Source organism: Rana temporaria, chromosome 5, assembly GCF_905171775.1.
Source record: "Rana temporaria chromosome 5, aRanTem1.1, whole genome shotgun sequence".
NCBI classification, from domain to species: domain Eukaryota; kingdom Metazoa; phylum Chordata; class Amphibia; order Anura; family Ranidae; genus Rana; species Rana temporaria.
The window spans coordinates 6,088,572-6,232,750 of record NC_053493.1 but is presented as its reverse complement, the minus strand read 5'-3'; the positions used below and the strand labels follow the sequence as shown (position 1 = coordinate 6,232,750).

The 144,179-nt window shown below is 46.1% G+C and overlaps 3 protein-coding genes across 3 annotated transcripts; 1 reads left to right on the top strand and 2 right to left on the bottom strand.

The window, feature by feature from the left end:
• Positions 1–36,771: 36,771 nt before the first annotated feature.
• On the bottom strand, positions 36,772–142,254 carry LOC120939758. Its single transcript, XM_040352093.1, has 23 exons — positions 142,157–142,254; positions 133,796–133,870; positions 130,878–131,038; positions 123,404–123,575; positions 121,292–121,357; positions 117,176–118,808; positions 113,209–113,373; positions 110,785–110,949; positions 107,654–107,818; positions 105,854–106,018; positions 103,425–103,589; positions 97,294–97,458; positions 95,086–95,250; positions 88,005–88,169; positions 87,396–87,458; positions 81,821–81,899; positions 78,881–78,936; positions 76,871–77,091; positions 65,073–65,347; positions 58,073–58,237; positions 52,624–52,765; positions 40,702–40,752; positions 36,772–37,229 (listed from the first exon to the last, which is right to left on the bottom strand). The coding sequence occupies exons 2-23, from the start codon at positions 133,824–133,826 to the stop codon at positions 36,958–36,960; spliced, it is 4,707 nt and encodes a 1,568-aa protein (XP_040208027.1). The 5' UTR covers positions 133,827–133,870; positions 142,157–142,254; the 3' UTR covers positions 36,772–36,957.
• Positions 71,654–73,328, top strand: LOC120939760. Its single transcript, XM_040352095.1, has 3 exons — positions 71,654–71,864; positions 72,535–72,685; positions 72,768–73,328. Exons 1-3 carry the CDS (start codon positions 71,773–71,775, stop codon positions 73,266–73,268), a joined length of 744 nt encoding a protein of 247 aa, XP_040208029.1. The 5' UTR covers positions 71,654–71,772; the 3' UTR covers positions 73,269–73,328.
• LOC120939759 (putative nuclease HARBI1) lies at positions 73,498–75,147 on the bottom strand. Its single transcript, XM_040352094.1, has 2 exons — positions 74,615–75,147; positions 73,498–74,523 (listed from the first exon to the last, which is right to left on the bottom strand). Exons 1-2 carry the CDS (start codon positions 74,938–74,940, stop codon positions 73,644–73,646), a joined length of 1,206 nt encoding a protein of 401 aa, XP_040208028.1. The 5' UTR covers positions 74,941–75,147; the 3' UTR covers positions 73,498–73,643.
• Positions 142,255–144,179: the final 1,925 nt, after the last annotated feature.

Below are 144,179 nucleotides of genomic sequence, written 5' to 3'. Positions count from 1 at the left end.
ACAATGCACCACTAAGAACAGGGAATTGTGGGAATGTAGTTATGATAATAATGATGTTCACAGTAGCGATTATTTACCCTCCAGAAGAATTGCAGTAAAATCTGTGAACTGATCGTCAAACAAGTTATAAGGGTAATGGGGGTGGTGGGGGGTGTTGATGGGAGTGATGGTGCAGGAAGTAATGAAGATAATAACAGTGATGGTGCAGGAGATGATGACAGTGATGGTTCAGGAGGTGATGGGAGTCATGGTGCAGGAGGTGATGGATGTGATGGTGCAGGAGGGGGTGGTTCAAGTGGTGATTGGCAGGAGGTGATGGGAGTGATGGACAGGTGGTGATGGGAGTGATGGGCAGGAGGTGATGGGAGTGATGGACAGGAGGTGTTGGTAGTGATGGGCAGGAGGTGATGGAAGTGATGGTCCGGGAGGTGATGGATGTGATGGTGCAGGAGGTGATGGAAGTGATGGGCAGGAGGTAATGGGAGTGATGGGCAGGAGGTGATGGGAGTGGTGGGCAGGAGGTGATGGAAGTGATGGTCCGGGAGGTGATGGGAGTGATGGGCAGGAGGTAATGGGAGTGATGGGCAGGAGGTGATGGGAGTGGTGGGCAGGAGGTGATGGAAGTTATGGTCTGGGAGGTGATGAAAGTGATGGTGCAGGAGGTGATGGAAGTTATCGTGCAGGAGGTGATAGGAATGATGGGCAGGAGGTGATGGAAGTTATCGTGCAGGAGGTGATAGGAATGATGGGCAGGAGGTGATGGAAGTTATGGTCTGGGAGGTGATGAAAGTGATGGTGCAGGAGGTGATGGAAGTTATCGTGCAGGAGGTGATAGGAATGATGGGCAGGAGGTGATGGTGCGGGAGGTGATGGGAGGGATAGAGTGGTTCAGATGGTGATGAGAGTAATGGTGCAGGAGGTGATGGGCAGGAGGTGATGGGAGTGATGATGCAGGAGGTGATGGAAGTGATGGTGCAGGAGGTGATGGAAGTGATGGTGCAAAATATAAATAAATAAAAATAAGGGGGGGGTTGCCATCCGGGGCCCTGGGGACCTCTGTGCTCTTTAACAATAAAAAAAATATATAACAATTTTTTTATATATATATATATATATAAAAAAAAGGGGGGGTTGCCATCCGGGGACCTCTGGGCCTTTTAATAATAAAAAAATATATATAAAAAAAATGTAAAACTATTTTTTTTACAGAAAAATAAAAAAATAAAAAGGGGGGTTGCCATCCGGGGCCCTGGGATCCTCCGGACCCCTTACAAAAAAAAGAAAAAAAATATAAAAAAAATGTTTTAAAAAAAAGGGGGTTGCCACCTGGGCCCCTTCCAGGTGTACTGCCTGTACCCCCCTGATGGCGGCCCTGCTCACTGGCCACTTGATTAGGTACACTTTGCTAGTAGCCAGTTGGACCCCTTTTGCCTTCATTTCTTTGTGGCATCGATACAACAAGGTGTTGCCACCTCATCCCTTTAAAACCCAATACATAATAATTACACAGGTTCTGTGGCTGATTAAGGTGGTAATTAACCACTTAAAGGGGAGTTCCAGCCAATTTGTATGTTTATTAAAAGTCAGCAGCTACAAAAAGTGTAGCTGCTGGCTTTTAATAAACAGACACTTACCTGCTCCAGCGACGCACCGGCCGGGGCTCCGCTCCTCTCCCCCCCTCCCCGGCCGGCGTTTTCATTCTCAGTGTGGGCACCCGGCCGTGACAGCTTTCGGCTTCACGGCCGGGCACCCACTGCGCATGCGCGAGCGGCACTGCGCATGCGCGAGCGGCGCGGCCCGGCGCTGCGCCGTGTAATTGGCCAGGAGATCGCCTAGGACCTGTGACGTGTCCTAGGCGATCGCCTACAGCAGCCCCTTCCTGTAGGCGATTAAGCTTAGTCGCCTACAGGAAGGAGGAAGTGGGACAGGAAGTCCCACTCGTGCTGAAGCCCCCACTCCCCCCCCAAAAAAATTACATGCCAAATGTGGCATGTAAGGGGGAGAGGAGTGGGATAACCGAAAGTTCAAATTTGGGTGGAACTCCTCTTTAAGGGCCGAGCCCTTTTTCTGAGATTTGGTGTTTACAAGTTAAAAAAAATATTATTTTGCTAGAAAATGACTTAGAACCCCCAAAAACAATTCGAACTTAAATTTGAAAACGGTTTGAATTTGAATTTCGTCTAAAAAATGTTGCTTCGTTATTTGGGATTCGTTTAAATTCGTTACTCTTTTAATTTTGGAGATTTCAGATACATCAGAATCTTCGAATAACAAAAAATTTGTCCGAATTTTGATTTGGAATGAAACGAACCACACGTGTCTACTGAAGTCCTTATATGAACATAATACATTAAAATAGACATTTTATAGAGATAAATGTGTCCTAAACAAGACGATGTGAATCAGTTTTTAGGTAGATTGGACCTGACATTGATTGGACCTGACATTGATTGGACTTGACATTGATTATACCTTCCATTGATTGGACCTGACATTGATTGGACCTGCCATTGATTGGACCTGACATTGATTAGACTTGACATTGATTGGACCTGACATTGATCGGACCTGACATTGATTGGACCTGACATTGATTGGACCTGCCATTGATTGGACCTGCCATTGATTGGACCTGCCATTGATTGGACCTGACATTGATTGGACCTGACATTGATTGGACCTGACATTGATTGGACCTGACATTGATTATACCTGCCATTGATTGGACCTGACATTGATTGGCCCTGCCATTGGTTGGACCTGACATTGATTGGACCTGACATTGATTGGACCTGACATTGCTTGGACCTGACATTGATTAGACCTGACATTGGTTGGACCTGACATTGGTTGGACCTGACATTGATTGGCCCTGCCATTGGTTAAACCTGACATTGATTGGACCTGACATTGATTGGACCTGACATTGCTTGGACCTGACATTGATTGGCCCTGCCATTGGTTAAACCTGACATTGATTGGACCTGACATTGATTGGACCTGACATTGATTAGACCTGCCATTGATTGGACCTGACATTGCTTGGACCTGACATTGCTTGGACCTGACATTGCTTGGACCTGACATCGATTGGACCTGACATTGATTAGACACGCCATGGTTGGTCTTCTCCTCCCCGTCAGTCTCACGATGGGTTGGGTGAGGTGTAATTATCAGATTTCAATCGGAAAGAAAACACAAGAATGTAGAATAACCCGTATTTTCAAAAAATTCCATTCTATGCTATTTTTTTCCTGCACCAGGCGGGTGTCATTGTGTATAATCTGCACACAAGGGTGATAAGAGTACACAATGACACAATGGCAGCCATGATGGATCGGCCATGTATTCTCTTACAGGACAATTCACCACTAAGAACAGGGAATTGTGGGAATGTAGTTATGATAATAATGATGTTCACAGTAGCGATTATTTACCCTCCAGAAGAATTGCAGTAAAATCTGTGAACTGATCGTCATACAAGTTATAAGGGTAATGGGGGTGGTGGGGGGTGTTGATGGGAGTGATGGTGCAGGAAGTAATGAAGATAATAACAGTGATGGTGCAGGAGGTGATGACAGTGATGGTGCAGGAGGTGATGGTGCGGGAGGAGATGGGAGTCATAGTGCAGGAGGTGATAGGAATGATGGGCAGGAGGTGATGGTGCGGGAGGTGATGGGAGGGATAGAGTGGTTCAGATGGTGATGAGAGTAATGGTGCAGGAGGTGATGGGCAGGAGGTGATGGGAGTGATGATGCAGGAGGTGATGGAAGTGATGGTGCAGGAGGTGATGGAAGTGATGGTGCAGGAGGTGATGAAAGTGATGGTGCAGGAGGTGATGAAAGTGATGGTGCAGGAGTGATGGTGCAGGAGGTGATGGGAGTGATAGTGCAGGAGGTGATGGGAGTGATGGTGCAGGAGGTGATGAAAGTGATGGTGTAGTAGGTGATGGAAGTTATGGTGCAGGAGTGATGGTGCAGGAGGTGATGGGAGTGATAGTGCAGGAGGTGATGGGAGTGATGGGCAGGAGGCGATGGGAGTGAAAGTGCAAGAGGTGATGGATGTGATGGTGCAGGAGGCGATGGGAGGGATAGTGCAAGAGATGATGAGAGTAATGGTGCAGGAGGGGTGGTTCAGATGATGATGAGAGTAATGGTGCAGGAGGTGATGGGAGTGATGGGCAGGAGGTGATGGGAGTGATGGGCAGGAGGTGATGGGAGTGATGATGCAGGAGAGGGTAGGAGACTAGGAGTGATGGTGCAGGAGGTGATAGAAGTGATGGTGCAGGAGGTGATGAAAGTGATTGTGCAGTAGATTATGGTGCATGAGTGATGGTGCAAGAGGTGATGGGAGTCATAGTGTAGGAGGTGATGGGAATGATGGTGCAGGAGAAGAGGGAATTTATGGTGTAGGAGGTGATGGGAGTGATGGTGCAGGAGGTGATGGGAGTGATGGTGCAGTGATGGTGCAGGAGGTGATGGGAGTGATGGTGCAGGAGGTGATGGAAGTAATGGTGCAGGAGATTATGGTGCAGGAGGTGATGGGAGTGATGGTGCAGGAGGTGATGGGAGTGATAGCGCAGGAGGTGATGGGAGTTATAGCGCAGGAGGTGAAGGGAGTGATGGTGCAGGAGGTAATGGTGCAGGAGGTGATGGAAGTAATGGTGCAGGAGGTGATGGTTTTCTATGTTTAAGCTATCAGTGCAGGCAAATTTAGGCAGGCTTGTGCTCTAGGCTAGGCCCGTTTGTTTTGATCTGGGACTGGGAGTGTTTAGTGCAGTTATGGGTGTGATCACCTGTGCTCTGACTCTGAGGCGCCACCCCTGCTTTCAGGAAGATTGTTCTGGAATTGGGGTTGGACCTGACTCCCTTTTGGTATTGGCAGGGAGCAGGCCACATGCTGCTAAGGAGGATTCTGTCGGTGCAGGAGAAGTGAGAAATGAGGTTTAGACAGCTACCGCACGGCGTATTGAGTCCCAGGTCCTTGTAAGGGAAGCGCTTCCTTGCTGGATGCAGCTGTGTGGCCCCCCACGCTCCAGGGTGACCACTCTGCCCGTCGCCACCGCCACCAGCCTCAGAGCCTGTCAAGTCTCACTCTCCGGGCCCTGGCTAGGCTCCGCCTACATGCTAAAAAGTGTCCCGAATTTTTTTTTTTTGCAATGTTGGCAACTATGAGGTTGCAGGCTTGCTTATCAGCACAGATCCCCCCTCTGACAGGGAGAGCCACCAACCGGTGGCGATTCTGTGCACGATAAGAACGATCATAGCGGCAGTTCCGCCACTTAATCGTTCTTACAGGCGACGGGAGGGGACGTCCCCCCCCCCTTCCCGCCGCCATCCGGTGCTTCTCCGGGCTCTCCCGTGGCATCGGGGACCCAGAGAAAGAATCAGCCGCTGCCAGATGACAACCATAGAGATTTCCAGTGACCAGATGTTCACCAGTCATCTCTATGACCGTCGGAGGCCCGGGAGCGACGTTATGACGTCATGTCAGGGCCGCGGATGTAAACAAAGCCGCGATCGCAGCTGTCAGCAAGAGATTGGTGGTGAATTTTTTTTCTCAATCTCATGCTTTCCAGCCTGGAGGAGAGATGTGGGGTCTTATTGACCATCTCTCCATAAAGAGGACCTGTCACACACATTCCTATTGAAAGGGATGTTTACATTCCTTGTAATAGGAATAAAAGTGATCAAAAAATAAATAAAATGTAAAAGAAAGTATAAAAAAAAAATTTTTTTAAGACGCCCCTGTCCCCAGTAGTTTGCGCTCACAAGCGAACACACACGAAAGTCCCGCCCACATATGTAAACGCCGTTCAAACCACATATGTGAGGTATCACTGCATGCGTTAGAGTGCGTGCAACAATTCTAGCACTAGACCTCCTCTGTAACTCTAATCTGGTAACATGTAAAAAAAATTAAAGCTTTGCTTATGGGGATTTTTAAGTACCGAAATTTGGCGCCATTCCATGACTGTGCGCAATTTTTAAAGTGTGACATGTTAGGTATCTATCTACTTGGTGTAACATCGTTTTTCACATTATACAAAAAAATTGGGCTAAGTTAAGTGTTTTGTTATTTTTTAATTCATGAAACAGTTTTTTTATCATTATTGCGCAAATACCGTGCAAGATAAAAGTTGCAATAACCGCCATTTTATTCCCTAGGGTGTCTACTAAAAAAACATATGGAAGTGGTTAAATTGGCATGAGTTGCTATTTGTATTTACAAAGAGAGTAACACGTGAGCAGTAGAGCCACGTCAAGGCTTCAACCCTTGCTACTGTCCATTCACACAACATTCATTCCACCCCCCCTCTCTCTCACACCCCCCTCTCTCACACACCCCCTCTCTCACACCCCCCCCTCTCTCACACACCCCCCTCTCTCACACACCCCCTCTCTCACACACCCCCCTCTCCCTCCCTCACACACCCCCCTCTCCCTCTCTCACACCCCCTTCTCTCACACACCCCCTCTCTCACACACCCCCCTCTCTCACACACCCCCCTCTCTCACACCCCCCTCTCTCACACACCCCTCTCTCACACACCCCTCTCTCACACCCCCCCTCTCTCACACACCCCCCTCTCCCTCTCTCACACCCCCCTCTCCCACACCCACCCCCCTCTCCCTCTCTCACACCACCCTCTCTCACACCCACCCCCCTCTCCCTCTCTCACACCCCCCTCTCTCACACCCACCCCCCTCTCCCTCTCTCACACCCCCCTCTCTCACACACCCCCTCTCTCACACCCACCCACCCCCCTCTCCCTCTCTCACACTCCCCTCTCTCACACTCCAAGCTTTACTTTCAGTGAGACGGTGAGAGATGTGATGAAGTCAGAATGGACGGTGACATCAGCTCGTTTTTGCACAATATTCAAGATCGTGATGGGATTTACAAAACAAGGAGCAATCTTTGAAATGAGGCCTAACAGCTATACGGGCAACTTACGTTTACTGAATCCTTTTCCAGTCATGGTCCAAAGTTATATTATCTAATAACTGTTTCATGGGGATATTTTAGAGGTTGGTGAAGAGAGATGTAACCAGTCTCAACTTCATATTTCATAAAGCATCCAGTACCTCAAACCATAATGGCGTTTGTTGCTTGATCCATGGATCAGTTCTAGTAGTTAGAACCGATCCAAGTGGGGGAATATGTTGTAATATTAATATAGATGTGTAGGTATTTAAAATATTGTGATATATGTAAGGCACAGTATATATAGTGTTACAGGAATTCCAGGTTAGACATCGAAGGGTGTTTGCTGACCAAATCTTGTGGCCAAACGACACGTATCCAAAGGTACAGAGGACCCTTTGATGTGTTAATCTTATCTAAGGCCCCATACACACGATAGAATTTATCCGCGAATACGGTCCAGCGGAACGTTTCCGCGGATAAATCCTCTCGAGGATTTCGGCGGATTTTCATGCGATGGAGTGTACTCACCATCGCATTGAAATCCGCGCCGAAATCCTCTGGCGATGACGTGTCGCGCCGTCGCCGCGATTAAGACGCGGCGACGTGCGCGACGCTGTCATATAAGGAATTCCACGCATGCGTTGAATCATTACGACGCATGCGGGGGATCCCTTCGGACGGATGGATCCGGTGAGTCTGTACAGACCAGCGGATCCATCCGTTGGGATGGACTCCATCAGGATATGTTCTGCATGTCAGCAAATATCCGATCTGCTGGAATCCATCCCAGGGGAGAAATATCCGCGGAAACAGATCCGCTGGCGTGTACACACCATAGGATCTATCCGCTGAAACCCATTTGCTGGGATTTATCTGCGGATGGATTCTATTGTGTGTATGGGGCCTAAGACGACCTAGGTGTGTGAGATGGCCTGGTATTTCCTTACATACATACTGTAAGGAAGTATTTATTGATGGTAATTAGACTTGAGGGGGGGTATTCATTCAATGGGAACATTTGGTTGACCCCCCCCCCCTCCAGTGTGAGACCAATATTTGAAACACTCAAGCTGGTATTCAGCTAGTCTTGTCTCTCTATGATGAATATTGCACAGGTCTAGGAAAAGATGGGATTCTGAAATACTCTGTTGGATCTTTGTATCGTCTGTGGACTTTGGACTTTGTATGGCCCCGTACACACGGCCGAGGAACTCGACGTGCCAAGCACGTCGAGTTCCTCGTCGAGTTCTGGGATGAAGCCGCCGAGGAGCTCGGCGGGCCGCCTTCTCCCATAGAACAACGAGAAAATAGAGAACATGTTCTCTATTTTCTCGTCGAGCTCCTCGGCGGCTCCATCGAGCCAAAACTGTACAGACGACAGAGTTTCTCGGCAGAATCCGGGTTTTGACCGAGTTTCTCGGTGAATTCTGCCGAGAAACTCTGTCGTGTGTACGGGGCCTGAGTTATTGGAAGTTAATTAAATTTTGCGTTCTCTGGAGAGCCTGGTGTGTTGCTGCGAAACAACAAATTTATAGTCATCATACTAACATCTAAGGGCCAGATTCACGTAGGTGAGCGGCGGCGTAACGTATCGTAGATACGTTACACCGCCGCAAGTTTTCATCGCAAGTGCCTGATTCACCAAGCACTTGCGATGAAAACCTACGCCGGCGGCCTCTGTGCAAGGCGGGCCAATTGAAATGGGTGTGTGCCATTTAAATTAGGCGCGCTCCCGCGCCGGACCTACCGCGCATGCTCCGTTTCCTAACTCCCGCCGTGCTTTGCGCGAAGTGACGTCAGTTTTTCGAACGGCGACGCGCGTAGCGTAATTCCGTATTCCCGGACGGCTTACGCAAACGACGTTCATTTTTAAATTTCGACGCGGGAACGACGGCCATACTTTAGACAGCAATACGTTTGCTGACTAAAGTTAGGGCGCAAAAAAAAAACTACTAATTTTGCGACGGGAAACTAGACTAGCGGTGACGTAGCGAATGCGAAAATCCGTCGGGAATCGCCGTAACTCCTAATTTGCATACCCGACGCTGGTTTACGACGCAAACTCCCCCCAGCGGCGGCCGCGGTACTGCATCCTAAGATCCGACAGTGTAAAACAATTACACCTGTCGGATCTTAGGGATATCTATGCGTAACTGATTCTATGAACCAGCCGCATAGATAGAAACAGAGATACGACGGCGTATCAGGAGATACGCCGTCGTATCTCTTTGGTGAATCTAGCCCTATGATATCAATTATCTAACCGGAGTACTGGACACTATATACATCTATATCACTACAATCACTGTTCCCGATCACAGGGAACATTCAATCAGTGACATGTCACTAAGCAGAACAGGGAAATGCCTTGTTTACAAAGGAATCCCCCCGTTCTGCCTTTGCCGACCGCTCGGGAACATCGAGTTACTTTATTCTCTACTTTATCTAGAAGTAAGAAAAAAACATTGGGCCAGATTCACAAAAGAGATACGACGGCATTTCTCTGTTTCTATCTATGCGACTGATTCATAGAATCAGTTACGCATAGATAGCCAGAAGATCCGACAGGTGTAATTGTTTTACACTGTCGGATCTTAGGATGCAATACCGCGGCCGCCGCTGGGGGGAGTTCGCGTCGTAAACCAGCGTCGGGTATGCAAATTAGAAGTTACGGCGATTCCCGACGGATTTTCGCGTTCGCTACGTCGCCGCTAGTCTAGTTTCCCGTCGCAAAGTTAGTCGTTTTTTTTTTGGTGCCCTAACTTTAGTCAGCAAACGTATTGCTGTCTAAAGTATGGCCGTCGTTCCCGCGTCTAAATTTAAAAATGAACGTCGTTTGCGTAAGCCGTCCGGGAATACGGAATTACGATACGCGCGTCGCCGTTCGAAAAAATGACGTCACTTCGCGCAAAGCACGGAGTTAGGAAACGGAGCATGCGCGGTAGGTCCGGCGCGGGAGCGCGCCTAATTTAAATGGCACACGCCCATTTGAATTGGCCCACCTTGCGCCGGAGGCCGCCGGCGTAGGTTTTCATCGCAAGTGCTTGGTGAATCAGGCACTTGCGATGAAAACTTGCGGCGGTGTAACGCATCTACGATACGTTACGCCGCCGCTCACCTACGTGAATCTGGCCCATTGGCTTTAGATTACATGTTTTAAAGCAATGAGTGAAGACATAAAACACACAGAAAAGAAACAATACATGTAAATATGTCACAGCTTTATTAATCCAATCTTGTTAACACTGTAAATCCATCAGCACCCAACAAACACCCCGCAGAGTTACAATCAGGATTTGAGGTATCATCGATGTTTGTAAAATATAATCTCATTATAAAACTGGATTCCGGGATAGAAACAATAAATACATATATAAAATCTCTGCAAATTTTTATGATTAGCATATTGTACTGTATATACAAACACCTTTTTATAAAATAAAATATTTTGTAGGAACATCTTTTATTATTTACATTATCAATATTAAATCTACTTTGTCCCTAAGATACATCTGTACAATGAAAGTCTCCCTGCAGAGAAGACACGGAATGTCCACCGATCTCTACAGAAACCTCCGGATGAAGATCCTGCAGAATCTGACACTTTCCTGCTCCCCTGCTGGGTGATGTGGTTTCTCCCTCCAACTCCCCCACAGCACTACAGGATACAGTAATGATGGAGGGACAGAGGGACTGAACCATTGGGGGTGGAGGGGGGACCAGGAAATCGACACACCCGGAAGCGTCAGATTCTGTGGAATCTTCAGCCGATGGTTTCTCTTCACCAGGGCCGCCATCAAGAATTATGGGGCCCCTTACACAGCTTCAGGCATGGGCCCCCTGGAGAGAAGGGGGGGGGGGGCTGCCGTGAATTGAGAAGCGGGGGAAGCTGGGGTGCCACAAATTGGGGGGTTGCCCTGGGGACCTCTGAGCCCCTTACAAATAAAAGAAAATATATATATATATTTAAAAAAAATTATAAAAAAAAGGGACCCTTTAATAAAAAAAATAAAGTAAAATAAATATATAAAAAAATGTAAAGATTTTTTTTTAAAAAAAAGGGGGTCATGGGGACCTACTGTATGGGCTCTTTAATAAAAACAATTAAAAAAAAAAAATATATATATATATATATATATATATATATATATATATATATATATATATATATATATATAATATATATATATATAATATATATATATAAAAAGGGAGGTATGCCATCCAGGGCTCTGGGGCCCTCCAGGTCCTGGGGACCTTTGGGCCCTTTAATAAAAAAAAGGAAATAAAAAATATATATAAAACAAATGTAAAAAATGGGCCCCCTGGAGAGAAGGGGGGGGGGGCTGCCGTGAATTGAGAAGCGGGGGAAGCTGGGGTGCCACAAATTGGGGGGTTGCCCTGGGGACCTCTGAGCCCCTTACAAATAAAAGAAAATATATATATATATTTAAAAAAAATTATAAAAAAAAGGGACCCTTTAATAAAAAAAATAAAGTAAAATAAATATATAAAAAAATGTAAAGATTTTTTTTAAAAAAAAAGGGGGTCATGGGGACCTACTGTATGGGCTCTTTAATAAAAACAATTAAAAAAAAAAAAAAATAAATATATATATATATATATATATATATATATATATATATATAATATATATATATATAATATATATATATAAAAAGGGAGGTATGCCATCCAGGGCTCTGGGGCCCTCCAGGTCCTGGGGACCTTTGGGCCCTTTAATAAAAAAAAGGAAATAAAAAAAATATATAAAACAAATGTAAAAAATGGGCCCCCTGGAGAGAAGGGGGGGGGGGGGGCTGCCGTGAATTGAGAAGCGGGGGAAGCTGGGGTGCCACAAATTGGGGGGTTGCCCTGGGGACCTCTGAGCCCCTTACAAATAAAAGAAAAAAAAAAATATATATATATATATATATATATATATATATTTAAAAAAATTATAAAAAAAGGGGACCCTTAAATAAAAAAATAAATAAAAAAATAAAATAAAATAAATATATAAAAAAAATGTAAAGATTAAAAAAAAGGGGGGGGGGGCCTGGGGACCTACTGTATGGGCTCTTCAATAAAAACATTATTTTTTTCAAAAATAAAAATATATAAAAAAAAATGAATTTTTTTTTTTTTATAAAAAAGGGAGGTATGCCATCCGGGGCCCTGGGGACCTTTGGGCCCTTTAATAAAAAAATAAGGAAATAAAAATAATATATAAAAGAAAAATGTATTGTTATAAAAGGAAAAAAAAAGGGAGGGTTGCCATCCGGGGCCCTGAGGATCTCTGGGCCCTTTAATAAAAACAAAAAATAACGAAAAAGATATATAAAAAAATAAAACAATATTTTTAAATTAAAAAAATTATAAAAAAAGAGGGGTTGCCATCCGGGGACCTGGGGACCTTTGGGCCCTTTAATAAAAATAAAAAAAAAGGAAATAAAAAAAAAATATAAAAAAATGTATTGTTATAAAAGGGGAAAAAAAAGGGAGGGTTGCCATCCGGGGCCATGTGGACTTCAGGGGGCCCTGGGGATCTCTGGGCCCTTTAATAAAAACAAAAAATAACTAAAAAGATATATAAAAAAAATTAAAAAATATTTTTATATAAAAATAAATTATAAAAAAAGGGGGGTTGCCATCCGGGGACCTCAGGACCCCTTACAAAACATAAAATTGAAAAAAAAAATTGAAAAAAAGGGGGGGTGGCCATCCGGTCCCCTGGGCACCTCCAGGCCTCTTACAGGTGTACTGCCTGTACCCCCCTGATGGCGGCCCTGCTCTTCACTACTGTAGAGATTAGCGGTGCTGGCAGTGGGAAAGGTGAGTATTCTATTACTTCTTTGCTGGACAATTACAGTACTCATTACACAGAGGTGTAGACACATTACACAGAGCTCTACATGACATAACAAAAGTGCACAAAATGTTCCCTCAAAATCCAAACAGGATATCCATACACTTTAATAGCTCAACAGAAGGAATGGGAGGAAGGTCTGGGGAGTATTTCTGTAGGAGGTCAGATATATAGGGGTGGGATGTGCATTGAAGTGGTTTCAAGGCAAGACATGGTGACATTAATGTTATTTCTAGGTTGATTAGAAGACACCAAAAAAAAAGGGGTACCAGCTAGATAGCCCTGGGTCGGACTTTCGGCACAGTAAACAATGGAGAAATCAGAAAAAAAAAAAATACAATGTTTTATTGAAAAAAGTACATAGTATGAAAAGAGCATTCGAAAACAAGTTAGAAATCATATAGAATGATACAAAAGATACAGTGAGCCCTTGTGTGTCAACGCGTTTCACCGTCAGGCTTCATCAGGACACATTCAAGGTTCAAAAATAGCAAGAAAGAGAACGGGTCTCCCTATCTTGCAGGAGAATAAGCCTCGTTCATAGATATCCAAAAACGGATTTCATCCAAGAAAGGCTAGCTCCAGTGGTCTGTAGACCGGTAGTTAAAAGGGCCAGCTCATATAAATCGGGGATCGTCACCAAATAAGTTCCAAGCATTATTGAATATTTATCCCTTGCTTTCAATAAGTCTGTTCATCTCACCCCTGCTTGGAACTTATTTGGTGACGATCCCCGATTTATATGAGCTGACCCTTTTAACCTCTTGCCGACCAGCCACTGCAGTTTTACAGCGGGAGGTTGACTCGGCTGTGCAAAATCACGTAATATAACATGATTTCGCATTTCAGCCACTAGGGGCCCCCCCTGCTTGCCCCAGGTGCCGATGCGCGTGCCCGGCGGGCGCGATCACCGCCGGGCACCCACAATCGCTCGTGACAGGGCGAGAACCGGGAGCTGTGTGTGTAAACACACAGCTCCCAGTCCTGTCAGGGGGAGAAATGCCTGATCGTATGTTCATACAATGTATGAACAGCGATCTGTCATTTTCCCTAGTCAGTCCCACCCCCCCTACAGTTAGAACACAATGAGGAAACATAATTAACCCCTTCCTGGCCCCCTAGTGTTAACCCCTTCCCTGCCAGTGAAATTTTTACAGTAATCAGTGCATTTTTATAGCACTGATTGCTATAAAAATTATAATGATCCCAAAAAGTGTCCGATGTGTCCGCCATAATGTCGCAGTCACGAAAAAAAAAATCGCTGATCGCCGCCATTACTAGTAAAAAACAAAAAAATATTAATAAAAATGCCATAAAACTATCCCCTATTTTGTAGATACTATGGGCCAGATTCACGTATATGGGCGTATTTTTGGACGGGCGTAACATATTTGATTTACGTTACGCCGCCGCAAGTTTTTCAGGCAAGTGCTTTATTCACAAAGCACTTGCCTGTAAAGTTGCGGCGGCATAGCGTAAATCACCCGGTGGAATTCAAATTCGGCGGGTAGGGGGCGTGTTTCATTTAAATGAAGCGCGTCCCCGTGCCAAACGAACTGCGCATGCGCCGTCCCGAAAAAACCCTGGCGTGCATTGCTCTAAACGACGTCGCAAGGACGTCATTGGTTTTGACGTGGACGTAAATGGCGTCCAGCCCCATTCATGGACGACTTACGCAAACAACGTAAAATTTAAAAATTTCGACGTGGGAACGACGGCCATATTTAACATAGGATACGCCACCTAGGGGGCAGCTTTATCTTTACGCCGGCATACCTCTTACGTAAACGGCGTATATTTACTGCGACGGGCAAGCGTACGTTCGTGAATCGGCGTATCTACTAATTTGCATATTTTACGCCGAACTCAATGGAAGCGCCACCTAGCGACCAGCGGAGATATTGCACCCTAAGATACGACGGCGCAGGCCGTCGTATCTTAGGTAGGTTTAAGTGTATCCCAGTTTGAGAATACACTTAAACATACGACGGGCTTAGATTTCGAGTTACGTCGGTGTATCTACTGATACGCCGGCGTAACTCTTTGTGAATCTGGCCCTATAACTTTTGCGCAAACCAATCAAACGCTTAATGCGATTTTTTTTTTTTACGAAAAATATGTAGAATACAAATCGGCCTAAACTGAGGAAAAATGTATTTTTTTAATATATTTTTGTTTATAGAGCAAAAAATAAAAACCGCAGAGGTGATCAAATACCACCAAAAGAAAACTCTATTTGTGGGAAAAAAAGGACGCCAATTTTGTTTGGGAGCCACGTCGCACGACCGCGCAATTGCCAGTTAAAGCGATGCAGTGCCGAATCGCAAAAAGTGGCCTGGTCATTGACCAGCAAAATGGTGCGGGGCTGAAGTGGTTAACTACCTGTCTATAGACTACTGGAGCCAGCGTTTCTTGGATGAAATCCTTGTTTTTGGATATCTATGAACGAGGCTTATTCTCCTGCAAGATAGTGAGACCCATTCTCTTTCTTGCTACTTTGAACCTTGAATGTGTCCTGATGAAGCCGGTGAAATGCGTTGACACACAAGGGCTCACTGTATATTTTGTATCCTTATATATGATTTTTTACTTGTTTTCGAATGCTCTTTTCATACTATGTACTTTTTTCAATAAAACATTTACTTTTTTTTTCTATTTTCTCCATTGTTTACTGTGCCTCAAAAGTCCGACCCAGGGTTCTCTAGCTGGCACCTCTTTTTTTTTTTGTGTTCCCTCTAACTTACGGATGTGGCGATGTGAGTGCTTTTCTTCTTATTTTCGTTGATTAGAAGACAGTGAAGAGGCTGGCAGAGAAAGGAGAGCAGCTGATGAGTGGTGGGAATGATGGAGAAGTCTTAGGCCCCGTACACACGACCAGTTTCCTCGGCAGAATTCAGCTTCCGACCGAGTTTCTGGCTGAATTCTGCCGAGAAACCCGGCCGTGTGTACAATTTCGCCGAGGAAGCCGACGAGGAACTCGACGAGGAAATAGAGAACATGTTCTCTATTTCCTCGTTGTTCTATGGGAGCTCTCGGCCCGCCGAGCTCCTCGGCGGCTTCAGGGCTGAACTGGCCGAGGAACTCGATGTGTTTGGCACGTCGAGTTCCTCGGCCGTGTGTACGGGGCCTGAGAGCAGCAGTGATGATAGATTGTAGAGGTGAGAACATAGAGGGTGGGATGTGTTCCAGAATTTGAGGTAGGAGGTTATAAGGGTATGGGGCCAGTTCCTCAGAGGTCTCCGAGGGTTAGGAAGGGGTGTATCTCGCAGATTATGCCGAGGTGGAGGCACTGGGATTTATAGACATTCAAGATCGGGATGTTCAAGGCAAAGGTCACACCAAGGCATCAAACTTGTGAGGTAGGTAGAATGGCAATAACAATTCACAAACTCATGTACACAGGCAGGTTTCATCTTTTACATTAATAATAAAAAAAAATATTATATATATATATATATATATATATATATACACATACACACACAGTATATATAAACACTATGGGCCATATTCTCATACATTTCAGGCGGCGGAACGTATGTACTTTACGTTACGCCGCCGCAAGTTTAAGTGGCAAGTGCCGGATTCCCAAACCACTTACCTGTAAACTTGCGGCGGCATCGCGTAAAGTCCACCCGCGTAAGCCATCCTAATTCAAATGATCCAGGCAGGGGGCGTGGATCATTTAAATTAGGCGCGCTCCCGCGCCGATCGTAATGCGCATGCTCCGTCGGGTAAATTACCCGACTTGCATTGCGCTAAATGACGTCTCATGGACGTCATTTGTTTTGACTGTAACGTAAATGGCGTCCAGCGCCATTCACGGACGACTTACGTAAACGACGTTTAATTTTGAAATTTCGACGCGGGATCGACGGCCATACTTAACATTGAGTACGCCACCTAGGGGGCATCTTTATCTTTACGCCGCGTATCGCTTACGGAAACGACGTTAAAACACTACGGCGGGCAAGCGTACGTTCGAGAATCGGCGTGACTAGTCATTTGCATATTCTACGCTGACCGCCACCTAGCGGTCAGCGTAAATATTGCAGCCTAAGATACAACGGCGCAAGCTGTCGTATCTTAGGCATGTTTAAGTGTATCTCAGTTTGAGAATACACTTAAACATAGGAAACGGACTTACGTAGGCGTATCTGTTGATACGCCTACGTAACTTGTTTGAGAATATGGCCCTATATCCCCAAAAGTATTGGGACACCGGCCTTTACACGCACATGAACTTTAATGGCATCCCAGTCTTATAGCCAGATTCACAAAGAGTTACGCCGGCGTATCAGTAGATACGCTGTCGTAACTCGGAATCTAAGCCCGTCGTATGTTTAAGTGTATGCTCAAACTGAGATACACTTAAACCTACCTAAGATACGACGGCCGGCGCCGTCGTATCCTCGCTGTCTAGTTTCGCCGCCCGCTAGGGGCGTGAACGCTGATTTACGCCTAGAATACGTAAACCAACGAGATATGCCGATTCACGAACGTACGCTTGCCCGTCGCAGTAAGGATACGCCATTTTCGTAAGGCGATTCCCGGCGTAAAGTTAGTCGAACAAATAGCTGGACTAGTCAATGTTAAGTATGGCCGTCGTTCCCGCGTCGAAATTTGAAAAATTTACGTTGTTTGCGTAAGTCGTCCGTGAATGGGGCTGGACGTAATTTACGTTCACGTCGAAACCAATACGTCCTTGCGGCGTACTTTGGAGCAATGCACACTGGGATATGCCCACGGACGGCGCATGCGCCGTTCGTAAAAAAACGTCAATCACGTCGGGTCACGAGTAATTTACATAAAACACGCCCCCGTGTTCCACATTTGAATTAGGCACGCTTAAGCCGGCCCATTCACGCTACGCCGCCGTAACTTAGGAGGCAAGTGCTTTGTGAATACAGCACTTGCCTCTCTGACTTACGGCGGCGTAGCGTAAATACGATACGCTACGCCGCCTTAAAGATGCGCGCCCCTACCTGAATCCAGCTATTAGTCCGTAGGGTTCAATATTGAGTTGGCCCTGCCCTTTGCAGCTATAACAGCTTCACCTCTTCTGGGAAGGCCGTCCACAAGGTTTAGGAGGTTTAGGAGGGTGTCTATGGGAATGTTTGACCATTCTTCCAGAAGCTCATAAAAGCAAGGTCCATAAAGACATGGATGATCGAGTTTGGGGTGGAGGAACCTGACTGGCCTTCACAGAGTCCTGACCTCAACCCGATCGAACACCTTTAGGATGACTTAGAGCGGAGACTGCGAGCCAGGCTTTTTCTCATCCAACATCAATGCCTGACCTCACAAATGCTCTTCTGGAAGAACGGTCAATCATTCCCATAGACACCCTCCTAAACCTTGTGGACGGCCTTCCCAGAAGAGTTGAAGCTGTTATAGCTGCAGAGGGCGGGGCCAACTCAATATTGAACCCTACGGACTAAGACTGGGATGACATTAAAGTTCATGTGCGCATAAAGGCCGGCGTCCCAATACTTTTGGTAATATAGTGTGTGTGTATATATATAAATATATATGCGTAATATGAATGTGAAGGTTCTCATTCATGCAGGTCAGGGGTGGACTGACAACTCATGGGGCCCCCAGGCAATAGAAGATTATGGGGCCCCCGGGCTTACAGATGGCCTCCACGCCAGGAGTCAGTGCAGAGGCGGGACAGCTAAAGTCTCTGCATTTTCACATCAAAAGCATGTCGGTTTCGGACATATCAGGGACATATGTAAAAAAAAAAACACAGATTTTTACATGCTGTCCCTGGTTTTACTGAGCCTGGCAACCCTGATGGGGCCCCCTAGTGGCATGGGGCCCTCGGGCAGTGCCTGAGCGCCCGTATGGTCAGTCCGCCCGTGGTCATGGTATATCTAGTGGTAGTCGGTCACATTCATCTGGACTTGTTCTATAATATTGAGGATGTTTCCCAACTTTTCTCAGCCACTTCCTCAGTTCCATGTTTTGATGTTACGGAAACCCTTAAAAAAGATGAATGTATCTAAGGCGAAAATGTAAAATAATATATATTTATTTCCACATTGTATGTCAATTCTTTTTAGCCTCCTCCTATTAAAGTGAATGGGTCAGATTCACAGAGCAGATACGACGGCGTTTCTCCTGATACGCCATCGTATCTGTTGTTCTATCTATGCGACTGATTCATAGAATCATAGAATCAGTTACGCATAGATAGCCAGAAGATCCGACAGGTGTAATTGTTTTACACTGTCGGATCTTAGGATGCAATACCGCGGCCGCCGCTGGGGGGAGTTTGCGTCGTAAACCAGCGTCGGGTATGCAAATTAGCAGTTACGGCGATCCACAACGGTTTTTCGCGTTCGCTACGTCGCCGCTACGCTAGTTTCCCGTCGCAAAGTTAGTCATTTTTTTTGGTGCCTTAACTTTAGTCAGCAAGCGTATTGCTGTCTAAAGTATGGCCGTCGTTCCCGCAGCGAAATTCAAAATTTAACGTTGTTTGCGTATGCCGTCCGGGAATACGGAAGTACGCTACGCGCCGCGCCGTTCGAAAAAATGACGTCACGGCGCGCAATGCACGGCGGGAGTTCGGAAACGGAGCATGCGCGGTAGGTCCGGTGCGGGAGCGCGCCTAATTTAAATGGCACACGCCCATTTAAATTGGCCCGCCTTGCGCCGGAGGCCGCCGGCGTAGGTTTTCATCGCAAGTGCTTGGTGAATCAGGCACTTGCGATGAAAAATTGCGGCGGTGTAACGTATCTAGGATACGTTACGCCGCCGCTGCCCTACGTGAATCTGGCCCAATGATCTTGAACTTTGTAAATGTACTTTGTGAAGATCCCGTGTATCTTTGTTATAAACCAGCTGGACTCTGGAGGCAGAGTTGGTCTAGACCAGGAGTCTCCAAACTGCGGTCCGAGGGCCAGATGTGGCCCTTTGCCAGCCTTTATCCGGCCCTTGGGGCGCTATTCCTCCCACTGACGGCCAACAAGAGGGCACTATTTCTTCCTTTGATACCAATGATGGCATACTATTCCTCCTACTAATAGGGGCTCCTCCTACTGACCACCAACTCTGAGGCCATTTTCTGCCCCCGCTGGCCACAATACGGCCCTCCTAAAGTCTAAAGCACGATAAACTGGCCCTTTGTTTGAATAGTTTGGAGAGCCCTGGTCTAGACCACCCTGTAAATCAGTTGCTGGTTGGTCTTCTATAGACCACGGAGTAGCTCATCCTTGCTTTTCATCCCCCCAACCTCTGACAATCCTGAAGAGCTCTCATCTGGTCCTAGAATGTTCCCTCACCTCTCACACTGCTCATTGGTCAGACATTTTTTGAGTTTTCCTGGAAAGTCCTTTACATTGGCCACGTTTTGGATCAGCTCTTCATTAAAGGAGTTCTCTAAGCTAAAACGTTTAACCCCCGCTGTGCCCGGGCTGTAAAACTATACAAAATAAACTTTCACTTATCTGCCTACGATCCCCCGTTGTTCCGATATCGCCGTCCCGTTCTCCGGTCCCGGTCTGTTCCACTTCCTGCGGGTCGGTGACTCACAGTGCGCTCAGCCTATCAGCGGCCGCGACGGGACATTGCTGCGGCCGCTGATAGGCTGAGCGCACTGTGAGTCACCGACCCGCAGGAAGTGGAACAGACCGGGACCGGAGAACGGGACGGCGATATCGGAACAACGGGGGGATCGTAGGCAGGTAAGTGAAAGTTTATTTTGTATAGTTTTACAGCCCGGGCACAGCGGGGGTTAAACGTTTTAGCTTGGAGAACTCCTTTAAGTGGGTTAAAAGGGTTGTAAAGGTTTGTTTTTTATTTTCTAAATAGTTTCCTGCATTGTTGGTTCACTTACCTTTTCCTTCCATTTCCCTTCTAAAAATGTTTTTTCTTTGTCTGAATTTCTCACTTCCTGTTCCTCCTCAGTAAGCTTGCCACCATCAGGAAAAGTTAAGTGAGCCAACAATGCACTAGCTTAAAGGAACCTGTAACGGAAGGGCCCGTGGGACCCAGAGGCTGTTGAAGGGTGTGGGGTACTCCTGTTTCAGCTTTACCAATGACTCTCGTGTCTAGGGTCATCCTATGTCCACTAGGGGCATAGGATGACTGAGAAATGATATCTCGGATTACATGAGATGGGACAGTAATGATCTTGAAATATTCCAGGTTGTTGATTCTAAACCCAACCGGTCAATAGAGTGATTCATTCATGTGGGAACACAGACTGTTATGGTGGTAATTAAGTCTGCTACTGTCATGTAAATTAACCTTAGTCTGGCTTCTAAGACCTTTCATTGTGTATGCTAATTGACACTGTATTGTGTGAAGTTCTATTGATGATAAATGAGCTAACACAGTCTAAAAGGTCAGATGTCTGATGTGTCAGACCCGGTGCCAGAAAGTCTACCCAAGATGTGTATTGGAGGCTCGTTAGGAAGCATTGTATAATGTTGTGGGTGGAGTTGAGTCATTGTTCATATTTGGTTGCTAACTGTATAAGAGCCTGAGTTTACCATTAAACTATCTATTCCTGTTGAACCAGAGAACAGAGCTGTGTCTCGTTTCTGGGGAATCTGTATGGGCCATTTTTGTCGGCTGGATTGTGGAGTGTCGATAAGCTGTCCTGTCTTGGGTGGAATGGAATATCGTAAACGGCGTTAACCCCTGACCGTTACAGAACCTATTTAGAAAATAAAAAGCAAACCTTTACAGCCCCTTTAACCATGGCGGTGCTGGAAGTTCAGAGACAGGAAGAGGACGGGGAACCCATGCACTGAAGATCTCTCCCGGATCCAGCTGCCTTCACAACGTGATCCCCGCTTCATTACAAGCATGTGACCGAAGCGGTGGGGAGTTTTTTTTTCTTCAGATTTAACCTCGTGTTGCACATATACGTTGGCAGAATGGCACGGCTGGGCACATGTACATACAGGTACGTCCTGTACTAGTACCCAGCCATGGGTCTCGGGCCGCTGGGGTCCCGCGATCGGTCCCCGGAGCTGAAGAACAGGGAGAGTCGTATGTAAACACGGCTTCCCCGTTCTTCACTGTGGCGGCTGCATCGATCGTGTCATCCCTTTTATTGGGGGACACAATCGATGATGTCACTCCTACAGCCACACCCCCCTACAGTTGTAAACACACTTCAGGGACCACATAACCCCATCAGCGCCCCCTGTGGTTAACTCCCAAACTGCAACTGTCATTTTCACAATAAACAGTGCATTTTAAATGCATTTTTTTGCTGTGAAAATGACAATGGTCCCAAAAATGTGTCAAAATTGTCCGAAGTGTCCGCCATTATGTCGCAGTCATGAAAAAAATCGCTGATCGCCGCCATTAGTAGTAAAAAAAAAAATAATAAAAAAAAATGCAATAAAACTATCCCCCTATTTTGTAAGCTCTATAAAACTTTTGCGCAAACCAACCGATAAACGCTTATTGCGATTTTTTTTTTACCAAAAATAGGTAGAAGAATACGTATCGGCCTAAACTGAGGGAAAATATTTTTTTTATATATCTTTTTGGGGGATATTTATTATAGCAAAAAGTAAAAAATATTGAATTTTTTTCAAAATTGTCGCTATATTTTTGTTTATAGCGCAAAAAATAAAAACCGCAGAGGTGATCAAATACCACCAAAAGAAAGCTCTATTTGTGGGGAAAAAAGGACGCCAATTTTGTTTGGGAGCCACGTCGCACGACCGCGCAATTGTCAGTTAAAGCGACGCAGTGCCGAATCGCAAAAAGGGGCAAGGTCCTTAACCTGCATTTTGGTCCGGGTCTTAAGTGTGTACAGGACACCAGGGGTGGGTCCTGGACGGGTGCTATACGGCACCACTGTTTGGACTATGGTCCATTTAAATAGAGGTAGAAGGTTCAGGGGGTCACCCAAAAGTGGGTGAAAAGTTCCAGGCAGGCGCTAATTCAGAGAGGACTGGCTCGCAGTCTTCTCTATCTTAATAAAGTAGTTTGGGGCCTGGAATTTTGGAGGCTCCAAAGTGTTATTTGGGTGGGATGGAGCCTCCACTCCTAAACCCTGGAAGCCAGCGCACAAGGGGTTAAAATCTCACAGACAACCACCCATTAAAGCAGGAAGTGATGCTGGAGGGAATGAGTGAGTTGGGAGAGTGCACCTGTGAGGACAAGATGGAAGTCTGCTAGCTGCTCAGAGAGGATTTCTGAGTAGTTTGGAAGTGAAGCTGTGTCTGCAGGGAAGGTCTGGAGGACTTCTTACTAAAAACGTATGTGCCTTTCTTTTGGGTTGTTTTTCTGAAGAAAGACTTTTTCCTAATTTATGCTGGAAACAAGCAGGACTTTTGTTGTGACGTTTTGGATGCTGAAGAAAAGCTTTATTTTGTTTTGTTTGGTCACCAATAAAGACCCTTTGCTTTACTGACACGGTTTTACGCACTTGTCTCGCGGAGCTTAAGAACCCCCAAAGTTTACAATTGGTGTCGAATGCGGGCAAAGTGCATTTGCAGGCGCAAAAACCGTTTAACCACTTTCCCACCGGAACATTTGTCAGCCTTAAGACCAGAGGTGTTTTTACAATTTTCCACTGCGCTGCTTTAACTGGTAATTGCGCGGCCATACAATGTTGTACCCAAACAAAATTTGCGTCCTTTTTTTCCCACAAATAGAGCTTTCTTTTGATGGTATTTGATTGCCTCTGCGATTTTTAATGTTTGCGATATAAACGGAAAAAGAGCGAAAATTTTGAGAAAAAATGATATTTTCTACTTTTTGTTATAAGAAAAATCGAACAAACTCAATTTTAGTCATACATTTTGGCCAAAATGTATTCAGCCACATGTCTTTAGTAAAAAAAATGCCAATAAGCGTATATTTATTGGTTTGCGCAAAAGTTATAGCATCTACAAACTAGGGTACATTTTCTGGAATTTACACAGCTTTTATTTTATGACTGCCTATCTCAATTCTTGAGGTGCTAAAATAGCAGGGAAGTACAAAACCCCCCCAAATGACCCCATTTTGGAAAGTAGACACCCCAAGGAACCTGCTGAAAGGCATGTTGAGTCCATTGAATATTTTTTTTTTTTGTAACAAGTGATTGAATAATGACAAAAAAAAAAAAAAAAAAAAGAAATTACAAAAAGTTGTCACTAAATGATATATTGCTCACACATGCCATAGTTATATGTGGAATTGCACCCCAAAATACATTCTCCTGCTTCTCCTGAGTACGGGGATACCACATGTGTGAGACTTTTTGGGAGCCCAACCACGTACGGGGCCCCGAAAATCAAGCACCGCCTTCAGGATTTCTAAGGGCGCAAATTTTTGATTTCACTTCTCACTACCTAAGACAGTTTTGAAGGCCATAAAATGCCCAAATAGCACAAAATCCCCCCAAATGACCCCATTTTGGAAAGTAGACACCCCAAGGAATCTGCTGAGGGGCATATTGAGCCCACTGAATATTTTTTTTTTTTGTACCAAGTGATTGAATAATGACAAAAAAAAAAAAAGAAAAAAGAAATTACAAAAAGTTGTAACTAAATGATATATTGCTCATACATGCCATGGTTATATGTGGAATTGCACCCCAAAATACATTCTGCTGCTTCTCCTGAGTACGGGGATACCACATGTGTGGGACTTTTTGCGAGTCTAGCCGCGTACGGGACCCCGAAAACCAAGCATCGCCTTCAGGATTTCTAATGGCGCAATTTTTTTATTTCACTCCTCACTACCTATCACAGTTTTGAAGGCCATAAAATGCCCAAATAGCACAAACCCCCCCCAAATGACCCCATTTTGGAAAGTAGACGCCCCAGGCTATTTGCTGAGAGGCATGTTGAGTCCATGGAATATTTAATATTTTGCCACAAGTTGCGGGAATATGACAATTTTTTTTTTTTTTGCACAAAGTTGTCACTAAATGATATATTGCTCACACATGCCATGGGCATATGTGGAATTACACCCCAAAATACATTCTGCAGCTTCTCCTGAGTACTAGGATACCACATGTGTGGGACTTTTTGGGAGCCTAGCCGCGTACGGGACCCCGAAAACCAAGCACGGCCTTCAGGATTTCTAAGGGCATACATTTTTGATTTCACTCCTCACTACCGATCACTACCTATCACAGTATTGAAGGCCATAAAAGGCCAAGATGGCACACAACCCCCCCAAATGACCCCATTTTGGAAAGTAGACACCCCAAGCTATTTTCTGAGAGGCATTTTGAGTTCATGGAATATTTTATATCTTGCCACCAGTTGCTGGAATATGACAAACTTTTTTTTTTTTTTTTTTTTTTTGCACAAAGTTGTCACTAAATGATATATTGCTCACACATGCCATGGTTATATGTGGAATTGCACCCCAAAATACATTCTGCTGCTTCTCCTGAGTACGGGGATACCACATGTGTGGGACTTTTCGGGAGCCTAGCCGCGTACGGGGCCCCGAAAACCAAGCACCGCCTTCAGGATTTCTAAGGGCGCAAATTTTTGATTTCACTCCTCGCTGCCTATCACAGTTTCGGAGGCCATGGAATTCCCAGATGGCACACAACCCCCCCAAATGACCCCATTTTGGAAAGTAGACACCCCAAGCTATTTGCTGAGAGGCATGGTGAGTATTTTACAGCGCTCATTTATTTTTGAAAATGAAGAAAGATATATATATTTTTTTTTTTTTTTCTTTTTTCAATTTTCAAATCTTTGTGACAAAAAGCAAGATCTGCAAAATACTCAACATACCTCTCAGCAAATAGCTTGGGGTGTCTACTTTCCAAAATGGGGTCATTTGGGGGGGTTTTGTGCCATCTGGGCATTCCATGGCCTCCGAAACTGTGATAGGTAGTGAGGAGTGAAATCAAAAATTTACACCCTTAGAAAGCCTGAAGGTGGTGATTGGTTTTTGGGGTCCCGTACACGGCTAGGCTCCCAAAAAGTCTCACACATGTGGTATCCCCGTACTCAGGAGAAGCAGCAGAATGTATTTTGGGGTGTAATTCCACATATGCCCATGGCATGTTTGAGCAATATATCATTTAGTGACAACTTTGTGCAAAAAAAATAAAATAAAATAATAATAATTCTCTTTCCTACAACTTGTGTCAAAATATAAAATATTCCATGGACTCGAGATGCCTCTCAGCAAATAGCTTGGGGTGTCTACTTTCCAAAATGGGGTCATTTGGGGGGGTTTTGAACTGTCCTGGCATTTTATGAACAACATTTAGAAGCTTATGTCACACATTACCCACTCTTCTAACCACTTGAAGAAAAAGCCCTTTCTGACACTGTTTGTTTACATAAAAACATATTATTTTTTTGCAAGAAAGTTAAGTTGAACCCCCAAACATTATATATTATTTTAAAGCAAAGGCCCTACAGATTAAAATGGTGGGTGTTGCATTTTTTTTTACCACGCAGTATTTGCGCAGCGATTTTTCAAATGCATTTTTTTGGGCAAAAATACATATTTTTTTATTTTAATGCACTAAAACACACTATATTGCCCAAATGTTTGATGAAATAAAAAAGATGATCTTAGGCCGAGTACATAGATACCAAACACGACATGCTTTAAAATTGCGCACAAATGCGCAGTGGCGACAGACTACATACATTTTTAAAAGCCTTTAAAAGCCTCTACGGGTTACCACATTAGATTTACAGAGGAGGTCTACTGCTAAAATTACTGCCCTCGATCTGACCTTCGCGGTGATACCTCACATGCATGGTACAATTGCTGTTTACATATGACGCCAAACCGACGCTTGCGTTCGCCTTTGCGCAAGAGCAGGGGGGGACAGGGGTGCTTTTTTTTTATTTATTTTTTTATTATTATTTAATTTGCTTTTTTAATTTTATTTTAAACTGTTCCTTACTTTTTTTTATTATTTTTATAATTTTTATTGCCATCTTAGGGCATGTAAATATCCCCTATGATAGCAATAGTTAGTGACAGGTACTCTTTTTTGAAAAAATTGGGGTCTATTAGACCCTAGATCTCTCCTCTGCCCTTAAAGCATCTGACCACACCAAGATCGGTGTGATAAAATGTTTTCCCACTTTCCCAATGGCGCAATTTATATCCGGGGAGGGGACATACCCTCCCACTGCTTGTAAAAGCAGTTTAGAGGCTAATTAGCCGCTAGGACTGCTTTTACATGAAAGCCGACCGCTGGCTGAAAAGAATGATACCAAGATGATGCCTAAACCCGCAGGCATCATTCTGGTATAACCATTCAAAGTCCAGCAACATACCAGTACGTTGATGGTTCTTGTTGGACATGTATTGTAATCTTTTTTTTTTTTCATGCAGCCTGTTGGCTGAACGAAAAAAAGATTGATCGGTGGGTATGCCCACCATTAGAATACCTCCCTTCATCCACCCACTTCTAATGATGGGCATACATGCACCATTTATATATGCCAAAGCATGGGGGCATCCTCCCGCAAAAAAGTTATGCCGCTCACACACGTATGTACGCCGCATAAAAAGTTATGGCGCATACACACGGTCGGACTTTTCCACGGGCAAGCTTCCGACGGAATTTCGACCGTATGTACGCGGCATTAGGAGCAAAATCGCTCCTCCGCCCCTAATGCCCCCATGCTTCGGCATATATGCTCTTTTTTTAACTGTGGTGGTGAAATCACCTCCCACAGTGTTGGAGTCGCGGCTTTATGTATCGTGGGAGCAAACGCTGTTGCTGTCACGCTAAATAAATCCGCGCTGCAACTGAATGGCGTACCTGCTAAGCAAATGATGGTTAACATTATAACAAAGTAACATTACATTTTAACAGTAAGATCTTACCATACCATACCTGCAAAGCAAATATCAAAAACAAAACAAAACATTTTTTAACGCAACCTGTGCCTAAAAAATATATATGCCGAAGCATGGGGGCATCCTCCCGCAAAAAAAGTTATGCCGCGTACACACGGTCGAACTTTTCCACGGGCAAGCCTCCGTCGGAATTTCGACCGTATGTACGCGGCATTAGGAGCAAAATCGCTCCTCCGCCCCTAATGCCCCCATGCTTCGGCATATATGCTCTTTTTTTAACTGTGGTGGTGAAATCACCTCCTACAGCGTTGGAGTCGCGGCTTTATATATCGTGGGAGCAAACGCTGTTGCTGTCACGCTAAATAAATCCGCGATGCAACTGAATAGCGTACCTGCTAAGCAAATGATGGTTAACAATAAAACAAACATTACAGTATAACATACCATACCTGCAAAGCAAATACAATAAAACATTGTAAAAATAGAGAGAATAGATATAGAACAATAGTGAGTGGACAGTAGAGAGTGAACATAAGAGAACAATAAAGAGAGGAGAAAAATACAACCACAACTATTTTTGGATTTTTTATTTTATATTTTTTTTGTGTTTTTGTGTGTTTTTTTATTTTTTTTCTACTTTTTTTCACTTTTATGAAAACTATAAACTGAACGTTGCAGATTATGGTCTCTCAAAATGTGATGGCCATCACATATTCCGAGACCCTGTGTTGGTGTGCCTAGGACTGTGTGGTGCTGTACCCTACGCTAAAACTCAATTAGTGTGTGGTAGCGTTTGAAACATACACCAATGCAGAGACCAGGTTGGTCAGGACAGTCGGGACAATAAAAGCGGGTGTCACGCCTAAATCCGAGTTTGCTGCAGACACGACATCTTTTTTGGCGGGTTCTTTGGGTAGGGGTACCAGCGAGGACAAAAGGAAAATGCCTCTCATACAGCCGGCTCACTGCATTTGCGTTGGGAAGGTGGGGCACAGCACCTTCTGGAAACAGAAGGGCTTCGACGATCTCTTCCTGGAATTTTAGGAAGGATCCAGTCCGTCCTGAAGCTCTGTATAGCACATGAGCGTTCAGCAAAGCCAATTGAAACAAATACACTGATACTTTTTTGTACCAGCGTTTGGACCTCCGGGCAATTAGGTACGGCGCCAACAACTGGTCATTGAGGTCCACCCCTCCCATGTTAAGGTTGTACTCGTGGATACAGAGGGGTTTCTTCACAACACCAGTCGCCGTAGGAATTTGGACTGCCGTGTCTGCGTGAAGCGTGGACAGAACGAAAACATTCCGTGAATCCCTCCACTTCACTGCTAACAAATTATTACACCGTAAGCAGGCTCTCTCCCCCCGACTAAGACGGGATTCTACAAGCCGTTGGGGGATGCCCCGGCGATTAGGTCGCACGGTGCCACATGCGCCAATTCCATAATCAAAAAGGTGACTAAAAAGTGGCACGCTTGTGTAATAATTGTCCACGTACAAGTGGTACCCCTTTCCGAATAAGGGTGACACCAATTCCCACACTATCCTACCAGCGCTCCCTATGTAATCAGGGCAATTCTCCGGCTCTACGTGACTGTCTTTTCCCTCGTAAACCATAAAGCTAGATGTATAGCCTGTTGCCCTGTCACAGAGCTTATACAACTTGACCCCGTATCTGGCACGCTTGCTGGGAAGGTATTGTTTGAATGACAAGCGGCCAGAAAACTTAATCAGGGACTCATCAACGCAGACAACTTGTTGGGGATTATACAAGGCTGCAAACCGTTCGTTGAAGTGGTTTACGAGGGGCCGAATTTTGTAGAGCCGATCGAATTCAGGGTCTCCCCGAGGACGACAGAGTTCATTGTCACTAAAATGCATGAACCGCAAGATCTGCTCGTATCGTGTCCTGGCCATGGAGGCAGAGAAAATGGGCATATGGTGAACTGGGTGCGTGGACCAATATAACCGCAGCTCACTCTTTTTAGTAATGCCCATATTGAGGGAAAGGCCCAGAAAGATCTTAAATTCGGAAACCGTAATTGGCTTCCAATCTCTGGCAAGGGACAGCTGGGGATTAGCGGCGAAGAATTGACCAGCGTACAAATTGCTTTGGTCCACAATAGATCTATAGAGATCTTCGGTGAAATACAGCGAATAAAAATCCAGTGACGTAAAATCAACTGTATTCACCTGAATTCCGGGTTGGCCAGTGAATGGGGGAAGTACGGGTGCTGCAGAAGTGGTGGGTACCCAATCAGGATTGGCGAATGCAGCAGGAAGGACACTATGGGGACGGGCCTGTCTTTGTCGTCTTCTTCTTCTTGGTGGCAGCGGGACACTACTAGTGCTTGCCACCTCTCCAGCTTGAACTGCACTTATGGGACTCGCCACGTCACCAAGTGTTACTGCAGTGCTGGATATATGACCAGGATGTACTAGGCCGCTGGTGCTTGCCAGTTCACCAGAAGGAATAGCGGCGCTAGTACTTCTCTCCTCCATACGAGAGCCCTGCGGTTCTTGCACCTCAGCGACAGCAGAAGATCGGGGTCTGGTACGCCTGACCCTAGCAGGGACCACTCCGTCGTCAGAGCTATCTGTCAGGGAGCCACTGTCGTCTACAGGATCGTATTCTGAGCAAGAATTTGACAGATGCGTGACCTCCTCATCACTATCTGACAGGCTCATAAACAAGTAGGCCTCTTCATCACTGTACCATCGATTTGCCATTTTGGGCTCTAAATTTAGGGGTACAGTGGTGAGATTCACAGGCAAAAAAGCACCTGACCTGTTAGCGACTGAGTCAAGCGCTACCAAAAAAACTGTTAGCGATCGCAGAGATCAGGCCTGACTCTGCGAACGCTGCAGTTATGTGTTTTTGTGTTTTGTGTCAGTGATCGATCGATCGATACTGCACTTCGGTGGGTTGGGCTGGGCGAAGGGGCTAAACGCAGGTGCTAGCAGGTATCTGGGCTGATCCCGCTAACAATGCGTTTTTGGGAACCCTAAACTGCAGGGGACGCTAGTATAGATCTGATCAGATCAGGTATCGATCCGATCAGATACTATACCACTAAAGGGAGGCGTATGGTGCGTGCGTGGGTGTTAGCGCTACTGGCACTAATCTGACGCTGCCTGGGGCGACGCAGACCCTATCTGGCGCTAAAACCAAACTTTTATCACACGCCGGGCGATCAGGGGGTTAAAACTTTATTTCAAAAAATATGGCGGGTGCCCTGATGCTATAGAAAATAAACAAACTAAACTGCGTCACCTGTGACACTTATACTGTGATCACTGGTGACAGGGGGTAATGAAGGGGTTAAACCTTTATTGGGGGGGGTTAGGGGGGGTCCCTAGACTTTTTATGGCCTAAGACTGATTACCTAAACACTTATTTTTGTCACTAATGACACTAGTACAGCGATCAAAAAAAAATCTGATTGCTGTACTGGGTGACACAGTGACAGGCAGTGAATGGGTTAATTTGGGGGGTGATCAGGGGGTGATCAGGGGGTTAAATGTGTGCCTATGTGACCTGGTGTTAGAGTAGTGTTGTGCAACTCACGTTTCAGATGCTCTCTCCCTCTCGGTCTGGAACGGAAAGACCGACAAGAGGGAGAGAGCATGACTTCCCCTGCCAATGTTTACAAAACATTGCCAGGGGAAGACAACCATTGGTGGAGGTGATCACCAGGTCCAGGCCAGATTTTATTGGCCTGGACCTGGTGATTGATCAGTTCTGAAACGAATCTGATCATCGGGAACGGCGGGGGGGCGCGCGCGCGCACCCCATCGCCGTTCACGCGCAGGACGTATAGCTACGGGCTCTCGCCTGGGAGAGCCGACCTGCCGCCGTATTATGACGGTGCGCGGTCGGCAAGTAGTTAAAACTGACATTTAAAGAGACAGTGTACCTATGGCATGTCTTGGGTGAAGTCAGCCCAGGCGTTACAAACAGCAGACAAAGGCATGGAGGAGGTCGTTAAGGCTTTGGCACAAGCCACTGTGACCCAGCAGCAAGCCACTGTGACCCAGCAGCAAGCCATTGTGGCCCAGCAGCAAGCGTCAGCAGAGTCAAACCGTCGCCATGAGGAAGCGATGGCTCAACAGCAGCAGGCCCTGGCACAGGCTATAGCTGCGCAGCAGGAAAATACACGGCTGCTATCCGCCCAGTTTACGGCCCAGCAGGAGTCCACTCAAGCACAGGTGGCTGCCTTGCAGGAGGCCGTACAGCAGCTGGCTCAGGGACAAGCGCAAGCGGTCGTTGCCGTTAGCAACCCAGTGTCTGTTAGAGCCAGCCATTTTTTGCAGAAACTAACACCCAGCGATGACGTGGAAGCCTTTCTTACCACCTTTGAAAGGATAGCAGAGAGAGAAGCGTGGCCCCGGGACCAATGGGCCGGCATTATATCGCCTTTTCTCACTTGTGACCCGCAAAAGGCCTATTTTGACCTCCCAGCTGAGCACATCAAAGACTATGAACGTCTAAAAGCTGAAATCCTGGCCCGCCTGGGAGTGACCACAGCTGTCCGGGCTCAGAGGGTGCATCGCTGGCGGTACAAATCGGACCAACCACCCAGGTCCCAGATGCATGAACTAATTCAGTTAGTTAAAAAATGGCTGCAGCCAGAAAAGTTGTCAGGTCCACAAATGGTGGAACGAGTGGTAATGGACCGGTACCTACGGTCCCTACAAGATGACCTACAGCGCTGGGTAAGCCATGGAAACCCTACTAATGCTGACCAGCTGATCGAGCTGGTTGAACGGTATACCGTGGTGGAGGACCTGCTTGGGCCTGCCAAGCGTCGAGAACCCACGCCAAGGACACCCAGACCAGCCACCAACCTGAGGAGAGAAGCCTTGCCAGATGTTGGCGTCCGCAGGTTTACACCATCTGCCCTAGAACCACGGAGGTCGGTTCCTGTACCAAAGATGGGAGACATACAATGTTGGCGATGTCGGTCCTGGGGGCATACCCGGGCACAATGCCCACTGCAGGAGGAGCCTATGGAGTGCGGAACTGGTCGGAGAAGCTCCTTCTATGTGCGAAGTGTGTGTACCACTCATCTTGACCTGGCTGCAGGACGGTTTGAGTGTGAAGTGTGGGTGAACCACCTTCCTGCCAGGGCCCTACTGGACTCCGGTAGCATGGTAACATTAGTACATGCCAGGATACTTGGGAGGCTTAGACCAGTGACTAAAACTCTTCGGGTGGTATGCATTCATGGGGATACCAAGGAGTACCCCTTGGTTCCGGTGACTGTTTCTTATGGCCATGCCTCAGTTACACAGGAGGTCGGGGTGGTAAACAGTTTAATTCATGACATCATAGTGGGGCGGGACTGTCCACTATTTCTGGAACTATGGAACGAGGTGCAAATGGCACCACCAGGGGAACTGGGGGCACTGGGCCTGGAAGGGACAGGGTCCGAGGGGTCCGGAGCTGAAATACACCCCTCTCATATAGAAATACCTACCATTGATAATGAAGTCGCAGGGAATGCTAATGTGGAGGATAATGCCCCTGACCCAGGTCTTAAACCCGGGTTGATCTCTGAGGTGGGGGAGGTCTTCCCATTACAAGTCATGCTGGGGGAGGATGACGAGGAGCTCTCCCCGGTTGAGGAGGATGAAGGGGAAACCTCCTCAAGGCCAGTACATCCAGATCTAGACGTGTCCAGAGGTGCATTTGGTACCGCCCAATTACGGGACCCTGCCTTGGTCAATGCTCGAGAGCAGGTTTCTGTTGTTGATGGGGTCCCACAAATGCCAGATGCAGACCAGAGGTTCCCTCACTTTGCGTTGAAGGGGGACTTACTGTATCGAGTGGCTGAGAGCCGAGGGGAAACTATAGAGCAGTTGCTGGTTCCCCAACCGTATAGGCGGATGCTCCTCGATCTAGCCCACAACGATGCACTGGGAGGACACCTGGGGGCGGAGAAAACAGAGGCCAGGATAAACGACCGGTTTTACTGGCCAGGGTTGAAGGCCGAGGTTAAAAGATACTGTGCGTCTTGTCCCATTTGCCAGTTAACCGCCCCAGTGCCACACTATAGAAACCCTCTGGTGCCCTTGCCGATTATCGAAGTCCCGTTTGAACGGATCGCTATGGATCTGGTGGGACCCCTGGTAAAGTCGGCACGGGGCCACCAATACATATTGGTCATCCTAGATTACGCAACTAGGTATCCAGAAGCTGTCCCTTTGAGGAAAGCCTCCTCTAAGGCCATCGCCAGGGAGTTGTTTCAAATGTTCTCACGAACTGGGTTCCCCAAAGAGATCCTGACAGACCAGGGTACCCCTTTTATGTCAAAGGTAATGGCGGACTTGTGCAAATTGTTTCAAATTAAGCAGTTGCGGACGTCTGTCTACCACCCACAGACCGATGGCCTAGTCGAAAGATTCAATAAAACCCTAAAATCCATGTTGAGAAGAGTAGTCCAGAAAGATGGGAAGGATTGGGATATGTTACTCCCTGCCCTGTTATTTGCTATCCGGGAGGTCCCGCAAGCATCCACAGGTTTTTCGCCATTTGAATTAGTGTATGGACGAAGGCCCCGGGGGTTACTCGATCTGGTAAAAGAGACATGGGAAAGTGAGTCCTCACCACACAAAACGGTGGTAGAGCATATCTCTCAAATGCGAGAGAGGGTGGCTAAGGTGATGCCACTGGTGAAGGAGCACATGCAGAAGGCCCAGGATGCCCAAAGAAGAGTGTATAACAGGTCGGCTAAAATTAGACAGTTCCAAGTAGGAGACCGGGTGGCTGTTCTAATACCCACGGTAGAGAGCAAATTCTTGGCCAAATGGCAGGGCCCATTTGAGGTAGTAGAGAAAGTCGGTGAGGTGGACTACAAGGTACACCAGCCAGGGAAAAGAAAACCATACCAGATCTATCACATCAATTTGTTGAAACCCTGGAGAGACAGAGAACAAGTGTCAGCGGTAGTAGGGGTACAGTCAGGGGACCATGCAGGGATCGACTTGGTGCAGGTTGCTGCTACCCTGACTAGACCTCAAACCCAGCAAACAAAAGAGTTTCTACAAAAAAATAGAGATATGTTTTCAGAGTTGCCCGGTCGCACCAACGTCATCAAGTATGACATTGTGACCGAGCCCAATGTAAAAGTCAGGTTAAAGCCTTACCGTATCCCAGAAGCTCATAGGGTGGCAGTGTCCGAAGAGGTTAAAAGAATGTTCGAGCTTGGAGTCATTGAAGAGTCGCAGAGCGAATGGTCAAGTCCAATTGTGTTGGTACCCAAGCCCAACGGCACCCTCCGCTTCTGCAACGACTTCAGAAAGCTTAATGAAGTCTCCAAGTTCGACGCATATCCCATGCCACGAGTAGATGAGCTAATTGAAAGGTTGGGGCCTGCCAGGTACATTACCACGCTAGACCTCACAAAAGGGTACTGGCAGATTCCCCTGACTAAGGAAGCCAGGGAGAAGACAGCCTTCTCTACCCCAGAAGGCCACTTCCAATATAAGAGGATGCCATTTGGTCTACACTCAGCCCCGGCCACGTTCCAAAGGGCCATGGACAAAACTCTGCGTCCACACCAACGGTACGCTTCTGTCTACCTCGATGACATAGTCATCTTCAGCACTGATTGGGAGTCCCACCTTCCCCGGGTTCAGGCAGTCGTAGACTCCTTAAGAAGAGCAGGGTTCACCATCAACCCCGAGAAGTGTGCCATTGGGATGGAGGAAGTAAAATACCTAGGATATATTGTGGGTAGAGGGCTGGTGAAGCCCCAAATGAGTAAGGTGGAGGCCATACAGGACTGGCCCCGTCCCCTAACCAAGAAGCAGGTCAGAGCGTTTTTGGGCATAGTTGGCTATTATAGGAGGTTTGTCCCCAACTTTGCCACTGTTGCTGCACCACTGACCGACCTGACCAGAGGCAGAAAGTCAGTGATGATAAAGTGGAACGCCGAGGCCGAGACGGCTTTTCAAAAGCTTAAGACAGCTTTGTGCCAAGATCCGGTGCTTGTAGCTCCAGATTTTACAAAAGATTTTGTAGTACAGACAGATGCTTCAAGCGAAGGGTTGGGAGCGGTCCTGTCTCAGGAAATCAATGGGGAGGAGCACCCTGTGGTCTTTCTTAGTAGGAAGCTGACGGCAGCTGAAAGAAACTATGCGGTGGTGGAGCGGGAGTGTCTGGCCATCAAGTGGGCTCTAGACTCCTTGCGATATTTCCTCCTGGGCAGAAAGTTCCGCTTGGTGTCAGACCATGCTCCGCTTACCTGGATGAGACAGAATAAACACACCAATGCCAGGGTAACAAGGTGGTTCCTTTCTCTCCAGGAGTTCAATTTCATGGTAGAGCACAGACCCGGGAGACAGCATCAGAATGCCGATGCCCTCTCCCGAGTCCATTGTATGGTGTCTACTGTTGCCTCCAACACCTCCGCGTTGAGGCAGAGGGGGGGGATATGTACAGGACACCAGGGGTGGGTCCTGGACGGGTGCTATACGGCACCACTGTTTGGACTATGGTCCATTTAAATAGAGGTAGAAGGTTCAGGGGGTCACCCAAAAGTGGGTGAAAAGTTCCAGGCAGGCGCTAATTCAGAGAGGACTGGCTCGCAGTCTTCTCTATCTTAATAAAGTAGTTTGGGGCCTGGAATTTTGGAGGCTCCAAAGTGTTATTTGGGTGGGATGGAGCCTCCACTCCTAAACCCTGGAAGCCAGCGCACAAGGGGTTAAAATCTCAGACAACCACCCATTAAAGCAGGAAGTGATGCTGGAGGGAATGAGTGAGTTGGGAGAGTGCACCTGTGAGGACAAGATGGAAGTCTGCTAGCTGCTCAGAGAGGATTTCTGAGTAGTTTGGAAGTGAAGCTGTGTCTGCAGGGAAGGTCTGGAGGACTTCTTACTAAAAACGTATGTGCCTTTCTTTTGGGTTGTTTTTCTGAAGAAAGACTTTTTCCTAATTTATGCTGGAAACAAGCAGGACTTTTGTTGTGACGTTTTGGATGCTGAAGAAAAGCTTTATTTTGTTTTGTTTGGTCACCAATAAAGACCCTTTGCTTTACTGACACGGTTTTACGCACTTGTCTCGCGGAGCTTAAGAACCCCCAAAGTTTACAAGTGGTTAAACCAATTATTCAGCAGTTCTGTAGCCGTTCACATGCCTGACGAAGGGGCTCTGCGTGGCCCCGAAACGTTGTACTATCCCTTGTGATGTGATCTTTTTCATAAAAAACTTTTGGACGGAAATTGTCGATTCCCTGGTGTGCTGGCGAGTATGTACGCTTGTTTGATGTTTCCAGGACCCAACTGGTAATCGTTGCAGCACCCACCATTTTATGGGCCATTTTTGCCAGGAACGTGTGTGATAGGAATATTGATCAGACTGTAGAGTCTGAGATTCCTTTTCATGGATTCTATTTTCTTAACTTTCTCACTAGTGACTTGTTGGTCGCCTCTATAGTCTGGAGTAACTTGTCCTTATCCTTATCCCCCCAACCTCTAACAAAATCATAGAGCTTTCTCATCCTGGCCTGGGGGGTGGATTTACCAGTCACCATATTACACTGCTCAGGGGTTAATAGTTCCAGATCTCTGAGCTTATCTAAGATCGGATCTATCAGGGGGACTCCATTGATCAGTTCTATCTGATGTTCCTCCACAAAGTGCTTTGTTGTTGGAGAAGAACCTGCAAGTATAAAAATACATTGTTAGGCCATGAAAAGGAAGGTGGGAGAGGTGAGTGGAAAGTGGCCACTGTGCAATACGATGGTCGGCCCTCCGGCCAGGAACAAAAATTCCCCTGGTCCTAGCCCTAGAGGCAGGTGTCAAAAAGGTGTTTGTGGAGATCAGTGACCTAAGGTGCCACACGATGAGTGCCCCTTTCAAACACACGTGCAATGTATGGCACCCCTGGACTGCCACTCCAGGGGCACTATCTCCACAGGCTTTTCATGTGAACTCATTGCTTTGACCTGAATGAAGAAAGCACAGCTCTTCTGCACCGGCCGGGGATATGGTTTTCCCATTTCACCAGAATGTTGAGGCTACATAGAGAAGGTCTCACTGACAGTGAAGCTTCTCAGAATGAGAATGATGGTAAAAGCAGCTGGAGAGGTAAGTTGGACCTTTTATTAATTTCATTTTTAATTTGGAGACATAGGGCCAGATTCACAAAGGATTTACGACGGCGTATCTCCAAATACGCCGTCGTAGGTCCGAATGTGAGGCGTCGTATCTATGCGCCTGATTCAAAGAATCAGATACGCCAGAATTTGTCCAAGATACCACTGACGTAAGTCTCTTACGCCGTCGTATCTTGGGTGCAGGCCCGGACTGGCCATAGGGCAGACCGGGCAGATGCCCGGTGGGCTGGCCCGGCCAGGGCCACCCGCTCCGTAGCCTGTTGCTGCTCAGGCCGCACAGCGGGAGGTAAGCGGCAACCATGGCTGGACATGGTTAACACAGGCCGTGGCCGCCGCTCCCGCTATGCGGCTGTGCGTGTGTCTCCGCGGAACTTTCGGCTGCATGGGCTGAGCTGTGTGTCTCTCTCACACACAGCTCAGCCTCTCAGAGCCGCGCGGATATTTCCGCTCTCTGCTCCCAGATGGAGTCCTCCTTCACCTCCAGCCAAGGTGTCCTGCCACGGTGGGGCAAGGAGGAGAGCTGCGGGCTGCTGTCAGGACGTTTTCCCTCGCTTGCCCCCTCCCCTTCTCTTGTCGGCAACTCGGCAGGACTCGAGAAAGCTGTGAGGACTCCAGAAAGCTTCCTGCCTATTCTTCACTCACCATTGGCCACAACAGAGGACCAATCTGAAGCAAGATAGGCATTATGGGAAATGTAGTCTTAGAGATATTCTCAGAATTGTTCTCAGCAGGGAGCTGACTACACTCCCCAGCATGCACTCTGCTGGGGGGGGGGGGGGCCGAAAAACAAGCTGAGGAGTGCTTGTAGCAGCATTACAGGAGACATGAAAAACGAAAGACAGGACTGTGCTTGGGGAACTAATAGCCCCAGCACCACCTGATAGAGAAATTATGTACCACACCACCAGAGAGAGTCACGCTGTGTTGTGCCGCACCACCAGAGAACCATGCTGAACCACACCACCAGAGAACCATGCTGTACCGCACCACCAGAGAGAGAGCCACGCTGTACCGCACCACCAGAGAGAGAGCCACGCTGTACCGCACCACCAGAGAGAGAGCCACGCTGTACCGCACCACCAGAGAGAGAGCCGCGCTGTACCGCACCACCAGAGAGAGAGCCACGCTGTACCCGCACCACCAGAGAGAGCCACGCTGTACCCTCACCACCAGCGAGAAAGCCACGCTGTACCGCACCACCAGCGAGAGAGACTTGCTGTATCCGCACCACCAGCTAGAGAGTCACGCTGTACCCGCACCACCAGTGAGAGAGTCACGCTGTACCAGCACCACCAGCGAGAGAGTCACGCTGTACCCGCACCACCAGCGAGAGAGTCACGCTGTATTGAACCACCAGCGAGAGAGCCACGCTGTACCCGCACCACCAGTGAGAGAGTCACGCTGTACCCGCACCACCAGAGAGACAGCCACGCTGTACCCGCACCACCAGAGAGAGCCACGCTGTATCTGCACCACCAGAGAGACAGCCACGCTGTAACTGCACCACCAGCGAGAGAGTCACGCTGTACCCGCACCACCAGCGAGAGAGTCACGCTGTACCCGCACCACCAGCGAGAGAGCCACGCTGTACCCGCACCACCAGCGAGAGAGCCACGCTGTACCCGCACCACCAGCGAGAGAGCCACGCTGTACCCTCACCACCAGCGAGAGAGCAACGCTGTACCCGCACCACCAGCGAGAGAGCCACGCTGTACCCGCACCACCAGCGAGAGAGCCACGCTGTACCCGCACCACCAGCGAGAGAGTCACGCTGTACCCGCACCACCAGCTAGAGAGTCACGCTGTACCCGAACCACCAACAAGAGAGTCACGCTGTACCCGCACCACCAGTGAGAGAGTCACGCTGTACCCGAACCACCAGCGAGAGAGCCACGCTGTACCCGCACCACCAGTGAGAGAGTCACGCTGTACCCGCACCACCAGAGAGACAGCCACGCTGTACCTGCACCACCAGAGAGAGAGAGCCACGCTGTACCGCACCACCGAAAAGAGAGCAGGTCAGTGTCACTGGGCAGTGTGGGCACAATAGGAGACCGACAGTACTAGCATTGTATGGCCACAATAGGACTGGGACACTGTAATATAAAGGGGACTGCACTGTAAAGGGGCACTCTAATCATTGCAGTGCCCCTTTACAGTGCAGTTCCCTTTATATCACAGTGTCCCTGCACATTACAGTGTGGAGGACCGACACCAGCCACCCCCGCGAATGTCTACCGACCGCACCCCCCGGTCCCTGGAAAAGTTGGCTGCTCAGTCTAAAATGCCCGGGCCTATTTTTTGTCCCAGTCCGGGCCTGCTTGGGTGCATATTTACGCTGGCCGCTAGGGGCGCTTCCGTTGATTTACGCGTAGAATATGCAAATGACCTAGATACGCTGATTCAGAAAGGTACTTGCGCCCGTCGGATTCAGCTACGCCGTTTACGTAAGGCGTATGTCCGGCGTATGTTTACCCCTCATAAAGCAGGGGTAAGTCATGTTAAGGTATGGACGTCGGAACAGCGTCGTATTTTACGTCGTTTGGGTAAGTCGTACGTGAATGGGGCTGGGCGTAGGTTACGTTCACATCGACAAAGCATTGAGCCGACGTATCTTAGGGAGTATTTGCGACATGATTCTGAGCATGCGCGCGCATGCACCGTTCGATCGCCCACTCATTTACATGGGGTCACGGCTCATTGTAATACAACACGCCCACTGCCTTGATAATTAGAATTACGCGGGCTTACGCAGGCCCATTTACGCTATACCGCCGTAACTTAGGGCGCAAGTTCTTTCTGAATACGGTACTCGCCTCTCTAAGTTACGTCGGCGTAGCGCATATGAGAAGCAATACGCCCGCCGAAAATTACGCCGATCTTTCTGAATCTGCCCCTAAGGCTGGAGCTAAGTCCGGGGGGGGATGGTTAAAAGAAACAAGACGACACACAATCATTTTCTGTATGCAAATAAGAATGTTATAATGCATTCATTGGACAAATGTTATAACATACCTGCACCGCTGACAGATTTGCAGGCTCTTAGCTTCATTTCTCTCAATTCCCCTAAAAATAATAAAGGACACAGCAGACATAAACTCATTAGTAAAATTTCTTCCTGAAGCTGTATATATTTATGCGCATTCTATTAACTAAAAGCACATGTATATATCTGAAAATATGATGTAGGCCCCTTACACAGGCGGATCCGAGCGGGCTTGCCCTATTGCCCTATCAGCCTATTGACCTGTTTGTCTATCTATCTGGCAAAGATATTTAATACCCCAATTAAAAGGATTTTAATATCATACAGTGCATCCGGAAAGTATTCACATCGCTTCACTTTTCCCACATTTTGTTATGTTACAGCCTTTATTCAAATCGGATTAAATTCATTATTTCCCTCAAAATTCTACAAACCATACCCCATAATGACAACGTGAGAGACGTTTGTTTGAAATCTTTGAAAATGTATTTAAAGTAAAAAATGAAAAAAGTACCACAGACTCCTCCCATATACATAAGTATCACAGACTCCTCCCATATACATATGTATCACAGACTCCTCCCATATACATAAGTATCACATGCTCCTCCCATGTACATAAGTATCACATGCTCCTCCCATGTACATACGTATCACAGACTCCTCCCATGTACATAAGTATCACAGGCTCCTCCCATGTACATACGTATCACAGACTCCTCCCATGTACACAAGTATCACAGACTCCTCCCATGTACATATATAATCACAAACTCCTCCCATGTACATATACAATCACAAACTCCTCCCATGTACATATATAATCACAAACTCCTCCCATGTACATAAGTATCAGGGGCTCCTCCCATGTACATAAGTATCACAGACTCCTCCCATGACATAAGTATCACAGGCTCCTCCCATGTACATAAGTATTACAGTCTCCTCCCATGTACATAAGTATCATAGGCTCCTCCCATGTACATAAGTATTACAGTCTCCTCCCATGTACATAAGTATCATAGGCTCCTCCTATGTACATAAGTATCACAGGCTCCTCCTATGTACATAAGTATCACATGCTCCTCCCATGTACATAAGTATGACAGACTCCTTCCATGTACATAAGTATCACAGGCACCTCCCATGTACATAAGTATCACAGGCTCCTCCCATATACATGAGTATAATATGCTCCTCCCATGTACATAAGTATCACAGGCTCCTCCCATGTACATTGCTCCTCCCATGTACATAAGTATCACATGCTCCTCCCCTGTACATAAGTATCACATGCTCCTCCCCTGTACATAAGTATCACACGCTCCTCCCATGTACATAAATATCACAGACTCCTCCCATGTACATAAATATCACAGGCTCCTCCCATGTACATAAATATCACAGACTCCTCCCATGTACATAAATATCACAGGCTCCTCCCATGTACATAAATATCACAGGCTCCTCCCATGTACATAAATATCACAGGCTCCTCCCATGTACATAAATATCACAGGCTCCTCCCATGTACATAAATATCACAGACTCCTCCCATGTACATAAATATCACAGACTCCTCCCATGTACATAAATATCACAGGCTCCTCCCATGTACATAAATATCACAGGCTCCTCCCATGACACTCAGAATTGAGCTCAGGTGCATCCTGTTTCCACTGATCATCTTTGAAATGTTTTTACAACTTGATTGGAGTCCACCTGAAAACTGGCTACAAAACCTATAGTGTTCACAATACACAAATAATAGATATAATAAATGAGCGATTATGCGCAGTAATAAACTACCAAAAACAATATGATATAAATGTGTGAAAATAGTAAATCAAGTCCAAAAACATCAAATCCACATAGTTCTTCAAACTAGAGATGTCTCTAATATATATATTCATTTCATGCCTTCACACAACTGTTATGTGCTCTCAGAACTCTCACCCGTTTCTTCAATTTTCTCAGTTTTTTGATTCAGTGTTTGGGTTTTTGTCACCGAATCTTATAGAAAATGGCCACGAAAATATACTTACAGACCAGCCACAAGAAAATGACTGCTAGACACATTGATCACACAGACCTATCACTAAGAAAATGGCTGTGGTGCCTCAATTTAGGAAAGGACTACGTGAAAATGGCCACTGCATCACTTCCTGTCTGTAGCATATAAATACAATCACCTTATAGACAATCTGGTTCCCCTGATGAAGTCACGTGTCATGACGTAATGCATAGGGTGTGGCTGGAGACAGATGTAGACCGGAAGTGACGTGAGATGACGTTTAAACGCTGTGTTTTAATTCCAATGCACTTTTATAGCTGGATTCAGGATGGCGAGCGCATAGTTGCGGCGGCGTAGCGTATGGCATTTACACTACGCCGCCGTGAGTTAGCGAGGCAAGTACATGATTCACAAAGTACTTGCCTGCTAAGTTACGGCGGCGTAGCGTAAATCGGGCGGGCGTAAGGGCGCCTAATTCAATTTCGGCTAAGGGGGCATGTTTTATGTTAATGGGGGTTGACCTGACGTGATTGACGTATTTTACGAATGGCGCATGCGCCGTCCGTGTACATATCCCAGTGTGCATTGCGGCAAAGTACGCCGCACGGTCCTATTGGTTTCGACGTGGACGTAAATGACGTAAATCCCTATTCACGGACGACTTACGCAAACAACGTAAATTTTTCGAATTTCGACGCGGGAACAGCGGCCATACTTAACATTACTATTCCAGCTATTTGATGGAATAACTTTAGGCCTGATAATGCGTTACATAAACGGCGTATCTGTACTGCGTTGGCCGGGCGTACGTTCGTGAATAGGCGTATCTAGTGATTTACATATTCTACGCCGACAACAATGGAAGCGCCACCTAGCGGTCAGCCTAAAAATTACACTTTGGGATACGACGGTGTAAGACACCTACGCCACTCGTATCTGAGCCTAATTTAAGCGTATCTGGTTACCAGAATACGCTTAAATTAGCGCCGGCGCAGATTCAAACTTAGGCTGGCGTATCTACTGATACGCCAGCCTAAGTCTTTCTGAATCCACCTACTAAAGTATATCTTTGGTGCCAATATCTACCTATGACCATCACGATGGGGGGGGGGGGGGGGGGGGGATCTTCATTGGACCCTTCTATGAATTGCCATACCTGGCCAGAGTAAAAATGCCCATCATAGTGTAAAGGGAGTCCAGCCATAATAGTCCCAACTTGATCCAATCTGCAGCGTGTAATAGCACTGGTGAACGGAGTGAACCACAACTGCGGTTAGCAAGGATTTCAATGCGATTCTTTATGCGACAACTCAGTATTAGGCCCCAGGCGTCACTCCTCGCAACAGGAGTTTGGGGGATCTATACATCGTCTCTGTGTCACATAAAGAAAGGCGTTGAGCTACTAAGCATTACAACATGCGACCAGAGCTTAGCGTTTAAAATTATAGTTCAAGATCAATATCCCAATACACCACTTCATGCAAGTGATTACCAGTAAGGGACCCCAGGCGTCACTCCTTGCAACTGGAGTTTGGGGGTTCTCTACATCAGATCAACTTAAGCATATAGGGATGTATTAGGCCACTAAGGGAGATGCTATGAAATAGCATCAACCCCTAGCATAGAAAAGTTAGAACGAACATGTTCAAACAGTTAGGACAAGGCCTATAAGGGATTTGTACTTATGTCAAGCTCGTAGTAAATAGAAGTTGTAGTGACAACTCTTATGCCTAGTACACACGAGAGGATCGATCCGGGGAAACGGTCCGGAGGTCCGTTTCCGCGGATAAATCCTCTGGGAGATTTTGATCTGATGGTTGTACTAACCATCAGATCAAAATCCCTGTGGACTTCCCTCCGTGGTCACGTGTCGCGCCGTCGCTGCGATGATGACGCGGCGACGTGCGCGACGCAGAAATATAAGGACTTCCACGCATGCGTCGAATCATTACGACGCATGCGAGGGAGTGAATCGGACGGATTGATCCGCTGAGTCTGTACAGACCAGCGGATCAATCCGCTGGCCTGGATTCCAGTGGATAGATTTCTTAGCAGGTCAAGAAATTTTGATCCGCTGGAAATCCGTTGGCCCGAAAAAAAATCTGCGGAAAAAGATCCGCTGGATCGTACACACCAGGGGATCTATCCGCTGAAACCGGTCCACGGAGAAATTCCAGCGGATCGATCCTCTTGTGTGTACGGGGCCTTACTTGCATATGACAGGCACTATAGCTGAGTAATAGTACTTGTGTATGAGAGGCAATATAGCTCAGGTAATTATAGTAGCATACTTGAGGTAGATATTGTAGATATAATAATATTTGCATATGAGAGGCAATATAGCTCAGGTAAATATACTTGCAAACATGAGTTAAATATTGTAGATGTAGTAATGGTTACATATGAGAGGCAATATAGCTCCGGAATATATGTGATTTAGAGCAGGGGTCGTCAACCCTCGGTCTGTGGCCCTTCTGCAGGCAGGCCGCGGGTGCGGGCGGCCGTCAAGAGACATGCTGAGCTGCCGGCATAAGAGCGCTGGGTGGATGGAAGAAGTGAGCAGGCGGGCAAGCAGAGATATCATCTCCCTCCTCCGGCTGCATCGCCGCTCTTCCGCCCTCAAAGCCAGTGCTCTGTCTCAGTGTTGGAGGTTAGGCTGGGAGCAGAGAGATGACATCTCACACTGCCTGCCCCGCATCGCCTCTCTCCTGCGATCCTCGCTGGGAAAACGTAGGCCTCGTACACACGACCGAACATGTCCGTTGAAACTGGTCCGTCGGACCAGTTCCCGCGGACATGTTCGGTCGTGTGTAGGGCCGACCGGACAATTTTCAGGCCGACCGGACAGGTTTCCAGCGGACAACTGTTTCTTAGCATGCTAAGAAACATGTCCGCTGGAACCATGTCCGCCGGATATGTCCGATGGTCAGTACGACTCATCGGACATGTCCGCTGGCCCGAGAACCCGCGCATGATGTTGAATTGATTCGACGCATGCGTGGAAGCATTGAACTTCCGCGTCAGAGAACGTCGGTGTCGTATACGTCACTGCGTTCTCTGTCCGCGGGGATTTTGGTTTGATGGTGTGTACAACCATCAGACCAAAATCCGCCAGCAGACATGTCCGATGTAAACGGTCCGCCGGACAGATCCTGTCGTGTGTACAAGGCCTCAGAGTCCTTGTACAGCGGCGCAGATTGCTGTCCCCCCTGGACAGCTAAGCAGGAATTTGCAGAAGGGTGGAGCCAGAGAGTGACAGATGAAGGAGTCCTGGACCCTCCCTCTGCCAGGTGATACCGCTGCAGCAAGAGGAGGGAGACACCCTGCTACATCTAGAAGGGCGATCCCACAGAGATGTGACGTTAACAGTGACAGGTGAGCTGTGGGAGTTCAGGTGAGGTGTGCTGGGACTTGTAGTTCACCCCCTCAGCTGTCTGCATGATATACCACAAGGGGCACTCCACTCACTCCGCATCTGGTGACAGGCAACGTGGCAAGTGACAATCCACATCTTGTGGCAGGTGATGTGGCAAACTGAGATTCCGCATCTGGTGACAGTCAGCGTGGCAAGTGACAATCCACATCTTGTGGCAGGTGATGTGGCAAACTGAGATTCCGCATCTGGTGACAGTCAGCGTGGCAAGTGACTATCCACATCTGGTAGCAGGCAACAGTGGCAAGTGACACGCTCAGGGCTTCCACTGATTCTACATTATGGCAAGTTGAACTATTTAATTTATTACTACAATGTAATAATGCAAAATAATGCGCTTCAATCACCCCGACACCATGGTGCCGTGATGATTGAAGCGCCAACACCAGCCATTGCCCGCGAATTGTAATAGATGAAACACTAGCAGTAGTTCTTTCTGTAGGACTACAAGTGAAGCAATGGCTACTTATCTGTTTGTAGGTATCTTTATCCAGGAGATGGAGAGTCTATGGTGCAAGGTGTTCAAGGCATGAAGGTAATTCCCAGCAATGCTGTTGTTGTAGCGGATGGCTTCAGCAGCAAAGTAGTAGTTGTTTCCTGGAGCGGTGTTCCGGCAAAGGGAGCAAAGGCAGCTGAATGAGTAACGTAGCTGAGCTACAGCTGACAGGCTACGGCTGACAATAATAGAACGGGGAAACATTGCCAAGTGAATGCCTTTATAGGCTAGTGAAAAGGTGCAGTGCATTAGCACTGATTCAAATGACCGCCGTAATACGGCGCACTTCCGCGTTCCTGGCTGGAACGCTTCACGGCGCCGGGCGATAACGTCATCGCGCGAGCGCCCTATGCGCTCCAGCATGGAACACATTACGGCGCTGAAAGCGCCTATTTTGAAAAGAAACAGAGAGCGAGAAAGCGGCTGTTACACAGCGGGATGCCCGGAGCCCCAACCATCCAGCAGAGGGGGCCCCCCCAAGGAGAAAACGTCCGCTCTGTGTGGAACCCACATGGAACGCAGGCCTCGTGTATGACGTCAGCGCTGGGAAATGACGTCTAAAGTACGGAACGTGTTTCGGAGCATCTGATAGGCTCCTTCTTCATGCCGCTACTAGTGAGCCAGTGTACATTCCTAAATATAGAGACTACGGGCGTGATTGGGGGCGGAACTCATGGCGGGGGGGGGGGCACTGAAAGTCAGCCCCCATAGTCAGGGGGGCATGTAAACAAGCAGCACCATGGATATGCGAGAGCTGACAGGGAGACAAAAAGGGTGGTGTACAAAATCGTTTAGAGCCCAGGGCGAACATGACAAATTGTGCCCCCCCGCCAAGATGAATGGGCATTATGTGTCAGTGAAAATCTCCTCCCCCTCCAAAATAGCATAAATTCCCCCTCCTCTCAGTACAAATCGGCCCCCCTTGCTGAAATTCCTCCTCCCAGGACTAATCTCAGCCCCCCATCCCCCCATCCCCCCAGCTCAAATCCTTTCTCTCCTCATATGCCCCAAGCACAAATCCCCTCCCCCCAAAAAAATTCCCATTCAAGCACAATTACTCTCCCACTCCAAATCCCCCCTCCAAGCACAAATCTTTGCCCCCCCACCCCCCCCCCCAGCTCAAATCCACCTTCTCATATGCCCCAGCACAAATCCCCTCCACCCCCCAAAAAAATCCCCTTCAAGCACAAATACTCGCCCCAACTCCAAATCCCCCCTTACCCCAGCTCAAATCCTTTCTCTCCCCATATGCCCCCAGCAAAAATCACCTTCCCGCCCCCCCAAAAAAATCCCCTTCAAGCACAAATACTCCCCCCACTCCAATCCCCCCTTTTAGCACAAATTCCCCTTACCAAGCTATCACAAATCACCCCACAAATACCCCTCAATCATCCCTACTAGCACAAATCCCCTCCCCCCAAAAAAATTCTCCTCTACTATTTTACTCATAGCACAAATCCCCCCTCCTAACACAAATCCTCTTTCCCCACCCCTCCTCCCAACAAACCCCCCCCCCCCCAAATCACCACTCCTAGCACACCCTCCCTAAAATCTGCTCTCCTAGAACAATTCTTACCCCCTGAAGCCCAGCCCCCCAAATTCCCATTCTCAACACAAATTCCCTCCCCCCTAATCTCCTTGTGGTGCCCCCACTATCCCACATGATGCCACAGTGCCCAGGGCAACCGCACCTCCTGCCCCCCCTTTGTCCCGTCCCTGGGTGTACAGGAAAGAAGTGTTGGAATTATAAAAAAACACAAAATGGATAAATTGAATGAGCAACAATGAGGATCAGGGGCGTCATTAGGGGTGGGCTGGGGAGGCTGGAGCCCCGTATGGGTGCCCGAAAAGTCCTCATGTATGCTGTATTTAATTACATAGCCCTGAGTGCTGGCATTTTGCCAAGCACTGGGACAATTCTGTGTCTGACAGCCGCTGAGCACCGAGCGCCGCCGAGTGTGGCCGAGAGACATTGCGGGTCCCGCCTTCTGGAGCCTGCAGCGCCTATGATGGACGTCCCACTGGTCCAATGCCGGGACCTCAGGACGTGTAACGTCCATCATAGGCGCTGCAAGTTCAGAAGGCGGGAATTACAACGCCGCCCACCTGCACCATGCCACATCCCTGCTGAGCTCCCTGCTCGGCGCTCGGTTTGGCGCTCTCCTCGCTTTCCTCCTCGGCTCCTGAGCCACCTCTGGCAAATGGCTGCATCTCTCTGACAGGCACATTGGGCACGCCGGCGCCGCACACCCCACACCCCAGCCGGCTGCTGACAGTGCTGAGGTAGGTCAGTGATTTAATTACCCATTTCAGCAAATGTTAAATCCCTGTTATCCAAAGCCGGTACTAAAATATGACTCCCCCCACCTTGACAGAATATGAGATATTAGCATGGGGGTCAGTGATTGTGCATGTAGGTCATGTCTGTGCATGTAGGTCACGTTACTGCATGTAGGTCACGTTACTGCATGTAGGTCATGTCTGTGCATGTAGGTCACGTTACTGCATGTAGGTCACGTTACTGCATGTAGGTCACGTTACTGCATGTAGGTCATGTCTGTGCATGTAGGTCACGTTACTGCATGTAGGTCACGTTACTGCATGTAGGTCATGTCTGTGCATGTAGGTCATGTCTGTGCATGTAGGTCACATTACAGCATGTAGGTCATGTCTGTGCATGTAGGTCACATTACTGCATGTAGGTCATGTCTGTGCATGTAGGTCACGTTACTGCATGTAGGTCATGTCTGTGCATGTAGGTCATGTCTGTGCATGTAGGTCACATTACAGCATGTAGGTCATGTCTGTGCATGTAGGTCATGTCTGTGCATGTAGGTCACGTTACAGCATGTAGGTCATGTTGTGATAGATTATAATAATATGTCTATTTTATGTTAAGACTAATTTTTGAATTCTTTTATTAGAATCACTGAAATGTTTCTCTTTCTATATTCCTTATACTGTTTATTTGTTTTTATACGTATTATGCATATGTATGTATGGGAATGATCAATACTGCTTGTTTTCCTTGATAAGATTTGTCAGATATGTTTTTTTAAGTATATTTCAACTTGGATGGATATACAAAAGGGATAAAGGAAAAGTTCATCTTCCATTTTCTCCTTCTGCTTCTCATCTTTCAAATGTGTGCTCCGGCCCATCCCCCTACTACATTCCTAAAGGGGACTTTAACCTTCCCTCCCCCTTCTTTTCACTGATCTTCTGAAAGCTTGTGTGACGCTTGGAAGAAAACTAGCAGAGCTGAATGAACTTTTTTTTACATTGGATGATGTGGACAGCATGCCCAAACATGGACTTCCATCTCCTTGCTCCCATGGCCCCTGCCATCGTCTGAAATCAAGATGGCTCCTGGACTTTAGCAATATTTGCCATGTGCTACAGAGTCACAGAGGGGGTGGGTGAGTGGTAGGGTAATAAGGGGCTGGAATGTATAGTGTGAACCTATCAAATGTGCTTGTGTGTGTGATGTCATATTGTTTATAAAAAGACCAATAAATGGGTTTGGCCTCTCTGTTGGGACTGAGCTGAGAAAAGGTGAGGATGTGAAATCTTTTTGTCTGTAGATTGCACTGTCTCACCATAGTAATTTGAATCAGGCGGTAGAAATGGGTTAGCCCTGAGATTGTCTGGAAATCAATTAATTAGTCCACATCAATGTCTGTGCATGTAGGTCATGTTACTGCATGTAGGTCACGTTACTGCATGTAGGTCATGTCTGTGCATGTAGGTCACACGCAGGGCTGGACTGGGACAAAAAATTGGCCATGGACTTCATCCAGACTGGCCCACTTTGACAGGTCTCTCCCATGGTGGCCGGACAACTCCCACACCCCCCCCGGCCACCCAAGCCCCCTCTCCACCTTCACTAGCCACTAGCCGTTCTACTTTATTAGAGTAGAACAACTGGTACTGGTACTCTTTTATAGGCAGTACCAGAGGGGAAGCTAAACATTATTTCACCCGGGCAAAGAATCAGTTCGGTGCCCCCCCCCTTATGGGACTAGATTAGGCAGAAGTGAGAAACTCCCAGGCCATAGCTGTTGAGTCAGCTGTCTGTCCCCTCCCCCATGCTCCTCTGTCATCCCCCCTGTTTCTTTGTTTCCCCCAGGTGAGCGCTGCAGGGAGGACGAGGAGGTGAGCTCTGTGGGAAGCAGGGCTGTGGAGTCGGTAGATAAATGTTCCGACTCCTCAGTTTTATGTACTTCCGACTCCGACTCCCCGACTCCGACTCCTCTGTATTAATATGCAAATGTATTTTATACATTCCTTGAGGGAAAGAAACGCAACCTACCACAGGACTACTGGCTGGGAAGCCAACAGTCTACTGTATTGCACAGTTTAAGCAAAAGACAAAACACAATGAAAACAATCAAGTGGCTGGATAGTAGCAGCAGGCATAAACATCAGGAACAGGATCTTTACCAGTTCAAAAATACAAACCACATTATTTGGTTGTTTTAGAACAAAAACAAAGCTTATCTATAATGAACCAAAAACAAAATCTGTAAAACCTAGAAATGGTTTATATTAATCTTGAAATGTAGTTCTAGGCTTAGCAAATGCAAATCAATTCAATGTAGAGTTCTAAGGAAGAGAATTGCCTCTGCCAGATCCTCTTTCATAGAGGCTCTTAAGTCAGACTTTATTATTTTTAGGGCTGAAAATAATCTTTCGACACTGACTTGGGTGGGTGGCATTGCAGTAACTATTCTGGCCACATCACTAACGATCTCTGGATAAACAAGGATGGCTTCTTCAACAGTAAGTTTTGATGAGCGATCATACTTTTCAACTTCTTTTAGTGCTTTATAAAACTCCTGTTGGAATTTTTTTATTTGGACACTTACTGGTTCTCTAACATGCGTTCCCTGTAAAAGCAGAACACATCACTATGGAAAGTATAAGTATTGCCGCTCCTAATTGTGCGTTGCGTGCCATATAGTGAAGCACATGAAAAGCATGCTTCTTCACGGTCACTTAACGTGTTCGTTTTGCGGTTACGTGAGGCACTGCATGCATTGGTCTTTATTCTTACAGTAGAGAAGTCATTAATTATAACTTTTTGTGAATTGGGACATTTAGCCTAGGTTCACACTGCTGCGAATTCAAAATCGCGGTAAAAATTCGCGATTTTACCGCGATTTCGCGGCTGCGATTTTGCCGCGATTTCGGCCGCAATTTAATGTAAATCGCGGCCCGAAATCGCAAAAAGTAGTACAGAAACTACTTTTTGAAATCGCAGATGCGGCGTCGCACTGATTAGGACAGTGCCATTGCCGACAATTGCCGCCGATTTGAGATGCGATTTGACATGTCAAATCGCATCTCAAATCGTTCCAAATCGTACCCAGTGTGAACCAGGGCTTAAACTTGCTTTTTTTTTATTTTTTATTCCAATCTGAATTTAGTAGGAGTCGGAGTCGGAGTCGGTGCATTGTTTGCCGACTCCGACTCCAGGTACCCAAAATTTCCCCCGACTCCGACTCCTCGACTCCGTCTCCACAGCCCTGGTGGGAAGGGAGAGACAGAGGAGCGGAGGGGGGCGGCGGTCCGCTGTCACTGAAGCCGGCCCACTGAGCCACCGGCCCCCCGGGAAACTGCCTGTAGTCCCAATGGCCAGTCCATCCCTGGTCACACATAGGTCATGTCTGTGTATGTAGGTTATTTTACTGTATGTAGGTCATGCTAGTGTCCCTAAGAGCTTCCTTACATGCTGATCTCATAGAATGTGTAACTGACATACATACATACACACACTGACTTACACGTCAGTGTGTGTATGTACTGGCACACACACAGTTCAGGGTATGTGTGTCAGGTAGGCCGCGCCGAAGCCCCTGGTCTTTTTGCCACCTAGCAATGCCCCTGATGAGGATGAAGGCAAATGTGACCCACGAACAAAAAGTAAATTTATAAAACACAACAAAAAATTAAGAGAGAGATGTGGGACTACAAATCCCAGCACACAGAAATGACATTTTTTTTACCTTCTGTGATTTCACCTTCCCAGAGCCTATCGCCACTTTCCTTTACAGACATCAATAAGACAAGTTTTTTTGCATTTTTATCCGCAATAACTTCAACGAAGGGTAAATCTTCTGTCTTATAAATAATCTTCAGCTGAAGATGCTGGAAAAAGATGGAATAAAAATCTGTTGTCATTTTAAAAACCTCCCACATTTATTTTGGACCGATCCAGGACTGAGGGGATACAAAATATTATCTATAGGCTAGATTCAGGTAGCTGCGCTTGATCTTACGGCGGCGCAGCGTATCGTATTTACGCTGCGCCCCCGCAACTTAAAGGAGCAAGTGCAGTATTCACAAAGCACTTGCTCCGAAAGTTGCGGCGGCGTAGCGTAAATGGGGCCGGCGTAAGCGCGCCTAATTCAAATGTGGAAGGGGGGGCGTGTTTTATGTTAATGTGTGATGACCTGACGTGATTGACGTTTTTTACGAACGGCGCATGCGCCGTCCGTGTTTATATCCCAGTGTGCATTGCTCCCGTCCATACTTAACATTGCGTGCGCCTCATAGAAGCAGGAGCAACGTTACGCTGGAAAAACCTTGCGCAAATGACGTAAAAAACTACCACCGGGCGCACGTACGTTTGTGAATCGGCGTAACTAGGTCATTTGCATACTCTACGCCGAAAACAACGGAAGCGCCCCTAGCGGCCAGCGTAATATTGCAGACAATTATACGCCGCCTTATTCAAGTTAAGTAGGCGGAGGAAGCCTATTTTTTTAACGTATCTGCCTTGGAGAATCGGCGCAACGATACGCCGGCGCAGATTTGAAATTACGCCGTCGTAACAGCTACCTGAATCTAGCCCAGTAATGACAAGTGCCTAGAAAATGTGGCCTTGCCCTATTTATTATACTTGTGCAATGCGTTTTTTTTCCGAATTCGTATTTTGACAAATTCGTTAATTTGGAAATATCCGAATTAACGAAAACCTGTTTGACAAATTTTTCCCAATATTCGTTAATTTGAATACAGTAAAACCTGGGAATTCGAAGGGCAATTTATGAGCAGGATTCAAGCCTCCGGGGTGTGCTCCGTAAGTTGCGGCGGCGTAGCGTAAATGCGGCCGGCGTAAGCGCGCCTAATTCGAATGTGGAAGGGGGTGCGTGTTTTATGTTAATGTGTGATGACCTGACGTGATTGACGTTTTTACGAATGGCGCATGCGCCGTCCGTGTACATATCCCAGTGTGCATTGCTCCCGACTACGCCACAACGACGTATTGGTTTCGACGTGAACGTCCAGCCCTATTCGCGAACGACTTATGCAAACGACGTAAAAAATTAAAAAATCGAAGCAGGAACGACGTCCATACTTAACATTGCGTGCGCCTCATAGAAGCAGGAGCAACGTTACGCCGAAAAAACCTTGCGCAAATGACATAAAAAACTACCACCGGGCGCACGTACGTTTGTGAATCGGCGTAACTAGGTAATTTGCATACTCTACACCGAAAACAACGGAAGCGCCCCTAGCGGCCAGCGTAATATTGCAGACAATTATACGCCGCCTTATTCAAGTTACGTCGGCGGAGGAAGCCTATTTTTTGAACGTATCTGCCTTGGAGAATCGGCGTAACGATACGCCGGCGCAGATTTGAAATTACGCCGTCGTAACAGCTACCTGAATCTAGCCCAGTAATGACAAGTGCCTAGAAAATGTGGCCTTGCCCTATTTATTATACTTGTGCAATGCGTTTTTTTTCCGAATTCGTATTTTGACAAATTCGTTAATTTGGAAATATCCGAATTAACGAAAACCCGTTTGACAAATTTTTCCCAATATTCGTTAATTTGAATACAGTAAAACCTGGGAATTCGAAGGGCAATTTATGAGCAGGATTCAAGCCTCCGGGGTGTGCTCCGTAAGTTGCGGCGGCGTAGCGTAAATGGGGCCGGCGTAAGCGCGCCTAATTCAAATGTGGAAGGGGGTGCGTGTTTTATGATAATGTGTGATGACCTGACGTGATTGATGTTTTTACGAACGGCGCATGCGCCGTCCGTGTACATATCCCAGTGTGCATTGCTCCCGAATACGCCACAACGACGTATTGGTTTCGACGTGAACGTCCAGCCCTATTCGCGAACGACTTACGCAAACGACGTAAAAAATTCAAAAATCGAAGCAGGAACGACATCCATACTTAACATTGCGTGCGCCTCATAGAAGCAGGAGCAACGTTACGCCGAAAAAACCTTGCGCAAATGACGTAAAAAACTACCACCGGGCGCACGTACGTTTGTGAATCGGCGTAACTAGGTAATTTGCATACTCTACACCGAAAACAACGGAAGCGCCCCTAGCGGCCAGCGTAATATTGCAGACAATTAAACGCCGCCTTATTCAAGTTACGTCGGCGGAGGAAGCCTATTTTTTGAACGTATCTGCCTTGGAGAATCGGCGTAACGATACGCCGGCGCAGATTTGAAATTACGCCGTCGTAACAGCTACCTGAATCTAGCCCAGTAATGACAAGTGCCTAGAAAATGTGGCCTTGCCCTATTTATTATACTTGTGCAATGCGTTTTTTTTCTGAATTCGTATTTTGACAAATTCGTTAATTTGGAAATATCCGAATTAACGAAAACCCGTTTGACAAATTTTTCCCAATATTCGTAAATTTGAATACAGTAAAACCTGGGAATTCGAAGGGCAATTTATGAGCAGGATTCAAGCCTCCGGGGTCTGCAGTACCGCATGTGGCTCCAGTGAAGCTCAAAGACACTCCCCCACCTCTGGCCACATGCGGTACTGCATAGACAAGCAGTGGCTGTGGAATGAATTAGCTGAGTTTCCATTGATTCTTATGGGGAAACTCTCTTTGATATACAGGTGCTTTGGATTACAAGCATTTTTCTGGAACGGATTATGCTTTGTAAATTCAAAATATTCTAAAAAACATAAATTTGTAAATTCGAATATTCGAAAATTTGGAAATTTAAATTTAGAAAATTCGAAAGTCTGAAAATAAGAACGGGAATTCACAAAAAAAGAAAATGTGAAAATTCAGAAACGCAAAAATGTGAAAATCTGAAACTAAAACTAAATTATAACTTAAGGTGATACTAAAGTTTTTTTTTTAATTAACAAACATGTCATGCTTACCTCCACTGTGCAGTTAGTTTTGCACAGAGTGGCCCCGAACGTCCTCTTCTGGGGTCCCACGGTGGCTCTTGCGGCTCCTCCCCGCATTAGATAACCCCCTTGGAGGAGCTCTATCCCAAGGGGGTCACCTTGCGGTCGCGCTCCTGTGTCATTCACTCGTGCCTTGCGGCCGCGTCTTTGGATTTGATTGACAGCAGTGGGAGCCAATGGCTGCGCTGCTATCAATCTATCCAATGAAGAGTCGAGAAGCCGTGGAGAGAGCAGGGAACTCACATTGACTCTAGAGGCGAGTAGCGGGTGCTTTCTCCCGGCGGCGCGCTCCTAGTGGCCACAGGGCGAAGCGACTTAACATAACGTTGTTTCGCCCAGCCGTGCCATGCTGCCACAGTAGAACTGCGGCGGGTGGTCGGCAAGTGGTTAAAGGAAACTACCACAAAAAAAATGTAAGAAATGCTTTTGTTGAATTGGATACTAATATTTATAGGTAAAGTTGATCCAGGGAATATCTAATTTGCCTCTCGGGGGACAAGGAAGGATTTTTTATTCCCTGCTGCAGCAAATTGGATCATGGCTTTGCTGGGTTTTTTTCACCTTTCTCTGATGAGTATTTTATTTTGTATGCAGGATTGTAATTTATTATATTTTTTCCCTTTCGTTGGTTGAACTAGATGGACTTTTTTAAAGCAGACTCAGGCCCCGTACACACGACCGAACATGTCTGCTGAAACTGGTCCGCGGACAGGTTTCCAGCGGACATTTGTCCAGCCGACCGTTTTCCGGCAGACAAATGTTTCTTAGCATGCTAAGAAACATGTCCGCTGGAAGTCTGTCCGTCGGACATGTTCGGTCATCTGTACAGACTCACCGGACATGTCCGATCGGCCGCCATCCCTCGCATGCGTCGTACTGATTTGACGCATGCGTGGAAGCTTTGAACTTCCAGGGCCGTTCACGTCCCTGCGTCATCGTCGCGGCCACGTCCCCGCGTATTGTTTACGCGCGGATTTCTGTCTGATGGTGTGTACAACCATCAGACAGAAATCTCCGGGCGGACATGTCCGCTGAAAACGGTCCGGCGGACCATTTTCAGCGGACTGTCCGTCTGTGTGTACGAGGCCTAAGGGGTAGATTCAGATAGATTTCAGCGGGCGTAGCGTATCTCAGATACACTACGCCGCCGCCGTAAGTTAGAGCAGCAGGTCCTGTATTCACAAAGAATTTGCGCTGTAACTTACGGCGGCGCAGTGTAACTGGGCCGGCGTAAGCCCGCCTAATTCAAAATAGGCTGGTTGGGGGCATGTTCTATGCAAAATACTAGTGACCCCACGTATTTGACGTTTCTAACGAACGGCGCATGCGCCGTCCGTGGACGTATCCCAGTGCGCATGCTCCAAATGACGTCGGCAAATCGTCAATGCTTTCGACGTGAGCGGAAATTACGGCCAGCCCCATTCACGGACGACTTACGCAAACGACGTAAAATGTTCAAAATTCTACGCGGGAACGACATCCATACTTAACATTGGCTAGGCCAGCTATTTGTTCGACTAACTTTACGCCTGAAAACGCCTTACGTAAACGGCATATCTTTACTACGACGGGCAAGCCTACGTTCATGAATAGGCGTATCTCGCTGATTTACGCATTCTAGGCGTAAATCAGCGTTCACACCCCTATCGGCCGGCGGAACTAGACAGCTAAGATACAACGGCGCAGGCCGTCGTATCTTAGCTACATTTAAGTGTAACTCAATTTGAGAATACACTTAAATGTACGACGACGCAGATTCAGAGTTACGACGGCGTATCTACTGATACGCCGGCTTAACTCTTTGTGAATCTAGCTATAAGTATGTAACTATGTTATTTCCCTGGATATGTCAAAGGGTAATTTTTTTGAAAGCAGCATCTTCTAGATCTGCAGTATGTTATGGGTGACACCCCTGGTAGGTGGCGCAGGCTAACCTGAGATGTAGAGTATAAGTAACACCTTGGTCTTCACCAGGGTACCCCATTACCGAGTGATGGGCCATTGACCCTAATGGACCCCAGGCTACTTTGCTGCAAGACTATAATGCAGAGACATGAAATGGTTAAGGCTTGGACTGAGGTCTGTCCCAGTAGAGGTTGCGGGAAGTGGTAGGCAAAAAGTTACTGGAATGAGCAAGGTAAGTAATGAAGGTAGGGAATACATTGTTAAAGAAAAAAAAATTATATTTTCATCTTTATAAATACATTGTTAAAGAAAAAAAAAATCACAAATGTGTTTAAGTGAAGTGTCCATAGGTACAGTGTGCAGTCTAACCTCGGGCTGTATCTTTACCTCGGGCTGTATCTTTACCTCGGGCTGTATCTTTACCTCGGAGTGAACTTTGACCATATAATCCGTTTTAGTATATAATCTGCTCTTCATTATGTGAGGTTTTTTCATGTCCTTGAATCCGTCGGTTTGATTCTGCTCATGAAGTTTCTGGGGAAGTGAAATAACAGTTGGGTAAAATGCCACATCCCAATCAATATTTAAACAAAAGGAAATAACAAAATTATATCTTTTATATAATATTATATTATTATATATCTTCTTGTTCTTTTATTATATTGCTTTTGTCACATAAAAGAGTGTATAGTCACTCATTTTTTTAAATGAGAGACTATACACTCTATTTTGCGACAAAAGCAATATAATAAAAGAAGATTCACAATATTGTCAGAAGTATTGGGACGCTTGCCTTTACACGCACATGAACTTTAATGGCATCCCAGTCTTAGTCCGTAGGGTTCAATATTGAGTTGGTCCACCCTCTGCAGCTATAACAGCTTCAACTCTTCTGGGAAGGCCGTCCACAAGGTTTAGGGGTGTGTCTATGGGAATGTTTGACCATTCTTCCAGAAGCGCATACAAACAAGGTCTATAAAAGACATGAATGAGCGAGTTTGGGGTGGAGGAACTTGACTGGCCTGCCTGGACGAGAAGGTCTGGCTCACAGTCTCTGTTTTAATCCATCCCCAAAGGTGTTCTATGGGGTTGAGGTCAGGACTCTGTGCAGGCCAGTCTAGTTCCTCAACCCCAAACTCGCTCATCCATGTCTTTATGGACCTTGCTATGTGCACTGGTGCACAGTCGTGTTGGAACAGGAAGGGACCGTCCCCAAACTGTTCCCACAAAGTTGGGAACATGAAATTGTCCAAAATGTGTTGATATGTTGACGTCTTAAGAGTTCCATTCACAGGAACTAAGGGGCCAAGCCCAACCCCTGAAGAAGTGACATAATATAAAGGGGAAGAGAAGGAAGAGTAAGAGAGGACAAAGGGAACAAATATTTGAGAGTGGGAAGAGTAAAAGAAGGAAAAGGGGGAGGGAAAGAATAAGTAAGTAAAGGATGAGAAGGAAGAAAAGAAGGAAGATGATGTGGAAGAAGAAGAGTAAGAAGTCAAAGAGGAAAAGAAGAAAGAAACGGAAAATGAGAAGAGAAAGTACGAAGAATATGAAGAGGGTGAGGAGGATGAAATGGAAGAAGAAAATGAGGAAAGGTAAGAGGAGGACAAGAAGTAAGAAAAGAAGAAAAAGGGAGAGAAGGAAGAGTAAGAGAGGACAAGGGGGACAAATATGTGAGAGTAGGAAGAGTAAAAGAAAGAAAAGGGGGGGGAGAATGATTAGGTAAACAATGAGACGGAAGAAGAGAAGGTAGAAGAGATGTAAGAAAAGGAAGAAGTGGAAGAAGAGTAAGAAGTCAAAGAGGAAAAGAAGGAAGAAACGGAAAATGAGAAGAGAAAGTATGAAGAATAGAAGGAGGGTGAGAAGGAAGACATGAGAGAAGAAAATTAGGAAAAGGTAAGAGGAGGGCAAGAGAGTGGGAAGAGTAAAAAAAAGAAAAGGGAGGAGTGAAAAAATGATTAGGTAAAGGATGAAAAGGAGGAAGAGATGGAAGAGAAGGAAGATAATGTGGAAGAAGAAGAGTAAGAGGTCGAAGAGGAAAAGAAACTGAGAGGAGAAAGTATGAAGATGTCAAAGAATATGAAGAGGATGAGGAGGAAGAAGAAAATTAGGAAAGTTAAGAAGAAAGAGGGAGAGAAGGAAGAGTAAGAGAGGACAAGGGGGACAAATATGTGAGAGTGGGAAGAGTAACAAAAAGAAAAGGGGGAGGGAAAGAATTATTAGGTAAAGGATGAGAAGGAAGAAGAGATGGAAGAGAATGTAGATGATGTGGAAGAAGAAGAGTAAGAGGTCAAAGAGGAAAAGAAGGATGAAACGGAAGATGAGAAGAGAAAGTACAAAGATGTCAAAGGATATGAAGAGGATGAGGAGGAAGAAATGGAAGAAGAAAATGAGGAAAGGTAAGATGAGGGTAAGAAGTAAGAAAATAAGAAAAGGGAAAGAAGGAGGAGTAATAGAGGACAAGGGGGACAAATATGTGAGAGTAGGAAGAGTAAAAGGAAGTAAAGGGGGGAGAATGATTAGGTAAAGGATGAGACGTAAGAAGAGATGGAAGAGAAGGAAGATAGAAGAGTAAGAAGTCAAAGAGGAAAAGAAGAAAGAAACCGAAAATGAGAAGAGAAAGTACGAAGAATATGAAGAGGGTGAGGAGGAAGAAATGAAAGGAGAAAATGAGGAAAGGTAAGAGGAGGGCAAGAGAGTGGGAAGAGAAAAAAAAAGTAAAGGGGGGAGGGAAAGAATAATTAGGTAAAGGATGAGAAGGAAGAAGAGATGGAAGATAATGTGGAAGAAGAAGAGCAAGAGGTCAAAGAGGAAAAGAAGGAAAAAACTGAAGATGAGAAGAGAAAGTATGAAGATGTCAAAGAATATAAAGAGGGTGAGGAGGAGGAAATGGAAGAAGAAAATTAGGAAAGGTAAGAAGAAATAGGGAGAGAAGGAAGAGGATGAGACGAGGAAGAATAGATGGAGGAGGAGTCAGAGGAGGGCAAGAAGAAAGAAAAGAAGAAGGAGGGAGAGAAGGAAAAGGATGAGAAGAGGAGGAATAGATGGAGAAGAAGGAGGAGGGGAAGAGTCAGAGGAGGGCAAGGGGAAGAAGAGGAGGAAGAAGAAAAGGAGGAACGGAAAGAACAGATTGAGGAGAAGGATTAGGAGGAGGAAGAGAAAAGGGAAAAGTTGTTGGAGGAGAAGTAAAATACAAGTTAACTTGTGAATAGTAGAACGAGAACAGATATAATGTAAAGAGAAAAAGCAGCCAATTGCCAACGTGGCATTAGTAAGCCATTTGGCACACCATTGATATAAACAACCAAAAAAATGTACATTTTCCAAGTATAATAGGCCTGTGACCACACAAGATTGGAAAAAATAGTGCCATCTTTGCCTTTTTTAATTACCTTCCAAGTGGCTCCCATTACATCTGATGTTTCTCCACCAGTTGGCATTCACCCCCATTTTCACAGCACAGCCAACTTCACAATTCAAAAGCGCCTTTATTCTCCAAATAACAAATTAATATTGAAAACCCACATTAACCCTCTTGTCCCCAAACACCTTTCCTCAATAACCTCCAAAAACAATCCAGTAAACCCCACCCCATTCTGGATGGGGCACACATGTGCTAGTATAAATAAAATGTGACCATTGTGAGCCCCTCTTTGTGTTAAATTACCTGTCCCAAGCTTTGTATTTATCTCTTCTGCTGGACAGTTTGGCCTGGTAAAGGAGGTAAAAAAATAGCAATTCTACTGGCAGGATCAAGCCCCTACAGAGAAGGTTTTACATATCTTCATGTTGTTAACAAAACGAAAACCCTTCTAGTCACAGAATTTATCAGGGGCATTGTAAAAATTAAAGGGCATTAAAAAAAATTAAACAAATCCCTGAAGATTGCATTGTCTATAATGCCAAAATTTTCTTTTTAGTTTAGCATATGGTAGGAAACAGTTAAGACACCTATTTATTTGCCCTTAAGCCTCGTACACACGCACGGTTTTTGCAGAGTATACCGAGCGTGTGTACGAGTCTTTCAGGTTTCTCGTCAAGAAAACTGCCCAAAATCTCGACGAGAAAAATAGAGAACCTGCTCTCTATTTTCTCGTTGTGATTCTCGGCAGTGTTTTCCTGCCGAGAAACACAAGAGTGTGTATACTTACCTGTCGACGTGGAAACCCACGCATGCTCTAAATGACTTTGACGCATGCGCGGTAGCTTCCTAGGCATAGGTAGGGTGCAGCAAGATGGTGGCGACGGCATCGAATGTGACGAGCGCATGCTCGTCGTAAGCGATGATGTCACTGTGTTCGTTCCATTCAAAAGAACGGCGGTTCTTTTGAATGGAGTGCCTGTACACTCGGCCGGCAATAAATTCTTGCCAAGAATCTTGTCAGGAAAAGCAACGTTTTTTTCCCGATGAGATTCTGGGCCGTGTGTACAGGGCTTTAGTGTCCCATTGTGAAGATTTCCCATCATTTCCTCTTTAAAGCGGAAGTAAACCCATCCATTTACCAGTTTGAAAAACAGTTTAATTTCCTGGATGTGCCGAAAATGTAACACTCCCATTGGTTGTGCTTTCCACCGAACTGTCAAACCATCCAATGGCTGGTGTCATAACTGATCACATGTGAAGCATCATGGCAGCTGTAGATTAAACAGACAAAGATGACAGCTTCCTCAGGTGAAAACGATAGGCGGGTTTTCTTATGCAAACAGTCCAATGTGAGCTTTTGGTCAGAAATTGCGACCGTGTGTAGGCTCCATCGGACTTTTGCTGTCGGAATTTCCGCCAGCAAAAGATTGAGAGCAGGTTCTCAATTTTTCTGACAGGAAAAATTCCGATTGGAAATTCTGATCGTCTGTAGCAATTTCGGCGCTCAAAATTCCGACGCATGCTCGGAAACAATTCGACGCATGCTTGGAAGCATTGAACCTAATTTTCTCGGCTCGTCGTCGTGTTGTACGGCACAGCGTTCTTGATGGTCAAAAGTTCAGAGAACTTTTGTGTGACCAAGCTTGAGCGGAATTCCATCGGAAAAAGGTGGAAAATCCGGTCGTGTGTACGGGACATTACACTTTAAGAACCTCAGCAGGACAGAGGAGTTCCTTCCAATGCAAAGAGGATATCCACTCTTGGACAGTTGCCAGCAGGCCAGATTTTCCATCATAAGATTTTCCTTGTTCCTGGGACATCTAAAAAATATTGGCTTCCCCACCACTTCCTGTACCAAAAACCATGGTCATCATGACTAATAGGAGAATTAATCTCCTAAGATTATTCAATGAGATTCTAACCTGTCAGGGTCTGGATTTGAACCTTGGACCTCTTCTGGCAATCACTCTTCTCACTGAGCTACTGGATAGTTCCTTGACAATTCCTTCAACGATCCTGTCTTTAACCATATTTGTCTTGAACCTTGAACTCTTTACTCCTCCCATGAACTTCCTGATTTAAGCCATGCCTCTGCACTTCCTGTTTGCCAGATTATTGTGCTCTCTCCAGCCAGTATCTCGCTTTTGTCTTTCCTGCTTCAGTCCATATCTTTGCTACCACTCACTACTGACCCTTGGCTTCTTCCTTCGACTAAGCTTCTGTTACCGACCTTTGGGTTGTTACTGACTATGCTTCTGTTTGATCTTTAGCTGCTATATCCGCTACTGGTCCCCAGCTTGCTCACCTACTGGTGGGGCGAACCTGAGAACTGCAACCTGGTACTAACACACAGCAAAGGCCATTGCTGCCGAAAAATGTATTCATTTTCCTCTAATTTTTTTTTCGGGTCATTTGTTATGATCGTAATTCGTAAATTCAAAAATTCGTAAATTTGTAAATTCAAAAATTAGAAAATCCGGAACTTCAACAATAAGGGAAAAAATCTGAAAATTCAAAAGAAGGAAAATTCTAAATAATAACAAACTAATTAATAATAACTACTGTAACTATTAAATTATAGGTCTTAGAATTCCCTTTCAAATTTGGCTGTTAGTGAACGAATACAAATTTTTCTGAAGTTACAAATAATCCAAAATAACGAATGCCGCATCTAAACAAATGGAACGGAACAAATAAATAATAATAAAAATAATACATTTTTTTTTTATTATTGTTAATTTATTACGTTCCATTTGTTTAGATGCGGCATTCGTTATTTTGGATAATTCGTAACTTCCCATAAATTCGTATTCGTTATGTTCTCTAAATGCCAAATTTAAAAGGAAATTTCAATACCTATAATTTAATAGTTCGTTATAAGTAGAATTTTCAGGTTTTTGTTCTTTGTTTGGATATTTGGCCCAGATTCACGTAGAATCGCGGCGGCGTAACGTATCGTAGATACGTTACACCGTCGCAAGTTTTCATCGCAAGTGCCTGATTCACAAAGCACTTGCATCAAAACTTACGCTGGTGGCCTCCGGCGTAAGCCCGCGTAATTCAAAGGGGCGTGTGCCATTTAAATTAGGCGCGCTCCCGCGCCGGACCTACTGCGCATGCTCCCTTTTGAATTTCCCGCCGTGCTTTGCGCGAAGTGACGTAATTTTTTCGAACGGCGACGTGCGTAGCGTACTTCCGTATTCCCGGAAGTTTTACGCAAGAAGGAAAATTTTTTACATTTCGACGCTGGAACGACGGCCATACTTTATACAGCACATATGCTGTGTAAAGTTAGGCCACCAAAAACGACGACTAACTTTGCGACGGGAAACTAGACTAGCAGCGACGTAGCGAACGCGAAAAACCGTTGTGGATCGCCGTAACTACTAATTTGCATACCCGACGCTGGTTTACGAAGCAAACTCCCCCCAGCGGCGGCCGCGGTATTGCATCCTTAGATCCGACAGTGTAAAACAATTACACCTGTCGGATCTTAGGGATATCTGTGCGTAACTGATTCTATGAATCAGTCGCATAGATACTCTGAGAGATACGACGGAGTATCTGAGATACTCCGTCGTATCTCAGCTGTGAATCTGGCCCTCTATTCTTTGAATCTTCGTTCTTATTTTCGAATTTCCCAATTTTGAATTTTCAAATTTATGAATTTAGAATTTACGAATTTTCAAATTTACCAATATTTGGGAAAATTAATTTCGACAAATTAATGAATTTGTCGAAATTTGTTAACAAACGAATTTGAAACAAAACAAATTTCACATGTCTAAAAGTCATCTCCGCCATCGGGAGCTCTGGTGAACACCGGTTAGACTCTGCAGATGTGAGCCTGCATTATTTGCCAGGGTGACCTGCTTGTATACCTAATTCTGCTGGCCAGTGGGAGTCCCCCTACTGCTATGGCTACTGGTCTCTGAAGCCGCGACTTAACCCTTCCATATCTTATCCAAAATATAAATAAAGATTTGTTTTCGATCTTCAGCTTACATTAACTTCCGGCTGTTTTTTGGGTATCACATAAAGATGAAACTTATACTCCAAGCAGTTCTCGTCTTCTGGACAAACCACCGTACTGTATAACAAAATCTTCCCCTTGAATGGAACGGGTCGTCTCCATAATTTCGAAAATAGAGTAACAAGTTCGGAAAAGGAGGGATTTTCCAGGATAATATGAGACGGTCCAATGGTTGTCGGTTTTATTATATTAAATTCTCCATCCTTAAAATTGCCGCATCTAATTAGAGAGATGCCTCTTTTCAGACCTAAAGAAGTAAAAGAAATAATTTTTTAGAAAGATGCCCAGGGTTTTTTTTCCCAACAGTTGCCCCACAGCCAAGCACATGGTCACAGTCATTCTTCGGCTCAATTAACATTTTAGGGGTTCCCTTTTTGGTGTTTTTCTTTTTGGGTAATTTGGATGGGGTTAGGGAATTAAGTGGGAAACTCCAGAAACTATGTACAAATGAGAGGACATACAGTATACTGTATCTTCTGTAGAACTATGAGCCAGTAGAAAACTTGAGGAGTGTAATCCTACTTTGGTGGCCAGTCCAAGCAATGTCCTTTCACTGGGAATTAAATAGACTAAGCCAGGGGTCAGCAACCCTTTTCCACTTAAAGCGGAGGTCCGCCAATTATTTTTATTTTTTTTAAGGTCAGCAGCTACAAATACTGCTGACTTTTAAAATAAGGACATGTACCTGTCCAGCGAGCCCGCGATGTCCTACCGGAAGCCAATCAATTTGTTCAGCTCTCGTGTGCTCCAGCCGCCATCTTTAGTAAGGGAGTCATCGGTGCGGCGTCACTTCCTGGTTCCCTACTGCACATGCGCTATCCAACTGGTCCCTGCTGTCTTCTGGGACCTTCGTGTCTCCCAAAAGACAGCGGGGGGATGAAGAGGGTGGCTCAAGTATCTATGTCCGGGAGCAAATACCTTTATACAGGTATCTTCTCCCCCCCTGAAAGGTGCCAAATGTGACACCAGAGGGGGAAGGTTTCTGAAAACCAGAAGTTAAATTTTTGGGTGGAACTCCGCTGTTAGGACCTGGGCTTGAACCTGGGACATCTGGTGTGTCTGGTGGTGACTCTACTTGCTGAGCAACCTGGAATGCTGGACAGCTCCTTGGATAGTTCCTTAGACAATTCCTTGAATGTTCTTGTCTTGAATCTTGTTTGCCTTGAACCTTGAACCCTTTGCTCCTCCCACGAACTTCCTGATTTAAGCCATGTCCCTGCACTTCCTGGTTGCCAGAATATTGTGCCTTTACCAGCCAATATCTTGCTTCTGTCTCTCCTGCTGCCGACCGTATCTTTGCACACATTCACTACCAACATTTGGCTCGACTACGCTTCTGCTGAATCCCAACCTGCAACTATTTGTTACAGACTTTTGGCTTGTTCCCCGACTGCGCTTTTGCTTGCTCCCTACCTGTTATATCTGCTTCCGGACCCCGGCTTGCTCACCTCTTGGTGGGGCTATCCTGAGGACCACGACCTGGCACTAACACGCAGCCAAGCCCATCTCCACCATCAGGAGCTCTGGTGAATACCAGTTAGTGCTTAGACCCCACACATCATCAGCCAGGGTGACCTGTGTGAATACCTGCTCTGCTGCTATAGCTACTGGCCTCTGAGCCTGCACCCTAGGCCGTGACATCCGCTTTAGGGGCCAGATTAAATCTATGTGAATGCATGGAGGGCCACATTCACCTGCTAATAAATTAATACAATAATAATAATCCGAACATAGTAATAATAACAGAACAATTATTGCTCTTGCTCCAACGATCACATCGGTACCTCACATGTGTGGTTTGAACACTGTTTATATTTGCGGTCACGACTTATGTATGCGTTTACTTCTGCATGCGAGCACAGAGGAATGGGGTGCTTTAAATTATTTTTTTGGGGTGGGACGGAAGAGCCGGGCAAGCCACGGAAGGTGACGGAAGGGGGGGGGGGACATCCCCTCCCGCTGCTTGGGATAACAGCCGAGCAGCTTCTTAGCCGCATCGGTTGTTATTCCAAGAAAGCCAACGGCTGGCTCTAAAAAAACGGTAACGGCGTGCAGCTGCAGACATCACCCCGATACAACCCCCTCAATCCGAGGCCACATATTTGGGTACGGTTGGCATTAAAGGGTTCAAATGTCCACGGGCCGGGTGCATGTGAATTCAACAGGCCGTACAATTTAGTGGCGGTGGGCTGTAGGTTGCAGACCCCTGGACTAAGCTCTTCAGAACACTGGACACAATGTCACCTTTACACACACAGCTGACTCTGACACATAAGAGAACGGCCTCAGCCCAAATTCTTTAGGATCACTCTCACCACTCTGCATATAGCAGGTCACATGGCCTCAATATGAGGAAGAAAAAGGATTCTTCCCCATAACCCTGTCCTGGTGGGGGTGCCGGGGGTCTACAAGTGGGGGACTTTTCAGAAACTGGAAGCACCCTTTAAAAATAAGGGTGCCCCCTTTCTTACAACATTGTTTTTACCATCAGGCATTTTATCCATGTTATGCTCATACATTTAGTGCTGGTTCACACAGGGGCAACCCGACTGTAACGGTCAGGGGTTAACGTCGTTACGATATTCCATTCCACTAACCCACGACAGCTTCCGACACTTCACAATCCAGCAGACAGTACCCATTGGATTTCCCCCAGAAAACGAGACACACAGTTCTGTTCTCTGGTTCCAAACGAATAGCTTTTAATGACAAACTCAGGCTCTTTTTATACAGTCAGTATCCAAGTGAATAATGAATCAACTCCACCCACAACATGACAAAAGGAACAAAGGGCCAGATTCACAAACGAGATACGACGGCGTATCTACTGATACGCCGTCGTATCTCTGTTTCTAACTATGCGACTGATTCATAGAATCAGTTACGCATAGCTAGTCCTAAGATCCGACAGGTGTAATTGAATTACACTGTCGGATCTTAAGGATGCAATTCTAGGCCGGCCGCTAGGTGGCGAGGCCATTGCGGCCGGCGTAGAATATGCAAATGAAGACTTACGGCGATCCCCGAACGTCCCGAACGGCCCGTCGATCTAAATCTACGTCGTTTCCGTCGAGTTACGCCACGTAAAACTAGGGCTGAGCCCTAGTTGTCTTAAGCCATGGTAAGTATGGCCGTCGTTCCCGCGTCGAAATTTAAACATCAACGTCGTTTGCGTAAGACGTCCGTGAATGGCGCTGGACGCCATTTACGTTAACGTCTAAGCAAATGACGTCGGTGCGACGTCAGTTAGCGCAATGCACGTCGGGTAATTTACCCGACGGAGCATGCGCAGTACGTCCAGCGTGGGAGCGCGCCTAATTTAAATGGGACTCGCCCCATTCGATTGGGCAAGCCTTGCGCCAGACGGATTTAAGTTACACCGCTGCAAATTTCCAGGTAAGTGCTTTGTGGATCGGGCACTTAGGCAGAAAATTTGCGGCGGTGTAACTTAAATCAGAAAAGTTAAGTTGCGCCCGGGCTTCGTGAATCTGGCCCACAATACACATTTATAGTCAGACTTTCTGGCACCGAATCTACATGAGTTAATTACTATCATTTACCCAGACATTGTGACTCCGCGATAAGCTTTTCTCACCTTCTATACAATCCACATTCCTTTAGTAAACATAAGTCGGACATCTGACCTTTAGATTGTGCCAATTCACATCACATATTATCATCAATAGACTTTCACACAATACAGTGTCAATTAGCATAGCACAATAAAATATCTTAGGAGCCCGACTTAATTAACACAATAGACAATAGAATGCAATCACAGCAAGCTTTATCACTACAGCCAGGTAGCTGGAGGTGATTAACATCAATTAACATCTTAACAGTCTGTGTCCCCACATTGAATGAATCACACTATTATTGACCGGTTGTGTTCAGAATTAACCACCTGTTCAAGATATCCTGCAATACATTGTGAATTATCATTACTGTCCCATCTCATGTAATTCAAGATATCATTTCTCAGTCATCCTATGCCCCTAGTGGATATAGAATGACCCTAGACCCAAGAGTTATTGGTGAGGCTGAAACAGGAGTACCCCGCATCCTTCAAGAGCCTCTACAGCGCGACTTTGCAAGGCGACTTGGAGCAACTTACAACGCAACTTACAACGCGACTTAAAGTTGCCTCCAGGACATGCGACTTTGGCTGTGGCCAATCACAGAATAATCAGCACTGTGGGAGGGAGGGGTTTGCCTGAGTAAACCATTTTCTTTTCCTGTAAATGGAGATGGAAATGGAGATCCAACTTTGGAGACAACTTCCATTGAAATCTATGGGTACAAGTTGCCCAGAAGTCACCTTGAAGTAGTACAGGAACCTTTTCTGATGTCGGAGCGACTTCAGTACTGTACATTAAGACGGCTCTCATTGACTAACATGATGTCAAGCGACTTGGGTAGACTTAAGGTCTGACAAGTCGGATACCAAGTCGCTGTAGTGTGAACCGGTACTTAGTAATCCGTTCATTTGACTAGATGTATTCTTCCTTGTGTGCCATATGACCTAAAAAACTGTATGTTTTTTCTCTGTACTTTGATCTTTGTCATCAATAAAATGTTTAAACAAAAAAATAAGGGTGACCCTAGATACCACCCCTTTCCTTACATGAATGAGTAGAGGATACATAATACACCTACTAGATCACATTAAAATTGTTTAGAAAATAAACACACCACACATTTGAAAAAGTATTTGGAAAATAAAAAATAAAAAATGTCCCTTTATGAAAATACATAATTAACAGCTTGCCGTCCGCCCCATAGCAGTTGAACTTCAGTAGAACCTGCAAACACTATATATTTTTTTTAGCATGGACCCTAGAAAATACAATGGCGGTCATTGCAATTTTTTATCTCGCACGGTATTTGCGCGGCAATTTTTCAAACGCGTTTTTTTGGGAAACAAAACAAAAAGAAAAACAAAACAGTAAAGTTAGCCCAATTTGTGTGCATAATGTGAAAGATGAAGTTACACCGAGTAAATGTGACGCTTCAAAATTGCACACGCTCGTGGAATGGCGCCAAACTTCGGTACCTAAAAATCCCCATAGGCAACGCTATAATTTTTTTTATTGATTACATGTTTTGAGTTACAGAGGAGGTCTAGGGCTAGAATTATTGCTCTCGCTCTAACGTTTGCGGCGACACCTCACATGTGTGGTTTGAACACCGTTTTCATATGTAGGCGGGTCCAAGGTATGCGTTCGCTTCTGCGTGTGAGCTCACGGGGACAGAGGCACTTTAAAAAAATATATATTTTATTATTGTTAATTTTACTTAATTTTTTTATTTTGACACTTAAAAAATAAATAAATATTTTGATCACTTTTATTCCTATTACAAGGAATGTAAACATCCCTTGTAATAGGAATATGGCATGACAGGTCCTCTTAAGGGCTCTTTCACACGTCCGTTCCGTTCGTCCGTTTTTTGGACGTCCGTTAACGGACCTCAATGCTTCCCTATGGGCTAGCGTCCGTTAGCGGATGAGCATCCGCTAACGTCCGTTAGCATCCGTCTGCGTTAAGGTCCGTTTTTTTGGACGGAAGAAAACCCTATTTTTCTTCCGTCCAAAAAACTGACCGGACGAAAAACGGACGTTAACGGATGATCCGTTTATCATCCGTTCCGCTAACGTCCGTTTTTCACCAAAATATGTAAAAAATACAAATTCACCAAACTTTAATATGTATGCAATATGCATACATAACAATAACCTTTCACCCAGGTAGTGTTTTTATTCCCAAGTCACATGTTCCCAGCACATGCTGCCCAGTTCCTGGACATTAGAGCAATTCCCTGTGTGTGATTGTCCTCCTTAATTAATAAAATGGCAAAGGATGTTAGCCAAGAAGAGCTAATACACCTGGTACATGATCGCCCTGCAATATGGGATAAGAGGTGTGGAGACTATAGCAACCGATATGTCTCTAACAACAAATGGGAGGAAGTCTTTCAGGCGGTGACACCGAACTGGCAAACACTAAAACAAAATGAAAAATTTGAACGTGGTAAGTAGTTTGTGGGTTATGGGGGGGTGGGTTGTTATCTTGTAGTCCATCCATATGTCAACATCCATATCCACCGGCCACGTCACCTGCCACAAGTTGTGAATTGGCCACTGGCCACGCCACCTGCCACAAGTTGAGAATTGGCCACTGGCCACGCCACCTGCCACGCCACCTGCCACGTCACCTGCCACGCCACCTGCCACAAGTTGAGAATTGGCCACTGGCTACGCCACCTGCCACGTCACCTGCCACAAATTGAGAATTGGCCACTGGCCAACTGCCACGCCACCTGCCACGTCACCTGCCACAAATTGAGAATTGGCCACTGGCCAACTGCCACGCCACCTGCCACGCCACCTGCCACGTCACCTGCCACAAGTTGTGAATTGGCCACTGGCCACGCCACCTGCCACAAGTTGTGAATTGGCCACTGGCCACGCCACCTGCCACGTCACCTGCCACAAGTTGAGAATTGGCCACCTGCCACGCCACCTGCCACAAGTTGTGAATTGGCCACCTGCCACGCCACCTGCCACGCCACCTATGGGTGTATTTTATTTTCTGTTTCTTCATAGGAGAGAGTATCGTCACCCGCTGGCGCTCATTGAGAGACCGTTATAGGAGAGATTTGAAGGAGGAGACAATGTCCCGCAGTGGAGCTGGAGCCTCCAAGTACAAAAAGGGTGCATTTTTTGAAATGCTGGATTTCCTGCGTAACGTGATGAGCCTAAGAAGGTACCTAGCCACTTTATAACATTATTTGACCAAGTAAACTACAAATAATAAACTTGATCCACACATATAAATATCTGAATTAAGAGAAATGCATAATGACCTAGTATGCATATCATAGTAGCTCATTATAAATGAATTGATTCCCTGAGATGAAAGTCCCTGTATAGGTCTTCTTTCCCCTCTTACTTTGCTGCCATCACTCCTTGAGTGTCTGGTAGGTATTGGGGGTCATTTACTAATGGCAAATTAACTTTGCACTGCAAGAGCACTTGTAAGTACCGTCACTGTAGATCTAAATGGAAGATCTGAAATGAGGGGAAGCACTGTTGATTTTATCATCCAATCACGTGGACGTTAAAATACTCTTTTTTACTTTCCTTGCATGTCCCTCTCAGATCTACAGCGACTGGACTTCCAAATGCTCTGATAGTGCACTGGTAGTGCAAAGTGGATTTCCCTTTAGTAAATAACCCCGACTGTGTTTCAGGGGGTGTTGATAGGTAACAGTCAGACAACTTTGTCTATTTTTTATATGCAAATATGTTCAAACTAAGTATTCCAAAAGTGGTATGTAGGGTTGACCACAGCAGTATACACACACATGGATCTATGTATTGTTGAAACAAGTCTGAATTGACCTTTAACCCATCTACCAACCAATATTTTACAGTACAGCCACTAACATCAGTGAAACGGAGGAGGAAACAGATACTGAATTTTCGCAGCCAGATCCCATGGGAGAAACAGGAGTGACAGAAAGTGAGGCAGCTGAAGATGCCACTAGAGCTGCAAGACCGATTCCACCAACCACAAGTGTGCCTGTAAGTATCGAACATAAAATGCCTACTTTTTTAAATATTGTCAAAAGATAATGTGCTAATAGATATGTGTTCCACCCCTCAGATTCGTTCAGTTGGTTCAACTGTGAGAAAGCGTCCACAAAAAAACAAATTAGATAACGCCATGCTGAGCTTCATGGAGGAGATGAAAGCAAGAAGACCTGACTCCAACGATCCTTTTTTGGACCCTAACAACGAGGACGCTTTATTCCTAAGAAGCCAGTACCACCTGCTACAAAAAATGAATCCGGATCGAAAACTTGATATGCGCCTGGCAATTGGCCAGTATATCGGTACTTGTCTGAAGGCTTCTATGTCAGGAGACCCTGTGCCCCAAGTTATCTCCCCTTCCCAACGCCAATTCTACCCCGATCACCCACCACCAGCTCCCTACACTCACCGATTCCAACCCAGCCCTATACCCCATCATTACCGTGCCCCTGCCTCCACTGCCCAAAATTTTCCAGTCCCACCCCAGGCACCCAACTATGATCCCTCTCCTTCCCAGGGGACTTCACGATCTGATTCCTCCCTTTTCCCCACCCCTTATTATCAAGATCTATAATTTTATTTTTTTTGGAAATTTTTGATACGATACTTTAATAAATTGATTTTTGCCCCTTTTTGTGATGTGTATTTCATTTTTTTTTTTATCTTTTACTATAAGTTACAATCTACATGTTGCGTTCATAAAGTTCAAAGAAAAATAGTAGACTGCATGAAAATGATTTTTTTTTGGTATTTTATGTGAAAAGAAACAAACTGATATATCATAGGGACGTAATGACAATTGAAGCATGAAAGCATACACTTGTAGAAATCTTAAATGTAGAAATTAACTGGCGTTTTCACTATGACAAGAAAGACCATGCAAATTAACTAAAAGGGGCGAAACATGTTACTATAAAGGTGCAAATGATAAAGTTCCTCGTGACTGTTTTTACACATATTGATACTGCCACGGAACCTCTCCTTCTGGGGACATAAAAAAATTAGTAAAATTGTCACGCATGGTAATAGCTGAATTGTTGGGTCGCAGTCCGGAAAAGCGCACAGATGGTAGGTCTACCTCGTCCTCTTCCTCAACAGAAATCCCTTCCTTCTCGCGGATGACATTGTGGAGGACACAGCAGGCTTGGATTGCCAGTTGGGCATTCTCCACGCTAAGTTGTATAGCGCTATGAAATATGCACCATTTGCCGCTCAAAATGCCAAAGGTGCATTCAATAAGGCGCCTTGCACGACTCAAGCGGTAGTTGAAAATTTTCTTTGGGGTCGTTAAATTCTGCCTGGCATAAGGCCTTAAAAGATGATGAGAAAGTCCAAATGCCTCATCAGCAACTAGAACATGTGGCAAATCTGGTCCTACAGTTGATGGTAGTGGTTGATCTGCTGGGAAATTAAAGTGTCCCTCCAGTATTCTTCTCCCCATTACTGATGATGAAAATATTCTTGCGTCGGCATTCGATCCATAGGCTCCTATATCAACGGCAATAAATTTGTAGTTACTGTCGCAAATTGCCATTAGCACTAGTGAAAAATATTTTTTATAATTGAAAAATTGCGAGCCAGATCCTGGTGGCATCTGGATTCTGACATGTTTCCCATCCAGAGCTCCAACACAATTGGGGAATTGAGTTTTTTTCCAAAAGCCAGTCGCAATTTCCTGCCACATGGTAGCATCAGGAACCGGCATTGCAGAAGAACGAAGCTCCTCCCATATTGCTTCGCAGGTCTCATGCACTATCACTGATATGGTCGATATTCCCAATAAAAAAAAATGGCTTAGTGACGTATAAGACACTCCAGATGCAAGAAACCTAGGAAGAGTAGAAGAGTAGAAGAAATTACGAAAGGAATCCAACATTACACTGGACATAATCAAGCTAAATGGCTGGCTGGCTGGCTTACCTGAGGGTAATGAGAAGTCGCTCCTCTGGAGGCACAGCAAGTCGCATGTCTGTGTTTGTACGGTATAGTCTGGGATGTAACTTTTCAAGTAAATAATCAAACGTTGGGATCGTCATTCTAGTGAAATTCAAAAATTTAGGAGGGTAACGTCGCAAATCTGCATATTGCAGCGCAAAGAAACCCTCACTTGGCCTTTTGAGGAGCATGGGATGTGCCCAGTACCTGCGTCCCCTAGCAGACATCTTCCTGGTCAAGCTTTTTTTTCTCCACACATAGTACATCATGACAAATGATGTCACATTCTGATCATAATTCCCCAAATCCATCGTAATCAGCAAGTACAGTGAAATACAGCAATGGATCAGGAACAAAACAGCCGGCTGTTAACATACAGGAAGAGGAAAGCACACTGGGGGAAACAAAGAATCATGGGAAAATTCTTGAAAAGATGATTAATAAAGTTCTAAAACCAAAAAAATAAAAAAAACGGATCAAAAAACGGATCGAAAAAACGGATGAAAAACGGACCAAAAACGGACGTCAACGGACGGAAAACGGAACGGAAACGGATGTAAACGGATGGAAAACGGACGAAAAACTGATGAAAAAACGGATCAACTGAAGGGAAAAAAAATAATGTAAAAACTGAACGGACGTGTGAAAGAGCCCTTACAGTGAGATATGGGGGGGTCAGTAAGACCCCACATCTCACCTCTAGGCTGGGAAGCCTAAAAAAAAAAAAAAAAAAATGATCACTGCTTCACAGCCGAAGCAGCCCGTTTTTTTGAATGCAGAGGCTGGGCGTGACGTCATAACATCGCGCCCGGCCTCTGAACGATCATAGAGACTCCGGCAACCATCTGGTCCGCCGGAAATCTCTATGATCAGCATCCGGGGCCGGCGGATCCTGTCCCCGACTCATGGATCGCACAGGTGAGTCGGTAGAAGGGCAGCGGGGGGAATTATCATCCCTGCCCGCCGCCCGTTGGAACGATCAAGCGGTGGAACAGCCGCTATGATCATTCCTATGGTGTAGGGCAGGGATATGCAATTAGTGGACCTCCAGCTGTTGCAAAATTACAAGTCCCATCATGCCTCTGCCCCTGGGTGTCATGCTTGTGGCTGTCAGAAACTTTCTATGCCTCATGGGACTTGTAGTTCTGAAACAGCTGTAGATCTGCTAATTGCATATCCCTGGTGTAGGGAATCGCCAGCTGAAAATGCCGATATCTGAATGATGCCTGTAGCTGCACCCAGGGATGTATTTAGGTATTGTGCTGCCCTAGGCCTGACTAAACGCATGCACCCCCTAATTTAAATATGACCCACCCCTTCCTGTCGAGGCCACACCCCTTGCGGTTTAAGACCCACCCTGAAATTTTCAAGTGTGGACACTAGTTCTGATGGCCTGGGGGGGGGGGGCAATGGATTCCCTTAATTTGCATTGATTTCCTCTCACTTCCTGTTTGGCTATGGGACAGGAAGTGAAGGTCAATCTCTGCAATTGGACAAGGATGGTAAAAAATTTGGAGCGTCGCCCCCCCCCCCCCCACCCCACAGTTGCAGAATGCCAACCGCCCACATATTGGAAGCAGTGCGGCCGATTTATTGGGGTGCTAAACTAATTTGCCTAACAGTGTAGCGCAAGCCGGCGGGGACAGTCGGTGCTGCCCCCCTGCAAAGTGCTGCCCTAGGCCTGGGCCTTGTTGGCCTAGGCCAGGATACAGCATTGGCTGCACCCATCATTCAGATATAGTCCCACAAAGCCCAGGACGTCATATGACGTCCTCTGGGCCTCAAGTGGTAAATCATGTTGTCCAGTGATGTCCAGTAGATCCTCGTCAATCGGAATGAATGACACCCGCCAACCAATCAAAAAAAAAAAAAAACACAGGGTCAATGTGCTCTTGGTTTACTCCTAAACATGAGTGACAGATCCCTGGCCCAGCAGATTGTAAACTAAAGGGGTGGAGATGGTGGCTGATGTCATTGACCAAATATGCTCACCGGCCATATGGACAGGAGATTTCCCCCACCCACTGGTTTCAGTGATAACTGAAAAAAAAATTGGATTTCCAAATCACTTTCAGTCCAGAAGACAAATAGAAAGGTTGAATCTCCCCAGAAGGCAATAAAAAGCCCCAGACACAGACGGCAAGAAGGCCTTCCCTACACTTTCCAGAATTAACAAAAAGTTCTGGCTTTAGATATACTTTAATATACCTTCAATAAAAGGATTACAATTCTCTGACCTACCTTGTAAGCACAAGTAATGTGGTAAGTACACTTCTGAGACTACTTTGGGCTCTACGGTTATGTCAAACATCGGACCCACGACGTCATATCCATTCTCCTGTATTTTATTCACATAATCACTCTCAAATTTCAGCTCATATTTGATGGTCACTTCAGATTTCACTTTAAACATAATCCCCGTCTCTGAGCAGCAGAAAAGTCCACCAGGCTTCAGATTTAGCCTAAATAATAAAAAGAAAACATACATTTACTACAACCTGCTGTACTGATAATACTTTAGAACCTAAATCAGGGGTGGGGAACCTTTTTTCTGCCAAGGGCCATTTGGATTTTTGTAACATCATTCGGGGGCCGTACAAAATGATCAACTTAAAAATTAGCACCGCACATCTGGAACCCTTTTACATTACACAGCACCGCACCTCTGGACCCCTTTTACATTACACAGCACCGCACATCTGGACCCCTTTTACATTACACAGCACCGCACATCTGGACCCCTTTTACATTACACAGCACTGCACCTCTGGACCCCTTTTACATTACACAGCACCGCACATCTGAACCCCTTTTACATTACACAGCACCGCACATCTGGACCCCTTTTACATTACACAGCACCGCATCTCTGGACCCCTTTTACATTACACAGCACCGCATCTCTGGACCCCTTTTACATTATACAGCACCGCACATCTGGACCCCTTTTACATTATACAGCACTCTGGACCCCTTTTACATTACACAGCAACACTCTGCACCACTAGACCCCTTTAGATTTACACAGACACACCCCCATCTCTGTTCTTTCCTGCATTAATCATGCAGATGGAGAGACAGTGAGCAGCGCTGAACAGAGGGAAATCACCTGCTGGTTTACTTATGTTAGCTTCAGCAGCTCTCTACTCAGCGCTGCTCAATGTCTCTCTCTCCCCTGCGGTACAGGAGAGTGTTTGCTTACCTTGCAGCTGGAGATGGAGAAAATTAAACTTGGCGCGCCGCCGCGCTGTAAAGACGTGCACACGTCAGCGCAGAGGCACAGCGCCTCCCACTCCACCGCCTGCCAATCGCTGCCGTTATCTGTTTTTTTCAGCCCTTCCGCCTGGTTGGCTGGTGTTCCCCGCCCCTCCCACATCGAGGGAGACAGACAGTTCCACCAGCCAACCAGGCGGAAGGGCTGAAAAAAAAATGTTTCCTGCTCGGTGGGACTCGGGGCTATTAGTGAAAGCCTTAATGGCTGAGACTCACTCGGGGCTTTTCACCAACCCATTCATGGGCTCCAGCCTCCCCAGCCCACAGCTCCGCGGACACTCAGTGGCACGGGGGGGGCCGGATGGAATGATTTCGCGGGCCGCATGCGGCCCGTGGGCCGTAGGTTCCCCACCCCTGACCTAAATGTTTCCAATGTCCCCAAGCTCCTAATTTCTTGTTGGTAGCTGGCTACATTGCCTCTGCTGAACTGAACTCCATGCCGCCATCAGGAATTATGGGGCCCCTTACACAGCTTCAGACATGGGGGTGCTGCCGCCACAAATTGAGAAGCGGGGGATGGTGCCACCACATATTGAGGTGCTGACGAACAAAAAAAGGGGGGGTTTTATAATAAAATATTTATTTTTTTCTGGGCCCCTTACAAAAAAAGAAATAAAAGAAAAAAAATATATATAAAAACATTTAAAAAACAAGTGGGGTAGCCATCCGGGGCCCTGGGGACCTCTGGGCCCTTTAATAAAAAGATTTAAAAAAAATAGAAAAATATATACATATATATACGCAGCGTAAGTGGCGTATATAAAGATATGTCGGCGTAAGTGCTTTCAAGAATCCGGGCCTATACGTCTGCCACAATGTTGATTTGCTGCAGAACCTCTGGGGACTACCAAAATGTTCTCGTGGACCATCACCGGGTCCACGGACTGGTTGGCGACTGCTGGTCTAAATAACCACTGACCTAGATGTCCTGAGTGCTAAAAAAGTTCTCTGAATGTAATAAAAGGGAGAAAACTTTACCTGTATGTTTTTCCATCTACAATCGGTGCAACTAAATTCTCTGGCTCTTCCTCAGACTATGTGAAGGAAAAAAAGATTATTATAAAATAATCATATTAATAAGGACTGGTGAAGCATGTGCTACAAACATGTTATCAAGTTGATTCAATTTACCTACAGTATATCAGTGGTTCTCAACTTGGGGGTCGGGACCCCCTCGGGGGTCAAATGACAATTTGCCAGGGGTCACTGATTCCTGGGAGGTTCCTAAAGCCTGCACCGCTCTCCCAGCCTTTTCGCGGTCGCCTAGCTGGGCTGTTCCTGGAGCCTTCCACTCAGCCTCTTTACAGCCGCCCATTCAGTTCACGGCATGGGAGGGGGGCAGAGGCTAGAGGTCAGCTGGCTGGTGAGGAATGTGAAGTGGGAGGGACTGGAGGAGACCCCCCACCTACCGATTTCGTAATAGGTGTCACTGCTACGAGATGCCACAAAGCTGGAGACACCGTGAAGTCGGAGACACAGTGAGTAACACTACCTGTGATTAGAGTTGCCATTAAAATCCCAAGTACAGTTCTCAGATCAGCAGATGACCTTGATCAAGAGCACCCAAGTTGGCCGATCAGAACTCCCCCCAGCATTGCCCCTGATCCCAACTCCCCACCAGTACTGCCACTCATCCCATTCCCCCCGCCAGCACTGCCACTCATAACAACTTCCCTCCAGCACTGCCACTCATCCCATTTCCCCCGCCATCACTGCCACTCATAACAACTTCCTGCCAGCACTGCCACTCATCCCATTCCCCCCGCCAGCACTGACACTCATCTCATTCCCTCCGCCAGCACTGCCACTCATAACAACTTCCCTCCAGCACTGCCACTCATCCCATTTCCCCCCCGCCATCACTGCCACTCATAACAACTTCCCGCCAGCACTGCCACTCATCCCATTCCCCCCGCCAGCACTGCTACTCATCTCATTCCCCCCGCCAGCACTGCCACTCATACCAAACTTTCCGCCAGCACTGCCACTCACCTCGTTCCCCCCGCCAGCACTGCCACTCATCCCATTCCCCCCCGCCAGCACTGCCACTCATAACAACTCCCCACCAGTACTGCCACTCATCCCATTCCCCCCGCCAGCACTGCCACTCATAACAACTTCCCGCCAGCACTGCCACTCATCCCATTCCCCCCGCCAGCACTGCCACTCATAACAACTTCCCGCCAGCACTGCCACTCATCCCATTCCCCCCGCCAGCACTGCCACTCATCCCATTCCCCCCACCAGCCCTGCCACTCATCCCATTCCCCCGCCAGCACTGCCACTCATAACAACTTCCCGCCAGCACTGCCACTCATCCCATTCCCCCCGCCAGCACTGCCACTCATAATAACTTCCCGCCAGCACTGCCACTTATCCCACCCCCCCCCCCCCCCACCAAGGAGTAAGAGAAAAAACAAAAATAGAGAATACATGAAAGGGAGAGGAAAAGAGGGGGAGGTACAAAGGAAAAGGGAGAGAAAGAATAGGAGAACAAGAAAGACGGCTAGAGAGAGGGATGGGGAGAAAAACAAGAAATTAGGATAGAGAGAGATAAAGGAAAATAAAAGGGAACAAAGAGAGAGTGATGCATCCCAAAAAAATGCACCATAAGGGGTTTTAATATTGTACAAGTGGAAGGGACTCTGGGAGCCCTAAATGTCCATGGGTTAGGGGCGCAAATTACTTGTCTTGCCTTGGGTGCCAAATACGAAAATAAGTTTACTGTTAGGGGTCCCTACAACTTGGGAAATTTTATCAAGGGGTCACGGCACTAGAAGGGTTGAGAACCACTGACCTATATGAAGATCTACAGTAACATTACAGCAAATTACCCAGTCAATGTTGTATCCAATCAGCTATTCCACTACAAAGTTGTTGGCAAACCCAAGACAATCCACACATGTATTTTATTATTTTTTTCTAAGAAAGAGGGGTGCAACTGCACTTGTAAGGTATACAGTCTATTTGCCTTCAGTAAATCCAGCTCTCTTTTAGACTTGTGCAATTCGTTTCCTTACAAATTCATTTTTTAACCACTTCCCGACCGGCGCACGAACTTATACGTCGACAGAATGGCACGGCTGCGCAAATGGGCGTATATATACGTCCCCTTTAATTTGCAAACCGTGTGGTCGCGCGCATGCACGCTCGCGACCCTTTTAAAAACTCTGTGACCGTGCCCGCGGGACCCGCGGAATCGATGTCCGCCGCTGTCCCGCAATCAGGTCACAGAGCTGAAGAACGGGGAGATGTCAGCGTAAACACAACATCTCCCCGTCCTTCCCCTGACATGTCACCGATCGTCTGTGCCCTGTCATCGGGAACAGCGATCAGTGACGTGTCATGGCAAGTCACGCCCCCTAACAGTTAGAAGCACTCTCTAGGTCACACTTAACCCCTTCAGCACTCCGCTACAGGTTAACCCCTACACTGCCAGTGTCATTTTTACAGTTATCAGTGCATTTTTATAGCTCTGATCGCTGTAAAAATGACAATGGTCCCAAAATGGTGTCAAAAGTGTCCGATGTGTCCGCCATAATGTCGCAGTCACGATAAAAATCACTGATCGCCGCCATTACTAGTAAAAAAATAAAATATTAATAAAAATGCCATAAAACTATCCCCTATTTTGTAGACGCTATAACTTTTGCACAAACCCCCCCATCAAATAAAAAACAGCCGCCACAGTGTCTGAGGTTTACAATTCGCTTTAATCACAGAGGTACATTTAGATTTTGATGAGTAAAACCCGCAATGGGCCCTGGAATGTGGCCAGCATCGCTATCACCATGATAGGAAGTGAGGGGAAATTTCTGCAATAGGGGCAGCAATAAAACCACCAAGGTGGGTAACAGTAGCCTCTGTGCTGTAAAGACACTTGGGTTTTTGGTAGATCAGGTACATAGTCATACCTACCTCTGCAGACGGATCAGACTCCATCAAAGCCTCTTCTTGATCACCAGATTTAGAAGGATTTAATGGGACATAATCTTGTCTTGTGAAATAAAAAACAATTTTTATACCAATAATTCAGTAACAACATCCAACATACAGTAACTGGAAATGAAATGTAACTATTTTTATAATTCTAATGATTGATTGAATCTTTGCAGGTATACAATTAGAGCCGGTTCACACAGGGGCAACCCGACTTACAGCGAGACTTTGCAAGGCAACTTCATTGCGACTTGGAGCAACTTACAACGCGACTTAAAGTTGACTCCAGGACAGGTGACTTTGGCTGTGACCAATCACAGAATTATCAGCTCTGTGGGAGGGAGGGGGTTTGCCTGAGTAAACTATTTTCTCTTCCGGTAAAGTTGCTTCAGTTAAGATGGTGATCCAACTTTGGAGGCGACTTCCATTGAAATCTATTAGCCAGATTCAGGTAGCTTTACGCCGGCGTATCAGTAGATACGCCGACATAACTCTGAATCTACGCCGTCCTAAATTTTATCGTATTCTGGAAACCAGTGGGTAGATTAACATTGGGGCGCGCAAAACTAGGTCGGCGTAGCCTAGCGTGTTTACACTACGCCGCCTTAAGTAAGAGAGGCAAGTACATGATTCACAAAGTACTTGCCTCCTTACTTAGGGCGGCGTAGTGTAAATGCGGCGAGCGTAAGGGCACCTAATTCAAATGGGTTGGGGGGGCGTGTTTAATGGTAATGAGGCTTGACCTCACGTTTTTGACGTTTTTTTGTCACTGCGCATGCGCCGGGCAACTTTCCCAGTGTGCATTGCGGTTACGTACGCCGCACGGGCCTATTGATTTCGACGTGGACGTAAACGACGTAAATCCCGATTTGCGGACGACTTACGCAAACGACGTTAAAATTTTGAATCTCGCGGCGGGAACGGCGGCCATACTTTAACATTGTTATTCCACCTAATAGGAGGCCTAAAATTATTCCACCTAAGGCCTTACGGAAACGGCGTAAAACGACTGCGGCGGCCGGGCGTACGTTCGTGAATCGGCGTACAAACTCATTTACATAATCTACGCCGACCGCAATGGAAGCGCCACCTAGCGGCCATCCGAAAAATTGCAATCTAAGATAGGACGGCGCAAGCCGTCGTATCTTAGATATGTTTAAGCGTATCTCTGTTTGAGCGTATACGCTTAAACATACGTCAGCGTAGATTCTGAGTTAGGCCGGCTTATCTGCTGATAAGTCGGCCTAACTCTTACTGAATCTACCTATTGATACGCTTAAATTAGGCTAAGATACGAGCGGCGTAAGTCTCCTACGCCGTCGTATCTTAGGGTGCAATTTTTCCACTGGCCGCTAGGTGGCGCTTCCGTTGAGTTCAGCATAGAATATGTAAATGACTAGATACGCTGATTCAGAAATGTACGTGTGCCCGGCGCATTTTTTTTACGTCGTTTGCGTACGTCTTTTTCCGGCGTAAAGATAGTCGAACAAATAGCTGGCCTAGTCAATGTTAAGTATGGCCATCGTTCCCGCGTCGAAATGTGACATTTTTACGTAGTTTGCGTAAGTCGTCAGTGAATGGGGCTGGACGTAATTTACGTTCACGTCGAAACCAATACGTCCTTGCGGCGTACTTTGGAGCAATGCACACTGGGATATGTACACGGACGGCACATGCGCCGTTCGTAAAAAAACGTCAATCACGTCGGGTCACCACCCATTTACATAAAACACGCCCCCTCATCCTCATTTGAATTAGGCGCGCTTACGCCGGCCCCATTTACGCTACGCCGCCGTAACTTAGGAGGCAAGTGCTTTGTGAATACAGCACTTGCCTCTCTGACTTACGGCGGCGTAGCATAAATACGATACGCTACGCCGCCTGAAAGATGCGCCGCCGTACCTGAATCTGGCTAAATGGGTACAAGTTGCCTACAAGTTGCCTAGAAGCCGCCTTGAAGTAGTACAGGAACCTTTTCTGAAGTCGGAGCGACTTCAGTAGTGTACATTAAGACGGCTCCCATTCACTTCAATGGAATTTCTCATGTCGGGCACAATAACTATCATGGAATCTCAAACAACACTTGTGCTGCCCAACTAAAGTGTTTCAAAACACCTTTTTTATTTTTTTTGGTTTGTATAGAGCAGGGGTCCTCAAACTACGGCCCGCGGGGCCGGATCCGGCCCGCCAGTGTGATTTACCCGACCCGCGGACTGCCCCTTTAATATCGCAGCTGCAATCCCCCTCCCCTCTGCTACCTTTTAATCACACAAGATGAGAAACATGACAGGTCCGGACAAAAGGCGGGTCTTTTGAGTTAAGCAGCGGGGCGGTTCCAGCAATCAAACACCTGCGTATTACTAGCAAAGTCCCCCCCTTTGTCCGGACCTGCCATGCTTGGCGTCTTGTTTGATTGAGGTAGCAGAGAGGCGGAGTGCTGGGGTGTTATAGAAGTGTAATATAGATGGGGTGATCTGTGATGGGGGGAGATCTGTGATGGGGGGGTCTGTTATAGGGGGGCTAGGTGAGGAGAGGAAAATGTGTTGGGTGGGCTTTGTGATTGGGGGAATCTGTGATGGGGGGGTCTGTTATGTGGGCTTTTTTGATGGAGAGGAGTTTGTGGTGTGGGGTCTGTTATTGGGGCTTTGTGATGGAGAGAAGTTTGTGTTGGGGGGGGCTTTGTGATGGGGGGTCAGTTATTGGGGGCTTTGTGATCCAGAGAAGTTTGTGTTGGGGGGCTTTGTGATGGGGGTCAGTTATTGGGGGCTTTGTGATGGAGAGAAGTTTGTGTTGGGGAGGCTTTGTGAAGGGGGTCTAATATGGGGGGAAACTTTGATGGCGGGATCTGTGATGGAGAGGAATCTGTGAAGGGGGGGTTTCCGTGATGAGGGGGCTTTTTGATCGAGAGGAGTTTGCGGTGGGGGGGTCTGTTATTGGGGGATTTGTGATATAGAGGAGTTTGTGTTGGGGGGCTTTGTGATGGGGTGTCAGTTATTGGGGGCTTTGTGATGGAGAGAAGTTTGTGTTGGGGGGGCTTTGTGATGGGGGTCAGTTATTTGGGGCTTTGTGATGGAGGCCTAATATGGGGGGAATCTGTGATGGGGGATCTGCTATGGGGGGACCTGATATGGGGGCTTTTTGATGGGGGGAATCTGTGATGGAGAGGAGTCTGTGATGGGGGTGGGGTCTGTTATTCTGGGCTTTGTGATGGAGAGGAGTTTGTTTTGGGGGGGCTTTATGATGGGGAGGATCTGTTATGGGGGCTGTTAGATGGAGAAGAGTTTGTGGTGGGGGGTCTGTTATTGGGGGCTTTGTGATGGAGAGATGTTTGTGTTGGGGGTGCTTTGTGATGGGGTTCAGTTATTGGGGGCTTTGTGATGGAGAGGAGTTTGTGTTGGGGGGGCTATATGACGGAGAGGATCTGTTATGGGGGCTTTTAGATGGAGAAAAGTTTGTGGTGGGGGGTCTGTTGTTGGGGGCTTTGTGATGGAGAAATGTTTGTGTTGGGGGGGCTTTGTGATGGGGGTCAGTTATTGGGGGCTTTGTGATGTAGAGAAGTTTGTGTTGGAGGGGGCTTTGTGATGGAGAGAAGTTTGTGTTGGGGAAGCTTTGTGATGGGGATCAGTTATTGGGGGCTTTGTGATGGAGAGACGTTTGGTGTTGGGGGCTTTGTGATGGAGGCCTAATATGGGGGGAATCTGTGATGGGGGATCTGCTATGGGGGGACCTGATATGGGGGCTTTTTGATGGGGGGTATCCGTGATGGAGAGGAGTCTGTGATGGGGGGGGGGTCTGTTATTCTGGGCTTTGTGATGGAGAGGAGTTTGTGTTGGGGGGAGCTTTATGATGGGGAGGATCTGTTATGGGGGCTTTTAGATGGAGAAGAGTTTGTGATGGGGGGGGTCTGTTATTGGGGGCTTTGTGATGGAGAGATGTTTGTGTTGGGGGGGCTTTGTGATAAGGGGTCAGTTATTGGGGGCTTTGTGATGGAGAGAAGTTTGTGTTGGGGGTGCTTTGTGATGGGGGTCAGTTATTGGGGGCTTTGTGATGGAGAGAAGTTTGTGTTGGGGGGCTTTGTGATGGGGGTCAGTTATTGGGGGCTTTGTGATAGAGAGAAGTTTGTGTTGGGGGGCTTTGTGATGGGGGGCCTAAAATAGGGAGAATCTTTGTTGGGGGGGGGGGATTTGTGATGGAGAGGAATCTGTGATGGGGGGGGGGGGGTTATGGGAGGGGGGGGGGTTGTGTTGGGGAGGGGTTCTGTGTTGAGGGGAGTCTGTGAAATACTAATACGTTTATGTTGATTAAAATTGTTCTTTATTTTAAATATTCTATTGGTTTTTCCTCTTTTTTTGCACTTCAAATAAGACATATTTTTTTTAAGCTATAGTCCGGCCCCCAAACAGTCTAAAGGACAGTGAACTGGCCCCCTGTTTAAAAAGTTTGAGCACCCCTGGTTTAGGTGAACGTCCATGTCTTTGTAGGTTTGCAGTTGTGCCATACTCTTTCCATTTTCCGATGATGGATTGAACAGAAGCTCCGTGAGATGTTCAAAGCTTGGGAGATTTTTTTATAACCTAACCCTGCTTTAAGGAAGGGAATGCCACATCCTAACCGCTCTTACAGTAAAGAACCCTCTACGCAGTTTAAGATGGGGGGGGGGGTAATAAACTGGCTGGAGGGGTAGAACTGGAAGCAGAGTAAACCACAATATTAGTGTAAATTCACTAGATTTTAGTTGCACTTTAAGGGCCAGATCCTCAAAAGGGATACGCCGACGTATCTACTGATACGCAGTCGTATCCCTGTTTCTATCTTTGGAACTGATCCACAGAATCAGTTTCCAAGAGATAGACAGAAGATCCGGCATGTGTAAGGGACTTACACTGACGGATCTTAGGATGCAGTACCGCATCCGCCACTGGGGGCATTTTGCGTCGAAATGCCGCCTCGGGTATGCAAATTAGCACTTACGGAGATCCACGAAGCTTTTCAGCTTCGTTTTTTCTCCGTAAGTATTAAGTTGCATGTGTAAAATTAGGGCTGCTTTTACAAAGTGTAAACTGTTTACACCTTGTAAAAGCAGACCCCTCTGTCCATTTTTTTGTTTAAATTTTTTTTTTCTTTGCCGTATCTTTTTTTTTTTCCCGACGCAACTTTATTGACCCGTCGCGATCCACATAGCTCGGCGTAACGTAATTTTGCGCTATGCACGTCGGGAAAATGACGTCACGAGCATGCGCAGTACGGCCGGCGCGGGAGCGCGCCTAATTTAAATGGGAATCGCCCCCAGTTGAAGAGGAACGCCTTGCGCCGGCCGGATTTAAGTTACACCGCTCAAAATTTCTAGGTAAGTGCTTTGTGGATATGGCACTTAGTTAGAGATTTTGCGGCGGTGTAACTTAAATGGCAAAAGTTACGGTTTTTGAGGATTAGGCCCCAAATGTTTACCAGTCGTTCAGTATAAGGGGTGAGATCCTATCACTTACTCCAAGCTTAAATGAAAAAAAACAACAACATGTACATCTTATCTACTCACAAATCATATTCAACTTACATTTCTTGCTTTATTTTCCTTAGTATGTCTTCTGTGTCAATAGAAAGGCCATTTCCATCGGTTCTGACAAAAAATATTACAGAATCACGTAAAAAAAGGTGTCTGGAAATATTTTAGAGCTTTGTCCTATGAGGGTTAAAGCTGAACTTCAGGGAAGAGCCCCCACAGGGCCACCATCAGGAAGTATGGGGCCCCTTACACAGCTTCAGGCATGGGCCCCCTGGGGCAGAGAACTGGTGGGGGGGGGGGTGCTGCCACCTCGAATTGAGAAGCAGGGGGGTGCCGCCGCTAATTGAGAAAATTGAGAAGCGGGGGCCGTGAATTGAGACGCGGGGGGTGCCACGAATTGGGGGGGGGGGGGGTTGCCCTGGGACCTCTGGTGCGAATCACATGCGATCTCGCACCACGCAGCAGTGTGAACCGGCCCTGAGGGAGTAAAATGTGGGCCTTGGGGAGGGAAGAATTTTTACCTTTTTTCAGACTTTGTTGAAGTGCCGGTGCCTATAAGGCCAACACTGACATGCATTAAACATTTTTAGTTATTATGTACATTCGTTCCTATGAAAACCCAATGTTAATTTTTAAGCACTTTAACAAATAAATACTGACCTGACCTCCTTTAAGCTGTATGATGTCAGTATGAGGTCCTCTATGTATCCAGCACAGGCATCAGTAAGTCGATTATATCTCAGATCCAGGACTGTCAGAGTTGTACAGTTGATCAGTGAAGCCAGGAATGGGGCGCACTTATCAGTCAGACTCACATTCCGGAGCCTACGGTAGACAAATATCAATTGTTAGTGCATAATTACTAAATAATTTATTACCTGTATAAGTACAACACAGAACCAGTGGCATCCCACCGAGGGGGAAGGGGGGGCGGTTCGCCCCGGATGCCACACATTGGGGGGTATCAGGCGGGTGCCGCTTAGGGGTGTCATGCCGGCACCACTTTTTTCAGCGGTTCTGCTTTCCTTTTCGAGCATAGGGAGCTTTGACCTCTAGTAGTGGTCTACTCAAAGATTGCGGCAGTCCGCGGAGGGGAAATGAGGCCTACGGCGGCAGTAGGCCAGTAGTACCTGCTGGAATACATTTCCAGACCCATTTCCTGGTACCTGTGGTTGGCGTGCATTGCACATGGCAGAAGCGTGCTTTTCTTCATGCTTTGCACCCCAGCGAACACCCCCAGAAACATTTGCATCCTGATCCCACTGTCACCAAGCGCATCATACCACACCTTCTTGTCTTGCAAACAAGAATCCCTGTGGTAAGTGTGCGCACAGCGGCATTTCACTTAGATTATTGCCAGATGGGGGGGGGGCAGATATAGGATCCATCCCAGGTGCCAAATGCTCTTGTTATGCCCCTGCATTCACCAGTGGAGCATCTCCACAGGATGCTTTGCAGTTGCTCGGGGGTGGGCCGGTTCTGCCTGATGGGCTGCGGTGCTCTATTTGATCATCACAGACCCAGAGCTCTGACTTTGTGACAACATTTGGATAACAGACCCTTTCTTGAACGCTGCCTAGTTTGACCCTTGCTTTGGATAACCGAATATGAAGGACTTTGTTGCAAAACACTTGCACAAGGACTTCCCATGACAGTCTACTTCCCCAGCTGGCGCAGGTCTGTTTTTTGTTGAACCATCAGACCATATTTTGATTAAAGGGGCCTGAATTGCATGACTATTCCCAATGAAACAGGAAGCAGCAGGTGTGGATAAATGGAGCACAACAATTCAATACTCAATCGGTCCACATGAGCTGCTTCCTGTTTCCTGTCCTCAGGCTGCCTGGTCACCCCGCCTAAAACACTCCACCCCTTGCAGCAGCAACACCATCTTGGGATCCTGGATGCCTCCCAGCTTAGGGTGACCAGACATCCCCCGGTTTCAGGGGACAGTCCCTTAATTGAGGACACTGTCCCTGGAACAAGTCTGTCCCCGGTTTTGTCCCCGGATTGGATTTGAACAGGGACTGGGGCAATTTCATAGACAGTCAGTTCTCCTACTAGCTTAGGGGGGTGGATTTTTTTCCATTATCTGTTCCCCTTTCCTTTCTGATGATCATGTGCTGGTCGGAGCGGAGGGAATATTTCTTCAGTTTCGGGTGCATGCCCATTCCGCACCACTCGCATATTCTTCTGCCTTGGCTCAAGTCCCGGCCAGCCGCCTGCCTGCTTATCTCCTTGCCTTCCCTGGCGGAGTGATCTTCCACTGCTCCCCACCCAGGAGTAGCCGGGGCCCGGAGAGTAATGCCGCATACACACGATCATTTTTCGGCATGAAAAAAAAACAACATTTTTAAAAACATAATTTAAAATGATCGTGTGTGGGCTTCACATCGTTTTTCGGCTTCTGAAAAACGAAAAAAAAAAATTCGAACAGTCTGCATTTTTTCACGTTGTTTTTTAAAATGTCGTTTTTCGTGTTGTTAAAAATTATTGTGTGTGGGCAAAAACGACGTTTTAAACCCGCGCATGCTCAGAAGCGAGTTATGAGACGGGAGCGCTCGTTCAGGTAAAACTACCGTTCATAATGGAGTAATCACATTCATCACGCTGTAACAGACAGAAAAGCGCGAATCGTCTTTTACTAGCAAGGAATCAGCTAAAAACAGCCCCAAGGGGCGAATAGAACTTCCCCTTCAGAGTGCCGTCGTATGTGCTGTACGTCACCGCGCTTTGTTCATCATTTTTCAAAACCGATGGTGTGTGGGCAATGTCGTTTTTAATGATGAAGTTGGAAAAACTTTGTTTTTTTTCATGATGAAAAATGTCATTTTTTTTCATGCCGAAAAACGACCGTGTGTACGCGGCATAAAATTTGACAAGCTGTGAGGCGGGCGACGGTCAGAGAGTCGCTGATTGCCGCCATTACTAGTAAAAAATAAATAAAAAAAAGTCCCCGGATTTCATTTAAAAAATCTGGTCACCTTATCCCAGCTGCAGATTGCCTGTAATGCATAAAATCATCCTGACGTTGTGAGTTGCCAATTATTGTGTGCCGTGTCCCCCTTTCCACCTTGGCGCACTTAGATTGGCGCCCCCTTGCTGTCTCTCAGCTATTGCAGGTGCCATCCAGACCATATCCAGTGCATCCACTGTGACAGTTTCCTTGGTGTTCTCCCCAGGCTGGGAATCATTTTGAGAACCATAACAATGATATGCATAATTTATTTTACTCCATGTGAGTTGCTAATTGTCTTCCTTTAAAGGGGTTGTAAAGGTACAATTTTTTTTCCCTAAATATCTTCCTTTCCCTTAGTGCAGTCCTCCTTCACTTACCTCATCCTTCCATTTTGCTTTTAAATGTCCTTATTTCTTCTGAGAAATCCTCACTTCCTGTTCTTCTGTCTGTAACTCCACACAGTAATGCAAGGCTTTCTCCCTGGTGTGGAGTGTCATGCTCGCCCCCCTCCCTTGGACTACAGTAGAGTCAGGACGCCCACTAACACACAGCTCCTTTCTCTATCTGCAACGTAGAGAGTGTCCTGACTCTCCTGTAGTCCAAGGGAGTGGGCGAGCACGACACTCCACACCAGGGAGAAAGCCTTGCATTACTGTGTGGAGTTACAGACAGAAGAACAGGAAGTGAGGATTTCTCAGAAGAAATAAGGACATTTAAAACCAAAATGGAAGGATGAGGTAAGTGGAGGAGGACTGCACTAAGGTAAAGGAAGATATTTAGGAAAAAAAATATTTACCATTACAACCCCTTTAACGACTTCACCCCCGAGCCACTTTTTCAGACTCAGTGTTTACAAGTTTTTTTTTTGCTACAAAATTACTTAGAACCCCCAAACATTATATATATTTTTTTCTAACACCCTAGAGAATAAAATGGCAGTCGTTGCAATCATTTTTGTCACACCGTATTTGCACAGCGGTCTTACAAGTGCATTTTTTATGGAAAAAAATCACTTTTTTTAATTCGAAAATAAGACAACAGTAAAGTTAGCCCAATTTAATTTTTATATTGTGAAAGATAATGTTACGCCGAGTAAATTGATACCCAACATGTCACGCTTCAAAGTTGCGCTCGCTTGTGAAATGGCGACAAACTTTTACCCTTAAAAATCTCCATAGGCGATGTTTAAAAAATTCTACAGGTTGCATGTTTTGAGTTACAGAGGAGGTCTATGTCTAGAATTATTGCTCTCGCTCTAACGATCGCAGCGATACCTCACATGTGTGGTTTGAACACCGTTTTCATATGCGGGCGCTGCTCCCGTATCGCTTCTGCACGCGAGCTCGTCGGGACGGGGCACTTTAAAAAAATTATTTTTTTTTATTTTACTTGATTTTATTTATTTTTACACTGTTTTTAAAAATAAATAAAAGTGTCACTTTTATTCCTATTGCAGGGAATGAAAACATCCCTGGTAATAGAAAAAAGCCTGACCGGTCCTCTTAAATTAGAATCTGGGGGTCAAAAAGACCTCAGATCTCATATTTACACTAAAATGCAATAAAACAAAAACAAAAAAAATGTTGTCATTTGAAAAAAAAAAAATTCCCTTTTAGAGCTATGGGCGGAAGTGAAGTTTTGACGTCGCTTCCGCCCTGCTATGATATGGAGACGGGTGGGGGCCCCATCTTCCCTTCACTCGTCTCCATACTCAGCAATGAGAAGGAGCCAATCGCCTCCGCCTCTACCGGTGGCTCCGGTAGAGGGTGCGGGAGAGCGGCTGGGAGGCTCCTCTCCCGCCGCAAATAATGGTGATCTTGCGGTGTTTGTTTATCAGCGTAGCCCCCCCCCCCCCGCGGATGCCCACACTGGACCACCAGGGAAGCCACCAGGACCACCAGGTAAGGGGGCAACATGTGGATGGCCAGGTATGTAGCCCATGGCCATCCACATGTTAAAAAATATTCTCAATAGATGCCAATCAGTGCCCACAAATGGGCACTGACTGGCAACATGGGCACAACATAGGAAACAGTTAAAAAAATTATGCCCAGCAATGCCACCATCAGTATCATCAGTGCCACCTCTCAGTGTCCATCGGTGCCACCTCTCAGTGACCATCCATGTCCATCAGTGCCCACCTATCAGTACCCATCTGTGCCACCTATCAGTGCCGCCTATGAGTGCCCATCAGTGCCGCCTATGAGTGCCAATCAGTGCCGCCTATGAGTGCCCATTAGTGCCACATACCAGCGCCGCCTATCAGTGCTGCCTATCAGTGCCCATCAGTGCCGCCTATCAGTGCCGCCTATCAGTGACCATCATCAGTGCCACCTCATTGGTGCCACCTCATTGGTGCCCATCAGTGCAGCCATATCAGTGCCCATAATTGAAGAAGAAAACGTACTTATGTACAAAAAAAATTAACAGAAAAAAATAAAGACTTTATTTTTTTTTAAAATTTTCTGTCTTTTTTTACTTGTTGCGCAAAAAATAAAAATCGCAGAGGTGATCAAATACCACCAAAAAAAAGCTCTATTTCTGTGAACAAAATTATAAAAATTTCATTTGGGTACAGAGTAGCACGACCGCACAATTGTCATTCAAATTGCGACAGCGTTGAAAGCTAAAAATTGGCTTGGGCAGGAAGGGGGGTAAGTGCCCCCCGGTATGGAAGTGGTTAAAGTTACAAAACTGCTTCTAAAATTATCCCAAAAATATCCGCAAGGCCCACCAGGAATCCAGATTGACAATAGAGTAACAAACACCATAGAAGCCTATGCAGATTGCATCTTTGAGTCCATTTGGCAAAAATATCTGTGAACTTTTTTTTTTAGAATTAGTTTTTTGCTCCCTCACCTACCAACTGTTGTAAAAATGTATTCCAATTGCTGGCTTAGAGAAGGGAGAACTTGTAATCTGCATACTGATCCAGCTCAGTGTTGCCAACCGTCCCTATTTTTACAGACAGTCCGTAAAAACTGGCACTTTCCCCCCGTCTGTAAATGCCCGTAGTTACGGGAATGTGCCAGTAAAAATAGTCGAGATCGCTCAGCTTGGAACTGCGCATGCGCAGTTCCGGAGCTTGCCGAGCATATGCTGTATTCGGTGGGGGGCAGATTTCACAGAGGCTGTGCCACGCGGCACGTGATGTATTAGGACATCCCGCTCCTGCTCCAATGCTGCACTCCTCCGACCTCTGTAACTAACCAGGAGGTCGGAGGAGCACAGCAATGGAGCAGGAGTCAGGACTCGGAGGCTGAGCACCACACGGCGGCAGCTGAATGGAGGAGCCTGCTGCATCCAGGCAATACAAAGTTCACAGGGGAGTCGGGGACGGACATAGTGAGACAGCCCAGCCGACAGTGACATCAGGTGATGGTGGCAGGGGGTGATGGTGGCTGCTGTGGCACCGCAGAGGTGGATGAAGGCAGGGGGCAATGGAGGCAGGGGGAGATTAGAGGCAGGGGGTGTTAGTGGCAGGGGGTGATTTGAGGCACTGCAGAGGGGGATGGTGGCACCGCAGAGGGTGGGGGATGGAGACAGGGGTTGTTGGTGGAACCGCAGAGGGGGATGGAGGCAGGGGGTGATTGGAGGCAGGGGGCCTGGGGGAGATTGGAGGCAGGGGGTGTTGGTGGCACAGCAGAGGGGGATGGTGGCACCACAGAGGTGGATGGAGGCAGGGGGCAATGGAGGCAGGGGGAGATTGGAGGCAGGGGGTGTTAGTGGCAGGGGGTGATTGGAGGCATGGGGTGATTGGAGGCACAGCAGAGGGGGATGGTGGCACCGCAGAGGGTGGGGGATGGAGACAGGGGTTGTTGGTGGCACCGCGGAGGGGGGTGGAGGCAAGGGGTGTTAGTGGCAGGGGGTGATTGGAGGCAGGGGATGATGGTGGCTGCGGTGACACTGCAGAGGTGGATGGAGGCAGGGGGCAATGGAGGCAGGGGGTGTTAGTGGCAGGGGGTGATTGGAGGCACTGCAGAGGGGATAGTGACACCGAAGAGGGTGGGGGATGGAGACAGGGGTTATTGGTGGCACCGCAGACGGGGATGGAGGCAGGGGGTGATTGGAGGCAGGGGGCCTGGGGGAGATTGGAGGCAGAGGGAGATTGGAGGCAGGGGGAGATTGGAGGCAGGGGGAGATTGTGGCACCACAGAGGGGGGTGAAGTCAGGGGGTGTTGGTGGCAGAGGGATGTGGAGGCAGGGGGTGATGTGACTAAATAATTTGCCCTTATTATATCGAAAAAAAAACAAAAATATGTTTTGTTACCTTAATATCTACCTTAAATCACATTGCTATTTGCCTAGTGTACTCCTGTTTTCAGATTGGAGTGATGCCTGGGGTCCCGTACTGATAATCACCTACATAGAGAAGTTCATGGAATCTTCACGTGCATTGTAATCTTTACATGCTAGGGGTTGGAGGCATGTTGTAATACCTCCGCCCTTAGTAGCTCAACGCATTGCTATGTGTGAGAGAGATGATGCAGTGAACCCCCAAACTCCTGTTCTCTGATTGGAGTGACGCCTGGGGTCCAATACTGACATAACATAGAGAGGTGCATTGAAATCTTTTGCTAACCGCAGTTGTGGTTCACTCCCGTTCACCATAGTTTGTGACAGGTAGCTGAAAAGTTAGAACAGTCATGGTGTTGGCTTTTTTTTTTTTGAGTGCTGAAGAATGATGGTTTAAACTTATCGGTATATCATACAATAATTAAATATTTTGTTTTGGATGTAAAAACATATAAGATTTTTTTTTCTCCAACACATTATACTCACAGTAATTTCTCTATCCGACTTGAAGTCAGAACTTTCATCAGGTCCCTGAAATGAGGACCCTCCAGATTGTTACCAGACAGGTCAAGTTTCCTCAAATTCTGGTTATTTCTTATTCCCAGTGCCAGGTGGGGGCTAAAACTGTCAATCAGATTATTGTAGGTTAAACTGTAGAGGAAGAGAAGAGCAATTATAAACTCACCGTTAATATTATATACTAAAAAAATAAAAATAAATGTTATTTTGCTCCTTTTGGTCCTGTGTAGATATCAAGCAGTGGTATTAGACCTGCCCAATTTTCTCTGTGGATTACAGAAGAGTAACAGAAGTCTAAGCCAGGACCCAAAAGTGTAGTGTGACAATGTTAAAGTGGTTGTAAACCCTTACAACCACTCTATGCTACAGGTAAGCCTATAATAAGGCTTACATGTAGCTACACAGGATATCTCCTAAACCTGCACGGTTTAGGAGATATCCCCTGCCCCCTGCATGTGCCGATGTCATCGGCACATGTGTGCACTGGGGCAAACTGAACCAACGGCACATATGTGCCGCTGCTTCAGTGAGTGTGCTGTTACCCGCGGCTCCCGCACGTATGAGTAACGTCATCGCGGCTCCGGTCAATCACAGCGCCGGAGCCACGATACCCAGAAGTAACCCCCAGGAGAGATGTCGCCGGCCAGAGGGGGGTACGAGGAACGCTGCGGGGGCTTTGATTTAAGGTAAGTAATTCATAATGAGCTAGTATGCTATGCATACTAGCTCATTATGCCTTTGTCTTGCAGGGTTTTTTTCAGGGTTTACAACCACTTTAAAGTGTGCAATGTAGTTCCAATGTAGAATGGCACGGACAGGCATATCAACGTACCTGTACATCCCCTTTAAATGCCTGTCCATGTGGTCACGCGTGCGCTGCAGCTGGCACGCTGGCGACCCTGCCCCCATCCCTGTGAGTCAGACTGCAGGTCCCGCGGACTTGATCGCCTGCGCAGTACAGGGGGTCATTATCCACTGGGGGGACCTTCATCGGCAGAACACTGGCAGTGGGATCTCACTGGTAGAACATGCTCATGTGTGTGCCAGTGGTGGGATCTCACTGGTAAAACATGTTCATGTGTCTCGGCGGGGGCATCTCACTGGTAGAGAATGCTGAAGTATGTGCCAGCGGTGGGATCTCACAGGTAGAGCATGCTCATGTGTGTGCTTGCAGTGGGATCTCCCTGGTAGAGCATGCTTATGTGTGTTCCGGCAGGGGGATCTCACTGGTAGAGCATGCTCATGTTTGTGCTGGTGGTGGGATCTCACTGGTAGAACATGCTCATGTTTGTGCCAGCGGTGGGATCTCACTGGTAGAACATGCTCATGTGTGTCGGCAGTGGGATCTCACTGGTAGAGCATTCTCATGTGTGTGTAAGTGGTGGGATCTCACTGGTAGAACATGCTCATGTGTATGCCAGTAATGGGATCTCACAGGTAGAGCATGCTCATGTGTGTGCTGGCGTGGGATCTCATTAGTTGAGTATGCTCATGTGTGCTGGCGGTGGGATTTCAATGGTAGTGCATTCTCATGTGTGTGCTAGCAGTGGGATCCCACTGGTAGAGCATGCTCATGTGTGTGCTTGCGGTGGGATCTCACTGGTAGAGCATTGCTCATGTGTGTGCTGGCGGTGGGATCTCACTGGTAGAGCATGCTCATGTGTGTGTCCGTGGTGGGATCTCACTGGTAGAGCATTGCTCATGTGTGTGCTGGCAGTGGAATCTCACTGGTAGAATATGCTCATGTGTGTCCGCGCTGGAATCTCACTGGTAGAGCATTGCTCATGTGTGTGCTGGCGGTGGGATCTCACTTGTAGAGCATGCTTATGTGTTTCCGCGGTGGGATCTCACTGGTAGAGCATTGCTCATGTGTGTGCCGGCAGTGGGATCTCACTGGTAGAGCATTGCTCATGTGTGTGCTGGCGGTGGGATCTCACTGGTAGTGGTAGAGCATGCTCGTGTGTGTCCGCGGTAGGATCTGACTGGTAGAGCATTGCTCATGTGTGTGCTGGCGGTGGGATCTCACTGGTAAAACATGCTCATGTGTGTGCCGGAGGTGGGATCTCAATGGTAGAGCAAAGTAAAAGTGCCACTTAGGCTTTATTACTATACTGTGTATTTTGGATAAAAATGTGCTAGAATAATTGTTGTTCCAATCAGCCCAGTTCTACTCACATTAATTCCTCTATCCGGCTTTTGGTCAGAGCTGTCATCAGATCACTGAAATGAGGACCCCCAAGATTTTTATTTGACAGGTCCAATTTCTTCAGGGTCTGGTTATTTCTTATCCCCAATGCCAGATGGGTGCAGGAACTGTCTGACATTTTATTGCCATACAAACTGTAAAAGAAAAGAAGAATAACGAGAAATAATTTGAATAAAATACTTCACAACAATGTATTGTAAAGCAATATTATACTCTCAGTTTTATGCACTTCAATAGCTGATGTAATCACTGACTATGCAGCTTCTTTATCTTTAATCCTTACCTATGTTCCAGTTTAAACTGGTGCCACGACAGATGACCCAGGTTTTCTGTTTCAGGGTGGCACCTTTCTATTTCAGCATCATATGGAGTCACACTTGCATGCAGGGACTAGAGTTGTTTCTCCCTACACTGTGTGCATCAAGAGAAACATACAGTCCCATAGCCTAGGATGGCAAGGCACTCCTCAGCTCCTCCCTCTTGCTCACCCCCCCCATGTTGAGGGCATGTGGCCTAGCACGGTCCAGGCTGGCTGGCTCGCCCCCTTTCCTGACTTGCCACGCTGCATGCCCAGAAAAGGGTCTGGCATGGATTTTTTTTTAAGTGTTCGTGTGACGCCTTTTATTTTATTTTATTTTTTTCACTAGCCGGGTGCGCCAGCAATTACAACTGCGAGTCAATTTAATTGTGATTTGACTTGTTTTTTTTTCCCCTTAGAAATGTCAGTTTTGCTGCAGCAGGTTCTATACATGCTACAGATTTGCTACTTTACAGACAGACTAAGAAGACCCACCAGGCACTATATTTAAGGGAATTTAAAATTTTTATTGTTGCACTTTAACCACTTAAGGACCGCCTCCTGCACATATACGTCAGCAGAATGGCACGGCTGGGCACAAGCACGTACAGGCACGTCCTCTTTAAGTGCCCAGCCGTGGGTCACGGAAGGGCACCCGCTACCCGGTCCGAAGCTCCGTGACCGCGGGACCCGCGGACCCGATCGCCGCTGGAGTCCTGCAATCGGTCCCCGGAGCTGAAAGAACGGGGAGAGCTGTGTGTAAACACAGCTTCCCCGTTCTTCACTGTGGCGCCGTCATCGATCGTGTGTTCCCTTATATAGGGAATCACAATCAATGACGTCACACCTACAGTCACACCCCCCTATAGTTAGAAACAGTTAGAAACACAGATGAGGTCATACATAACCCCTTCAGCGCTCCCTTGTGGTTAACTCCCAAACTGCAATTGTCATTTTCACAGTAAACAATGCATTTAAGCCATCCCCCCATGGGAGAAGGGGAAAGGGAATAGCCGCTCCAGGTAGGAACCCAGACGAACATCCACCGCTGCAGACAACTCAGGTGCAGGCAATGCACTTAGCAAAGCAGGAACAAAACCACTGACGTGTTTCACACTGAAACTAGTGCTTAGTCATAGCAATGACTAAGCACTAGTTTTAGTGTGAAACGCGTAAGCAGTTGGGTTTTATTTTACTTTGCTGTGACTTGTAGTGCTGTCCTTCTTTCAATAAAGGCTACAATTTGTTCAGAGTGCGGCTGTCCAGAGACAATTTTTGTTCCTCCCCATGGGAGAAGACAGTGATTATTGCTGGAGGCTATACTAGCCAGTAGTGATAATCGCATGCTAAATCCGGCAGGCTGGTTGTACCCAAGTTGATTGATCAACTTGGCACATTCAGCCTGCCCTTGCGTGGTCCGATGTTTGGATGGTTGCTGCTGAACCAAGATTTGAACCATCTATAGCCGGTCTTATGGGTAGATGAGGAGCTAAGGGGAGAGATATAGTACAATCGGAAAGTATTCACAGCTCTTCACTTTTTCACAATTTGTTATGTAACAGCCGAATTCCCAAATTTATTAAACTCATTATTTTACTCAAAATTCTACAAACAATACCCCATAAGGACAATGTGAAAGAAGTTGGTTTGAAATCTTTGCAAATTTAAAAAAATTAAAATTAAAAAATACCATGTACATAAGTATCACAGCCTAGTATCACAGCCTATCACAGTCATTACACTCAAAATTGACCTTGGGTGTCACTGATTATCCTTGAGATGTTTCTACAACTTGATTGGAGACCACCTGTGGTAAACTCAGTTGATTGGACACGATTTGGAGAGGCACACACCTGTATATATAAAGGTCCTACAGGTAACAGTGCATGTCAGAGCACAAACCAAGCCATGAAGTCCAAGGAATTGTCTGTAGACAGGATTGTATGGAGGCACAAATCTGGGGAAAATTTTCTGCAGCATTGAGGGTCCCAAAAAGCACAGTGGCCTCCATCATTTGTAAATGGAAGACGTTTTGAATCACCAGGACTCTTCCTAGAGCGGGCCGCCCTGCCACACTGAGTGATCGGGGGAGGAGGGCCTTAGTCAGGGAGGTGACCAAAAACCAGATGGTCACTCTCCTTGAGCTCCTAAACCTTCCAGAAGAACAACCCTCTCTGCAGCACTCCACCAATCAGGACTGTGTGGGGGAGTGGCCAGACGGAAGCCACTCCTCAGTAAAAGGCACACGGCAGCCCATCTGGAGTTTGCCAAAAAGCACCTGAAGGACTCTCAGATCATGAGAAACAAAATTATCTGGTCTGATGAAACAAAGATTGAACTCTTTGGCCTGAATGACAAGTGTCACGTCTGGAGGAAACCAGACACCGCTCATCACCTGGCCAATACCATCCCTACTGTGAAGCGTGGTGGCATCATCATGCTGTGGGGATGTTTTTCAGCGTCAGGAACTGGGAGACTAATCAGGATTGAGGGAAAGATGAATGCAGCAATGTACAGAGACATCCTTGATGAAAACCTGCTCTGAACCTCAGACTGGATTGAAGGTTCATCTTCCAACAGGACAACGACCCTAAGCACACAGCCAAGATAACTAAGGAGTGGCTCTGGGGCCACTTTGTGAATGTCCTTTAGTGGCCCAGCCAGAGCCCAGAATTTAACCCGATTGAACATCTCTGGAAAGATCTGAAAATGGCTGTGCACCGACGCTCTCCATCCAACCTCATGGAGCTTGGGAAGAAGAACAAGGGAAACTGCCCAAAGATTTGCCCATGATCTGACATCACAAGGGGGCGTGGTCACCCTCTTAGGTTGACTCCACCCCTTAGCTATTTAGGAACTGTCAGACAGAGGAGTAGGCAGGCAGCGGGAGCCTTTGACAAGGCCGGAGGTTTTGTTTTTTTATTTAAGTTTATATGAAGTAATGAGAGGGCCAAAAACATTTGAAGAACCCACCGAATCAGGTTAGACCACTCAGGACAGACAAGGCTATTCTTCAGTGGGTACCCCAGTACCCCCCCCCCCTGCCCCTTTCCCTACCCCAGCAGGTTACCAGAAAAAAAAATCATACATGGAAGGAGCGCCAGAACAAAATAGTGCTCATGCAGATGCTGGCGAGTAACTCTTCTAGTCCAGCAATCCGCTTCCCTGCACAAATTCACACAGGAAAGTATTATTTTGAGTCCATTCAAGGGTCTATATTTCCTGTTTCAATGTGATTATTGTTTTGAGAATGAACATAAGAATTCAAAAGCAAACATACACTATATCACCAAAAGTATTGAGACGCCTGCTTTTACACACACATGAACTTTAATGGCATCCCAGTCTTAGTCCGTAGGGTTCAATATTGAGTTGGCCCCGCCCTTTCCAGCTATAACAGCTTCAACTCTTCTGGGAAGGCCGTCCACAAGGTTTAGGAGTGTCTATGGGAATGTTTAACCATTCTTCCCGAAGCACATTTGTGAGGTCAGGCACTGATGTTGGATGAGAAGGCCTGGCTCGCAGTCTCCGCACTAATTCATCCTGAAGGTGTTCTATCGGGTTAAGGCAGGGGTTGACAAATTTGCTTGGAATCTAGGAGTCAGGTAAAAAAGTTAGGAGCCAGAAAACGCGCCCCGTCCCGACGAGCTTGCGCGCAGAAGCGAACACATACGTGAGCAGCGCCCGCATATGTAAACGGTGTTCAAACCACACGTGAGGTATCGCCGCGATTGGTAGAGCGAGAGCAATAATTCTAGCCCTAGATCTTCTCTAACTCAAAACATGCAACCTGTAGATTTTTTTTAAACGTCGCCTATGAAGATTTTAAAGGGTAAAAGTTTGTCGGCATTCCACGAGCGGACGCAATTTTGAAGCGTGACATGTTGGGTATGAATTTACTCGACGTAACATTATCTTTCATAATATAAAAAAAAATGGGGATAACTTTACTGTTGTCTTATTTTTTAATTTAAAAAAAGTGTCATTTTTTCACAAAAAAGTGCGCTTGTAAGACCGCTGCGCAAATACAGCGTGACAGAAAGTATTGCAACGATTGCCATTTAATTCTCTAGGGTGTTAGGATAAAACATATATATAATGTTTGGGGGTTCTAATTAGAGGGAAGAAGATGGCAGTGAAAATAGTGAAAAACAACATTAGAATTGCTGTTTAACTTGTAATGCTTAACTTGTAATACCAACGGCCACCACCAGATGGCGCCAGCTCACATCTGGTGGTAATAACTTGTAATACCAACGGCTCACCACCAGATGGCCCCAGCTCACAAAAAAAAAAAAAAAAAAAAATTATTATTTTTTTTTTTTTTTTTGCCCCCCTTCCAATTCAAGTCGCCAGGACCCTATTTCTAGTCGCCATGGCGACCTGGCGCCCGGGATTTGTCGAGCCCTGGGTTAAGGTCAGGACCCTAAACTCGCTCAGCCATGTCTTTATGGACCTTGCTTTGTGCACTGGTCCAAATAATTTGGTGGAGGGGGGATTATGGTGGGGGGGTTGTTTTTAAGGGGTTGGGCTTGGCCCCTCAGGGGTTGGGTTTGGCCCCCTTAGTTCCAGTGAAGGGAACTCTTAAGGCATCAGCATACCAAGACATTTTGGACAATTTCATGCTCCCAATTTTGTGGGAACAGTTTGGGGATGGCCCCTTCCTGTTCCAACATGACTGCACACCAGAGCACAAAGCAAGGTCCATAAATACATGGATTAGCGAGTTTGGGGTGGAGGAACTTGATAGGCCTGCACAGAGTCCTGACCTCAACCTTAGAGTACACCTTTGGGATGATGTGGATTCCAAGCCAGGCCTTAACGTCCACATCAGTGCCTGACCTCACAAATGTGCTTCTGGAAGAATGGTCAAACATTCCGATAGACACACTCCTAAACCTTGTGGACGGCCTTCCCAGAAGAGTTGAAGCTGTTATAGCTGCAAAGGGCGGGGCCAACTGAATATTGAACCCTACGGACTAAGACTGGGATGTCAATAAAGTTTATGTGGGTGTAAAGGCAGGTGTCCCAATACTTCTGGTAATATAGTATATAAATTGCCCACGCAGGGGCTAGATAATGAGTAACCAATACTGACTGTGCAGTAAAGATTACAGTCACAACAACCAAAACAAAATAATTCTGAAACATTGGGATGATATCCATGAGTTGAAAATGCAAAAATGCCATGTCCCCAAAATCTACTCGCAGTCACCTGGGGGGAGGCTCTTCTCCTGCGCCAACCCCACAGGGCGGCGACTGCATGAGCAAGAACAAGGAAGCATTAGAAGAATAAGTATGGAAAAAGAAAAGAGGAGCCTAGACAAGAGAAAGGGGGAGGGAAGGAAGGGGTTAACTTGGACTCGGAGAAACTGAGGGGGAGCAGCCAAACAGGCTGGTTGGAATGAGGGGTACTCCTATGCGATCCATGGTGGTCAGCCCTTTGGCATGTGAATCATTCAGAATTAAGGTTTTCATTTTCAACTGAAGCCCTGAAGAAGGGGGGGATCCTTTGACCCCCAAAATGCGTTGGTTGTCTTTTAGCACAATACCAATCAATTTAACTGGACTCTTATATTTTGGTCTGGCACTCCTTCCACGTTTGCACATTTTTTTATACAAGGGAAAGCAGGGAGAGGGAATACTGAGGAGGACAGAAGACAGGAAGATGAATGTAAGTATCCTCCATTGTTTCTGCAGGAAACAAGAAATGTTCTTCTCTTTTTATATTATACAGGATATGTTTAAGATGTAAAAGTGTCCTAAAAAAATTATTGTTACAACTATCCCTATTCTACTCACAGTAATTCCTCTATCCGACTTGTGGTCAGAGCGGTCATCAGGTCACTGAAATGAGGACCCTCCAGATAGTTATAGGACAGGTCAAATCTTTTCAAGGTCTGGTTATTTTTTATTCCCAATGCCAGGTGGGTGCAGGAACTGCTTTTCATGTTATTAGAATTCAAACTGTAGAAGAAAAGAAAATCATTTGAATAAAATAATCCTCAATAATAACATTTTAAAGCAGAATGCCATTTTAACTTAAAAAGAGGGACAGTCACACAGAGGAGACAAGGGGGGGCATGAAAGGGGGAGATCCTGCACATATTGGGCCAGATTTACAGAGGAAATACGCCGGAGTATCTACTGATACTCCGGCGTATTTTAAAATTTGCCGCGTCGTATCTTTATTTGTAATTCACAAAAAAGATACGATGGCTTTTGGCTAAGATCCGACAGGCGTACGCCTTCGGATCTTAGGATGCAATACTTTGTCCGCCGCTGGGTGGAGTTTGCGTCGTTTTCCAGCGTCGGGTATGCAAATTAGCTTTTACGGCGATCCACGAAGGTACACACGTTCGTTACGTCGTCGCTAGTCGGTTTTTCCCGTCGCAAAGTTAGGCCTGCTTTTTCATGGCTTAACTTTAGACGAGCCATGTTAAAGTATGGCCGTCGTTCCCGCGTCGAATTAAAATTTTTTTTTTTTTTGCGTAAGACGTCCGGGAATACGAAAGTATGTTACGCACGTCGCCATTCTAAACATTACGTCGGGCGATGTCATTTCGCGCAATGCACGTCAGGACATTTTCACACGTTCAGCGCGGGAACGTGCCTAATTTAAATGGTACACGCCCCATTTGAATTAGGCGGGGTTGCGCCGGACGGCTTTACGTTACACCGCCATAAGTTTACACGCAAGTGCTTGGTGAATCAGGCACTTGCGCTGAAAACTTGCGGCGGTGTAACGTAAAGACGATACGTTACACCGCCGCAGTTCTTTATGAATCTGGCCCTTTTTCTCTCTAAAAAAGCCCTGTATAAAGGTGACGGGAGAGAAAGAATATAAGTGAATCTTTAATTTATGTGAACTTTAACACAGAACACTGGAATTAATTTATTGGCTAATCGAATGGATTGAAGGAAGTCACACAATCTGATTCATCAGCGAATATTTTTACTTTATGTACATATGAAATCGGCAATGGTTTACACGTTTACTTTGTTGCTACATTTGCACAGAGTGGGCTAGATTCACATAGATTAGCGGATCTTTAGATCCGCATAATCTATATGATTTACGATCCGCCGGTGCAATTTATCGAGGCCAGTGCAGTATTCACAAAGCACTTACCTCGAAAATTGCACCGTCGGATCGTAACTCCCCCGGCGGAATTCAAATTCCACGGCTAGGGGGAGTGTACAATTTAAATCAGGTGCGTTCCCGCGCCGATTTAACTGCGCATGCGCCGCCGGTGAAATTTCCCAGTGCGCATCCTCCAAATGACGTCGATAGGACGTCATTGTTTTCGGCGGCTACGTAAATTTCGGCCATCCGTATTCCCGATCGACTTACGCAAACGAAGTAAAAATTTGAATCTCGGCGCGGGAACGACGGCCATACCTAACATTAGCTACCCCTGATATAGCAGGGGTAACTATCCGCCGGAAAAAGCCGAACGCAAACGACATAAAAAAAAAAGCGACGGGCAGGTGTTCAGTCTTGAATCGGCGGTTCTCCTCATTTGCATAGCCGACGCGTAAAAAACAGCGACGACACCTAGCGGCCGGTGGTAGATTGCAGCCTAAGATCTGACTGGTGTAAGTCACTTACACAAGTCGGATCTAAGGGAGATCTATGCGGAACTGATTCTTATGAATCAGTCGCATAGATCCGACCGTCGGATCTCAGAGATACGACGGCGGATCAGGAGATCCGCCGTCGTATCTCTTCATGAATCTGGCCCATTGTATTTATTTGTTTGCACAGTTATTTTTTCAGAATTTGCACATACAGTAAATTGCACGTGTATTATATCGTGTTGATTTTTTTCTCTTGTAAATAGCGAGACATTTACATATTCGAAGATTATTGATCCATTTGCACAATTTTTTTAACCATTTTTGCAGAGTTTGCACGTTTATTCATTTTATATTGCACGTGTATTACATTTATTTATTCACTTTAGGTGCAAGCAGTGCAGCGCCATTCACCTTTATCTGTTAATTGTCAGTCAAACTATCACATCTCTGAAAGCTCAAAAATAGCCTGGCAATTAAGGGGTATTAGAGAAATAATAATAATGAAGTGGTTAATAAATGTATAGTGACCCTAAATGCAACTAGTACTCAACACTTGGTAAAAACAGCCCCAATTATTTATTTTTTAGATCTGTTGGTTGCAAATGGGCCGTAAACAAAAGTAATGCTTTAATCAATCCCGTAATACTTACAACAATTCCTCTATCCGGCTTGTGGTCAGAGCTGTCATCAGATCCTTGAAATGAGGACCCTCCAGATTGTTTCTACAAAGGTGAAGTTTCCTCAGTGTCTGGTTATTCCTTATTCCTGATGCCAGGTGGGGGCAGGAAATGTCTGTCAGGTGATTGTCATTCAAACTGTAGAAGAAGAGAAAGAAACAATACAATACAATAGCACAGAGCAGGTAAGTTTAACATTTATATTATTTAAATAAATATATAATTTTCAAACGCTTTATATATATATATGGTACATGTTGATACAGTACGTGGTTTGAAGTGGGGGTTGTGCCACCTTCCTCTTTCCCCCCCTGTTTGGGGTGCTGTTTGGCGGCCCCCAGGTCGAGTGTCCTGGCTTGTCCAGCCTCCAGTGTCCTGATCCAGTTGGTGTTTGGCCACATGGAATGAGACTCTGTTGGATTCTCCTGAGATAATATCTATCTCTATTTTTGTAAGTCAATGATGAGTATGTACATTAAATGGATGAAATTGATGATGATCAATATGTTTTGTAAATATATATATATATATATATATATATATATACACATACACTGCACCGCTCCAATCCCCTGAAGAAGCTGACTAAGGCGAAACATGTCAGGAGGAGTTACACCCTCCTTGTATGATATGATCTTATATTACCATCTAAGTATACTGTTTTTATACATACGGAGGGGTCTTTATCTTTGGGGTGCTTTGGGTTTTTGATGATGTGTTATCACTATGTCTCTAATGCTTTTAAGGGATAACTCCCTAGCTTTACAGATTTTAGAATTATATAATAAACATTTATTTTAACCAATGAATGTGTACTGTTAATTACCGTATATACTTGAGTATATGCCGACCCGAATATAAGCTGAGGCACCTAATTTTACCACAAAAAAATGGGAAAACGTATTGACTCGAGTTTAAGCCTAGGGTGTCCATCTGCATGCCTCACTGTGCCTCACTTTGCCTTACTGTGTCCATGTGCATGCCTCACTGTGCCCATACCTGACTATGTCCATGCCTCACTGTGCCCATGCCTCAATGTGTCCATGCCTCACTGTGTCCATGCCTCACTGTGTCCATGACTAGACTGATGTTTAACATGGGAGTCTATGGAAGGGGTGCCCGGCTTTGAAAAATCTTTGCTCCCCAGTCGTAGGTCGCCTAGACAACAAACTTTGCACACTAGTAGAGGAGAAATGGGGCTACATGTGTGCCAAGTTTGGGTCCAGGAGAGCTACGGCCGGCCAGTACCGGGTCCCCAAATTCCAGGAGATCAGGCGCAAAAAGGTGACTCGAGTATAAGCCGAGGGGGGCATTTTCAACACAAAAAAATGTGCTGAAAAACTTGGCTTATACTCGAGTATATACGGTATACTGAGAGGAGGTTTTTCACAAGTTTTTTACTTTTTACAGTACGGGATTTGGGTCATAATAGAGAATGTTTAGACACACTACTTCAGAGTAACCACTGCCAGAAAGGCAATCTTGTAATAATCACCACTTTATACATTTGGAGCACGATACATGATGCAACAATTTCTGTTTAGTAATGAAAAAAAAAGAATCAAGATGTTGGTGAATATTTTTGGAATAGGGGCTGTCTGAATAAAAATGTGTGTTAGGTGAATGTTTCATTGATGGATGCATTGTGAATTTAGAGTAAATCTAATACTCCCTCCCTTGAAACAAATTTGCCTGTTATTTCAAGTATTTATATATTTTGGATGCAAAACTATTCTAGAAAATAATTATTGCAACCAGTCGTGTTCTACTCACAGTAATTCCTCTATTCGACTTGTGGTCAGAGCTGTCATCAGATCACAGAAATGAAGACCCTCCAGATTGTTCCCAGACAGGCCAAGTTCCCTCAGTGTCTGGTTATTTCTTATTCCGGATGCAAGGTGGGTGCAGGAACTGTCTGTCAGTCTACTGCCATAGAAACTGTAGAAGAAAACCAGAATGATGAGAAAATAATAAAAACATTTGAATTTTACAAATCACACCACATTTTAGGGCGTTGGCCCAAAATAAAGTGATATTTAAGTCATATAATGTATATCTTCTCGTAAAAAGGGTTTTAATGAAAATACAGCCCAAAAGTATACTACAAAAACAGTGGTGGACACAACGCGGAAGAAAAAATAATTGTAAAAACTTCTGGAAATAAGGTCAGTCCAAGACACAGGGTTCAAAAGAAGCCCTTGGAGATCCAAGGGTGATCATGTGTGGTCAGCATATAATGTATATCTTAACTTGGCTGGTCACCACCTATTTTTTTTATTTGGAATTCATCAGCAAGTTCTCCCTAGTTCTCTGGTTCTTCTTCCACCCACTTTGGAGTTTTAGATGCTCCCACCCATCTTGGTGTGCTTCCATTCCCGATATTATACTCTCTATGATATGAACTAAATTTAGAATCTTAAATGATCACTGGAGCCTAAGTGGAACAATAACAAATTTTCAGGTTTCACTCAGCAGGATGAAAACACAAATTATTCTAACCATTCATTTTTTTTTTACATGTAGTAATTATGATAGCATGCCTAAAAAAAGGTTGCCCACCACCAAGGGACAGTAAACAACAGAACTGGAAAATTCTGTCCAAGAAATCATCCCTCCCCCAGTTCATAACATAGCAGACAAAGGTTAAAAACACATGAATATACAGTATATATCCATGAGATAGCCAAGAGTAAAGCTGCTTGATAGTAATGAACTTGATTGGTATATTTTCCATAGGTTGAAAACATGATGACCCAGTTGGCGTAACCCCTTCAGAATCCATGTGACATTTTGGGCAGAAAGCTCATAAGAAAAAGAACATTGACAGCACAGCATTCTCTCTTGTGGAAAAACAATCGATTTGGGAAAGACCCCCAAAAAAAATACCACATGCTGGAAGACTCCTTGGTTTCATCACCACTTCACCTGATCCCAAACCTTCTGGCAGGGGAAACCAGTGCAGATGTTCTCCTTTCTTTTGATGTGTATTTTGAGGTCTACGTAAATTTTTCTCAAATTCCTTTTCGGATCTGGTTTCCGATGCCAGACTTCTCTTGGTCTGAATCGAAAAGGCTACCCCAAACAACTTTGAAAGGATATGGAGAAAGGTTTTGATTTTTTCCTAGTTAATAATCAAACTCAGAGAAGTTCTGAGTTTACCTGAGTGTTCTGAGCTTCCAGGCATGGATGGGATAAAACCATTAGGAAAATGTCTTGATAAAGGGGTACTAGAACGCCTTTTACCCTTCTCAAGTAGCCAACTTTCTCTGTTTAAAAAGTCATTGGAGCTTAACAAATTCCAAATTCCAAAGGGTAAATGTGTGGTTTGGGATATGAAAATATACTGTACATCCTTCAAATCAAGGGAAGCTATTTGAAGACTGATAGCAAAGTGTACTGATAATGTCCACTGTTTGGCCAAAGAGGTATTTTACCTAAAAAGATATCTGGTTTTGCAGAGTAGGGCAGGGCTGCTGTCTTAGAAGCTCAGTTAATAAAGAGGACCTGTACTCTGGAGGCTGTTCCCACAGAGATATGTAGAGGGCAAACGTTTTGCCAGTAATAGGGAGGGGGGGGGGCCACTTTTTTTTATGTATTTCGCAGATAAACCTTACTTTATCTGCAAAATGCTTAAATAAAATTACCATCAACCATCTGTGAGCATTGGTATACAGATTAGATATTACAATATAGAAGATTTTGATTATCCCAGATAACCTGAGATATACATTTTTAGTCCCAGGGTGCCATCTGGTGGTCAGGTCAGTTATTGACTAATTGCACAAAACATTAATCAGTAACATGATCTACCAATCTGAGTGGCTTTTATGGGTTGTATTGGCTGCAACTAAATATATGACAATTCAGGTAGACAAAGAGGGGCACACATCATCATCAAAATACATCACACCTCCTCCTTATCATCAAGTAGATAGACATCACATGTCCATCATCTCTGAGACTCAGCAGCACCCAGTAGTCAATCCAAAGATCGGATGGGGTGCCGACATTGCGTGCTCCCAGGACAGGTAAGTGCCCTTATATTAAAAGTCAGCAGCTACAGTATTTGTAGGTGCTGACTTTTAAATATTTTCACCCAGGCTGGACCTCCTCTTTAAGCGATCGATAGAGCTGACTAAGTTAATTGGTCAGAAATTCCCTGACATTCTAAACTGTTGTAGGACAGAGAGAGCTAATACATGTCTAACCATGCAACTGTAGGCCGGTGTGTAGGTGTCCTGACATATAGTGGAAAAAAACATCAGTTTCTAATGATGTAACAGTTACCAAACTAAATGTAGTTCCATATTTTAACAAACCTTTAACAAAAACCTGGATATCAATTAGTCAGTGGAACTGCCAGCTGCATAATCCTGGGATTGGGTTTCATGGAGTTGAAAACAGAGTTTTAGCTCAAATACAATATCATATAAGGACACATTTAAAGACATTGGGCGAATTCAGGTACATTTGCCAAGAATACTTTTTCATTGATATACCTTTTCATTAATGCAAATTGTGAAAATAGGAAAATATTTTATGAATTTGTATCTCATATGCGGAGAATGTGGATGAGCCGTTTGGGTTTCCATAGGAAATCGTTGGGAAATACATGAAAATATCTGTTGAGATGGTCAATGTCATAAGGACAATCTTCTAAAAGCTGCCACCTGATATATTAGGAGACTGTTACATGAATTCTCAATTCCAGATGCTGATGAATGTTCTTAGAATGTGGCAATTATCTTCGTGAATCATGATGTTTGTTACATATTGGGTGAATGCTTCACGGTAAATGGTAAATGTGAGAGTTGACCCTTTATAAAAACACCCCACAGTTATTTTATTTTTTTATGTTTTGTATGTAAAAGTGTTCCTGAAAAGGTTTGTCCTGTTCTACTCACTGTAATTCCTCTATCCGGCTTGTGGTCAGAGCTTCCATCAGATCCCTGAAATGAGGACCCTCCAGATTGTTTCCAGACAAGTCAAGTGTCCTCAGTGTCTGGTTATTTCTTATTCCTGATCCCAGGTGGATGGAGGAACTTTCTGTCAGGTTATTACCATACAAACTATAGAATCATAGAAAAATGAGAACAGAAGATGATTAAATATTCCACAATATTGTCTCTTAAAGCGGGGGTTCACCCTAAAAACAAATTTCTAACATTACATCCAGCTCACTACCGATATTGTCAGTATGCCGGCTATTTTCTTAGCTGGCTTCTGGGTAGTGAATCCCGTGGGAGTGGGCGTTCCTATGCAGCAGTTAGTGATTGACATGATGACAAACACTACCCCCCCCCCCCGTCGCATAAGGAGCGTCACGAGTTGCCGAAAGAAGCCGAACGTCGGTGCGCAGGCGCGTATAGCGCCGACTCGATGTTCGGCTTCTTTTGGCAACTCGTGACGCTCCTTATGCGATGGGGGGGTAGTGTTTGCCATCATGTCAATCACTAACTGCGGCATAGGAACGCCCACTCCCGCGGGAGGCACTGCCCGGAAGCCGGCTAAGAAAATAGCTTTACAAGGTATGTACAGCAAAAAAAAAAAAAAAAAACAGCATACTGACAATGTCGGTAGTGAGCTGAATGTAATGTTAGAATTTTTTTTTAGGGTGAACCCCCGCTTTAAAGTACTCCGAATAAGTATCTTATCTTTTTCATTATATTTAATTTTAGTTATTCTAGACCGTCAGATTCCACTCTAAACTAAATATTAACATTGATTTTAAGGGGGTCAGTGCAACCAAAGTGGCATTTCAGTTCAATGGGCAGAGCCACCTCCTGGCTCATCCTGCCAGAGTTCCTGACTTTGTTTAGACCCACCTTGGAGTTTTCGCTATTCCTGCCAACAATAGGATGTTCCCACTCTGGCTGTTCCTTTGTCTAAGCCAGGGTCTCCAAACTTTCTAGGCAATGGGCCAGTTTACTGACCTACAAACTTTAGGTGGGCCAAACTGTGGCCAGTGGGAGTAGAAAATACCCCAGCGTCAATTGAAGAAAACAATTTCTCAGGCTTGGTGGTCAGAACCAGTAAAAAAATGTAATTACAAAGTGCATGAGGTTTAGTAGGAGGAGTATTAGTATTGGTGGGAGGAATAGTGCCCAATCATTGGTGTCATTGGAAGAAATAGTGCTCCATTGTTGGTGTCAATAGGAGGAACAGTGCCCCATTATTAGTACCAGTGGAAGGAATGGTGCCTCACCCTTGTTGACAGCGGGAGGAATAGTGCCTCATATTAGTGGGAGCCTAAGGGCTGCAACAAAGCAAGGAAAGGGCTACATCAAGCCCAAGGGCCACAGTTTGCACACCACTGGTAAATTTTAGAATTCTATGTGGAAAGCAGGCATGTATACCTAGAAACTCTGACACAGAAAACGTGTCACTGGAATCCAAGAGAGCCACCAAAAAAGTTTGCTGATTTTTGTCTCCAACAACTCAAAAAACCTGGAATATCAGATTTTGGATGGTTTGCACCTATAACAAAATTTGATTGTCTTGGTCTTTAATGTCATTTTTCAGGTTTCCAGTAAAAAATGTGCTACGTCAGTACATTTTCCATGTTTTGTCGTAAAAATATTCGGAAAATTGGCAACACTGCTGGGGATACGTAAATGATACATGACTGGCTCACAAATCTCTCTCAACTCCACACCACAGACTCAACAGGGAAAGACAGCAGCGCTTTCTAAGTGTAGCTGTGAGTACATTTATTGGTAAGATAAAATCAGAACTACTCACAAGAGTAGTTAAAAAGCAAGCATCTTTAACTGGCTCAGAAACTGGTAGTCCTCAGTGACCATTGGTGGGGGGGGGGTCCAAGAGGGACGCTGCAATCTATCAGGCTGTAGGCTGACCGGCGCCGCTGCTGCTACATCCTAACAGACACCCGGGAAGTGACGTCATCTCCACACTACCAGTGCATTTCAGGGACCTGGAAGTGCCGGAACCCACCGTCGCTGGCCAGCCCACAGCCTTTCTTTAGAGCTGTCTTCTTGCTTTACACAAAGCTGCCTGAAGTGAGCTGTTTTTGAATCATATATGGACTACCTCTAATGCACTCTGTTCTTATGAGCCATTTATCTCCAACGAACTATGTATTGATGGTTTTATATGATTTTATCCACTGTTTGCCCCTAGTTTTTATATTGACCACATGATCAAGTGTCCAAGTTGCCCCAATTTTTTCCTCTTTTCCACACCACAGACTGCAACGTAAAATGTAGGCTATGGTGTACATAGCCAAGCAGATTGTTTTTTTTTCCCAATATAATCAAGAGTAGAGATCCATGTTGTAGTATAAAATCTCATGTACTTGTTCTACTCACATTAATTCCTCTAACTGGCTTGTGGTCAGAGCCTTCATCAGGTCGCTGAAATGAGGACCCTCCAGATGGTTCCAGGACAGGTCAAGTCTCCTCAAAGTCCGGTTATTTCTTATTCCTGAAGCCAGGTCAGTGCAGGAAATGTCTGTCAGGTTATTATTATAAAAACTATGGAAGAGGAAAATGAAAATACATTATTTAATACCCTTTTTCGTTACATTTTATTTTACTTTTCTTAATCTTTAAAAAAAAAAAAAGTGTGATCAGCGCAACTTCCTGAGTTTGATAAAACTCAAAACATAACTAAAGAAAAATGGAAGTTTAAGCTGCGCCTTTAACCGGGACTCAGTGTGAACAATAGTCCATATATTAATATATTGTTGTTTTTCCTCAATAAGAGATTTGTTAGTGGGGAGAGTTTATGTCCTTCACATTATTGCATGGAGCTGTTACACGTGAGAAACTTCAATCACCACCGTGAAACACTTCAATCTTCAGTGAGAGCTCACCACCATAATCTCAAGCCGCTTACCAGATACACTGAAATAGAAAGCAGTCGGCTATGGCCTTTGGGGAGACGTTGTCAACGTCCAATGACGAAACGCGTCTGGGAGGACGTGCGGTGACGTCATTGCGTTCTGGAGGAAGGGCTCCGCTCCATATGTTCGCCGACCGGCAACTAATTTTTACACGCTCACTTTGTACTACAACAATGTGAGTACTTCTTTTATACTGTATGGCGGAATTACACTATGTCCTGCTATTTCTATATATGATCGAATGGTGGTGTACCGTTACGTGTGCTGGAACAAGTGGCTGATCCGTATCCAGGGAGTGGGTTGTCTCCCCAAAGGCCGTGGCTAGGTCATAGCCGACTGCTTTCTATTTCAGTGTATCTGGTAAGCGGCTTGAGATTATGGTGGTGGGCTCTCACTGAAGATTGAAATGTTTCACGGTGGTGATTGAAGTTTCTCACGTGTAACAGCTCCATGCAATAATGTGAAGGACTCTCCCCACTAACAAATCTCTTATTGAGGAATAACAACAATATATTAATATATGGACTATTGTTCACACTGAGTCCGGGTTAAAGGCGCAGCTTAAACTTCCATTTTTCTTTACATTGTCTTCCAGTGCTTCTGCACATAGGCTGCTGCCCCCCTATTGTTTTTGAGTCGGGGTGACTTTTGGTTATCACTGACTACTACATTCTGTGACAAGCGCAATTTTTTCTGTTTTATCAATACATAACTAAATCCTATGTGATAATCAAGTGAAACGTCAACACTTTTCAAAATCCCCCAAAAAATGAAAATTCTTCTGAGCGGTGAAAAAAACACAACACAAATCTTCAAATTGTGTCAGAGTTTCTTCTGTGTGTAATCTTCTCGATTATCTTAATACATAATGCTCCCAGAGCGCTTACCTCAAAGAGATATCCAGATATGTATGGATCTTTTGTTATTCTAAAGAAATCAGGGAAAACTGGATTTCTTCAGAATAACAAAATATCCACACATAGCTGGAAGTCGAGAAATCTATTGCCACCCGTGGAGAGTCCCAACTGGCTCCTGCATTGAGCCTAAAATTCTTGAAGATTTGAAGTTGGCGTTTGCCATGGCTTTGTGAGATCGTGAAGGTTTACTATACTCCTCTTTAGGGTAAGCGCTCTGGGAACAGAATTAAGTATTAAGATAATCAAGAAGATTACACACAGAAGAAATTTTGACACACTACACTACTTTTGTCACAATTTGAAGATGTGTGTTGTTTTTTTCACCGTTCAGAAGAATTATCAGATTTTTTGGGGACTTTGAAAAGTGTGGACATTTCACTTGATTATCACATAGGATTTAGTTATATATTGAGTTTTATCAAGCTCAGGAAGTTGCGCTGATCACTATTTATTTATATCCAATTTTTGTGCACTTGTACACTAAAGATTAGGGGCCAAATCCACAAAAGGGATACAACGGCGTAACTGCTGTTACTCCGTCGTATCCCTGTTCCTAACTATGGAACTGATCCACAGAATCAGTTTTTCATAGTTAGGGAGAAGATCCGACATGTGTAAGGGACTTACACTGCCGGATCTTAGATTGCAGTACCGCATCCGCCGCTGGGGGCATTTCGTGTCGAAATGCCACCTCGGGTATGCAAATTAGCACTTACGGAGATCCACGAAGCTTTTCAGCTTCGTTTTTTCTCCGTAAGTTTTAGTTTGCATACGCAAAATTAGGGCTGCTTTTACAAGGTTTAAAGTTAGCACACCATGTAAAAGCAGACCTTTCTGTCCAGCGACGCGATTTTTTTTTTCATTTTGAATTTTTTTTTCATTTTGAATTTTTTTTTCATTTTGAATTTTTTTTTTTTTCGACGCAACTTTATTGACCCGTCGCAATCCACAAAGCTCGGCGTAACGTCATTTCGTGCTATGCACGTCGGGAAAATGATGTCACGAGCATGCGCAGTACGGGCGGCGCGGGAGCGCGCCTCATTTGAATGGGAATCGCCCCCATTTGAAGAGGAACGCCTTGCGACAGCAGAATTTAAGTTACACAGCCCAAAATTTTTAGGTAAGTGCTTTGTGGATTCGGGCACTTAGGTAGAAATTTTAAGGCAGTGTAACTTAAATGGAAAAATTTACGTTAGGCACGAACTTTGTGGATTTGGCCCTAAGAGCTGGTTCAAACAGGGGCAACCCGACTTACAGCGTGACTTTGCAAGGCAACTTCAGCGCGACTTGGAGCAACTTTCAACGTGACTTAAATTTGCCTCCAGGACAGGCGACCTTGGCTGTGGCCAATCGCAGAATAATCAGCTCTGTGGGAGGGAGGGGTTTGCCTGAGTAAACTATTTTCTCTTCCTGTAAAGTTGCTTCAGTTAAGACAGTGATCTGACTTTGGAGGCGACTTCCATTGAAATCAATGGGTACAATTTGCTTACAAGTTGCCTAGAAGTCGCTTTGAAGTAGTACAGGAACCTTTTCTGAAGTTGGAGCGACTTCAGTAGTGTACATTAAGACGGCTCTCATTCACTTCAATTGAATTTCTCATGTCGCGCGACTTGGGGTGACAGAATTCGGATCCCAAGTCACGGTAGTTTGCGTAAGACATACGCCGGCGTAAAGTTACCCCTCATAAAGCAGGGGTAAGTCATGTTAGGTATGGACGTCGGAAACGTACGAACAGCGTCGTGTTTTACGTTGTTTGCGTAAGTCGTCCGTGAATGGGGCTAAACGTAATTTACGTTCACGTCGAAAGCATTGACTATTTGCGGCGTAATTTTGAGCATTGGCACTGGGATACGTTCACGGACGGCGCATGCGCCGTTCGAAAAAATCGTCAATCACGTCGGGTCACGAAACATTAACATAAAACACGCCCACACTAGCCTACTTTGAATTACGCGGGCTTACGCCGGCACAGTTACACTACGCCGCCGTAACTTTGGTCGCAAGTTCTTTGAGAATACGGGACCTGCCTCACTAAGTTACGGCGGGGTAGTGTATCTGAGATACGCTACACTCGCCTATAGATAGGCGCTTTTTTGATAATCTGGCCCATAGTGTGCAATTCAATAATCAGATTTAAGGAATGGCCTGCTTACCAGATGGCGATGAGTACCAAACTGCAGTCTCACCCAGCCAGGTCCTGGCCAATCCCTAGACGACGTCCTATCGTGACGAAACGCGTAGGGTGGAGCCTACGACAGTGACGTCTTTACGTTGTTCCTTTCAGGAAGAGGATGGGCAAACTAACTAACCATAAAGTGAAGTGTAGCCAAAGAAGACATCACTGCCTCGCCTGTTTTTTCATGCTTATCGCATGTAATTCATTGTTTTTTTTACACACAAAAAAATGTTTTACTGAAGAATTTTTGTATAATTTCTCACTTGTTATTTATCTTATCAATTTTTATTAGCGCTGCATCTATTTTGGATAATTTTACAGAAATATGTATCCATTACCTCAAACTCCTGATGGTGTGTAGAGCTGGTACAAGTTTTCTTAATCCTTCATTTTGAACATTACATCCCTTCAGGTTTAGATGTTCTGTCTCTCTGCAGGATTCAAGGATGAACGACAAGACAGAGCAGTCTACAGGGGTGAGAGTAATGCCAGAAAAGTCAATAACTCTCCTTGATCCGATACATTGTAACACCAGCTCCTTATTCCCGCTCTCATGTAGGCAGTAGAATACATTAAGAAGATCTCTGGAGCCCCTGATAGATTTGTCAGGTTTTTGGTCTTTTGCCTTCCTCTGGATCCAGGAGGTGACGTGTCTGGAAGCCTCAGCAGAAAATCCTCCTACATGAGACTCTAACATGGATCTAGTAGAAGAGTCTGAGAGACCGCAGAGGAAACTAAGGAAAATTTCAGCACGGCTGTCTTTGTACGATTCAGCCCTATCAAGTGATTCTTGTAATTTGTCGGGATTATAGTTAATAAAATGAACTAAAGCAGCAAGGAACTCCTGAAGAGTGAGATGTAAGAAGGTGTAATCCACATCAGGAGGCCAACCAGATCCCATCATGAGACATGAAAAGAGATCGTTATCAGTTCTCACACTGAACGAGTCCAGATGGCGGCGATCAAATACAGTCATGTGATTCGTGACTCCATCTTCTGCCATCAGTCCGATAGATATCAATTCCCGGGTGGTGGCAGCGCTATCTTTCTTGTGATTGGCCAGAATGTTGGAGACAAAGGTCACAAAGAGTTGTGTCACTGTTTTGGGCAATGATGCCATCGGCTGATCGGTGTTTGTTGGTTGGGCTCTGAAGCACATTGATAACACTGTACAGACGATCCAGCAGTATGATGGGATATTACAGAGAGTGTACAGCGTGTCATTCTCCTGTACATAATGAAAAGCCTTCTCTGAGAGTTCCTTGTCTCCAAAGAAATGGTCAAAGTAGATGAGTTGGTCTCTGTGGTGGAATCCAATGATCTCAGCCTTTCTCTGGAAATTCTTGGTGTTAATTGATGCCAGTCTGGTTGGACGGCTGGTTACCAGTACGGAGCAACCCATAAGAAGTCTCTGTCTTACCAAACTCTCCACAATCACACCAACATTTTCTCTCTGTTTTGGATCAGAAGATATTCTACTCGAGTTAAAATCAATTTGGTGAATACTTTCATCTAATCCATCGAATAAAAACAGAAGTATCTCTGGATGTTTTAAAATATTTCCAATGTGACCCTCCAAATGTGGATACTGTTGAAAAATCATCTTCTCCAAACTGCCCTTCCCCAGTTTATTGAGTTCTCGGAATTTGAAGAAGAAGACAAAAGCAAATCTCTGGTAGAGTTCTCCATTCGCCCAATCATAGACAATCTTCTTCACCAGTGTGGTCTTCCCTATTCCTGGCACTCCGCTCACCATTACTGCACGTGGGGCACATTGTGACTGGTGGCTCCAACTGAACAGCTTGTTGGGCCAAATGTGTTCCTTGAACAGATCAATAGAGACAACGCTCAGCTTCACAAAACGCTCATTGATGGGGAATTTTTGTGCTTTCAGTGTAAATTCTGGGGATCTCGGCTCCTCTAGAGTTTGAGATTCCTTCAGAAGATGTTGCTTGTGCTTTATTTGAAGATCTGGAAAGAATAGAAAATACATTTTATAGTACAACCACTCAAAACTAGTGAAATATTATAAAATACAACTGATACTGTATATGTATATTGATATATGTATAAGTCAAGCAACACGTGATCTGATTCAAATGTAATGAGCCCAAATTACCCACCTCCCACCCGGCCACTTTACATATACGGCCGGATGGGCACTTCCTCCTTCTTAGTGGACGTTCAGGAACGTCCCTCAGAAGGAGAGGGATCTACAGGGTGACTAGTACTACAGGGTAAATGACTACAGGGTAGGGTTGTCCCGATACCAATATTTTAGGACCGAGTACAAGTACTGATACTTTTTGTGTCCCCAAATGCAGCCATGTGTCCCCAAATGCAGCCTTGTCCACAAATGCAGCCATGTCCCCAAATGCAGCCTTGTCCCCAAATGCAGCCTTGTCCACAAATGCAGCCTTGTCCCCAAATGCAGCCATGTGTCCCCAAATGCAGCCATGTCCCCAAATGCAGCCATGTCCCCAAATGCAGCCTTGCCCACAAATGCAGCCTTGTCCCCAAATGCAGCCTTGTCCCCAAATGCAGCCATGTCCCCAAATGCAGCCTTGTCCCCAAATGCAGCCTTGTCCACAAATGCATCCTTGTCCACAAATGCAGCCATGTGTCCCCAAATGCAGCCATGTGTCCCCAAATGCAGCCTTGTCCCCAAAAGCAGCCTTGTACACAAATGTAGCCATGTCCCTAAATGCAGCCATGTCCCCAAATGCAGCCTTGTCTCCAAATGCAGCCTTGTCCCCAAATGCAGCCATGTCCCCAAATGCAGCCTTGTCCCCAAATGCAGCCTTGACCCCAAATGCAGCCTTGCCCACAAATGCAGCCATGTGTCCCCAAATGCAGCCTTGTCCCCAAAAGCAGCCTTGTCCACAAATGCAGCCATGTCCCTAAATGCAGCCTTGTCCCCAAATGCAGCCTTGTCCCCAGAGAGAAAGCCAAGCCCCCCCCCCCCCCCCCCGCCGCCGCCGTCTAGTTGATCAGCGCGGGGAACATTACAGCTTTCATTTGAATAGTTGTGTGTTCCCTGCCATGCCTCGTCATATATAGCCCCCCCCCTTGTCCAGGCACTTTGATAGACAGATCACCCATTCAATCCTGGGATGGGTCATCTGTCTATCAAAGTGCCCGGACAGGGGGGAGGGGCTATATATGACGAGGCGTGGAGGGGAACACACAGCTATTCAAATGAAAGCTGTAATGTTCCCCACACTAATCAACTAGGCGGCGGGGGGGGGGTTGGCTTTCTCTTTGGGGACTAGACGGCGGCAGCAGCAGCAGCTCTCCGCCCGCTCTCCGCCCCCTCTCCACCCGCTCTCTGAAAAAAAAGTATCGATGAAGCATCAGGAGCATTTGCGCGAGTACAAGTACTCGCGCAAATGCTCAGTATCGGTCCCGATACCGATACTAGTATCGGTATCGGGACAACCCTACTACAGGGTGATATAGCTGGGTTTCTGTAAGCAAGTGTGTGCTGGAGGAAGGAGAAGAGCTGTGAATAAAGACTGTATATATTAAGAGTTGTCCCTGAAGTTGTTCCAAAGTCAAGTGGGCATCCCAAGATCAGGGCCACCATCAGGGGGTACAGGCAGTACACCTGTAAGGGGCCCAGAGGTCCCCAGGGGCCCGGATAGCAACCACTTCTTTTTTTTGTTAAAGGGCCCAGAGGTCCCCAGGACCCTAAATGGCAACCCCCCCCCTTTTTTTTAATATTTTTTTTTATATATCTTTTTTTATTTTATTTTTTATTTTTATTAAAGGGCCCAGAGGTCCCCAGGGCCCCGGGTGGCAACCCCCCTTATTTTTTTTATAAATAAACTATTTTTAATTTTTTTTTCTTATATATTTTTTTTTATTTCTTTTTCTTCTTTTTATTAAAGGGCCCAGAGGTCCCCAGGGCCCCGGATGCCTACCCCCTTTTTTTTATAGTTTTTTTTATATATATTTTTTTTTATTTGCAAGGGGCCACCGAGGTCCCCAGGGCAACCCCCCCCCCAATTCGTGGCACCCCGCCGCTTCTCAATTCACACCCCTGCACTTCTTAATGTTCTCAATTATCGGCAGCACCCCCACGCTTCCCAATTCGCGGCAGCACCCCCGCTTCTCAATTTGAGGCGGCAGCCCCCCCCCCCCCCGGTTCTCTGCTCCAGGGGGCCTATGCCTGAAGCTGTGTAAGGGGCCCCATAATTCCTGATGGCGGCCCGGCCCAAGATTACCTATACCTGCCCAGTTATTACCCCTCAATAAAATAACAAAACCAAAGCACTGGACTCTACCCTGACTCAAGTGTGCCTGTGAAGATGTGTTGTGCCTGGCTGTGCAGGGTGGGGAATCCCATTCTACTTGCGGCTCCTTAGGGGGGGTGCGCTACACATACCGCTGAAAAACCTTCCAACACCATCTCCGGAATCATGTTCTTCACATGTACTGTGTGTTGTATTTACCTCTAAGCTTCGGAGGCAGTGTGTGGCCACGTTCATCCGATAGAATCTTCTCCACCAGACGCTTTCCTTAATAAGAAAAAGAAATAAGTGAATAATTATGCTACCAAAATGACCACGTGCTTTAAATTGCCTCCAGCACTGTTCCTATTTCTTCTTGCCGGTGGCGGCCATTTTGTTGAAGCCCAGAACCCCTGAACAGCAATAAATCATAAAGTGGAACTAAAACCCATCGATTTAATGGTTAAAAAAAGTAACATTTCTGGAATGCCGGGATTGCCAACTGTCACGTTTGCCTGTGTCCGCAACAAAACTGCCAAACCATCAAATGGCCGGTGTCATAACGGATCACACGTGCCGCACCATGGCAGTAGCAGATCAAACAGAAGCAGCTTCCTTGGCTGTAATGCTAGGAGGGTTTCATTCTGCTTTAGGGCGTCAGCAAGTCGGCCTCTACAAATTCAGTAATGCCAACAAATGGAGAGCAACTGAGCATGTAAGAGTGAGACCGTGTATTACTGAATTTTAATGACCTAAAGTGGAGGTTCACCCGGAAATGACAATTTGTAACATTAGATTGAGGCTCATTTTGTGAAGGGGAATCGGGTAGTTTTTTTTAAAATTGAAGCAGTACTTAGCGTTTTAGAGAGCGATCTTCTCCGTCGCTTCCAGGTATGGGCTGCGGGACTGGGCGTTCCTTCTTGATTGACAGTCTTCCGATGGTCGCATCCATCGCGTCACAATTTTCCGAAAGAAGCCGAACGTCGGTGCGCAGGCGCCGTATAATGCCGCACCGACGTCCGGCTTCTTTCGGCTACTCGTGACGCGATGGATGCGACCGTCGGAAGCCTGTCAATCAAATAGGAACGCCCAGTCCCGAAGACCATACCCGGAAGCGGCCACTGATGAGGCTGCACTGATGGGCATTGATGAGGCTGCACTGATATGCAGCACTCATAGGCAACACGGATGGGCACTAGTATACGGCACTGATAGGCTGCACTAATGGGCACTGATAGGTGGCACTGATGAGCACTGATAAGGCTGCACTAATGGGCACTGACGGGAACTGCTGAGGCTGCACTGATATGCAGCACTCATAGGCAATACTGATGGGCACGATTAGGCGGCATTGATGAGGCTGCACTGATATGCAGCACTGATAGGCAACACAGATGGGCACTATTAGGCTGCACTAATGGGCACTGATAGGTGGCATTAATGGGCACTGAGAGGCTGCACTGATGGGCACTGATAAGGCTGCACTGATGGGCACTGATGAGGCACTGATGGACACTGCTAGGCTGCACTGATGGGCATTGATGAGGCACTGATGGACACTGATAGGCTGCACTGATGGGCATTGATGAGGCTGCACTGGCGGGCACTGATAGTCTGAACTGATATGCAGCACTCATAGGCACTATTAGGCTTCACTGATGAGCACTGATGGGCATTTAGGAGGTGGCACTGATAGGCAGCACTAACGGGCATTGAGGAGGCTGCACTGATATGCAGCACTGATAGGCAACATGGATGGGCACTATTAGGCGGCACTGATAAGGCTGCACCTATAGACACTGATGAGGCTGCACTAATATGCAGCACTAATAGGCTGCACTGATGGGCACAGATAAGTCTGCACTGACGGGCACTGATAAGGCTGCAATGATATGCAGCACTAATAGGCTGTACTGATGGGCACTGAAAGGTGGCACTGATGGGCAGCATTGATGACACTGACTGGCACTCATGGTAGCTGCACTGATGATCAGCGCCCCGATTACCTGTGTACATGTCTCCTGTCAGGATTGCCGGTTACCGGCTCTCCTCTCCTCTCCTCACACTGTGACAGCGCATGAGGAGAGGACTGCTGATAACCGGTAAGTCTATTTACATGTGATCGGCTGTGATTGGACACAGCTAATCATGTGGTAAAGGGCCGCTGTACCAGAATCTGTGATTGGCTATGTGCGAAGCACACAGCCAATCACAGAGCATGCTGGATGAACGCCCCAGGGGGCGGGCGAGTGAGGGGCGTGGTTTCCGGGAGGACGTCCATGGACAGCGTCTTTCGGCTATGGCGCGGTGGCGAAGTGGTTACAATGTAATTACCTGTGTTGGTGATTTCCATGACGACGGACAATATATTGGGGTGACATCTGCGGAGCGCAAAGAGACATTCCCAGAATCCAATCACAGCGTCTCTTCCGGATCCCATCACGTCTTCCAGCAAACGCTTGGAGAAAGTCTCCGTCCCCCAGACGTCTCTCATGTGTCCGTAATCCTGGAACATGGACGCCGGATTATCAGACATGTGGGATGGCAGCACACGGGATAACATGGAAAAAGAAAGGACACCCACACAGGATACACAAGACATCCACTATACATGACACACCCCCCGTGTACACCAGATGTTGTACGCTCATCATTTCACTTTAACGCGATAATAAAGCAGCGCACACTTTATAATAAGTTACAGTAAATATATATATTTTTTCCTTTCGGAATAAAAGTTTTACATGAACAAATAAAAGCTGATCATTGTGAGTCAGTGTTAAATGGTTTGTCTCATCCCTGCGAAATTATACATTCTGCTGGAGAGCTTGTGCTTTTGAAAAATCGACAGACTTATAGGTAGATTCAGAAAGAGTTAGGCCGGCGTATCAGTAGATAAGCCGGCCTAACTCAGAATCCGCGCCGACTTACGTTTAAGTCTATGCTAAAACAGAGATACGCTTAAACATATCTGAGATACGACGGCTTGCGCCGTCCTATCTTAGGTTGCAATATTTCGGATGGCCGCTAGGTGGCGCTTCCATTGCGGTCGGTGTAGAATATGTAAATTAGTAGATACGCCGATTCACGAACGTACGCCCGGCCGACGCAGTACTTTTACGCCGTCTACCTTAGAGATAGGCCGCGTAAAGTTAGAGCTAGGCCCTAGTTGGAATAGTAATGTTAAGTATGGCCGCCGTTCCCGCGTCGAAATTCGAATTGTTTACGTCGTTTGCGTAAGTCGTCCGTGAATCGTAATTTATGACGTTTACGTCCACGTCGAAATCAATAGGCCCGTGCGGCGTACTTAGCCGCAATACACACTGGGAAATGTAGGCGCCCGGCGCATGCGCAGTTAAGAAAAAACATCAAAAACGTAAGGTCAAGCCCCATTAACATAAAACACGCCCCCTCAGACACATTTCAATTAGGCGCCCTTACGCCCGCCGCATTGATGCTACGCCGCCGTAACTTAGCAGGCAAGTACATTGTGAATCATGTACTTGCCTCGCTAACTTACGGCGGCGTAGCTTAAATGCCTTAAGCTACGCCACCGCAAAGTTGCGGCAACGTACCTGAATCTAGGCATTAGGCCGCAAGTTTTACAGGCAAGTGCTTATTTTTCTCAAAGAACTTGCCTGTAAAGTTGCGGCGGCGTAGCGTAAATCCCCCGGCGCAAGCCCGCCTAATTCAAATTAGGCGGGTAGGGGGCGTGGAACATTTAAATTAGGCGCGTTCCCACGCCGAACGTACTGCGCATGCGCCGTCCCTAAAATTTCCCAACGTGCATTGCGCTAAATGACGTCGCAAGGACCTCATTGGTTTCGACGTGAACGTAAATGGCGTCCAGCCCCATTCACGGACGACTTACACAAACAACGTAAATTTTAAAATTTAGACGCGGGAACGACGGCCATACTTAACATTGACTGCGCCTCATATAGCAGGGGCAACTTTACGCGTCGCAAATCTAACGTAAACGTCGTAACTTCACTGCGTCGGCCGGTCGTACGTTCGGGAATTCGCGTATCTTGCTAATTTGCATACTCGACGGGGAAAACGACGGAGGCGACACCTAGCGGCGAAAAAAAAAATTGCATTCAAGATCCGACGGCGTAAGAGCCTTACGCCTGTCGGATCTAATGGTTATCTATGCGTAACTGATTCTAAGAATCAGTCGCATAGATACGACGGGCGGACTCAGAGATACGACGGCGTATCTCTTTTGAGAATCCGGGCCTTACTGTCAGGATCAACAGATGAAAATAGAGGAAAGAAAGCCTAAAAAATAAAACTAATGCGGCCATCACATCTAAGAATTGGTAAGCTGCAATATAATAAATGTTTGCTTCTGGGTTTAATTTCCGATTTAAAAATTCTGGCTGTGCCCAAATGGTGAGGAGCAAACACCAAATAAAACTGCCCCCCTGATTTACTGCTTAGATTGCGGAAAAGCGGGTTCAGGGGAGGGCTGGGCCGGGGGGCAGGGTGGCAATTGCCTCTCAGGCCGCCCTGACTCGCCCGCTGCCATTTTCTTGTTTTATTCTGGTCTAGGAAGTTGGACTGGGGGCATGGCCACGGGAGTTGTAGTCCACGGGTGGAAAACAGAGCAGCGCAGAGAAAAATACAACTCCCGGAGACCGGATTCTTGGAAGCAGGGTGTGCCAGGGAGTCGCGACGCAGGGCTGGGTGCTGGCTGCAACTTGACCCCAGGCCCAGGAGCATTACCCCCCCAGGAGGACCTGCTGAGAGAGACCCTGACACCCATAGATGACCCCCCCCCACCCCCCCATACACCCCATGTAACCTGCCCCAGTGATCAGGCTGCATTGATGGGCACTGGATTTGGCTGCATTGAAAAAACTGATGGGCCATGGATGGTGAGCTGATTTGGCGGTTCAATTGGCTGAACTTGCCCCCCAGGCCTAAGGCTGCCAGCCCTCCCCTGGGCGGGTTACACCAGTGTTAGTGAATGGAGCAAAGGATCCTCGTTTTAACCCCTTCACACCTGAGGGTTAAAGCAAATTTAAATGCTTAACCACTTAAGCTCCGGACTATTTGGCTGGCCAAAGACCAGAGCACTTTTTGCGATTCGGCGCCGCGTCGCTTTAGCTGACAATTGCGCGGTCGTGCGACGTGGCTCTCAAACAAAACCAACGTCCTTTTTTTTCCCACACATAGAGCTTTCTTTTGGTGGTATTTGATCACCTCTGCGGTTTTTATTTTTTGCTAAACAAAAATAGAGCGACAATTTTGAAAAAAAAAAATATTTTTTGCTATAATAAATATCCCCAAAAATATATAAAAAAACGTTTTTTTCCTCAGTTTAGGCCGATACGTATCCTTCTACCTATTTTTGGTAAAAAAAACGCAATAAGCGTTTATTGATTGGTTTGCGCAAAAGTTATAGCGTCTACAGAATAGGGGGATAGATTTATGCCATTTTTATTAATATTTTTCTTTTTACTAGTAATGGCGGCGATCAGCGTTTTTTATTGTGACTGCCACATTACGGCTGACACTTCGGACACTTTGGGCCAGATTCTCGTAGATGGGCGTTAAACTATGCGGCCGTAACGTATCTCGTTTACGTTACGCGGCCGCAAGTTTTACGGGCAAGAGCTTGATTCACAAAGCACTTGCCTGTAAAGTTGCGGCGGCGTAGCGTAAATTCTCCGGCGCAAGCCCGCCTAATTCAAATGATCCAGGTAGGGGGCGTGGATCATTTAAATTAGGCGCGTTCCCCCGCCGATCGTACTGCGCATGCGCCGTCCCTAAAATTTCACGACGTACATTGCGCTAAATGACGTCGCAAGGACGTCATTGGTTTCGACGTTAACGTAAATGGTGTCCAGCGCCATTCACAGGCGACTTACGCAAACGACGTACTTTTTTAAATTTCGACGCGGGAACGACGGCCATACTTAACATTGGTTGCCCCTCATATAGCAAGGGCAACTTTACGCGTCGCAAAAGCTACGAAAACGTCGTAAATTCACTGCGTCGACCGCGCGTACGTTCGGGAATCTCGCATAAATAGCTAATTTGCATAGACGACGGGGAACACGACGTCGGCGACACCTAGCAGCGGGAAAAAAAAATGCATCTAAGATCTGACAGCGTAAGAGCCTTACGCCTGTCAGATCTAATGGATATCTATGCGTAACTGATTCTAAGAATCAGTCGCATAGATACGCCGGGCCAGATTAGGACTTACGACGGCGCAAATGGCGTTGCGCCGTCGTAAGCCCTTTGAGAATCTGGCCCTTTAAATGCCATTTTGGGACCGTTGACATTTATACAGCGATCAGTGCTATAAAAATGCACTGATTACCAGGTAAATGACACTGGCAGGCAGTAAAGGGGTTAAACACTAGGGGGCGAAGAAGGGGTTAAGTGTGACCTAATTTGTGTTTCTTACTTTAGGGGGGCGTGGCTTGGCGTGTGACGTCACTGATCATCGTTCCCTATGACAGGGAACAGACGATCAGTGACAGGCTCACTAGGAAGAACGGGGAGAGGTGTGTTTACACTCACCTCTCCCCGTTCTTCCTCTCTGTGACCCGATTGCGGGACACTTGTGGCGATTGGGTCCACGGGTCCCACGGGCTAAGTCACGGAGCACAGGACCGGGCTGCGAGCACGCCACCGGCGCCGCGCTTGCGACCCACGGTTGGGCTTCTTAAAGGGGACGTACCTGTACGTCCATATGCCCAGCTGTGCCATTCTGCCGAGGTAAATAGTCGCGTGGCGGTCCTTAAGGGGTTAACATATATAGAATTTTTTTTATTTTTTTACACACTTTAGTTTGTTTGCGATTCGAGCCGGTTCACACTGGGGCGGCACGACTTCGGGGGGCGACTCGGCAAGGCGTCCTGAAGTCACCCCGAGTCGCCCCTGAAGTCGTACAAGAACCTTTTTCTAAGTCGGAGCGACTTGCGTCACTCCTATTAGAACAGTTCTATTGAATAGAACGGGACGCGACTTGTCAGGCGGCTGAGTCGCCCCAGTGTGAACCGGCTCTTCCTCTTCGTCAAGAAGAGGAAATTACAATGTATCTTTCTCTTCATTCGGAAGAGGAAGTAAAAACCACTCACTATGGTGACACCGAACTACTCTGATGAAAGTATGAAAATGACAATGGTCCCAAAATGGTGTCAAAAGTGTCCGATGTGTCCGCCATAATGTCGCAGTCATGATAAAAATTGCTGATCGCCGCCATTAGTAATAAAAAAAAATTATAATAAAAATGCCATAAAACTACCCCCTATTTTGCAGACGCTATAAATTTTGCGCAAACCAATCAATATACCATTATTGTGATTTTTTTTTTTACCAAAAATATGTTGAAGAATATGGGCCAGATTCAGGTACGAGATACGACGGCGTATCTCTGAGTGTGCGGCGGCGTCGTATTTATGCGCCTGATTCTTAGAATCAGTTACGCATAGATTTGACTAAGATCCGACCGGCGTAAATCTCTTACATATCTTAGTTGCAATTTTACGCTGGCCGCTAGGTGGCGCTTCCGTATATTTACGCGTCGAATATGCAAATTAGCTAGATACGCCGATTCAGAAACGTACGTTTGCCCGGCGCATTTTTTTACGTCGTTTACGTTAGGCTTTTTCCGGCGTAAAGTTACCCCTGCTATATGAGGCGTATCCTATGTTAAGTATGGATGTCGTTCCCGCGTCGAATTTTGAAAATTTTACGTCGTTTGCGTAAGTCGTTCGCGAATAGGGCTGTACGTAAGTTACGTTCACGTCTAAAGCATTGACGATTTGCGGCGTAATTTCGAGCATGCGCTCTGGGATTCTTTCACGAACGGCGCATGTGCCGTTCGTAAAAAAAACTTCAAATACGTGGGGTCACCATTAATTTAAATAAAACACGCCCACATCATTCACATTTGAATTAGGCGGGCTTACGCCGGACCACATACGTTACGCCGCCGTAACTTAGGGCGCAAGTTCTTTCTGAATACGGAACTTGCGCCCTAATTTACGGCGGCGTAACATATCTGAGATACGTTACGCCCGCCCATAGATACTCCATTGTATCTGAATCTACCCCTATGTTTTTTTTATTTTTTGGGGGGGATATTTATTATAGCAAAAAGTAAAAAATATTGCTTTTTCTTCGAAATTTTCGCTCTTTGTTTGTTTATAGCGCAAAAAATAAAATTCTTCCGGGGCTGAAGGGGTTAAATGCCGTCTCTTATTGACACATATTTAGTTACAGGTCATTTAGAAACACTAATTAATCTGGATACGAACATTTATAGGTAAAGTTGATCCGGGGTAAATCCGATTGCCTCTCGGGGGATCAGGAAGGATTTTTTTCCCTGCTGTAGAAAATTGGATCATCGCTCTGCTGGGGTTTTTTGCCTTCCTCTGGATCAACTGTGTGTATGTGGGATTTCCCCCCCCCCCCCCTTTTTTATTGGTTAAACTGGATTGTGTCTTTTCTTCAACCTGACTATTAGACATGTGCACTGCCGAAAAAAAAAAAAATTCATTTTCGTTTCATTTGTTTTGTTTTTTTCTTTTTTCGGAAATTCGAAAAATTTGTTTATTTTTTTCGTTTTTGTTTCATTTGTTTTTTTTTGCATTTTTCGGAAATTCGAAAAAAAATATTTTTCCGTTTTATATATTTTTTTTGCTTTATCGGAAATTCGAAAATTAAAAAATTCGGAATTCAGAATTAACGAATTCAGAATTAACGAAAAAGCAAAAAACAAACAAAACTAAAACGAATTTTTCGAATTTCCCAAATATCCTTTTTTTTTGCAAAAAAAAGCAAAAAAAACGAATGAAACGAAAACAAAAAAACAAATTTTTGGAAATTCGTTAATTCTAAAAATTCTGAATTCTGAAATTTCCCATTTTCGAATTTTAGATTTTCAAATTTTAGATTTTCGAATTTTAGAATTTTCGATTTTTTTTATTTTTGAAAATTCAGAAATAGAAATTTTCGGAAATACAAAAATTCGGAATTAACGAATTTCTCAAAATTCATTAAAAAACTAATTAGAAACTAAACGAATTGCACATGTCTACTGACTATTAGCTGGATTCAGAAAGATTTACGCCGGCGTATCAGTAGATACGCAGACGTAACTCGGGATCTGCGCCGTCGTAAGTTTAAGTGTATTCTCAAACTGAGATACACTTAAACCTAGCTAAGATACGAAAGCCTGCGCCGTCGTATCTTAGGGTGCAATATTTAGGCTGGCCGCTAGGTGGCGCTTCCCTTGAGTTCGGCGTAGAATATGTAAATGCCTAGATACGCCGATTCACGAACGTACGTGCGCCCGTCGCAGTAAAGATACGCCGTTCACGTAAGGCGTTTTACCAGCGTAAAGTTATTCCATCAAATAGCTGGCCTTGTCAATGTTAAGTATGGGCGTCGTTCCCGCGTCTAAATTTGTAAATTTTATATCATTTGCGTAAGTCGTCCGTGAATAGAGCTGGACGTAATTTACGTTCACGTCGAAACCAATACGTCCTTGCGGCGTACTTTGGAGCAATGCACACTGGCATATGTACACGGATGGCGCATGCGTCGGTTCACCCCCCATTAACATAAAACACTCCCCCTCATCCTCATTTTAATTAGGCGCGCTTACGCCGGCCGCATTTACGCTACGCCGCCGTAAGTTAGGAGGCAAGTACTTTGTGAATACAGTACTTGCCTCTCTGACTTAAGGCGGCGTAGCGTAAATACGATACGCTACGCCGCCTTAAAGATGCGGCGCCCTACTTGAATCTGGCCATATGTAACTATATTAATATCTTTTTCTCACCTGCGGGTTTATGACATTTCGGGAATGCAGCTCTTCCAGGATGGACTCGGTGTCCAGAGTCTGCAGGATATAGGTGAGATCTTCTCTGTAATACTGGAATAGCAGCCTCAGCGACTTCTCATCATAGCTCTGCATTTGCTGGCGGAACTTCCCGATGTCCTCTGAAGAAAATACAATTACAGGTTTATGGACTAAAATTCAAGTTTTATATCATCTGTGAGAAACTCCAATAAATATGTAACATGTCCCCCATCTTTGTATGTACTTCTCATAACACGCTATGTATGGTATTCTAATCACTCGGAAACAAATGCAGAGCCAACACTGCAAACAGTCCAAAGAAAAAGGGACAAAGTTGGACTTTATTGGGACATCGTGTGCAAAATACAGCAATGTATACAAATATATACAAGGATTTATTATAACATTACATAACAGAAAATTAAAACACACAATGTAAAAATAAAAGCACAATAGAACGATGCACCCCAATACTACATAGGGGGAAGATTCCCTAGATCAGGGGTAGGCAACATTTGAGAGGTGGAGATCTACCTCAACAACATGAAAGAGACCAAAGATCACCGGGGTTTGGCACCCCCCCCCTTTTTTTTTAAGAAATTAACTAGCAAGGCCTAACAAAATAATAATAAAACAAATGTCACTGTAAAATGTTTTAACTTATGCCGCGTACACACCATCACTTTATGTGATGAAAAAAAAAACGAAATTTTTAAAAACGTCAATTTAAGTGACCGTGTGTGGGGGAAAACGCAGTTTTATGTCTTGTGAAAAACAACAAAAAAAAATTGAAACATGCTTCAATTTTTTGTGTCGTTTTTCAAAACGTCGTTTTTTGTTTCACAAAAATTTACTGTGTGTAGCAAAAAACGACGTTTAAAATGACATTTTTAAACCCGCGCATGCCCAGATGCTAGTCATGAAGCAAGCTTCAATGGAAAAAAGTGGTGAACGTAACCTCGCTTTGCTAGAACATTGTGAGAAAAACGTCGTTTTTTACTTCACAGAAAATGTCGTTTTTTTCCATCACATAAAGTGATGGTGTGTACGCGGCATTAGCCTACCTTAAAAGTGACCAGTGTGTGCCAGTAAGGCAGTGGATCCTGTGTGGACGGTGTCAGTAGAGCAGAGGACGGTGTCAGTAGAGCAGAAGACGGTGTTAGTAGGGCAGGGGGCAGTGTCAGTAAAGCTGTGAATGTGTCAGTAGAGCAGGGAACGTTGTGAGTAAATCAGTGGAAAGTCTCAGTAGAGCAGTGGATGGTGTCAGTAGGGCAGGGGGCAGTGTCAGTAAAGCTGTGAATGTGTCAGTGGGGCAGTGGACGGTGTCAGTAAAGCAGGGAACGGTGTCCGTAAATCAGTGGAAAGTCTCAGTAGAGCAGTGGACGGTGTCAGTAGGGCAGTGGACGGTGTCAGTAGGGCAGTGGACGGTGTCAGTAGGGCAATGGACGGTGTCAGTAGGGCAATGGACGGTGTCAGTAGGGCAGTGGACGGTGTCAGTAGGGCCGGGGGCAGTGTCAGTAGAGTAGAAGACTGTGTTAGTAGAGCAGTGGATGGTGTCAGTAGGGCAGTGGATGGTGTCAGTAGAGCAAAGGACCGTGTCAGTAGTGCAGTGGATGGTGTCAGTAGAGCAGAAAACAGTGTCAGTAGGGCAGTGGACGATGTCAGTAGGGCAGTGGATAGTGTCAGTAGAGCAGAGGACAGTGTCAGTAGAGCAGTGGACGGTGTCAGTAGAGCAGAGGACGGTGTCAGTAGAGCAGAGGACGGTGTCAGTAGGGCAATGCATGGTGTCAGTAGGGCAATGGATAGTGTCAGTAGGGCAATTAATGGTGTCAGTTGGGTAGTTGATGGTATCAGTAGAGCAGGGAGCAGTGTCAGTAAAGCTATAAATGTGTCAGTGGGGCAGTACTGACAGTGGACGGTGTCAGTAGGGCAGTGGACGTTGTCAGTAGAGCAGAGGACGTTGTCAGTAGGGCAGTGGACGGTGTCAGTAGAGCAGAGGACGTTGTCAGTAGGGCAGTGGACGGTGTCAGTAGAGCAGAGGATGGTGTCAGTAGAGCAGTGGACGGTGTCAGTAGAGCAGAGGATGGTGTCAGTAGAGAAGTGGACGGTGTCAGTAGAGCAGAGGACGGTATCAGTAGAGCAGTGGATGGTGTCAGTAGAGCAGAGGATGGTGTCAGTAGAGCAGTGGACGGTGTCAGTAGAGCAGTGGACGGTGTCAGTAGAGCAGAGGATGGTGTCAGTAGAGCAGTGGACGGTGTCAGTAGAGCAGTGGACGGTGTCAGTAGGGCAGAGGACGGTATCAGTAGAGCAGTGGACGGTGTCAGTAGAGCAGAGGATGTTGTCAGTAGAGCAGTGGACGGTGTCAGTAGAGCAGTGGACGGTATCAGTAGAGCAGAGGACGGTATCAGTAGAGCAGAGGATGGTGTCAGTAGAGCAGGGGATGTTGTCAGTGGAGCAGAGGACCCTGTGTAGATAGTGTCAATACAGCAGTGGACGGTGTCAGTCAATAGGATGCCTTTTTTTACAATGTAGGGAATCACAGGCTGAAAAGAAAGATACCGGGATGAAGCCTGTAGCCGCCCCCATCATCCCAAAATCTCCACTTCAAGTCCAGGGTGTCATATGACGTCCTATGGTCGAGAAGTGGTTAATATGCCTGGTCTGTGATCTGTGAACTGCGATATCCTTGTCACCAAGAGTGGTGAAACGCGTCAAGGTCGAGACGTTGGTTTTGGGTTGGCAATATCACTGTATGCAGTCAATTCACTGACTATTTAAAACACGGCAAGAACCAATTGGAGTGTGGCTTATATTTATTGTGATCATCATTGATGATTGATATAAAAAAAAATATATACAAGAACTAGAAGGCGGAATAGAAAACTCTTTTTAATTACCAGACGTTCTGGATCTCCAGCCCTCCGCCATCTTTTCCGGTTTCGGTGAGTTTCCGGCAGACGTCAGGCCATCACCTGGACACAACAACAAAAGAAATGTTACTTCTTAAAGGTGACCAAACTTTATTTCTTGAAAATGTTCAAGCTACATAAAAAGGTAAAATAAATGTGGGGTCATCGACCTTAACAGGGGTATCACTGGGGTCCTAAATGACATGGAGAATCCTGAAAGGTCAGCGCATGCTCAGGAAAGTGCTTGGTATGTGTTGTTTTTTGCATGGGGTTTCCCCTCCATCTACTGTGGGGTTCCCCCCCATCTACTGTGGGGTTCCCCCCCCATCTACTATGGGGTTCCCCCCCCCATCTACTGTAGCATAAGAGTCTGGCAAAATGAAGGGAATCCCCAGTCGCTGGGCTGTGACTTACCTGTATTTTTTCCTTTGTAGATGTCGGTGTTGCAGTGTACAGGATGTGCCACTTCACAGGCAGGTTAAGGACATCCCCCAGACATGTTCTTTAACTAGTTCCAGACTTTGGGTGTGCTACGCCTGCCCAAAATACTTCATCATTGTACACTGGCCCTGTGTAGCATGTCCAGTCTCTCTGCCCCCCTCCCAGGACGCAACAATTCTCAGCTCCAAAGCTGGGATTGCTGTGCACACAACTTCATCAACATTGCTCAGACAGGAAATAGAAAGATACAAAGTAGCATAATGTTACTTTTGTATCATTCTGTTAATTCATCTGCAGATCAAAGTAATTAACTTCATCAACAGATGATCTAAAACAACCTAACAAGCAGAGGCATACCTAGAGCATTTGACATCCTATATCTGGCACCCCGCCGCAGGAATCCTATATCTGGCACCCAGCCCCCCCGCGCGGATGCTATATCTGGCACCCCCACCCGCTCTGATCCTATATCCGGCACCCCCTCGCACAGATCCCATATCTGGCACCCCCTGAGCGTGCAGATCTTATATCTGGCACCTACCCACCGCGCAAAGCCTATATCTTGGGCCCCCTCCCGCATGGATCCTATATCTGGCACCTAGCCCCCTCCCGCATGGAGCTTATATATGGCACCCAGCCCCCCCCCCCCCCCCCGCGCAGAGCCTATATCTGGCACCCAGCCCCCTCCTGCACGGATCCTATATCTGGCACCCAGCCCCCTCCGCATGCGGATCCTAAATCTGGCACCCCCGCGTGCAGATATTATATCTGGCACCCAGCCCCCCCGCACGCGTGGATCCTATATCTGGTGCCATCCCACACGCGTGGATCCTATATCTGGTGCCATCCCACACGCGTAGATCCTATATCTGGCGCCACCCCCAACCACGCGGAATCTATATTTAGCACCCCCACCTGCTCTGATCCTATATCCGACACCCCCCCCCCTCCGCGCGGATCTCCTACCTGAAATACCCCCGAGTGTACGGATCCCATATCTGGCACCCCCCCAACTTTAAAATGTAAAAACACCCCACTGTGCCCCCTGCATATCTCTGCACCCATCAATATCTCTTTGTGACTACTGTGTACCCCCTTTTCACAACTGCACTCCCACTGTACCCCTCTGCCACCAATCCCCCCCACCTCAGTAACACAATACTGTTGTACAGTGCCCGACATCATGACGCCCAATGTGACCCCGGAAGTGCGGTTGATTTTGTTTTCTGTTTGCCAGCAAACCTATTTTATACAATGCTCTTGATTCTTTTAACATTTGTAAGTAGTTTTTTTGGCTACATGCGTGTGTTTACGCTTGTTTGTACATTTGTATGTACATTTGTCCATCTGTACAGATATATACACTTTGTGGGCCAGATCCACATACATTTAGATGGGCGCAGCGTATGTGAGATACGCTACGCCGCTGTAACTTACTTTTTAATTCTTTGAATCCACAAAGAATTTGCGCCGTAAGTTACGGCGGCGTAGTGTATGTCTCGGCGCGTAATTCAAATCAGCGAGTAGGGGGGGCGTGTTTCATTTAAATGAAGCGCGTCCCCGTGCCGATGAACTGCGCATGCTCCGTTTCAAAATTTCCAGCCGTGCTTTGCGCGAAATGACGTCGCAACTACGTAATTTTTTGAACTTAGACATGACTTGCGTCCATCCCGATTCACGGACGACTTACGCAAAAAAATAAAAAATTCAAATTTTGACGCGGGAACGACGGCCATACTTAACATGGGAAATCTAACTATACGCCGCAAAAAAGCAGCTTTAACTATACGGCGGAAAAAGCCGACTACAGACGACGTAAGAGAATGCGACGGCCGCGCGTATGTTCGTGGATCGTCGAAAATAGCTAATTTGCATACCCGACGCGGAAAACGACGTGAACGCCACCCAGCGGACGCCGAAGTATTGCATCTTAGATCCGAAAGGCGTACGAGGACGTATACCTGTCGGATCTAACCCAGATGCCGTTGTATCTTGGTTTGAGGATTCAAACTAAAGATACAACGCGGGTAATTTGAAAGTACGCCGGCGGCGTACTCTGTCTGTGGATCTGGCCCTGTGTGTTTATTTTTATTTTTGGTTTAGGGCTTGAGTGTCTTTAGGCACTTCTAAAATAAAACTTAAAGATGTTGTAAACCTCAGAAAACAAAAACAAAGAAAACAAACCCTGCAAGACAAAGGCATAACAAGCTAGTATGCATCTTATACTAGCTTATTATGAAATACTTACCTTAGAATAGTGGTTCTCAACCTTCTAGTGCCATGACCCCTTGATAAAATTTCCCAAGTTGTGGGGACCCCTAACATTAAAATGATTTTCGTAGCATTGGTTGTCAGCACCCAAGGCAAGTAATTTGTGCCCCCAACCCACGGACATTTAGCGCTACCGGAGTCCTTTTAATGGCAACTATAATCACGGGTAGTGTTGCTCGCTGTGTCTCTGGCTTCACTGTGTCTTCGACTTTGTGGTGTTTCATAGCAGTGACACCTATGCCGAAATCAGGAGATCGGGTCTCCTCCAGTCCCTCCCACTTCCCATTCCTCACCAGTCAGCTGACCTCTAGTCTCTGCTCCCCAGCCATGTCGTGAACTGAATGGGCGCCTGTGAAGGAGGCTGAGTGGGCAGCTGTGGGGGTCCAGGAACAGCCCAGCTGGGCGGCCACAAGCTCCAGGGATAGTCCTTGCTGGATGGCCGCAAAAAGACTGGGAGAGAGATACGGGCTTCAGGACCAGCCCAGGATTCGGTGACCCCTGGCAAATCATCATTCGACCCCCAGGTTGAGAACCACTGCCTTAGAATGATGCCCTGAATTGGAGTCGGCACTCTGAGTCAGGGCCGCCATCAGGGGGGTACAGGCAGTACACCTGTAAGGGGCCCGGGTGGCAACCCTTTTTTTTTGTAAGGGCCCCGCCGGTCCCCAGGGGCATGGTGGTCCCCAGGGCCCCGGATATCAACCCCCCTTTAAAAAAAAAATGATATTTATATATATATATATATATATATATATATATATATATATATATATATATATATATATATATATATATATATATTAGTTGTTTTGTTTTTATTAAAGGGCCCAGAGGTCCCCGAAAGGCAACCCCCCTTTTTTTCATAAAAAAATGTTTTAATTTTTTTTTATATATTTTTTTTAATTTAATTTTTATTTTTTCATTAAAGGGCTCAAAGGTCCCAGGGGCCTGGATGACTGCTACCCTGACACATGTACGCTATACTCCATGCAGGCCTGTCGCGACAGGACAGGCAAAACAAGCAATTGCTTGGGGCCCCGAGATGGCCTAGGGCCCCAGCAGGGCGGGCCCTTGCCGTGCCGCCGCTTCCTATAAATGCTGCAGCCTGTAGCGTGGCCGAGCTCCTCTTCCTGAATCCCTCCTCCTGCAGTCTGGCCGGGTACCGCGCAGTACAGGAGATTCAGTTTCCTGTTCCCGGGCGGACTGACAGGAAGTGCACACACTCCGTGCTCACTTCCTTTCAGTCCGCGGCCGGGAACAGCAAACTGAGTCACTTTCCGCGTAGTACGCGGTAGGGAGGGGGGTAAAAAGAACATGGGGGGGTAAGGGGGGGAGGCAGTCATCACCCATTTTTGTATGAAAAATATGGTAGCTTGCTGACCATAACCCTAACTGGCTGGATATGTATCATAAACTATTACAATAGCTTTCTTTCCATTTTCTTTCTTTACCATCCCATTTCCATCTTATTGCTTCTTTTTTGAATCAGGTAATATGTATTAAAGCTTTTTGCAAAAATTTACAAAGCAGACAGTTTGCTTGGGGCCCCCAAATTCCTTCAAACGGCCCTGACTCCATGGAACCTTCTATGTTTTTTGATGCCTGTTTACCCGTTATGTTTGTAAGGACATTACAATAAATTGCATGTCGCTTTCACATACGGGCTTCACTATTGTGTTTCCTCTCTGCATTTCTTGGTTCCCCCTTTTTGGCTGATGAACGCAATCTATACCTTTGGATCCTTTTGAGTTGTGGATGTCTTCCTACCCTTGATGTGGTTTGTGGATTATTACTTTCCGAGTGGAAGTGCGACTGCCATTTGATCCCTGCATTATCTAATTCTACATGCCTATAATGATGTTTCTCTGGTAAGCAGTTTTAGCTAGATTCACACAGAGTGCCGCAACTTTAAGGCGGCGTAGCTTAGCGTGTTTACTCTACGCTGCCTTAAGTCAGAGAGGCAAGTACTGTATTCTCAAAGTACTTGCCTCCTAACTTAAGGTGGCGTAGCGTAAATGCGGCGGGCGCAAGCGCGCCTAATTCAAATTTTGGCTGAGGGGGCGTGTTTTATGCTAATTAGGCTTGACCCGACGTGATTGAAGTTTTTTTGGAACGGCGCATGCGCCGTCCGCCTACATTTCCCAGTGTGCATTGCGGCTAAGTCCTATTGATTTAGACGTGGACGTAAATGCCGTAAATCCCTATTCACGGACGACTTACGCAAACGACGTAAAATTTCGAAGCGGGAACGGCGGCCATACTTTAACATTACTATTCCAGCTATTTGATGGAATAACTTTAGGCCTGATAATGCGGTACGGAAACGGCGTATCTGTACTGCGTCGGCCGGGCGTTGGTTCGCGAATAGGCGTAACTTGGGATTTATTTATTCTACGCCGACCGCAATGGAAGTGCCACCTAGCGGCCAGCCTAATTATCGCACCCTAAGATAGGACGGCGCAAGCCGTCGTATCTTAGATAGGTTTAAGTGTATCTCTGTTTGAGAATACACTTAAACCTTGGTCGGCGCAGATTCCGAGTTAGGTCGGCGTATCTACTGATACGCCGACCTAACTCTACCTGAATCTACCTACTTGACTGCACAGGGTGTGGTGTGTTTCTATATCTGCACACTGAATTCTCGGTGGAGGTTCTTCATTTTCAACACTTTGAACACTTAGAAGATTTTTTATACTCATTTGGACACGGTTTTATTTCATCAATAATTTCCACAGCGCTGCACTTTGAACTTTTATTTTTACTTGTCTTATCCACAGATTGTGCTAGCAGCTCTCTTCTTTATATTTTAGTGAGCGCAGATATTTTCAAGTTTTTTCCATATATATATATATATAGCCAGATTCAGATACATAGGCGTATCTTTAGTGCGGCGTAGCGCATCTGATAAGCGCTACGCCGACGTAACATAGAGAGGGAAGATCACTATTCACAAAGCACTCGCCGACAATGTGGCGCTGGCGTAACGTAAATAGGCCGGTGTAAGCCCGCCTAATTCAAAGTAGGCAGGTAGTGGGCGTGATGTATTTAAATAAATCCTGACCCCATGTAAATGAAGCGCCGAACGAACGGCGCATGCGCGCGCATGCTCAGTATCACGTCGAATTTACTCCCTAACATACGCCGGCTCAATGCCTGTGACGTGAACGTAACCTACGCCCAGCCCCATTCACGTACGACTTACGTAAACAACGTAAAAATCGACGGCTGTTCCGACGTCCATACCTTAACATGACTTACCTCTGCTTTATGAGGGGTAAACTTACGTCGGACGTGCGCCTTACGTAAACGGCGTAGCTTAATACGACGTGAATCGGCGTATCTAGGTCATTTACATATTCAACGCGTAAATCAACGGAAGCGCCCCTTGCGGCCAGCGTAAATATGCACCCAAGATACGACGGCGTACTAAGACTTACGTCGGTCGGAAGAAGCCATATTTCAGGCGTATCTAGTATTGTGAATAAGGCGCATAGATACGACGGCGTAAGTGTTTTCTGAATCTGGCCCATATTCTTTTTATTTCTTTTTTTTTGTAAGGGGCCCAAAGGTCCCCAGGGCAACCCCCCCAATTCGTGGCCGGTTCTCAATTTGAGGCGGCAGCACCCCCCCCCCCCTGGTTCTCTGCTCCAGGGGGCCCATGCCTGAAGCTGTGTAAGGGGCCCCATAATTCCTGATGGCGGACCTGCTCAGAGTACACGGCCGACATCTTCCACCGGAGTTACTTCCGGGTTCGTGGCGGTGGTTGGCTGGAGCCGCTATGACGTCACTCCCACACATGCTCAAGGGAGCCGCCGGTCACAGCACAAGTTCTGAAGAAACGGTACCGGTGCGCATCGTTTCTTCAGTGCGCATGCACCAATGACGTCGGGAGCAGCGCATGTACTGAATGTCTCCTAAACTGTGCAAGTTTAGGAGATATTTGCGGTACCTACAGGAAAGTCTTACCTGTAGGTAGAAGTGGTGTAACAGAGTTTACAATCACTTTAACGGCACCAGTCTATTGCGTCTATAGCGCCCCCTTACTTTCAGGGGGTGCTGAAATAATTGAATCGACAGCAGGTTGGGATAACAGGTAACAGCAGAAACTTGCATTCTAAGGCCATGGAACCACATGTACCAGCAAGCCTGATAGCCTTAGAGAACAGAGGTGACATAGCAGATATGTGACACATACACCCATTGGCGGGTGGTGCTCAATTTTTAGGCGGGTGCATATAAATACTGAAAAAAAACACATCAATTGCAGCCACTGTGCCCATCATTTGCCGCTACTGTGCCATCAAATGCGGCTACTGTGCCCATCAATTGGCACTACTGTGCCCATCAATTGCTGCCAGTGTGCCCATCAATTGTTGCTACTGTGCCCCATCAATTACTGACACTGTTCCCATCAATTTATGTCAGTGTGCTCATCAATTGCCGCTACTGTGCCCCATAAATTGCTGACACTGTGCCCATCAATTGCAGCCACTGTGCCCATCAATTGCCGCCACTGCGCCATCAAATGCAGCCACTGCACCCATAAATTGCCGCCACTGTGCCATCAATTTCTGCTACTGTGCTCATCAATTGCTACCAGTGTGCTCATCAATTGCCGCTACTGTGCCCATCAATTGCTGCCAGTGTGCTCATCAATTACTGCTACTGTGCCCATCAATTGCCACCAGTGTGCCCATCAATTGCCACCAGTGTGCCCATCAATTGCTGCTACTGTGCCCCATCAAATGCTGCTACTGTGCCCCATCAAATGCTGCCAGTGTGCCCCCCCCCCCCCCTGCCCGCCTGGCACTTACCTTTCTTGCAGCTGGTCATGGTGGTGTCCTCCACGCTCCATCGATGTCTTCTCCCATCCTTTCTATCAGGCATGCAATCACAGTGCCTGTCGTTTCAGCCAATCAGGTGACAGGTAACAGACCTGAGCACCTGATTGGCTGAGAGGCAGTTCAGTGTTAGGAAAGTGTATTCATTCGCTTTCCTAACACAACGCTGAGCGAACAGCGAACGCCCAGCATGGCGCCCGCTGTTCAACTTTTTGAATGCCTATCAGAGCCTACGTCTCTAATCGGGTGCTTCCAAAAAATACCCGCCGCTGTAATTCAGGTGCCCGGCGGCCGAAAAGGGGCCGGACACCTAAATAGGGGGCGCCAGCGGCGACCATAGATAGATTAATGTAACGCATGAATCCATCTATGGTGATAGAGAAGTGGCAGGAGAGAGGGGGGGGGGGGGCGGCGCCCGTGCGCCCCTTATGGAGGCACCGCCACTGCATACACCCCAATGTGTACTGAATTGAATTGGAATGTGCGATTTTAAAGTTGTGTCCACAATTTGTGCCTCTCTACATCTATCAACATGTAAAATATGTTGGAGCATCATAAATAATAATTAATTTGGCTCCAAAAATGCAGGAAATTCCAAGTTATCAGACAGAAGATCACACAGAGATTTGTATCTCCTTACACTGCAGGCCCCGTCCTATAAATCCCCATAATCATCCTATTACAATCCTTAACTTTCTACACAACTGTCACTTCTTATACAACCTCCGGATCTTCTGAGGAGGACCCAGCACTATTAATACCATTTTTATTTTAATAACGATTAGAAAGTAATTACCGTACAGCCTTCTTCCTTTATGTCTTCCAAAGTGAAAGTGAAGATAAGAAACGTCAGGCCACGCCCACCGCAGATCCAGGAAGTGACAGTTCAGAGTTTCTAATTAACTCATCGCAATGCTGAAAAATACACGGCAGCAATCATCCTTCCACACCACTATTATATTATTATTATTATACAGGATTTATATCGCACCAATAGTTTGCACAGTGCTTTAAAATCTAAAGAGAGACAGTATAGTTACAATACAACGTAGGCACACCCTAATCACTCTGTGTGGCCCAGATTCCCCCTGTTTAGAGCCAGTGGCGGCTGGTGCTCAAAATTTTTGGGGGGGCGCAAACGAAAAAAAAAATAAAAAAAATATTGCAGCCTCACTGTGCCCATCAAATGCAGCCACTGTGCCATCAATTGTCACCACTGTGCCATGCCATCAAACGCAGCCACTGTGCCATGCCATCAAACGCAGCTACTGTGCCATGCCATCAAACACAGCCACTGTGCCCATCAACTGTCACCACTGTGCCCTTTAATTGTCGCCACTGTGCCCATTGATGTCACTGTGCCCTTTAATTGTCGCCACTGTGCCCATTGATGCCACTGTGCCAATTGTCCCCACTGTGCATCCGGAAGCCTGAGGGCTGTACTCGGAAAGCCTATCAGAGCCAACCAGCTACCGTTTTTCAGGTGGCCGGCGCTCAAGGTCCGGCCATCTGAATAGACCAGCGGCCGGCAACAATAACATACATTCATGCAATGCATGAATCTATGTTATTGTAATCAGTTGCGGTGCGAGAGCCAGAGGGGGCGGCAATCCAGCGCCCTCTATAGACGCACCGCCACTGTTTAGAGCCCTTATATTTCACCAAAGCCCCCTAATGTAGGGTGACCAGACATCCCCAGTTTCAGGGGACAGTCCCCTGATTGAGGACACTGTCCCCGGACCAAGTCTGTCCCTGGTTTTGTCCCCAGATTGGATTTAATAGGGGGCAGGGGCAATTTTAAAGACAGTCAGTGCAGAATTAAAATAAATAAATTTGAATTACACACCCCCCTCCGCCGTGCCTACTAGCATCATATCCTTGGCTCAAATCCTGGCCAGCCACCTGCCTGCTTATCTCCTTGCCTTCCCTGGCGGAGTGATCTTCCTCCACTCCCCATCCAGTAGTAGCCGGGGCCCGAAGAGTAAGACTTGAAAGGCTGTGAGGTGGGCGTCGACAGGCAGAGAGTCGCTAATTGTTGCCATTACTAGTAAAGAAAAAATATGTTTCCCCGGATTTCATTTAAAAAATCTGGTCACCTTACCCTAATGGGGCTCCTAAAAAATTATAAAAAAATTAAATAATAAAAAAAACAAAAAACTACTGACACCATCCATTGGTACACTGACACTGTCATAAGCATCTGTGTTTGAGCTTTGGGGTGCACTCCCTAATGCAATAGGCTGCTCACACCTATGCAATACAATAAAATACAGAAGGGTTAGGAGGGCCCTGCTCATAGGAGCTTACAATCTATGGAGGATCTTCATGGCACAGACACATACAATGATCAGCTATAACATTATATGCCCACTGGCAGGTATTGATGAAGCTGACGTTGGCTCCTTATTCGGGCGGCTTCTTATTCAGGTCGGATCTTTAGTCACACAAGTGATTATTTACTAAACAACCATCTGCAATGTTTATAATAAAATTGTGAACTTTAACAACAATTCTGTCTCCCTAAATGCCATGTATTTAACCTCTTGGCGCCCGCGCTATAGACAAAAGACATCTACAGCGCGGTGCCTTCCCGCCAGGTGGACGTCCATGGATATCCTCCTGTTTACGCGGGTGCCGATTCGCGTGCCTAGCGGCCGCGATGTCCGCCGGTTACCTGCGATCGGCAGTCCCAGAGCCAGGGACGTAGATCTCTGGGTGTAAACACAGAGATCCACGTCCTGTCAGGGAGAGGAAACCGATGCTGTGTCCCTTTAGGGACACCGATCGGTCTCCTCCTCCAGTCAGTCCCCTCCCCCGCA

What these genes read in the sequence shown, in the direction of transcription:
- LOC120939760 (XM_040352095.1), top strand. Translation starts at nt 71,773, where the DNA reads ATGTCCCGCAGTGGAGCTGGAGCCTCCAAGTACAAAAAGGGTGCATTT. An exon ending in AACGTGATGAGCCTAAGAAG is followed by an intron (nt 71,865 to 72,534) that starts GTACCTAGCCAC and finishes AATATTTTACAG; the next exon opens with TACAGCCACTAACATCAGTG. An exon ending in CACCAACCACAAGTGTGCCT is followed by an intron (nt 72,686 to 72,767) that starts GTAAGTATCGAA and finishes TCCACCCCTCAG; the next exon opens with ATTCGTTCAGTTGGTTCAAC.
- LOC120939759 (XM_040352094.1), bottom strand. Translation starts at nt 74,940, where the DNA reads ATGGATTTGGGGAATTATGATCAGAATGTGACATCATTTGTCATGATG. An exon ending in CGACTTCTCATTACCCTCAG is followed by an intron (nt 74,524 to 74,614) that starts GTAAGCCAGCCA and finishes TACTCTTCCTAG; the next exon opens with GTTTCTTGCATCTGGAGTGT.
- LOC120939758 (XM_040352093.1), bottom strand. Translation starts at nt 133,826, where the DNA reads ATGGCGGAGGGCTGGAGATCCAGAACGTCTG. An exon ending in AAAAACAGCCGGAAGTTAAT is followed by an intron (nt 58,238 to 65,072) that starts GTAAGCTGAAGA and finishes TCACTTCCCCAG; the next exon opens with AAACTTCATGAGCAGAATCA. An exon ending in CAAATCTGTCAGCGGTGCAG is followed by an intron (nt 37,230 to 40,701) that starts GTATGTTATAAC and finishes TTATACTTGCAG; the next exon opens with GTTCTTCTCCAACAACAAAG.